This window comes from Taudactylus pleione, unplaced genomic scaffold (genome assembly GCF_031769625.1).
Source record: "Taudactylus pleione unplaced genomic scaffold, aTauple2 ptg000256l, whole genome shotgun sequence".
NCBI classification, from domain to species: domain Eukaryota; kingdom Metazoa; phylum Chordata; class Amphibia; order Anura; family Myobatrachidae; genus Taudactylus; species Taudactylus pleione.
In genome coordinates, this window is record NW_028284658.1 from 12,489,462 (window position 1) to 12,633,640 (window position 144,179).

General features: G+C 45.3%; 1 protein-coding gene across 1 annotated transcript; it reads left to right on the plus strand.

Annotated features, from left to right (window-relative positions):
• The first annotated feature begins 13,398 nt into the window (after window positions 1-13,398).
• On the plus strand, window positions 13,399-110,687 carry SNTA1 (syntrophin alpha 1). Its single transcript, XM_088480658.1, has 8 exons — window positions 13,399-13,723; window positions 32,509-32,694; window positions 80,630-80,828; window positions 101,622-101,808; window positions 101,914-102,044; window positions 106,099-106,295; window positions 108,904-109,091; window positions 109,212-110,687. The coding sequence occupies exons 1-8, from the start codon at window positions 13,468-13,470 to the stop codon at window positions 109,302-109,304; spliced, it is 1,437 nt and encodes a 478-aa protein (XP_088336784.1). The 5' UTR covers window positions 13,399-13,467; the 3' UTR covers window positions 109,305-110,687.
• The last annotated feature ends 33,492 nt before the right edge of the window (window positions 110,688-144,179 follow it).

Consider the following 144,179-nt stretch of genomic DNA (forward strand, 5'->3'; position numbering starts at 1 on the left):
CCGTGTGTGTGGACCGCCCGATATGTCGGCCGTCAGATCGTTCATTGCATCGCTGGGTGTACCGTGTATACCCATCTTAAGGGCTCTATATATCAGTTTTTTTTTTCTTTTTTACTAAAATAATGTGAAAACAGATTTTTGATAAAAACTACTCCAAGCCCTTTAATTTGCAGTGGGGGTAGGAGTTAATCCAAACCGGCGTCGGTGCATGCACGCAGTTTGCAAAATATACAGTTAGATTTGTGCTGTGATGTTTTTACAGGGACAGAACTTTCTCGACAGCTCTGCCCCTGCTTGAGAATGTTGACGCACTCTCATGATAATTCCTAAATTCGCAATGCGGATTTAGGTGGAAACTATCAGACTAAACAGGGGCCTTATAGAGCTTCCCTGCGCTATGAAAAATGGAAAAAAGGCAATTTGTAGCAAGACCTGGCACAGATACTGTCCCTTTTGTTAGTGTACAAAATACTTGTGGATTACATTTTAGCAGATTAGGCAATAAAATAATTGTAACTTATTAAAATACACATGAGTGTCAGGGCCATTCGAGCAATGTGACCGCTAGTAGGCGCCACCCCATAGGGGGGACTATTGACTGGCGCTGACCACCAGCTGTAGGACCCAGCCAGGCTTAAGCTCTGCCACCACAGTGATGTAGTCACCAGGAGGGCTGGCTAGTGGGAGAGAGGCAGTGAAACAAGCTAGCCACCTCCGTGGGGGTGCCTGGCAGCGCAGCTGATGCAATTGCATTCTGGCCATGCGGCTTTGTGTATGATGTCAGGATTCTCAGTGACAGTGTCTCAGTGTCCAAGAGGAGGCAACATGGCCATTATACTGGGACTGCGGGACCCCACTTCTTCTGTTATTCTACTTATATAAGATGATGCACACGGGTTAAAAAAGGGGAACTGCCCTAATTAGGGCAACTATCATAGATATGCTGAATAAAAAATGAGTTAGATAAAAATAAAGTTATGTGGTGTCACTGTCCTTATGCATGCAATATCTGATAGACGGTAGCATAATACTCACTTCTACAAGAAACATCCACAGAGCAGGCACAGCCACAGACTCCTCTCCACAAAGCGCACAGCCACATACCACTGCGAGCTGACCAGGGGCGGATTGGGGTGGAAAATCAGACCGGGATATTTCTGGAAGCAGCCCTAATGGAGGTGGATATGTTGAGAGGGCAGGGTCTGTGGAGGAGGGTAGAATACTCCCTCCTCTTAGGGCCTGCAGTAGCTTTTGCAAGTCACTGAGGGGAGCAAGGTCGGCAACATAAATCTTGGTGAATAATACACTCTTTTTGGGGCACCCCATCCCTCTGCACTAGGTACAGGCCAGTCAGTTTGAAAGTCTTTTCTTACCTATATGGTGGTTTCTCTGCAACAGGGGACCTCTGAGGAGTTTGAGCCTCCCTGGGCAGCGCCTTCAGCCGGTATTCACTATTCATGTAGGAGATCACATTGACTGGAAGATGTCTGTTTACGTAGAAACATAACCAATGTCATCATCATAACCAGTTAATATATAGTAACAGAATGTTTTGTGCAGGGCAAAATGTGAATTTCCCTGATCAAACAATTTCTGTGTCACTCCAGACCCCTACGTCTCTCCATCCCCAGGTCCCCCTGTGGCTTTCCAGGACCCCTGTAGATCTCCAGGCTCCCTGTGTCTCTTCATCTCCAGGCCCCCTTGTATCTCCATCCCCATGACCCCCTGCTTCTCTCCAAGCCCCACTGCATCTCTCCATCCCCAGGCCCACATGTGGCACTGAGCCTAATTCCCCCAACCCCAGTGTGTCTCAGCCCCATTCTCCTGGCCACAGTGTGAGTCTCTCAGCCCTATTCCCCCGGCCCCAGTCTGTCTCTCTCAGCCTTATTCCCTCGGCCCCAGTGTGCGACTCTCAGACCCATTCCCCCGGCCCCAGTGCACGTCTCACTGCCCCAGTGCACATCCCTCTGCCCCATTCCTCCAGGACCCAGTGTATCTCCCATACTCATTCCACCTCCTGCCCCAGTGCGCATCTCTCTGCCCCATTCCCCCATGTCCCAGTATGTCTCCCAGACTAATTCCCCCCCCCTGCCTTAGTGCGTGTCTCTCTGCCCCATTCCCCCAGGACCCAGTGTGTCTCCCAGACTCACCCCCCCCCTCCCCCCTGCCCCAGTGCGCGTCCCTCTGCCCCATTCCCCCAGGACCCAGTGTGTCTCTCAGCCTCATTCTCCCCCAGCCCCAGTATGCATCTCTCAGCCCCAGTCCTCAGCATCAGTACTGAGCAACCAGCCCTCAGCATCAGTCCACACTCCCCAGCCACCAGTTCTCAGAATCAAGCCCCATAAGCCCCCACCCACCAGTCCCAGCCCACAGCATGAGTCCCAAGCCACCAGCCACCAGCCACAGTCCTCAGCCACCAGCCCCAGCATCAGTCCCCACTCCCCAGCCCCAGAGCTCTGAATCAAGCCCCAGCCACCAGTCCCAGCCCACAGCATAAGTCACAAGGAACCAACCCTCAGCCCCAGTGTCTGCCCGCGTCCGTCCACCCACCAACATTTACCTGCTGCTGCTCCTCTGTTTGGCTGCCCGCTGCTTGTCTGTGGCGTGGCCAGCGTTCCCATCATGCAGGGTAGGCTGCTTGTTGCTGAGCCTGTCTTGTCGGCAGGGCCGGGACGCTGAGGGGCTGGAGGCGGAGCCTTCGTCAGTGGTGACTGACAGGCTCCGCAAAGGATTGTGGGGGAGCTGCTGTGGCTGGGGCTGTCATGCGCAGCAGCTCCCCATAGCAAATTTCATTTGTTCTCTAGTGCTGCCCGATCGGAGCTGAGCTCCGATCATGGCAGCGGCCGTGGGTGAGTGGAGGGTGGCCGCGGGAACCGGCCCGGTGTCCCGGCGGCCCTGACTGACAGAGCTGTCACTGGACACAGCTCCGCTCCCTCATCAGTGCTACTTCCAGAATGCTGGGCGGCGCTCGACAGGCGTGATGATATCACGCGGTGCGCCCAGCATTCTGGGAAGACAAGGGTAAAGTTACTTTTTATACCGGGGGCCGCAGAGAGGGGTGGATTGGTGGTGCGGGCAGTATACTGTGGACTGTGGGAGCGGGAGGGGTGTGCAGGCGCTTTTGGTGTCACCCCCTCGGAGGGTGACACCCGGTGCGGTCCGCACTCCCCGCACCACCCTAGTGACGCCACTGCTGTTAATGTCAGAAATGATGTTGGTCTATTAGCATTATACTGGCTTGTAGGGTATAAAAATTTGAGCGACATCTGCTGGGCTACCTCTGTAACTTCATTTGATATGCAGCCATGCACATGTTTTTGTAACCTAATTCAAACTAGGATTCTTTAAAAATTACAAAGATGCTGTTTTTAAACGTTTTTGCATTATCAAACTAGCGACCTGCCCTGGCTTCCAAGTCTGGTTCTAGAGTTTGCAGAGCTCACGGTGAGCATTTCCTTTGGCGCCATGAGCTTGTGGGGCGTGGCCTGATCGAGGGTGTGGCCATGGGTGACAAAAAAAAAACATAAAGAAAATAGTAATTGCGGGGTGCCGTTTGCTGGTGGGGCGGCGATTTGCCGGGGGGAGCTGTTTGCCTAAGTCTTACCTTGTGCAGACGGGTCCCTCCTCCTTGCTGCTGCTCCTCCATCTTCTCACTTCAGCAGCCGCTCCCAAAATGCCATGCTCATTGATGTCACGCGGCATGATGTCATTGCGCTCGGCATTCTGGGACTCCCAGTGGTATGGCTCCACGGCTTATATATAGCGGCAGGCAAGAATAGATGAGCGCTGATGGGGGTGACTGTGGCCGCAGGCGATAGCCCTATCACTGCCGGCTTCGCACGAGAGCTACTGTATTTTGAATTTATGGCAATAGTCTTTTTTTAATGAGGTCTTATAAGATTGCCTTGTAGATGACATTAGTCATTTTTCCTCCTGACGTCAACACGAAAAGACTTAGGTTTGTTGTGACAAGCAAAAGGCCCACGTAATGTTGTACATGAGCAAAACAGTCTCCACTTATGTCAACTCCAACCACGTTAAGTGTCTGTCCCAGTGCTTTATTTATTGTCATGTCAAAGCAAACTCTTACCGGGAATTGGACTTGAAATTAAATAATTGTTTTTCACGTAAATAAAATAGAAACAATACAAAATTTCAGTTTTTCCCCTTTTTTTATTAGTAAACAGGGCTTATATCAATTTTTCTGAAGAAACCGAATAATATGTATCAATCTCTACATGGTATAAACTAAAGACCATCATTGTGATATACTGTATCTTTAACGGTTTAGGCAGCGTATGCGAAGAAAGTACTTTGATGTACGTTTTTTCATTGACTTGCATCACTAAAATCGTCACTACTCGGCTCCCTTTTGTCATACATTAATGTTTCATACACCTAAACCTTCCTCGACAAATGCTTTATAGAATAGTGAAAACTGCATCAAAATCCATCCAGTGGTTCTCGAGATTAGCCCAAACAAACAGACAGACGCCGACCAGGGACTTTATTTTATAATATGTATAGATGTAAGTTTGTATTTAAATTACAGAAAACCCCCCAAAGCCAGCCAGAGCTCACCCAGTCCTATTTGAGGATGATGAGCTGGCAGGTAAAGTAATGTTACTAATGTTAATATCATTTGGTCCTCAATCTACAGTACGGACTTGTTCTCAGAAATGTTTGTTTTTGTTATAGGGCCATCATCTGCAGGACATTTTCCAGGATTCCTCCTCCTCCTTTGGAACCACAGCCAACATTGGTGGACTCAGAGATGTCCCGTGGCTATGAACCCCTCCATCTGCACAGCCAGTTGGTGAGCAGGACCATTTCTAGGGGCTCGCGAGCCATGCAGTCCCACAGAGCGGGCAACCCCTGCGATTGCACAGCTCGCAACCCCACACTAGTGTGCTACAGCCATACTGTAGACCCGGGCAGCACTGGGCTCTTCTTGGAGGCTCAGCAGCGCGCGCAGCTGTGACCTATGAAGACGCGACATGCGTGACCTATGATGTCAGATCGCGCATGCATGCACTTCCTCCCGTCCACCTGCCCGCTTGCACGCTGCAGCTCTACACTGGGCCTGAGTGTGCTGACTCCTCAGCCCCAACTGATGAGAGACAGCTCAGCAGAGCTATCGACAGCAGGTAAGTGTAGTTTAATTTTTTTCTGTGGGGAGCAAATTTATTTCCTCTGTGGTGAGCAAAGTTATTTATTCTGTGGGAAGCAATGTTATTTCCTCTGTTCGGAGTAATGTGCTTTTTGCTGTGGGGAGCAAAGTTATTTCCTCTGTGGGGAGCAATGTGCTTTTTTCTGTGGGGAGCAAAGTTATTTCTTCTGTGGGGAGCAATTTTATTTCCTCTGTGGGAAGCAATGTTATTTCCTCTGTGGGGAGCAATGTGCTTTTTTCTTTGGGAAGCAGTGTTATTTCCTCTGTGGGGAGCAATGTGCTTTTTTCTGTGGGGAGCAAAGTTATTTCTTCTGTGGGAAGCAATGTTATTTCTTCTATTGGGAGCAATGTTATTGCTTCTATGGGAAGCAATGTGTTTTTTTCCTGTTGGGAGGGGGGGGGTACTGATGGTGTAGCTTGGAAATTTTAACAGGAAAACAGCAGTTGGTTTTGCTGTCCCTAATCCTATGGTTATGTTAACGTAATTTATTCATAAGGTAGTCTTTTCATTTGAGACCACGCTTTTATTGTGAGACCACACCCCTTACTGTGTACAATAATGAGTGTCTGCAGGCAACAGTGAAGCATGGTGGAGGTTCCTTGCACGTTTAGGGCTGCATTTCAGCAAATGGAGTTGGGGATTTGGCCTGGATTAATGGTGCCCTCAATGATGAGAAATACAGCAGGTACTTATCCATAATGCAATACCATTAGGGAGGCTTCTGATTGGCTCCAAATTTATTCTGCAGCAGAACAACAACCCCAAACATACAGCCAATGTCATTAAGAACTATCTTGAGTGTAAAGAAGAACAAGGAGTCCTGTAAGTGATGATATGGCCCCCACAGAGCCCTGATCTCAACATCATCAAGTCTGTCTGGGATTACATGAAGATACAGAAGGATTTGAGCAAGCCTACATCCACAGAAGATCTGTGGTTAGTTCTCCAAGATGTTTGGAACAACCTCCCTGCCGAGTTCCTTCAAAAACTGTGTGCAAGTGTACCTAGAAGAATTGATGCTGTTTTGAAGGCAAAGGGTGGTCACACCAAATATTGATTTTATTTAGATATCTCTTCTGTTTATTCACTTTGAATTTTGTTAATTGATAAAAATAAACTATTAACACTTCTATTTTTTAAAACATTCTTACTTTGCAGCATTTGTTCCACACCTGCCTGAAACATTTGCACAGTACTGTAGATCCAAAAAATGTCGGTTGTTAGTCACCAACAGCAGAGGTAGTCGCAGTGTTAGTCACCAACAGCAGAGGTAGTCGCAGGCCATGGCAAAGCAGAAGATAAGATGAGTACACTACATTTCCACCAATGGCCCCAAGTCCAACACCACCCAGTCCTTAAGTGGAACACTTGCCTCCCACTCATGCAGCAAACCCATCTGTAGCGTTCATGCAAGCTATGGCTGCATTTGTGGAGTAGCACGTTGGGCTAATGGCCACATAAATTAGGCAACTATCCCAGATGAATAACAATGGCGTAATAACAAACTATCTGGGGTAAATGTAGCTGTGAATCGCTCCTCTGCAAGTGTAGATAATGTCAATGTTACTCTGAATCGCATGCTGGATTTAAATACTCGCATCCAGGAATAATTTTTACACATCCTGTATATGAGTTACAAACAAATGCTGTGCATGACTTAAACAGTAATGTTTTATCTTTGGGGAGCCAGTTACTTTCACACTTAGCTGACTCACATGGTAGCACCTCCACCACAAGCACACTGCATCCCCAGCTACAACCCCACCCAGACATGCGGTGTGCACCAGAGATGGCTATTTTCGTCCAAGCCCTACATGGCCCCTCCTACTAAGCCTCCTAAAAGGCGAAAGTGAAAAAAAATTTTAGTTTAACTGCCCAATACAGTTTATTATTTTCATTACAATAACTTATTTATATACTAAACTTGTGGAAAGAAAAGTTAATTTTAAAATGTGCTATACAGTAATAAACATTTTTCTCCATTTTTGTCTAATTTTATGTAATACGATACTGTTTGTAACACTGTTAGCATACTGGTGACCAATATTATATATGACACATATAATTTAAATGTTTTTGACCATCATGATATCAAACTCTAGTAACAGGCAAAATGATGGGACAAACAGGGACAGTAGAATGGTAATGTAGATTTCCATTGGTGCAGGAGCTAGGATAGCTCACTACAACACTCAGTATTTTTAGTTTGCATCACACACCGCCTGCACATTTGTAGACAAGGTATAGTGCCTATTTAGGTAGATCGCCGCCCTATAAAAAGCTACGCTGATCTCATGCCTTTGTGACTCCTGGCTAGGGAAGCATATACAGGTGTAGGAGAGGGGTTTGAGGGCTGCCATGACCTCCATCAAATATCTTGAAAACATAGATTGTGATATTCCAAGCACATTATCTGTCACTAACTGAAAGATCCCAGTGGCAAAAATGTGCAGAACAGCCACCAGGTGTGCAGGCTTGATACGGGACGTGACCATGCACTGTCTGACTCAAGCTGAGTTTTGAAGAAGTCATACATACATAAGTTGCTACGGTTGAGGCTGAACATCTGTATGACCTCGCCATCAGTCACTGCATTTAGGTTTAGTTGCCCACTGCAAAACCTAGGGCTGCATAGTTTCTGCGGTATCTCAATATGCTGCTGAGCCTTTTCTGTTTTTGCTTCCTGGGTTCTTTCAGACAGGTGTTGGAATTCAAAAGCACAACTATAACTGCTAAACACAGCCACAAATCCACTTTCTGCCATTTTTAATCAGCCCCATTGCTGCAGGTAGTTTGAGCTCTTTTTATTTGCATCATGATTAAGGCTGGGCGAATTGGAGACCTTTTCACATCCAAACTCGCTACTGATTTGGTTATCTATTTCTTCTATTGTGATGCAATTTTTCTGCTGATTTTATCAGTTTTTAACAACATAATGCTTGGTAGATCCAGGATTTCTATTGCTGTCTATGTAAAGGATATGATGTTTGGTCCGATGGTCTAATACCGTCTATTGCCATCTAAAGTTGGATTTGTCATGCAAATCAAATTTCTTGTCGGTTTGGCCTTTAGTAAATCTCCGATTAACAAAATCAACGTGATATCGCAGAAAAACACCAAATTGACGCTTAGTAAATTTTGCCCATGGACTGTTCTAGCAAATGAGACTGGCCATGTGTAGCACATTTTCTAACTATCTACAGTATAGTACTTGGTCTTGAGTTATTTCAGAAAGGCTGTGTTTTCGTGAACAAAAATCACCACTAGCAACAAAGAAAGTATGTTAATAAAAGATGGTATCTGCTGGTTGATCCTTAGTCCCTCTTGCCCTTCCTCCCTGCTCTGTTTCCTTTACATATAAGAAAGTTCTTATAATTTATTGCTATAATAAATACATAAACTAGATGCATTGTTTAAAGGAACCATTGTTTTCATGAAATGTCAGATTGTTACTAGGGAGAAGCACCATGAGCATTCATATTTAAGTTTTGTCAATGCCCAAACCAAGAAAAACTGATGGATACAATTAACTCATTTGCAATAGGGTCATCATTTTCATATAACTGTGAAGCGTATTCTCTTTTTGAAGTGACAATAAATGCAAAAAATGAAAACAAAAGTGAATTAAAGAAGTATTTATGTTAGAATAATTTACATGATTTCTACGTTTGCAGCTCTTGCTGTGTAGAAGCTGCCTGGTCTCTAAAAGCTGGCTGCACTAAATACATTTCTTGCTTTATGTGAGAAATTAAAACAAATGAGGGAAATAAAGAAAGGGCTGCTTTAGTATACACTGCTGCTAACAAAATCATTTATTTAGATATCCACTAAAAAGCAACATAGGATATTGGGTATCTCTATAGAATTAGCGCAGCATGCAGAGAGTAAATGATACATATATAGGTGTATTGATTATAGGAATAATTGTGTAATTATTTTCTATTTGTTTGGGGGGGGGTTACAGGATGCTCAGAGTGTGTGGATATATTTATTTAACTAGCATTTGCCCACAGCTTCGCTCGCGTGGATGTCTGTTATTGCTCAGCAAAAGTAATTTTACAAAGACAGTAGTGGCATCTCATATTGTGTTGTATATTTTATATTGTAGACATTGATCAATATTTTCAGTTTTTCCTTCAGGGATTAACACAAAAAGTTGCTTCTTGGTGTGCCATCTACTGGATTGACATGTATACTGCAACTTCATGAGTCAAGATAAGCTGCCTGATTAGTGCTTAATATATAGTTGTATTTTCCTGCGAAGTAGATCTTGAATTATATACATCTATGTATTTCTATATGTATACATATATACTGTAACTGTCTGAGTTTGGGGTGTGCAATATATTTACATAGTTCCATTATTATTCTGGCACTCCCTATTCAACTCAATTATTTGTGCTCATAGTCCATTTGATATGATTCCAAAGTGTTTGGTATAAAACAAATCCACGCGCAGCACTACTGGATCAATAAGTCTTGTATTCAATCCACGAACAGCATAAAATTGCAATGTTTCTGGGTCACACAGGACCCTATCCTCAGGTTGCTACAACATGCACAATAAAATATGAAAACTCTCGAAAGCCAAATCAATAGTCAAACTCTTCAGCATCGGCTCCAAGCCGCACCATCGGCTTTTAAAGCCAAATCAATTGTCAAACTCTCAGCACGGGCCTCAAGCCACCTTTTCTGCTCTAATAACCATACTCCATCCCTACTGTTGCTCTCACCATTGAATCCTTTTGCTCCTACATGTGAATTGCTATTACCTCGAGCTATAAATCCAGGTGGCTGCCTAAGTACCGGTGAACATATCCCAGTTCTAAGGGAACAACGGGCGGTTGTTATTGGCAGAATATGGAGGAAGCATTGGATATCATAACCGAGCCATAGTCACTGTTTAGTGACCTGAATGACTGGATGCAACTTTGTGATCCAAGATGAGAATAGGAGAGCAAGATGCGGCTTAGAGAGCTGAGGTGCGGCCTTGAGGGCTGTGGTGCGACTCCAAGTAAATGATGCAGCCTTGAGGGCTGAGACGTGTCTCAGAAGATATGATGCGGCTTTGGGAACCGAAGTGGGGCCTTGAGGGCCGTGATGCGGTCCAAATGTTATGATGTGGCCTTGGGGACCGTGGTGCGGCTTAGACGGCACGGTGTGACCTTGAGGGTCATGGTGCGGCCTTGAGAGCCAAGGTGCAACAGAGACGGCACGGTGTGACCTTGAGAGGCATGGTGCGGCCTCAAGAGCCGAGATGCCACCTTGGTGGTAAAGGTAAGTAGGCCGTAGGCAATCGCTGCAGGTGACGGTGTCACAATCCACCGATGCGAACGCAATGGGATCGTTCGCTGAACTACTATCGGCTGTTCATCATCCCTGGTCTGATATGGATTGGCTCCTGTGGCTTTCCTTCTGGTGTGAAGGCTGCTCAGATACCGGTGATAGCATTTTCACGTGTTTCTGGTTTTGGTGTTGGTCTCCAGATTCAGTTGAGTATCCAGTTCTCCTGTATGCTTTGTATTGCTCCTGCCATTAGTGTCATCTAGGAGGCATGGTCCGCATTCTAGCTTCCTGCCGTTTGTGTCATCCATGCGGCAGGGGCCGCATTCCAGTCCCCAGCCACTTGTGTCATCTAAGCGTAACGGAGCGTACTCCAGCATACGCAATCAAGTGTACTGCCGCTTGTGCCAACCGTCGGCAAAAGTCGCACATCAGCGTCCAGTGTGCGCAATCAAGTTTAGTGCCACTTGTGTCAACCCGGCGGCACAAGTCGCACATCAAGTCACATCTTGCCAAGGCTTACCAGCCCTCAAGGCTGCTACATGGCCCAAAGGCCACATCTTGCTTCAAGGCCCAAAGGCTACATCTTGCCAAGGCTTACCAGCCCTCAAGGCTGCTACATGGCCCAAAGGCCGCATCTTGCTTCAAGGCTTACCAGCCGTTAAGGCTGCTACACGGCTCAAAGGCCGCATCTGGCTTCAAGGCCTAAAGGCCACATCTTGCCAAGGCTTATCAGCCCTCGAGGCTGCTACACGGCCCAAAGGCCACACCTTGCTAAGGCTTACCAGCCCTCAAGGCTGCTACACGGCCCAAAGATTGCATCTTTCTACACAGCCTAAAGGCTAACTTTTGCTTCACCTCATCAACCCTCAAGGCTGTTAAACAGCTGCAGCTTGCCAAGTATTCCAGTCCTTAAGGCTGTAGCGGGACTTGTTCTGGAAAATACCTTTATACTTATAACAGACGGTAGCTCTGAGCAGCTATGGTAGATGGCTGTTAGCCAGGGATGGAAGTTGCCACACAGAGGTGAATGCCGCCGGTGTGGCGAGGCAGCAGGCAGAGGATGGTAAAAACAGCCAGGGATACAGACAAGGCAGTCTAGGAAACGAGCTGGCAGGATGCTGGCGACAGAGACTCCAACAGACAGGAACCAGGATTAACACAGGAAGTGTAAACTATCACCAGCAGCGTGGTGCCTGTCCAGACAGACTAAAGAAAAATCCTCCACCATTGAGCTGCAGGTGCACACATTGATTGACGGCTGACAGCTGGGACACTACATGTCTATCCGGCAGAACCAGCAGCACCCGCGGCCCTCCGGCGTCTTTGTTTCCCAGCAACTGTGGGCGCCGTCCCAGTTCAGTGTCCACGTTGCCTGGTGACCGGGGAAGTTGCCAGATCCTGCAGCCGGAGGATACGGCTTAAAGATAACAAAACTTGACAGCGGCTTGTGACACATTTGTACCTTCTGTATTCTATAATTTGTTTTTCCGCTATAAATACCAATATTTAAAACCTTAAGCTTGTTACCTAGAAGTGTAATTATATATGATTTATGCCTGAGAGCTGGATACCCAACTACCACACGGAACTATATTATTGTTATATATTCTCAATGATAATAATAACATAGATCTTTATGGCAGTTGGGCATTTTCAAATCTAATTATAATAACAGTTTAGTGTTAAAGACATCTAGATAAGTACAAAGTAATAAAATCATATACAAATATAAATATTTTGGGGTTTATTTATCATCACTTAATTTATACAAAAGCAGGAGAAAATTAATATTTTCACCTACTTTTATATAAATTGTCAGGGGCATTCATTATAAAGGTAACGCAGGAGATATCATGTATAACTCCTGCTTACCTTTCACTCCCGATCTAACCCGCTGTCTCCATATACTAGTATAGGGACCTAAATTTATCAAGCTCTGAAAATACTACATTTTCGGAGCTTTACTGAGGGAACATTCATCATCTTCAGATGGTGTTTGTTCTCGCACCCCACTGCCTATCTATGGGATAATTGCTCCAGCGCTCAAAACAAGTTAGAATGTTAATTAACATAATGAATAGGTCCCTTTGATACTATACTATTCTATAATGTCATTAACATGAAACTATTATGATAATTGTATTTTCAAGCACCTAATTACCAGAAAGATTGATATTATTTGGGGAAAGAAGCAGTTCGGTTTTGACTTGGTTCTTTTCACTAAATTAGTGCAAACTTGGATTACTTCAGATATATCTTATTGGCTATCCAAAACACGTGAGCCGTATAGCCGATATGATGCCGGTTTTGAGATTCAAACATAACCGAGTAAAACTGAACCACTCATCTCTAATTATTTTATACTATATTATCATTGAAAATATGCATTGCATTAATCTATGAAAGTCTGTTGTACTAAATTCTGCATTGCTTGTTTTTACATTTACATCATTACCACACTTCAAGAAAGGAAGGGTCTTTGAGCATTTAACATGGATTAAACTAGGTTTGCATGCTGTTATCTTATCCACAGTAAGGGCGTGCAAAGAATAAGGGGAGGGAATGGGGAGAGGACAGGGGAGGGGAGGGGGATGGAATTGCAGAATGCAGGCAGCAGTCTCACTCTAGCTCATTTGCAAACTGAAATTACAAAGGAAATATCTCAGTAACTTAGTTTTGTTATCTTTTATGTGCAATGTATATTTTTTGTATCTACCTTGGCATTTGCATACATATTTTTTTGTTGGGGGAATTTACCTGGATTTTTGAGATTTTGACCAGGATATTTCAGGAAATATCAGTTCAACACCAGGAAAGCTGGGAAATGAAAGTGGAAAGACTGCTCGCACTGTAGGTAGCAATATTTGGGTATGGGAGGATAGCAGGGCGGTACTAATCATGTGTAACCACAGCCCAGAGAGGTTTTCCTTCTATACCACTCCCTACCCAGCTCGAGAGGTTTTCCTCCTGCTGCCCCCCTTCCATCAATCCCTCTGTGGGCACACTAGCCATGGCTTCCCCTGCCAGGGCTCAGAGGAGTGGATTGCTGGAGCTGCAATGTCCTGGAGAACGCTGGATCCGGATACTTCTCCTGCTTGGGGAAGAGACTCTGAGCTTCACCCCAGAGCCAGAGCCTGGGGCTCCCGAAGAGAGAGCAGTAAATGGGGGGGAGATTACAGGGGGTGTCCCGGACTCAATTATCAACCTGCGGAGGACAGTCAGAGTGGTCAAGCAAGAGGCAGGGGGTCTGGGGGTCAGCATCAAGGGTAAGACACAAACTAATTGTAATGTACTGCCCTAACCTTTTTATGTTAACCTTCTGTTTATAAACTACATACAGTGTTCTTACTGTAATTATTGAGATCAATTAGGCAGTAGATTGGGAGGGAATGTGCAAATAGCTGCAATAGAAACTATCGAAAAAGTATTACTATTTGCCTCAATATTTATGCAGCTCTTTATTAAAAAGTAGCAATAGTTTTCTACTGTGAATGCCTGCATTGTGGGTTATTTGATACATTGCTGCCAATTGTGAATAAAGATAAGCCATGCAGACATGCAAGTGTTAGCTGACAGCTAGAAGTTTTCAGGAAATCAAGATTTTTGTTGGACTTAACTGTTATAGCAGGATTGTTTCATGTGAAAAAGGTGGTATACACAGAAAGCGGAACATTAAGGCAACATTTCTGCACTGTGAGAAAGAGTCCAGTCACAATCACAAGGCTGCTGTTTATCAGGCATCCCATGGGGGAGGGTGGAGAAAGGGGAATGTTTCTTGATAACTCTGATGCAGTTTTTGGAGTGGAGGGGGCCATGTAAACTTTGATATACAGACACTACTAGAAGTTATCAACTGTAGTACCATTTTAACAACTCTCAAGCTCATGGTGACAAATGACAAGTGAGGACATTCACCGTCGGCTGTGACAGTCAAAATCAGAGTGTCACTAGTGTGTGCACAATGCATCTGAATAGGGTGGATCATGACAGACTGCAGTCACGCTGAAAGTTAAAGTCAGTTTAAATAGGGGACATGAGAGGTGGCATTCAGTGTATCTGCTTTCAGATCACTCTGTGCCATGAAGTGTAGCTCTCTCTCTGTCACTGGCTAGGGGACGTCCCACACTGTGATATTGGGTATCCAGGGAGGTGTGGCACTTTTCTACTAAAAAAACTGGTCTTTCAACATGTTGAACAGCACTCCCTCCCTTTGCTCATCCTCCTCCAGTTCTTGGCAGGCTGAGCCCTTATGGGTAGTTCTTTTGTGGTACCATTGATCTATGATGCCACCATTATGTTCAGTCACATGCACTGTATGCTAATTTGTAACTTATAGTAAACCCTTTTCCCTTTTAGACAGACCTGTGATTCCCTCCAAAAGAATGGCTGACATTTTTCTTGGGTAATTTTTTTATTTATGGAATCTATTATTCATTGTACTTTTAAAATATTTTCACCAATACTTTTTTTCCCCCACATTTCCCCCTCAGCTGTCATTATAAGGCTCTGTTTGGAGACATCTTCACTTGTCTTTCATTTAGAGCTGGACAAAGGCTTTGGGGAGCACAGGGCACTTAAGTATTGGGGCCCTAAAGAGCAACATTTGGGATCAGGTCTAGTCAAGCCTTCATCATGTACATGAATAGGTATCATGGCCACCCATCACGCCCCTATTTCATGTTACGCAGGGAGATACCTGAACAGCAGGACTGTCTGGCCAAAGTTCTTATGGTTGGGAGATATACATAAATACTTAGCCATACACATATAAATGCAGTCACATACATATATAAAACCACACTCATACATAGTCACACACACATAGAGTCACACCAGGGGCGTTTTAAGGGAGGAGGGGGCCTGTGTGCAGGCTCCCTTTGGGCCCCCTCCTCAGAGTCGGTATGATTAACTGCCGGCCGCATAGATGAAGAACCCGATCGTCCTTTAAGGTAAGTATCGCTAATCTATTCCCCCCCCCTAACCCTCCCTTAGGGGTGCCTAACCTCCCCCAGTGCCTAACCCAAATGCCCCCTCTAAGTGCCTAAACCTAACCCCCCCTTCCCCGCTGCCTAAACCTAAGTCTCCCGGGGGGGGTGCCTAACCCTAACCCCCCCCCTTCTGAGGGTGCCTAACCCCCCCTTCCCCTAGCCTAACCCTCCCGGGGGGCTGCCTACCCCCAAGTCCCCCCCAGGAGCCCCTAACCTAACCCTCTCCCCCGCGGCTGTCTGCGCCCGGTTTACCTTCGATCGGGCGCCCGGCGTAGGTAAAATGACAGGCGTCGAGATTTCAACACCTGTCATTTAATCCTTGCTGGGATTAGACAGTCAGGAAGCCGGCGGTCGAGATTCCAACCGTCAGCATCCCGACTGTTTCCCCCCTCCTCTCTGGCAGCGGACTGAGCACAGTAGATGCCAGAATCTACTGCACATGTGCGGGTCTCCAGGAAAATGGTGCCTGCGCCTTATTCTCGGGGACATCTTTTGTGCGCAGGAGCGAGTCACCCGGGAAAATTTTCCCTGTGATTTTTGCTTCTTTGCAGCACCAGTCAGGCAGGGGGCCAGGACACGTTTCCCCTGTGCCTCACACTTGATCCGGCTCTGCTTTCATTATATATTATTGCATGAAGTTATTATTTGACGCTGCAGTCAGTTTCAAAACAAAATGTGTCAATGCAAATTTTACAGGTGCATTTACATATTCGCCAAAGTGAGAGGTTTGTGGAAAAAAAAATGGCAGCGCTTGCAGAGCAGAGCTTTACACTGGTCAATTAGAAACTTTTGGTGGAGGGAGAGTATACTTTGCTGAGTAGCGATTAGGGGCCTGATTCAGACCCGGTCGCAAGGCTGCATTCGCACGCAGCCATCCGCATCCAAAGTATGCAAATCCCGCGATCGCTAGCAAGACATCAGCATGCCCACTATGTTTTGCCGTGTGATCGCGGTTTGAAATTAGACGCACACCAGCCTGACACAAGACGTCCACTTTCCTTTAGTAACATACGTCATCTCCAGGAAGTGTATTGAACAATCGGTAACATCGGCTGACATGAGACCCATACGCACCACTTGTGGCTGACCATACCCTACCGCAAGCACTGCGAGTGCTGCTGTGTTTAATTCAGCCATGTGACTTGTATGCTGACGATGCGTCTTAATTATGCACACCCCTGAAATGGCGTTCAGATGCACAGACACGCCTGCGTTTGCACCACCACACCCCTGTTACCAGCGACCACCCCGTCCCCACCCACAAACGGCACGTCCTGTTACTCATGCTTGCGATGCGTCTGTGTACTGGGTGCGATCGCTTCCCGTTCGCAGTGACTGGTTTGCGCACGCGCACTGCGGCTTGTGTGATTGAAAACATCGGCAGGCTGCGTGTGAACGCAGCCTTGCGACCGGGTCTGAATCAGGGCCTAAGTGCATTAGTGTAAGTGGGGCGGATTGGGGACTAAGGGCCTGATTCACAGCCGCTCGTAAGCGGCCGCTCGTTCGCTCCGAGCGAAGTTCGCACAACTGCGCATGCGTATGGGTCGTAATGCGCATGCGCCAACCAGTCAGTGCGGTCGGAAATCGAGCGCTCGCAAAATAGGGAGTGCCTGCTAATTTGAGTGACAGGATGAGGCGTTTGTGGGTGGTAACAGGGGAAGGTGCTTGAAAACGGGGAGTGGTGATCCGAACGCAGGCGTGCCAAACGGTCAAACCAGTTGTTTTAAGGGTGTGCATAATTAACAAAGCAGCGTCATCGGCCACGTCACTTGGTTGTCTCTTAGCCTGAACTGTTCGCATGATTGCGGTAGGAAAATCCTACCACAAGCACTGCGAGCAGTTCAGACGCCTTTCGATGTACTCGATTAATCTAATAAATAGCGGAGATGACATAGGATGCGAGTGGCCAGGGGGCGTCTTTACAAAATAGCGAGCGCATGTTTTGTTCGCTCGCTCAGACATAGAGGCGTCAACAGACCGCAAAGAGCGAGCGCTCAATTTAAATATCCGGCCCCTTTTTCTGAACGAGTGAGCGCAAATAGCGTCCGGCTCTGAATCAGGCCCTAAAAGTGGCCCTGGAAAAAAATTCTGGAAGTGGCCTTACATGTGCAGTACCAAATCAACTGTAGGAAGAGCCAACACCAAAGTAGGCAGAATTATTACATCACTATACCTGGAGACATTGGTTCACTGCCACTGCAGTTGGTGAGGTACCTAGTTAGTGATGGGACCTTGTGTGCAATGCCTTGGCAGCTCCATACTTTCAGTCAGAACCGAGGTATGGTTTAGCGTGAGAGCAGCGGGAAGATGGTCTTCCCTGTCCGCGCAGAGTGCATCTGTCATGGTCCAGGACAAGAAGAGACAGTCGGACTCCTCCAGAGGCCACAGGGACAGAGGAAATACCTGGTGTCTTATGGGTCAGGTTTCAGACCATGCACTTGAATAATACATTGTTACTCTGCTAGAGGGTCATTTACTTGGCAGAGCAGGACCACTGACTGGTGGCTAGCCTAGGTCTCTACCCCTGCATTCTCCCAGAGGGCCCTTCATGCCCGGTCCGAGACTGGATGCTTTAAAGGGAGACTGGAGCAGGAGGCGTCATGGCAACGGTTGCTGAGAGTTAGCGGCATAGGGGAGGAGAATTAAACCTCCAATAGCCCTATCTGTCACCAAGCTCCTCAAATACCCACAAAAGACTGCCCTTCAGCCCAGCCAGCACCAGGTACAGTGGGAGCTGTTTAGAAGGTACTAATGCTGAGGACAGTAACGTAACCATGAGTACTGACAGTGTCAGGCACGTCTAACACCATTTTGACTAAAGAAGGGGCAAATAATATGGAAAAGCTGCCTAACCCTAACTGCAGCTTAATCCTAACCTCACCCTAACTGTAGACTAACCGGAGTGCAGCCTAACCGCAGCCTAATTTTCACTCTACCCTAACTGCAATCTAACCCTGAATGTGGGATCAGTATGAATGACCGATGCCGGAAGACCTGCAGCAGTGAAGATCCCGACAAGGTAAGTAACTAAGTGTCCCTAACCAGAGCTGTAACCAGACTTTTTGGTGCCCTGTGCTAGAGAGAGCATTGGCGCCCCCTCCCCCCATTTTTTAAATATGGACATTAGATAATGCACCTGAAAAAGGGCCATGGCCTCATGGGCAAGGGCCAGGGAAGAGATAGGGGAGGCCAGGAGATGCTGGGGATAAAAGAAGAGGAAGCCACAAGTAAGACTGATAATAAACAGGAAAATTGACATGCCCAAACAGCGCCCCCTGCCCTGCGGTGCCCTGTGCCATGGCACTGGTAGCACTACCCTAGTTATGGCCCTGTCCCTAACCATCCCCCCCCCTAACCCACCTTTAGGGGTGCCTAACCTTAACCTCCCCCCTTAATGCCTAACCCGCCCCATAAGTGCCTAAACCTAACACCCCCTCTCCGCAGCATAAACCTAACCCTCCCGGGGGGTGCCTAACCCTAACCTCCCCCCTGGGGTGCCTAACCCTAACCCCTGCTTCCCCTAGCCTAGGGGGGTGCCTAACCCTAAGTCCTCCCTGGGAGCCCCTTACCTAACCCTCCCCACCCTTACCTTCGCTCAGTATGCCGGAGGTCGGGATTTTGACGCCTATCATTAGTCCCCAGTCGGGAAGCCGGCGGTCGGCATTTTGACCGTCGGCTTCCAGACTGCATCCGGTAAACACAGCCTAATCCCAACATTACCCTAACTGCAGCCTAACCCTACCCTAACTACAACCTAACCATAACCGCAGTCTAATCTTAACCTCACCCTAACTGCAGCCTAACCGCAGCCTAATCCTAACTCTACCCTAACTGCAGCCTAACCACAGTCTACTCCTAACTCTACCCTAACTGCAGCCTAATCCTGACTACCTAACCGCAGTCTAACCTTAACCACAGCCTAATCCTACTAATATAACCCTAACTGCAGCCTAACCCCAGCCTAATCCAAACTCTAAATTTATGTATCGATATTATGGCTGTTGACATGTACAACAATGGCATAGGGGGGAGTTTGGAGCTGTGAGGGGAGAGAGAGCAGGAGAGGGAAACCTGTGTGTGGAAGGGGATCTGGAGGTTCTGCAGATGGGGGGGGTGTTTGGAGCTGTGAGGAGAGAGACAGCAGGAGCAGGTAAACCTGTGCGGGGAAAGGGGTCGGGAGGTGCCGCCCGCAGATGGGGGGAGGGAGTTCGGAGCTGTGAGGGGAGAGAGCAGAAGAGGTGGAATCTGTGTGGGGGTGCTGCGGATAGGGGAGATTTGGAGCTGTGAGGGGAGAGAGTAGGAGCAGGGAATCTATGGGGAGGGGGGTTGGAGGGTGCCGCTGATGAGGGAGGGAGTTTGGAGCTGTGAGGAGAGAGAGCAGGGAACATGTGTGGGGGAGGAGAAGGGGGGAGGCGGGAGGTGTCACTGATGGGGGGATGGAGTTTGGAGTTGTGAAGGGAGAGAGCAGGAGCAGGGAACCTGTGTGGGGGAGGGAGGGGGAGGGAAGTGTTGCGGATTGGGGTAGGGAGTTTGGAGTTGTGAAGGGAGAGAGAGCTGCTGCGTGTTGGCGCTTTCAAGGTGGGTGTTGGTCACTGACCTGACAGCCTATGCTCACAGTTTCAGAAGCACAGAGCTCCTCCAATCCGCGGGCCTGTGACAATAGCCGGTGGGCTGGCAATGCTTTTCAGAAAAAAATAGTGAGTGACGAACTACTGGGGGTGGGGTGACCAGTGGCATTCGGCCCCACAGTCCGGTCAGCCTCCCGGGAAACTTCCCGGTGACTTTAATGGCCAATCCGCCCCTGAGTGTAAGCAATAAACATACTTAGTAATATTTAAAAGTTTGGATTCAAGACTGGGGACTGCTTCATAGTGGACGTGGCCATGACCCAGTTGTTATGGCCACACCTACTCCAGTCTGAAAGAAAAATAACATCTGCTATTTTATTGCCTGTTTCAGGAGAAAACTTCACAGGGAATTGGTATGTAATGCCGGCGGCATACCATAATCTCCCCACTCCCAACAACGCCACGGAACCTTTGGGTTCAGCCTATGCTGCTTTTGTGGATATTATGTGACACCTCCCGCCAGTGTGTGGATCAAGGAAAATACTACCAACCTATCACAAATCCGGATAAATATTTGAATTGCAGGATAGTCAATTCAATATAACTGTCATGCCAAAATCTATACGGTCCGGAGGTATGCACAAAAACTATACATGTTATATAGTTGTACACTGCTAGTGTTAATCTCAATCAAGGAATAACAGATACATGAATTGTTTGTAATTAGCATCAGTACAGTCATTAATATAATTGTTTTTTCCAAAAACATTATTGCACTGTGGCAGGAGAAATAAACTTGTTATAATTAACAAATCAGCATAACACCCATATATTATATACACAAAGGAGCAACTGCCAGATTGTCTTTGATTTCATATCTAATATTTTAAATGACAATGTTGCTTTCAGTCTTGTGGCTACTCTGTTCAGATTGTCAGAGAAATGCTGTGCCCAAAATAGCACAAGCTTGCATGTCGAATTTAGATGAAGCCTGTCGCTGTCCTTCTAAATAGTTCACTTCTATGACATGCTTTAAGAGGGAATAGTCCCTCCTAGGACTAGTGTATTCCACAGCCTGAGACATGTTTAATATATTATCCTATCAAACCATTAGAAAACTGGCTTAGCCCAGGGGAGACACCAATGAGGTTGCTTTTAAAATACCCAAGACTGGTCTCATGTGTCTCGAAGCAGGAATAAAATACACACTGACCCATATTTACTCTAGCAGAAAATCAGCCTTGTTAGTGTTCCTCTATATAATGTGAGGCTTTGGGCCTGATTCTCAGTCGCTCACAGCACCAAGCATTTCGCGAATTTTAGCAAACTGCACATGTGCTGTAACAAACATATCCATGTTTTGCATATCTCCAGCTGTATCTCAGCATTTCAGGGTGTCACCTAGGCATGCGCATGGAAGAAAACCGTCTTGTGAGAGTGTTGTGAGCATGTAGCCAGAATTGCGGCCCATTATGTGTCTTGTGTACAGAATGCAGAGGGGGCAAATATTTTAGACGGATCTTTTGCACGCAATATAGGGTAGGTGTAAGTCCCAATACTAGTCATGACGACTGTACCAGCGAATGGAAAACAGTGGGCAGCACCATGCGTTGCGCCTGAAGTAGTTCATACAGTCACATTAGCATTCTGTTAGTAAAATATCTACATTCTGAATGTGGCCGGATACGTGACTGCCTTGGCTCAGAATCAGGACCTTTATGTGCAACTTTAGAACAGATGAAAATGTATTTGCTCCTTGGATTATAGGACAGACTTGAAAATTATGGCTCTGATGGATGCATAAAGTTGGTCTGTAATGCTCAAGTCAGAAAACAGCTTGGTTTTTCATGTATACAGTATTGCGATCCATCAGTACATTCAGTACATTTTTCTAACATACAGCAATATATAGGTCAAATTTTCCTTTGAAAAAAAATAATAATTGGAATAACTATGACATACACCTGACACTGTTAAACTGACATGATCGCACATAAAGCCAATTTATTTATTTCATTGTTGTAAAGGAATGTGTATAATTAGGATAGTGGCCACCAAAATTTACCATGTTCACATTAAGATTGTCAACACTAATGTTGAATGGTTTAGAATGTTGACATTCAGAATGTCAACATGCAACATGTCAACATACAGCATATTAACATTGACAAAATGTTGATTTTATGCATGTCTACTTTATGATTGTATGAGTATTAATGTTAAGCTACGGTTAGGGTTAGGCTGTGGTTATGGTAAAATAGTATCGTCGACATGTATCATGTCAACACATTAAACATGTTGACATTATGTCGTTGTCGACATTGTGAGTGCCAACGTGTCACATGTCGACATTGGGACCCAGTCAACTTTGTACACCACACCAAAATGTGCCATTTACTGTGATTTCTACGGCAATTGTAATGAAACCTGAAGCTAGCCATGAAGGGCTTTGGGTTTTGTTTTGCCTTCTTTTGAGTTACCATATCATTTACAAAACTTGCAACTTCATGGATTTGTGTCTATTTTTCAACCTCAGTAGTATAACTATAAAAAATGTCTGAGATTGTAACTCCATTTCTTTAAAGACTTACGAATGTAATTGGCTAATTCCACCCAAAACTTAAAATGTTTTTGGTGAAACAAGTTTAAATACAATTTACCAGAAAATCTTACTTAAGGGCCTATTTACAAAAGGATGAATATCATTTTCTCCAGTGAAAAATTGATGTTTTAAATGGCGATAGCATCATTTAACATGCCCACTGGCTGGCAGTGCCAGCTACCTCAGACACAGGGTGCCCATAAGTCAAGGAGAGGCCCGCACAAGACACTTTGCACCCAGAACAGACTCTACCACTGTTACTGAGTGTTCTTTCCAGGAAAGATGATGCTTGCACAGAAAATAGCAAGGTCTCTGGCACAATTCCAGAGTCGGTGCTGTCTCCTGTACCGGCATCTCAGGATTCCTATAACAGAAGAAACTTAATGAAAAATGCTTTATGTATAGAATAAAACATTTCCTCAATGGTTTATATGTTTATTTAAAATATATATATAATTTCATCTTAAATCTGGGATTTCAGTTACACTGTGCATGCATAATTTGCCCAGGTCACGTATGCGCACAGTAACAAAATGTAGCCTAACGAAGCAATAAGTGAATCCCTTACCTCTCTGGGCCAGTATCACTGAGGCAGCTGAGAACCACTACAATAAATTGTGATGATAATGCTTTATTTATCAAAATATCAGCTCTGTTACCACATATTGAGAAATTGGCCCTATCATATCGGGGAACTTTCCTAAAGACGTGTTTTTAGGATATAGTTGAAACTTAGGAGTTTATTGATTAGTCTGATAGGCTAGGTATTATATTCAGTAGCATGATGGAAGTCTTGGAGGAGGGAGTGGGAGTTGGTAAAAAAGGAGGATTGCAGGAATAGGACATTAGCAGACAGAAGAGCAGGTACAGTAAGACGGTAAATGGATATAGAAGGCTACAATTTAATATATATGCTAATTGGAGAGAGGTGGATGCAGGCAATTTGCAGGACTTAATTCATATCAATGAATAAAATCCAGTCAACTTTTTAAATCTATTTGCCAGGACTGGCCAAAAAGAAAGATTTTTCTATTGCAACTTATCACAGCTATAGGAAATCTTATTTGCCTAATTTACTATTAAAATATCACTGGCCAGTCGGGTCTGCACATGCGTGACCTGGTTTTGACAATTCATACATGAACTGTGCACTGGGAGCCCGGACTTGTACTTCCAAGTGTGCCTTCATTCTAACTGGTCGCAGTATTTGTGACTACACCAGGCAAGTGGTTAACTGTGTTGAGTCTTACCTGCAGCTTTTAAAAGCAAAGTATTCTTGTTTTAAATGTCCTGCTTAAATATGCTGAGAAGCAGCTGTAAATATACCCCCTAGATCAGGGCTTGACAAATTTTTCTAAAATCTAGGAGCCAGGATGAAATTGTAGGAGCCAGACCACTGCCTCACCAACAAAAATTACAGGAGTGAGTAAGGAGCACAGCTGTGTGTGTTATGCATCCTTTATACGCACTATACTAGTCCACAAAATGGTCACAGTTGAATGGATACAGTAAAATGGAGACTCCCTCACTGCTCTGCACAGCTCCCCTGCTCCACCCTCCAGTAATAACGGACCACATTTCACATAACAATGGTGCTCAGAAAGTACAACAAAACCCCCAACCCCTCATGGTCAAACCACTATCCCTCTGAAGCCACTCCGCAATCCCTGGACACGCATAGACCCTACTAATGGAGAGCTCTATGCAGCCGGATATAGGCGACAGTAGACAGTCAGGACATACAGGAGAATCAGCTTAGACTGGGACAGAACAGGGATCAGAGCAGGCCAGGATGGAGAGGAGTCGTCAGCGCAAGTGAGGACAGACACAGGCACAGCAGTCACTGCAGGCGACCCACAGCACATGCACTCCTGTGCATGACATGAACACCGCAATACTATAGGCACGAATCTCTGCCAGAGCTGATGATGATTTGCTTCCTCCCTCACTGCAAAATCTGGTAGCCAGGCAGCAAAATCTGGTAGCCATGGCGACCTGGCCCCTGTGATTTGTCGAGCCCTGCACTAGAGAATCACCTGACACAAGGGAGCTACAATAAAATTTGGTCAAAAATCCTTTTTTTTCACACAAAACAATAATAATAGTAATACAAGGTATGGTGCTCTATAATAAGTAATTAAAGAAAGTAAAGAACTGAAAACTGGAGTGCATGAGGTGGGGGGGTGTCACATTATGTAAACAAAAAATCATTGGTTACTCTGCACACGCCAAATACATCGTTAATGTTATTCTAGACATTTCAGGCTGTAAACTGAAAAATGTTGATTTCAATGTCCTCTTCCCAAAATCTGCTCGAGAAACACAGATTACAATCATTACATCAGGGGTTCCCAACCACGGTCCTCAAGGCACACTAACAGTCCAGGTTTTAAGGATAGCCATACTTGAGCACAGGTGACTTCATTAGTACCTCAGTTATTATAATTTAACCATCTGTGCTTAAGCATGGATATCACTAAAACCAGGACTGTTGGTGTGCCTTGAGGACCAAGGTTGGGAATCACTGCATTACATACTCACAGATATCTTTATGCTCATCTGATATCACGTTTCAGATCATCTGAACATGGGGAAATCGGTGAGTGGAGAATCTGAATGAAGTAGGGATGGCTATCAATGATTACCAACCATCGATAATTATCCACCAATGGTTTTGCAATCGATGGCAGAGCTCCAATGGTTTTGTTTCCCCTCCCTGGCACTGGGACACAGACCATAGATCTGACCCTGGCGTGACCCATGATGCCCCACCCAAAAATCTGATTAGTCTGCTGACTAATAGAGCCGGGCTGACCATTGATGGGCGAAACCATTAATGTTTACACACATTAGAGACTAGCCACCGATTGTATCATCGAGGGTGACCATTGATGGATAACCCACCGATAGCCATCCCTAGAATGAAGCCAGCATAGCTAAGGGAGTAGGATATGGAAAGGAGGGGTATATTAATAAAAATATAAGGTTTCCTCAGTATTGCAATCTCTGCTTCATATGAGTGGGAGCTATATTCTAAAGATGATGTCTGTCAAAGTAATGGTGCTGTTCCTTATATACTTAGAGCAAAGGTAATTACATTAAAATGGAAATGCATTGCTTTATAAATGTATGCTAGGTAAACTAGCAGAGGAAGCAAAAACAAATGTTTGAACATTTTCTGCTTCAGCCTACATTATTGCTAACAACTGCATGTACTCATTGATTAAATCAGTGACTTGGGATGCGGGATGATGGGCATTCACAGAAATGACAGTATGTAGCAAGTAAAATCTTGTTAATTCTCTGGTTAACCACAGCTGTTATCACATTGAATGGAATTCACTACCTTAGCTTATACTTCTCTTCAACAATATATTAAAAATTTATTTTTGGGGGGTTAGTTTCACTTTAAGAGGTCATACCATTACAGAACTAAAGTGTGCTGGTAATGCAAACATTTCTAAGAGGTCATCTGCTCCTAGATGGCAATGATATGATATGCTTAGGGACTCAAGCACTCCCGAGGCTCGCATGTCACACTGAACGTGACTGAGAACTGCAATGTGTCAGAGGCCTGCCCATGTAAGCACCAACGTGTACTGTTAGCTGTGATATGTTTAACAAGTGTCTGCTAAAATCAAGGCTATTTTAATTCTGGGCATACAATCTTACTTTGGGCATTTTAAATATTCATTAAGAATAAAATGCTTTCACATCTAATTTACTATGCACTATTCAGAAAAAATGTTTAGGATCTTATAAGGATCTCCACATACAGGGCTATATTTTAAGCTACCACTGCCTTAGGCCTACAATTATCTTGTTATCGCTAACTATATTATCGGTAACGTAAATAGTGTGGAGTTGAGAAAAAGCGTGAGAACATTTTGCACAAATCGGATTATGTTGTGACGCTGCAATATCACATAGGTGATCATTTCTGATGATAGAGGGGCCTATCTATTCTAGACAAATATGTGCAAATTAGTATAACATTACTGGTGCTTTTTTGCCATCTGTATATAACCTTATTTATTTGAAACATCATGCATGAAAGCGCTGTCCCGGCGAGGAGATAACTACTATTATAGTGACGTATTTTGCTTTTGTCTGTATCCTGTCACAGCCCATGTCACGGACGCCCTGAATGGGAGGGAGATGAAGGTTGGTGTAAAGCTGGGTACACGCCATGCGACAGCGTAACCCAGCAATGTGGCAACTGATGTAACAATACGTGGCGTTCACCGTACACACTGCACGTTCCGGAGTACAACGGTGCAAGGTATCGTTACATGCCTGCACAGCAGATGGGACGACGCAATAAATGCAGACTTGCCTACCCTCCTGATTTGGTCGGGAGCCTCCCGACCCCCGGAAAGCCAGGCAAGCCCCCCCCCCCCCACGCGCTACTTATATCTGAATCGCGGCCCCGCCCCCTGCTTCACAATGCCAATATTTTTGGCATTGTGAAGAGGGAGCGAAGCCACAATGACGCAATCGTGTGGCCCCGCCCCCAATGCCTCATCATTACCCAGCCACGCCCCCCCGCTGTGCGCAGACATTCAGCTCCCTCCCGGAAGGAGGAAGCTGAATATCGGCAAGTATGAATAAATGATGTCCGGGAACAACGGATCGAGTATACACAGTATATGATGTGTACGATATATTGTTACGATCCACTTCGGGATGATATAACATACAATACATCGTATAGCGTGTACCCAGCTTGAGAGAAAGAGATCGTAGACAGGACAAGAGAGAGAGAAAGATGAGAGTATGAATAATGGAGAATGACTGAGGGAAGAGGATTCAATAACTATCATAATAATAGTAACCATTATGTTTTAACAGTTATTCTGCTTAATTTACTTATATGTGTGGGTGTGTTGAAACAACAACTCACCTCAACAAGCTGCTGGGATGAGTGTGGGGAGGAGACGAGGGAGGAAGTAAGCAGCAAGAGAACTGTTTTTCTCCACTTCTGCAGGCAAAATATACACACAACACCATCAAGAGATGCTATTATGTTTTCAACAAAAGATGCTTTTCTCATCTTTATCAATAATGTTTCTGCACAGCTCCCATTGCTACCTTTATTGGGCTGCAGGATTGTGCACGGAGTAATGAAAAGGCAGAGAAATCAATGACTTTTCCACGCTTTTTAGTGTACTAAATATGTAGAACTAATAATCGCAGCTTTCTCCAGCTAAGGCTGTTTTGACGTTTACTAAACTAGGCCCCATAATCTACAAGCTACACTTTTCTGCAATGGTTTCCTTTCTGCACTATGGGCTGGATTCAGAGTTGCATGCAAGGTGTCCACTAGTGTGTGTTCAGGACTAAGGGCTTAATTCACAGGCGGCCGTACGGTCTACGACCGCACGGCCGCCTTGATGTTTGTCCAGTGCGCATGCGCATGAGGGAGCCGGCTCCTTCGTGCGCATGCGTGAGACCCGCTACAACCGACAGCGCCGGTCGTAGCGGGTCTCTTTCCAAAGGGGGCGAGCTGTCGATGTTGATTGACAGCTCGCCCCGCTTGGAAGGCGGGCCGGGGGGGAGGCAGCCCAAACGGAGGCTTTCCCATGGGAACGCCTGCCATTTTGGGGAGGCCCCACTGACATCACTAGTGATGTCGGTGGAGAGCTTCCGGCTCTGACAGAGCCAGAAGCTCTCCGGGGCTTACGACAAGTGAGACCCTACCCTAGAGTCTCGTCGTAAGCCCCGATGGTCGCGATGGTCTATGACCATCGCGACCATCACCCTAGCAGTCGTTAGAGCTGTGGGTGTAAACCCACAGCCTAACGACCGAAACAGAGGCGGCCGGTCAGGATGCAAGCAGCCGCCCAGTTTCTGAGCGACCGCTTGCATCCTCCGACTGCCTCTGAATGAGGGCCCAAATGTGGGTCTTTGGGCCTGATTCAGACCCACTCACAAGCGGCTGTCCGCTCGCCAGTGGGTCGATGGTGTGCACTGAGCATGCGCACGACGGAGGGAGCTCCGTCGTGCGCATGCGCCAGACGCGACGAGCGAAGGAAAGTCCTTCGCTCGTTGTGTCTGATCAAAGGGGGCGTGCTGTCGATGTTGATTGACAGCATGCCCCCTTTGGTAGGCGTGCCGGGGGCGTGCCTCCCTGACGGGGGCGTTCCCACGGGAACGCCTCCCATCAGAAGCCGGCCCACTGACATCACTAGTGATGTCAGTGGGAGTGATTTGGGCTCTAATAGAGCCAAAATCACTCCGGAGCTTGCGGTTGAAAACCTCAACCGCAGGCTCCGGCTCGCAGTTTTGATGGTCGCGATGGTCACGACCATCGCGGCCAGCAAACTGCACGCTCGTATAGCCTGTGAGTGGTGACCCACAGCTATACGAGCGTCCAGGAGGACGCTCCATTTTCATGGAGGGCGGCCCTCATTCAGAGCGTGCGCTCTGCTCAGAGCGTACGGCTCTGAATGAGGGCCTTTGTCTGCACTGTACGGTGTGGAAGTAGCCATCCTCATTATCAGCCCTATACCTGGAGCAAGAGATCTGTCGAAATCAGATGGGTCTCTGCATACTCAACTCGGCATAGTCTTCAGATCCACCTAAATGCTCACGACACACCCTCAGAACACTCATCCTATGTGCCAGCGCCCAGTTACACCCATTCAGCTGCAAGTGGAGATGTGACTGGGATGTATATGACTCTGAATAGCCCACAGTTACTCATGGTTGCCTATGCTCAGCTTGGAAGCATGCTCAGTGTAAAAATTGCAAGATCCATCTGCAGAACAGACTTTCATGTAACTCCACGGGCGCCGAGATGGGGGGGAGTGGGTACTAATTATCCATGCCCGGGCCCTTAGCAGAAGCAGTCTACTCTGCCTGGGGGAGGGGGGAGGGAGCGATCACACTGATCACGCATCCCCTGGATTTGTGGTGGGCTGGGGGGCTCAAAGCGCCTTCTTCCCCAGCACGCAGCACCACTTTGCGGCGCTGCAGAAAGGTTTCTTTCTTTTTTTCTTGTAAGGGGCAGTGGCCATGCCTTCCCCAGTTAGGCCACGCCCCTGGGCCCAGGCCAGCTCTCTACGACCCTATGCAACTCTGATTCAGGCTCTATATATATATGTAGCATTTACAGAGGTGGGATGATGTTGAATTCTTTAAGGTATTTAATGGTTTATGTACATATCTGATTGTTTTGGGTCTGCTCAGGATCCGTTCTGCGTGATCGCTCGCAGTTTCCCCTTAGCCACAGCATAATTGACATGCTGCAGCGTTGGGAGAGGAGTGGGGGCAGGGACCAGGACCGGTGTACAAAATGATGGTCGCGATGGTGATCCGAGGCAGTGTGGATGCTTTATTCTAATCACAGATGCATGCAGGTGTTGTCTATTTCCTATAGACACCTCCTACTGTATTTGCATTTAAGTTGGACCGTCCACATCGGGCTCAGGGCCTGATTCAGACCCACTCGCGAGCGCTCGCAAGCGGGTCGGTGTTGGGCCAATGCGCACGACGGACCCGGCTCTGTCGTGCGCATGCGCGAGACCCGGATAGCGACGGGCAAGCCGTCGCTATGGGTCTCGCTACAAAGGGGGGCGTGCTGTCGATGGTGAGTGACAGCACGCCCCCTTTGGTGGGCGTGCCGGGGGCTTGGCTGGCCAGACGGAGGCATTCCCATGGGTGATGGGAGGCATTCACAAGTGATGTCAGTGGGAGTGCTTTTGGCTCTGATAGATCCAAAAGCACTCCAGGGCTTGCGGCAGACGAGACGCTACCACAAGGGTCTCGTCGCAAGCCCGATGGTCGCGATGGTCTTGACCATCGCGACCATCTTTTTGGCCGCTCGCTATAGCTGAGGGTGGTCACCCACAGCTATGCGAGCGGCCAGGAGGCCGCTCTAAAATCAGGAAGGACGCTCTGAATCAGGGCCTCAGGCCCTAAGTTGTGTGCTGTTTGGTTTAGAGCTGGGAACACTATGCCATATCTCTCTAGTAAAAAGTGCTAAATTTGCTGGTAATATGCATAATGAGTCCAATATTTGGCAGAACAGTTATGACAATTACACTCATTTCTAAATAAGTGACTAAAAGACCAATCCACAAAATAGGAAAATGAAAAGATCAGGAGAAAACAAAATAATTCAATGCTGGATAGTTATTCCACAGACTAGAACATATAGGCCCTCATTCAGAGCCGTACGCTCTGAGCAGAGCGCACGCTCTGAATGAGGGCCGGCCTCCATGAAAATAGAGCGTCCTCCTGGACGCTCGTATAGCTGTGGGTCACCACCCACAGGCTATACGAGCGTGCATTTTGATGGCCGCGATGGTCGTGACCATCGCGACCATCGAAACTGCGAGCCGGGGGCCTGCGGTTGAGGTTTTCAACCGCAAGCTCCGGAGTGATTTTGGCTCTATCAGAGCCAAAATCACTCCCACTGACATCACTAGTGATGTCAGTGGGCCGGCTTCTGATGGGAGGTGTTCCCGTGGGAACGCCCCCGTCAGGGTGGCATGCCCCCGGCACGCCTACCAAAGGGGGCGTGCTGTCAATCAACATCGACAGCACGCCCCCTTTGATCAGACACAACGAGCGAAGGACTTTCCTTCGCTCGTCGCGTCTGGCGCATGCGCACGACGGAGCTCCCTCCGTCGTGTGCATGCTCAGTCCAGAACATCGACCCACTTGCGAGCGGACAGCCGCTCGCGAGTGGGTCTGAATCAGGCCCATAGACCTGTATTCAGTACCCTGCAATGTGTGGCCATCATGTTTAGCTGCACACATTGCGGTAGTATACGGTACCCCAACATTACAAATTTTTCTTTATGGGTGAAGGGAAATTTGACGATGTTACTGGTGGCCACGCCAACGATTACATTTCCCATGATTATACCATTTTTCATGACACATGGGGCACTGAAGATCGATCTTTGGCCCTGATTCAGAGCCGGACGCAAGTGGCTGCTCGTTCGCTCCGAGCGATGTTTGCCCAACTGCGCATGCGTACGGATCGTAATACGCATGCACGAACCACTCAGTGCGGCCGAAATTCATGTGCTCGCAAAATAGCGAATGCCTGATAATTTGAGTGACAGAAAGAGGCGTATGTGGGTGGTAACAGGGGAAGGTGCTTGAAAACGGGGAGTGGAGATCCGATCGCAGGCGTGCTTAAATGTCAAAACGGGTGTTTTATGGGTGTGCATATTTAAAACAGCAGCGTCATTGACCACGTCACTGGGTTATTTTATAGCCAGAACTGCTCGCAAAATTGTGGTAGCAAAAACCAACCACAAGAATAGCGAGCAGTTCAAACCCTGGTCGATGTACTCGATTAATCTAATAAATAGCGGACATGACGTAGGATGCGAGCGGCCAGGGGGCGTAGTTTCCCAAAAAACGACCGCAAGTTTTGTACGCTCGTTCAGACCTAGAGGCGTGAACAGACCGCAAACAGCGAACGGTTCATTTGAATAGCCACCCCTATTTTCTTGACGAGCGAGCGCAAATAGCGTCCGGCTCTGAATCAGGCCCTTTGTTCCACCCAAGACCTGCTTCCATCCTAACAAAACACAGTATTATTTTACAGATGCCATGTTGACAGTCCACAGTCTTTTATTGGTCCAGAAAGCCGGACTGACTAAAAAAATGTGGCTCTTGGGGTAAAATGTATTTAATTTTGTGGTAAGAAGAGTAATGAGACCAAAATTTGGCACAACAATTTTGAAAATTCTGTTTGTCTAAAAATAGGTGACTGATAGGCCAATCCAAAATATAAAAATAAATAAATTAAAAGGGAATAATTCAATGTCTAAAATAAATATTATGATTTGCTGTTTTATGCTGTATTATTATTATTATTATTATTTAATATGTATTAGGCATATATTTATTTTTTGTTATAAATTTTACAGGTGGCAGGGAAAACAAGATGCCTATCCTCATCTCCAAGATTTTCAAGGGTTTAGCTGCTGACTTGACAGGTGCTCTTTATGTGGGGGACGCCATCTTGTCTGTGAATGGGGCTGACTTGTCTGACGCTACTCACGATGATGCAGTGCAAGCTCTGAAGAAGACTGGTAAAGAGGTGGTGCTGGAAGGTAAGTCTTTCTACTTATTCCCTTCTCCATAGAGGCCAAGTACATTTGAAATTCGGAATAAGTCAAATTGATCAACAGAAGTTGTGATATTAAGGAAGTGTTGACATGGAGCTGCATGGAATCGTAGAAAGAACTTTAGAAATTGAATCTATGAAGCAGAATAAAAAAGAATTGGTGCTTCAGGAAATTTTGTTTGTAGTTTAACTCTCCCACACTGTAATACTGTGGCCAGGAATTCCTCCTGACTCTGATGATTCTCTCACAGCTGTTAGGAACTTGCACATTCCAGGGATGTTGGGAGGGGATTGTGGGAGGCTTAGAAAACACTCACAGCTTCATATTGAATAATTCATAGGGAAAACTACTGGTAATGTCTGAAACAGTTAAAGGTGTAATGCATATGACAGAGCAAATATGAAACCCCAAAAGTGTTGCTGTATTTCATCATTCTGTGTACTATTGACCAGGTTACTATAGGGACACGCGATCGTTGATCGCGGGTCGTTGGGCGTTGTTGGTGGTGTGCTGGATGATCGATATCGATCATCCAGCACATCCGGGAGATCATTCTACGATATCGTTATTGTTGACGATCGTCCAATGTGTATGCACCATTACCGACTTTAGAGATTTTGAGCTGTGAAGTCCTAATTTTCTGATAATGCTCCTCTAGTCAAACATTTGAAACTGAACACATGTAGGTATATAATTAATAGCATGAGAGTTGAAAGCAGCCGCAAGATGTAAACTTTTTAGCCACTAAGGTTACAGCGCCAAGTATTTGAAAGGCAAAACCAACCTGACTTTGCCTATTAAAGAATTGCGGCTTTAAATCTAATTGCTAAATTGCCAACATCCCATGGGCTATTACATATACCCCATTGACACATGTTCAATGGCGGCATTACAAGTTACTGAATGGCATATTCCTGCATAGTAAACAATTTACTCATAGACTATGGAGTGGATACACAGTTTTTAGCAAAATGGGCAGAAATTACTGTAAAAATAATTAGAGCACGGGAAATTGGCTTACTGCTATCCGTACGCCTCTGCATCTGTAGCATATGCGCCTGGTTTAGGACAAATCATCATCAACAACATTTATTTGCATCTGTCCTGGTTTAGGTGCAAAAGATACACCTCCTCCTAACAGGTCTGTCCAAGCCGCATTTAACTAAACATGCCTTTAAGGTACTCAGCCTATGTTAGAAGGACCCTTCCCTCCCCGTCCCACCTCTGCAAGTTAGCGTAAGTAACAAAATTGTGCAAGTTTGCATAGGCTTCCAGGGCATACACAGAACAGCTTCACACAGACATATGTACCACTCTGCATAAACCCCAAAGGGGGTAACTAGATCAGGGCCGTAACTAGGGTGGTGCGACCTGTGCCATGGCACAGGGCACCGCAGGACAGGGGGCGCTGTTCGGGCCTGTCAATTTTCTGTTTATAAACATTCCTTCTTGTAGCTTCCTATTATTTTATCCCCAGCATCTCCTGACCTCCCCTATCTCTTCCCTGGCCATTCCCCATGAGGCCATGCCCCTTTTTTGGGAGCGTTTTGTCCCTATTTGAAAAATAGGGGGGGGGGCACAAATGCTCTTTCTAGCACAGGGCACCAAAAAGTCTAGTTACGGCTCCGAACTAGATTGTGAGTTTGGCATGAAACACGCAGATGATGGGTGACGATTGACTATCGGTTTAAAAGGCCAAACGCGATATTAAAAAAAAACCCTAAGAGAAACTGTGGTTTTACCAAATCGCACACTAATTAATTTCCCCCAAGTTAGGTATCCAAATGAAACTGGTTGACTTGGCAACCATAGATGTTTTACGAGTAATTTAGTGGATGGCAGGTACAAAAGAACAAGTTGGTTGTGATTTCCAGTATGTGGGAACTTAAATAGGAGAAACATTGGATCTATTTTACACCGTTCATTTGTCTGTTAAACTTTTAACTAGGCTGAGGTTAAAACCGAAATCACACTAAGGGTCATATATATTTTATAAATTGTAAGTTCGTATTCTTGTTGGCCCGATTTACATTTACGGCCTGTTGTCACAGGAGATTTCACTCAGTAATGATTACAGTACATTAAGTGCATCCAGGAAGTGTGTACTGTACTTTTAAAACTAAGCTTTGAATACAGACAATTTTGATTGCCTTGATACATATGTATGTATGTGCCACATGCTCTGTGATTATTATTTTATTATAATTGACATTTATTTATATAGCGCCAGCATATTCTGTTGTCTGTATAGTGAATGTGATGTGTGATTTTGGCTTCAGCTTTTGAAATGGTACAAAAGTATTTATTTATTTATTTTAATAGTCCACATCCTGCTGAGTACATATCATGCTGGCATGCCACCTGCTAGTTTCATCACTGCAGATCTAGCAACTGGTGCTAGTACTCCGGACCTCAATCCCAAAATAGGGAGCTTGGCATTGTATTTACGGGCCAGCGAATGAAATCAGGAGGCACACGTGGCCTATCTACTAACTTTGTCTGCAGAGACATTGGCCACTTTAGTTATTATTATAGATATTTAATTATGATATTGATTAGTTACACCTGACATTAAATATATATCAACATATTAATTCTATAAGTTGTTTTTACTGTGAGACCTATTTTGAGAGAACGGCTGAATGCAAAAATATGGTTGTGGTATCAAAATAAAGGTCTTACCAAGTAGATGTGCAAGTCGAAGAGAAAAATTAGATTAGAGCAACGGTTTGGGCATGGCAGAGTGGCAAATTTCCTATGTACAGTTGTGTGTTATTATAACAGCATTCCCACTAACATGATTGGACACACTAGATCACATGACTGTGCATTATTTCCCAACGGCCGCACACTTCCCAGTGTAACCACTCACTTGAGCTACTTCCAACTGTCATATGACAAATCCAACTGTAAACAACAGCATCACTCATAGAGACACTGCTTCACTGACAGTGGTACATCCCAGTCTCACTGACAGACTTACACATTTCTGTTGCATACTTACCCGTAACAAAATGTCTTCCCCGCAGCAAAAAAAAAACAAAACAAGCAAACAAACATTAGAGCCTTACTGGAAGGTGTCAGTGAGTAATGGCTTGCAACTATATGTCTCAGACAAGAGAGAATGAAGAGCATTCGCAACGTGAGACTCATTCCAACGACATTTACAACCAAATCAAGAGGCGCAGACTATCCAGCCCTCAGCCATCAATCTCTAGACAGCCAACCGAAATGGGGGCATTGAAGGCAAACTTTGAACAGGGCCTTTACACCATCCATCTCGAACATCAGTGAGTCATTGAACCAATTGAGATATCACCACTCTGAGCACTTTGCCAATTAGTTTTGCTTGATAGGTCAGATGAAGAAGAGGCAGAAGTGATTCCTCTCTTGATGCCAGCTATAAGAAGACGTAAACCACACCTTCGCTATGCATTGAATCCAGATTTTTTATGTGTGGGTTTTTACGTTCTAGGCCTTCGAATGTGAGTTCTGCAGAGCTTTACATTTCGAGTGCGAAAAGGTTGGCACCAAGATGAGCTTTCACTTTAGTAGCTGTTGCCACGATAAGAAAGTTCTCCTGTCACCGACTCTTTCTCACTGTCACGTCCACCATGGAAAATTCCCCTTTGGAGGGAGTGAAAGCTGAGGTCCAGGGTTGAGGGAAGAATCGGAGGCGTGGGGCCTGTATATATGATTTCCACGGATGTCAGACGTTGATGAGACAAGTCCAAAGGTACAGAGTTTAACCAGCTGGGAGGTGTTCTCCAGTGACCCCACCAATCAGGAAATGGGTTTTAGCTGCTCCCAACTGGCAGGTCGCGACCCTTTGGACTGGTGTCTGATAACGTGGGAATAGAGACAGATATAAATGGCCCAGGAGATATACTTCTAAAAAGAAGCACCAATACAGGAGATAGCTACTTGTACTATAATGCTGATAGTGCTAGGTGTCCTGTGATGAGAAGGAGAGCACTCGAGAGTGGTACACTGGAGAGGTGTCTTGACGCAAACCTGCATCAATAGACGCTATAACTTGTACACCAGAAAGGGGTCCTTGACGCAATGCTGCGCCGAGATAGGCACATATACTGATACACCAGAAGGGGTCCTTGATGCAAACCTGCGTCGAGATAGGCACATATACTGATACACCAGAAGGGGTCCTTGAAGCAAACCTGCGTCGGAATTCGGTATTAGTAATGAACACTGGCAAGATGATAACGCACAGTTACACAGAGAGTTGGTATAGCTGGCAAACAGGCTAGATATTCTGGATGCACTGTTGCCCAAAGAATTGGTGTAGAGGCGCACAGGCTAGATGTTCTGGACGCACTGTTTCACAAAGAGTTGATACTGGTTTCACAAGGAATCTCAGAGGAACCTGGAACGAGGTAACAGCAAGGATACACGCAGAAGCGACAATGTTGCACAGGCAACTTCCTGCTGCCCGGAGGCCGGCTTTATACCCTGCAGTAGCAGATCATTGGTGGACAGTGTCAGCTGACCACCGCCATGCTACCATTGGATACAGGGTAGTCAGGTGATGCAAACTGTTATGGCTGCGTCCATGACAGCGACCGCAGTAACCAAGGCAGTCTACATGGCTCTAAGAATAATACTCAGGATGTCACCCTCCACCGCACCTGGCGTCTGACCACACGAATGACCAGGGGAAGCCGGCGCTGGGGTGAGTAACGGCCGATCCTAGGCCACAACCTGACACTGACCTATTACTTGAAAATCTTCTGAAGAAAGTGGGCGGCTCTGACAAGTACCATTTCTTAGACAACACCAGGAAATACAACAGTGCAATGTCATTAGCTTCTTTTGTTGCAAATTAAGCTTTCTTACCTGTAGGATGAGGCCCATATACTTTCAAGATCAATGGCCAGTTCCATTACAAATTTGGCACTTTTTCGACACTGCTGAAGCAACTGAAATGAGGATTGGACGAAACTCAATCTAATCTGATGGCAAAACGATGAAATGATGCACAAAGTCAACCCTTTAGTCCACTAGTACAGGATGATGGCAGAAGATGAGAAGGTAGAGGACGAACTGGCACTTATAGAAAGAAGGGAGCCAAACGAAGTTCGAATGTTTTTACTATCAGAACAGCCTAACATCCGTGACCAGAGCAAGAACCGATTCAATTTGCTTTCACGACCAAAGACTGCAATCCACCAGGAAACTATTACTTGAATGTCTTCCCTAAGGGATGTGGGAATGAATACTTGAAATATATCAACTCACTGCATTAACTCACTGACCCAATGCTATACCCTTTACTGTTTCCTTATGGAGAATGTGGATGGGATAAGAATAGGCCACATTAAAGACAGACCAATGGCAAGTTCAGAAAAGTGACTTGATTGCAGTATGTAGCTTGTAGAATGGCTATCCGGAAAGAATATTCTGTTTTACACAACTCCAGCAAGTTGTGGCTACAGTACTTAGTCGATCAGTACGTAAAAGTTGAAGGTGAGCATCTCATGTGCAATTATTATTATTATTATCCTTTATTTATATGGCACCACAAGTGTTCCGCAGCGCCTTACATTGTACATAAAACTAGTAAGTGAACAAGAAACAAGTAACTTACAGTACGCTACAGTGCAGGACTAGGACACGACTTATATACATTGCTGCAATAGCGATTAAAGCACTCACAATAGGCAGCAAGGAGTTGGCAGTCAAGTGTTAGGTGCCATAGGGAGTAAGGAGTAGAAGAAAATGTAAAGTGAAGCACATGAGAGAAGAGGTCCCTGCTCGAGAGAGCTTACATTCTAAAGACAGGACACAGCTTGAGCAAAAGAAACTCAGAGTGGAGACATTCACTGGCCTACAAGACTATCTATTCAATGAGGCAGCTGAGCTTAGGGCACAACCTGGAAAAATCGTCATCTTGCCTTCTTCTTTCCAAGGTTCACCCAGAAACATGAACAAGCAAACCATCGCTGTTCATCTGTTAGTCACTTTCTCAATATCACAAATGAGTGGGTGGTGCCGTATAACCTGAACTCGAGTGAGAAATTCCAGGCTCATATTATCGTAGAAGTATGTTTGACAGTTAAAGCAGTAAAGTACCTGCACAAATATATCTACAAAAGCTACGATAGTACGAATGTCAAGACGGTGAACGTTGCTCCAGATGGACAAGCTGATTATCATGAGATTACACAATTTGTCAACATGCACTACATGACTGCACCTGAGGCATGTAGGTGAACAAGCTAAGGCGAAACGCGTGTCTTACCAAGCCCCTGGTCAGAGTCCGTGGGGCACGAATACTCACCACCCAGGAGACCTCCAAGCTTTCTCTACACACAACAGGTATCTTCCCTCTATGCGAGTGACAATCCTGTGGCGAATTTGGTCTCTGCAATGCCGTCGGTAACAGAGACCATCTAACACCTGGCACGAGATCTCTCACTCTCACTTAACCTTTTTTTCCATCAGCACTGTCGGAATCCCTCTCTCATTCGGTGTCCTTTCTAGGAAGACACCCAACAGCAGAGGGGACGGGGACATCTTAGTGCCGCACTTCTATCTATCTCAGCTGAATGTAATACCTACAGATGCAATATTTGTATTATTGTTGATAACATCTACGAATCTTTAATACCCTTTTTTTATGTACTTAACCTACACAACACTGTTAAACTGTTTCTTCCTATAAAAACAAACCCATTGACTATGTATGACTCTGTCATAGGAGTCCGGTTTTTGTGATTGATTCATCACTCATAATCTGCAACATAGTATAAACCAGTGGCGGGCTGGGCCGGGGGGCAGGGTGCCATGTGCCCCCCGGGCCGCAGCGTCATGCGGGCCGAGGGCCGGTGCAGTCTGTGTCACTGTGACACAAACTGCACCACGTGTGTAGCGTTGACCGGACGGAGTGCGGTCAGCGCTACACAAGTGACAAACACAGCCGCCGGCTCCGGCAGCTGTGTGTTTGATCAGCAGCCAATGAGAGTCTGTCAGACTTTCATTAGCTGCTGCTACGCCCACTGCGGGAGCCGCTCCATCTTCCGGCTCCCGCAGTGGGCAATGGGAGAGACGTCATGATGTCATATGACGTCTGTCCCATAATGCAGAGCGGCCCGGCCCGGGAGGACAGACGGAGGAGCAGATGGCGGCGGCGGGAGTGGGGATTCAGGTAAGTGTTTTTTTTTATTTGTTTTTTATATTACGTGTGTCTACTGGGGGGGGGTGTCTGGCACTACTGGGGGCACTACAAAGGGGGGACTACTACTACTGGGGGCATTACAAGGGGGGTGGGGGACTACAACTACTGGGGGCACTACAAGGGGGGACTACTACTACTGGGGGCACTACAAGGGGGAGGGGACTACTACTACTGGGGACTACTACTACTGGGGGCACTATAAGGGGACTACTACTACTACTGGGGGCACTACAAGGGGGAGTGGACTACTACTACTGGGGACTACTACTACTGGGGGCACTATAAGGGGACTACTACTACTACTGGGGGCACTACAAGGGGGGGACTACTACTAATGGTGGCACTACAAAGGGGGGGACTAATACTACTGGGGGCACTGCAAATGGCAGTACTACTACTGGGGGCACTACAAAGGGGGGGGACTACTACTACTGGGGGCACTACAAGGGGGGGACAGCTACTGGGGGCACTACTGGAGGCCTGCATAAGGGTGTTCTCTCCTGTGGCACACGGGGGCACTGCATATGGGCACTACGACAGGGGGCTGCCCTAATCTTTATTTTTACCTTACATTAATCCCATATGGACCCGCCTCCTCCCTGGAACACTGGAGGGGGGGCGCCGTAGCACGCATATTCTTCGGACACACACGCTACTGTAAGAGGTGTGGGGGGGGGTCCCTCTGAACTGAAAGTGTGAAACCTCGGCTGCGGTGCCGGTGGACTCGGGCACTTACCTCCTGACTCCCAGACTCTCACCTTCAGGTCGCCGAGGGCGCTCCCGTCGACGGTCCTGGAACATAGGTCGGACGCGGACAGTCGAACTGGGTTTCCACTCCTGGCCCTGGAAAAGAACAAGGTGCTGAGGCGGGGTGACCTCCACTGGGATCAGTGGATGGTCATCATTGGCACTTTAGGCCTCAGACTGGCTACACCTACGTGCCAAGCACAAGGGTGTACCCCGAACGAAAACGCCCGACAGGGAAAAGGGAAGTTGGGTGACACACAACACAAACAGCACACAAAACAATTACGCTCACCGAAAATAATCTTGTCCCTTTGCTGGATGAGTCCTGATCTCAGCACCTGTAGATGGACACAACAGCAAGAGCCCGCACAGGACCCAATACAATAACAGATGCCTTACCACTGCCTACCTTTAATGGGGGCCTGACTGTGGGGGATACAGCGACTTACCAACAGCCTACCTTTAATGGGGGCCTGACTGAGGGGGATAACGTCCTGGTCCCAGCCCGGTCTACCTTTGATGGGGGCCTGACCGTCTGGCCAATTTCCGAACAATGCCTCTGGGGCCTTATGCCCTTGCCTACCTGCGGCCTAGCCTGACTGTTCCTTGTCCAAGGCCTAGCGCCGCATTTCAATGATCACGGCCTATCGCCGACAGCAACAACTCCTTCAACCTAGCGCCAAATTAACATGACCAACGGCCTAGCGCCGAATTACAATGAGACACGGCCTAGCGCCGAATTACTGTGAGACACGGCCTATCGCCGAATTACTGTGAGACACGGCCTAGCGCCGAATTACTGTGAGACACGGCCTAGCGCCGAATTACAGTACCCACGGCCTAGCGCCGAATTACTATGACCCACGGCCTAGCGCCGAATTACAATGAGACACGGCCTAGCGCCGGATTACAGTACCCACGGCCTAGCGCCGAATTACAATGAGACACGGCCTAGCGCCGAATTACAGTACCCACGGTCTAGCGCCGAATTACTATGACCCACGGCCTAGCGCTGAATTACTATGACCCACGGCCTAGCGCCGACTCCTGGTGGTCTAGGGGGGTATAAAAGACTTACCAATCCTGGGGCCTTTGGCTGAGATGAGCCTGGCCCATCCTCCGTCTTCGCCGGAGGTGGAACAACTTCCGCCACCTCCGGGCTTCCTGCAGTCTTCACCTGGGCAGCAGTGGCCGGGGCTAGCTCTTTTGCATCGCACACTGCTGCCCCAGGGCCTCCGGCGCCTTCTCCATCTTCACTCCTGGTGGGCGCCGGTCTGCGGCTCTTCGTCCGGCGTCTTCGTTCTCCTGTCTTCGGGAGCTCTTCCCCGCTCCGTCCCGGCCGTCGCACCTCTCCTCCCCTCCTCGCGCCAGCCAATTCAAGCCGACGCCAGGGGGCGGGGTGATGACGCGGCGAGCTACGATTGGCTCGCCGTGGCAATCCCCTGCTGGCTGCCGATCTGTGAGCCCTGATTGGTTCACAATCGGCGCCACATTCAAAGGGGCTCGTGCTGATTGGCTGAGTCTGAATCCCCCAAGATTCAGACTCGCCATCACGCACGTGGAGTAGCGGCGGCACTCCGCCGCTGCCTCCACGCCCGCTGCGCCGGATGGGGGGCAGGATCACGACCGATCCTGGCCGGCCGGCCGGCTTGCGGATGGACCCCGCCACACTCTCGAATGGGGCTGGGATCTCTCCGGATCCCACCCCACTCTGATGCCCGGGGCTCCCGCTGCCCCAAAGCACCCCCACCATCCAGGTGTGGAGGGCGAGGATGCCTAGTAGCAGGGTGAGTGACCGCACTGGTACACTCAGCCCTGCTACACTCCTCCCTGCTTTTTCCTTTGTGGTCCCCACAAAGGCAGTGCTCACCTCCGCTTCCGAGTCGGGACTCTTCGTACGGGTACAGCTGGGCCTCCGTCGAGGGTGCCTCTTTGGACGTGGTGGCTCCGCTGGCTCTTCGTTCCCAATGGGCGCCTGTCCTTCCACGTGACATGGACCGGCCTCTTGCAACCGTCCTAGGGGGGCTGACAGTTCCTTGACTGTGACCGACTCTCCATGTGGTGCATTCGGAGGGGCGGCACTCTGCTGGTCGAAGAACGGACTCCCTTCGGATGCCTCTCCTACTGGACCTCTTTCCTCCGCCGAGAACCCTCATACTTCTGTAGGCTGCCCTGCCTCCTCCTTGTTGGTCGATTGTGGAGTGGCCCAGGGGCAGTCTGCCAGTTCATGCTCAGGGTCGCCACAGTTATCACAGCGGGGTAGCTCGTCATCCTCATACCTCCAGTCTTCATCCCATAGGCAATGGTTGTGGTCATGCCCAATGCCCCCGCACAAGCTGCACTGGAGCCCCGTCTCGAGCTGGGCAGCCAGATATCGTTGCACTGCTTGCCGGTGAAGGGCGTCTTCCTCCTCGTCATCAGTCACCTGGGCCTCCTCTGTCATCCACAGGGTCCCATTCCATGGACAATCTGGGAGCTCGTGCTCGCGGTTGCCACAGCCTCCACACCGGAATGCTTCAGACTCCTGGTACCACTCTTCTTTGCAGGGGCAGGTATGATGCTCATGCCCGTAGATTCCACAGAGCATACACCAGGGTCGACTCGTCCCCAGGTCCTTCTGACTGCAACTCCGTACTGCTTGTTGGGCCATGGGTGGGACCTTCCATAGGGACGTTTCTGGAGCCTCCGTTGCCTTATCCTTGCGCCCGGGACATTCATTGGCGTGATGTCCCAGCTGCTGACATGTCCTGCAGGGGGTCACGGCGGCTTTCTCGCACCTCTCCTTCCGGCACTCCTCCTTGCTGCGCTGTATTGCCTGCTGCAGTATCTCCTTGACGTCTTCTGCAGACACCGTGATCCAGTTACTCTCATCTCCGCACATCTGGGTATGGTTCTGTTCCGGAGCTGTCCGAAGGGGGGTCCTCTCGACGGTGTTCCACCTTGCGTCCGCCATCCTCCGGATCCTGCCGGCTACGCCAAATGTAAGAGGTGGGGGGGGGTCCCGGCTGCGGTGCCGGTGGACTCGGACACTTACCTCCTGACTCCCAGACTCTCACCTTCAGGTCGCCGAGGGCGCTCCCGTCGACGGTCCTGGAACATAGGTCGGACGCGGACAGTCGAACTGGGTTTCCACTCCTGGCCCTGGAAAAGAACAAGGTGCTGAGGCGGGGTGACCTCCACTGGGATCAGTGGATGGTCATCATTGGCACTTTAGGCCTCAGACTGGCTACACCTACGTGCCAAGCACAAGGGTGTACCCCGAACGAAAACGCCCGACAGGGAAAAGGGAAGTTGGGTGACACACAACACAAACAGCACACAAAACAATTACGCTCACTGAAAATAATCTTGTCCCTTTGCTGGATGAGTCCTCATCTCAGCACCTGTAGATGAACACAACAGCAAGAGCCCGCACAGGACCCAATACAATAACAGATGCCTTACCACTGCCTACCTTTAATGGGGGCCTGACTGTGGGGGATACAGCGACTTACCAACAGCCTACCTTTAATGGGGGCCTGACTGAGGGGGATAACGTCCTGGTCCCAGCCCGGTCTACCTTTGATGGGGGCCTGACCGTCTGGCCAATTTCCGAACAATGCCTCTGGGGCCTTATGCCCTTGCCTACCTGCGGCCTAGCCTGACTGTTCCTTGTCCAAGGCCTAGCGCCGCATTTCAATGATCACGGCCTATCGCCGACAGCAACAACTCCTTCGACCTAGCGCCAAATTAACATGACCCACGGCCTAGCGCCGAATTACAATGAGACACGGCCTAGCGCCGAATTACTGTGAGACACGGCCTATCGCCGAATTACTGTGAGACACGGCCTAGCGCCGAATTACTGTGAGACACGGTCTAGCGCCGAATTACAGTACCCACGGCCTAGCGCCGAATTACTATGACCCACGGCCTAGCGCCGAATTACAATGAGACACGGCCTAGCGCCGGATTACAGTAGCCACGGCCTAGCGCCGAATTACAATGAGACACGGCCTAGCGCCGAATTACAGTACCCACGGCCTAGCGCCGAATTACTATGACCCACGGCCTAGCGCTGAATTACTATGACCCACGGCCTAGCGCCGACTCCTGGTGGTCTAGGGGGGTATAAAAGACTTACCAATCCTGGGGCCTTTGGCTGAGATGAGCCTGGCCCATCCTCCGGGTGGTCTTCGCCGGAGGTGGAACAACTTCCGCCACCTCCGGGCTTCCTGCAGTCTTCACCTGGGCAGCAGTGGCCGGGGCTAGCTCTTTTGCATCGCACACTGCTGCCCCAGGGCCTCCGGCGCCTTCTCCATCTTCACTCCTGGTGGGCGCCGGTCTGCGGCTCTTCGTCCGGCGTCTTCGTTCTCCTGTCTTCGGGAGCTCTTCCCCGCTCCGTCCCGGCCGTCGCACCTCTCCTCCCCTCCTCGCGCCAGCCAATTCAAGCCGACGCCAGGGGGCGGGGTGATGACGCGGCGAGCTACGATTGGCTCGCCGTGGCAATCCCCTGCTGGCTGCCGATCTGTGAGCCCTGATTGGTTCACAATCGGCGCCACATTCAAAGGGGCTCGTGCTGATTGGCTGAGTCTGAATCCCCCAAGATTCAGACTCGCCATCACGCACGTGGAGTAGCGGCGGCACTCCGCCGCTGCCTCCACGCCCGCTGCGCCCGATGGGGGGCAGGATCACGACCGATCCTGGCCGGCCGGCAGGCTTGCGGATGGACCCCGCCAAACTCTCGAATGGGGCTGGGATCTCTCCGGATCCCACCCCACTCTGATGCCCGGGGCTCCCGCTGCCCCAAAGCACCCCCACCATCCAGGTGTGGAGGGCGAGGATGCCTAGTAGCAGGGTGAGTGACCGCACTGGTACACTCAGCCCTGCTACACTACTACTCTGCCAGGGCCGCCTGCATGCATTTGCCCCCCAGGCTAAAAGTTGCCAGCCAGCCCCTGTGTATTTTTTCAGGAGCATTTTATAAATGGGTTAAATATATTTCAGCTTGATTACAATTAAGACTGTAGGTATTATGTGAACAGACAATGTCTTTGGGAATTTTAGTGCTTGATCGATAGTGTAGCACGATAGTTGCACCTCTGGATATTAACATGATATATGGGTTAAGTATCATAATATTGCAGAATTAACGCAGATGTATATATCTCTATGTTATGACTTTTTTTGGAATACCTATGTATGTACTTATATAGAATATCCGGATTGTTGTACAATTTGTTATCATCACTGTGATTGTCCGTGGTTGTAACAGAGTGCTAATTGACATGTAGAGGAGTATTTATGTTTAAAATAAGGGATTTTCCCCATACCACTTTATTTTTAATGCTCCTCGGTGGTCAGAGGCAACTGTGTATTCATTTAAAAGTATAATATTCGCCGTTACACCACTTGAGATTGTAATGTATTTTTGTTTTGGGGTAGACTCGTCATCTTTATAATCTGAGTCTAGATATGGATACCCCTATTTTTTTAAATGGAATCAATAAAGGTTATTTTTTAAAATACAGTATATTATCTTTACAACTTAACATCCAATAACACTGTAAACAACGAGTTCCCTAAAATAGGAATTTCTTTTTAGCACTTTTGCTATACCCGTATAGTTGTGTATATTTACTTACATTTTCCTTGGGAGCACCGCTAACTAATGTATATACTTGGACTATCTCAGTGATATCTATAAGCAAGTTGGTTTTTGATACATTGTTACTATTCAGTCCTGTGCGGGATCACCCTTGAATTTTTGTGGATGCACCTGAGGCATGTTGGAGGCTCCTTGAGTTCCCAATGCAATCAAAATCACATACTGTCCAGACGTTAGCCATTCATCTGCCAGGACATCACAATGTCTACATTCTAGAGGGCACAGACATCGCTGACTTGGTCCGACAAGAACATGCCAAGACAACTTTTACAGCATTTTTCAAATTCAATCGCAATGACCCCGAAGCCAGATCGATTTTGTACCAGGACATCCCGAAAGAGTATTTATTTGACAACAAACGTTGGAAAAGAAGGTAAAGGAATCGCTTAGCTATCGGCCGTGTTTACACCGTCAGCCCTAAATATGAGGAAACCTTCGCACTTCATCTTCTATTGGTCAGTGTCCCTGGGCCGACTTCTTTTGATCACCTGAAGACCTTTAATGGAACAGTCCACAAAACTTTCAAGCGAGCTGCTATTGCAAGGAATCGTTTTGAATTTGACACACAATATGAAATTGCAGTTGAAGAAGCTTCCTCTCACCAGATGCCCAAACAGTTCAGAGCAATGTTTGCTTACCTTTGTGCTTTTTGTGAATTAAAAGACTCTATGGCACTTTTCTTCGACATAACTCTAACTGAAGACTTCCGTATAATTCTGTCACTGTTTCCCAACCTCCGTACTCAAGGCACACTAACAGTCCAGGTTTTAATGATATCCATGCTTGAGCACAGATGGTTAAATCAAAATAGCTGAAGTACTAATTAAGACACCTTTGTTCAAGTACAGCTATCCTTAAAACCTTGACTGTTAGTATGCCTTGAGGACTGTGGTTGGGAACCCCTGCACTAGAGATTAGTCGCAACAAGGTCCTTTTTGAAATTGGTACAATACTTTGTCATATTCGTTGAGCCTCTTAGATTTAGGTCTGCTACTAGTCTCACTAGAAGCCATGCCAAAAACGGTCTTTGAAGCAGAAACCAAACAAGCGATTGTTGACACTATGATACCCAAACTTAAGTTAGAACAAAAAGCACATTTTGATTGTATAGTGGCATGCGTCACTAACCAAAAAACAAGTACGAATGCCTTATTCATTTCTGGTGCTGGTGACTGTGAAATTTTTTTTTTTGTATGAAGCATTGTTACATTTCTTTTGTGGCAAAGGCATGAAATGTTCCACTGTAGCATGGACAGGCATTGCAGCAATGCTTCTCCCAGGAGGACATAAAAGCCACAGCATCTTCAAATTTCAGATTCCTTTGTTCGAGAATTCAGTTAATTCTATCAAGCTGAATTTGAAAGCTGGAAAAGAACTGAAATCAGTCTACATTTTTGATCAAGCTTCCATGATCCCTGCTAATGCCCTGACCTGCCTTGATTTATTCTGCGACAACAAAAATAACTAACAACCATTTGGTGGGAAGTTCTTGATACTTGGAGGAGATTTTCAACAAGTTCTACCCATAGACTCTCTGAAATCGCACCCACTATGTCCACACTTCCAAAAGTATCTCCTGTTACAGAACATGTGTATAAACCGTACAAAGGTCACATTCACCAAATTTCTATCTGCGTTTGGTTCTGGCCATGCCAATGTTCCAGATTCACCTTTCATTCAAATACCAAATGAAATGTTATGCAAGGGTGACATTATTGAAACAATATATGGCACTAACATTCAAACCCTCTCTGAATATGAACTGAAAGATAGAGCAAACCTTTGCCCTAAGAATTCCCACTAGTAAGAGATCAACAGCAAGATCATTGAACAACTTCCAGACGAAGAGCGCATTTTCCACAGTCTCAACACAGTTGTGACTGATTTTTTAATTTTCTGCACACGATCGAGTTATGTGGACTTCCGCCTCACATTCTATGACTGAAAAAGGGTGCAGTCGTGATGCTCATCAGGAACCTGGACACAAGGAAAGATTTAGTCAACGGCACACGTATGATCGTAAAGTTGCTCTTCCAAATATACAATTTCTGTGGAAATTTTGTGCGGAGAACATAAGGGGTCTATGCACATCTTGCCACTTTCGATTCTATGATCGAACAGACTAAATTTCCGATCATGTTGACCTTTGCAATGACAATGAATAAGAGTCAAGGTCTGTGACCAGATGGCCTCAGCCTCCACTCCCGATCACAGATTGGGTTCGATCACCAGTGGATCTTGGGGTATCAGGAATTCCCGATTACCACCAGTAACCGCCTGTTACTGACTCTGGCCACTGCGCTGTGGGCGTGTAACGATGTTGCCACCACCAAACTCTACCATTGGCGTTTGGAACCGCTTCTTACGTACACTCAGGCTCCTACTGCTGCCACCTGGAACCACTTCTGCATCGACTAGCTGCGGCCACACCTCCTGATTGGTGTCGGCTGATTCCTCCTGATCCCTTGCAATGGGCCAGGCTCTGCACGGTAGCTGGAGGAGGGCTTGAGTTATGGAGACGCTTGGCTCAATCCAGAACTGCTGGAGAACGGAATAGCGTTTTATACAATTCTGTTGGTTGCAGGATTTAGATGCAGTCGTATAGGTAAAGATGTTTATTGCTAAATAGTCTTGAAAAAGACCCTTCGCTTGGCTTCAAGGGGTACATCATACAGAGATCTTACAGCAGTCTTGATGTTCTAAAGATATAAATTTTTACCAGGCTCGCAGCCTTCTTTTATGCCACTCCAATACATATTACCACAGGGGGTAAGTCCGCTCTGTGGTTTCCAACCAATCACCTTAAGTGCGTGTGCTGGCTACATGCACGTTTAACATTGTCCTCTATGGACAGTGGGGAGTGGTCACTCCCCTGTGCCTGAGCCCACGCGCAGAGCTCGGCATGCCCTCTGCTCCGTCCCGTCTGCAATGGACAAAGTTTTCCCTCCAAAACGGACTTCCAGGACTCTGCTAATGGACCAAGCCTGCCACCTCTGCCTGAATCTGAGCTCCCAGAGGAGGGCAAGCAGGGTTTTCTGGCCACAGAGCTCCCTGATAACAATTATCTGGCTGCATTAGCCAGCTTCCTATGCATCTCCTCATACCACTCTCAGGCATGAGGCTGCATAGGAGGACATTTTATTTCCCTGGACGTGGCTGGGGGATCCAGCAACCCACACGGAGCGCTGGATCCCCTGGGACTTCCAGAGGAAACAAAGGTGAGTGCAATTTTCCTTTAAATTATACACTTAAAATATCATGTTAACATATATATATATATATAAAAAATATACTTTGTGCCTGTGCACAGCATCATGCTTTACCCACAGCAGCACAGCAGCTCTGGAATTGCTAGCCCGTCTTAGTGCTGCCCATACCTTATGTAATACAGTTATATGGTTTATAAAGATATTTTTATTTAAACCCATGTGTTTTGCGCTCAGCGCTGAAGCATTAACCCCTTTATTTCTGGCGGCACCGGGAGCTACACTCCCGGTCCCCAGCACTCTGCAGTGCTCAGCTGCTGTTCCCCTTTCAGCCTTGGCTCCCATTACCTAACAGACGCCTCCTGAGCTCCCGGGGCTAGCAGCACATCTGACCCCCTCATGCAGCGCATCGGAGGTTAGTCCTTTGACTGGCTGCACTGTCCTCTATGCGGCCTCTACACAGGGAGCCGGCTAACCCGGTCCCCCTGTGTGCAGTACACAGCCCTGCAGTCCGGGAGGGCTGGGGCACCAGGAGTTAAGCTCCTGATCCTCAGCAGCCGGCAACCCGCTGGCTGCGGGACTGGGACATGGCCACAAGTACAGACAATTGACAAATTCAGAATATACCTGCTGTTTTCTCAAATGGTATGTACTATGTTGCCCTATCTCGAGCTAGAACAAAGGATTCTGTTGCAGTAAAGATCACTCACAAAGATGCACCTGGATTACCTGCCACAAATGGATGGACTCAATATATTGGGGGTCATTCAGACCCGGTTGCAAGCGCTGAGCGCTCGCAGCCTGGTCAATGTTTCCCCACTGGGCATGCGCACGTCGGAGCCAGCTCCGACGTGCGCATGTGCGAGACCCAGCTAGCGACGGGCGCTCCGTCGCTAAGGGTCTCACACCAAAGGGGGCGAGCTGTCGATGGTGAGTGACAGCTCGCCCGTTTGGGAGGCGGGCAGGGTGCGTGGCCGGCCAAACGGAGGCGTTCCTGACGGAACGCTTGCCATTTGGGGGCGGCCCCACTGACATCAGCAATGATGTCAGTGGGGAGCTTCCTGCGCAATCACAGCAAGAAGCTCCCTGGGGCTTGCGGTTGACGAGACCCAGCCTTAGGGTCTCGTCGCAAGCCCCGATGGTCGCGATGATCAAGATCATCGCGACCATCCCCCTGGTCGATCGCAAGAGCTGTGGGTGGTAACCCACAGCCTAGCGATTGACCAGGAGGTGGCACTTAAAAAAGTAAGCGGCCACTCTCATTCAGAGCGATCGCTTGCAGCAAGCGATCGACTCTGAATGAGGTCCATTGTCTTTACTGAAATCTTTGAATTAATTTGTAAAATTTTTTCGTCAAATAAAGTTTACATTAGTTGCTTGATATGAATTTATTCTTTAAAAAAAAAATCTAACAGTCGATTTTGACGGGTTTCTACTAGCAATAATATTACTACTGACTGTACAGTATGTCTTCCTATGTATTTAGCAGCATTAATGTACAGACAGACACTGTTTACTTGAAATGTTCATTAAAGATGTCATCTATTTGGCTACTAGTGTTAGCATTTAAGATATTGTTATATATGTTCTTAATCAGTGGTTGAAGTGGAAATGTTGAAGTGGGGGTATGGAGACTTAGGGCCAAATGTAATAGGGTGTCAGTTTTAGTAACAGTACAAACTCGCACTTTCTCGCACTTTTAAAAAGTGCGAGTTTGTACAAACTCGCAAATTCAATAGCCTGCGAACTTTTCAGCTCGAGGCTACTGCATTTGCGAGTGCAGGCGAGTTTAGGACTATGTAAACTGACACCTTTTAATGCGAGTAGCATTAAAAGGTGCGAGTTTTAGAGAAGCCATCACAGATCAGTGAGATCCGTGATGGCTTCTGTGTGTGTGTAAAAAAAAAAACGTGCACCCCCTCCCCAAAAGCATAACCAGCCCCGGGCTTTATAAAGCCTGTTCTGGTTCAAAAAATACAGTGGCCAAAATGCGTAGGGGGCCCCTGTATATTAAGAACCAGCACAGGGCTTTGTTGAGCTGGTCCTGGTTCTGGAAAATCAGGGGACAAAACGAGTAGGGGTCCCCTGAAAATTCCAGAACCAGCACCGAACTCTTTCTAGCAGGGGGATAATGCCACAGCCAGGGAAAACCTTTCACCGGTTTCCCCGGCCAAAGCATTATCCCTGACTGCTAGTCAGTTCAGGCCGGGGATCCCTGGGGAGTTGAGGACCCCCCAATAAGGGCACCCCAGGCCTAGACTGATAGCCCGGGGCTATCCCTGGCACCCTAGGGCGGTGGGTGCCGGGTTGATAGTGTAAAGTGTAAAATTAAAGTTTCCATATTGTCTTTGGTTGTAGAACCACAAGTACCAGCAAGCCTCCCCTGCATGCTGGTATTTGGAGAACCACAAATACCAGCATGCGGGGCATTACGGGCCCGCTGGCACTTGTAGTTCCACAACTAAAGAAATACGTAAATAAACAAACATACACCGTGGAAGTATAATTTTAATAAAACATACATGCACACTCACACATACTCACCTAGTATCCGAAGTAATCCATAGGGGTGTGCCTGAAAAAAAAATCCATACTCACTTCTCCTATGCGTCGATCACGTCCTCTTCTCCAAGTAGGCAATCCAGGGGTTAAAATAAAAAAACGCAAAAAAACCCGATCCATACGGACTGAGTAAAGGTATGTGTGTACACATACCTTTGCTCCGCGTAAATGACCGGGGCACACGTGTGCCCCGTCAGTGAAGGGGCCGCCTGCCAATCAGTATTTTTAGAACCAGAACAGGCTTTATAAAGCCCGGGGCTGGGTATGCTTTTGGGGAGGGGGTGCACGTAATTTTTTTTTTATTTTAAAACATTTAACATAAGTACACACAGAAACATGTACATATCTCATGGATATGTGCATGTTTCTGTGTTAATCTGACCTGCTCAGGATGTACTCGCTAGCCTGAAGCAGGTCTATTATTTGGGGACTTTTGGTAATCTTTTTTTTGCGAGTCTGAAACAGACACCCTATTACATTGGGCGAGTTGATTGTTTTCAATGTGAAAACATCTGGATGCGAGTTTGAGAATGGAGAGTTTTAGTAACTCTGAAAAATGCGAGTTTTAGTCAACAGACACCCTATTACATTGGAGTTGTGAAAAATTGCGAGTTTAGCACCAAACTCGCAATTTACCAAAACAGACTACCTATTACATTTGGCCCTTAATGTGCGTTCGCCCCAAAAAATGGACATGGTCACATGCAATGAGGGGCATGCCTATGTCATGAGGGGTGTGGCCACATAAAAAAGAAGTTCCCACAGCTATTCAATTGTTTCCCCTGCGCCCGGCACTTAGTTGGGTAATGCTAGTTAGCGTGCCTTGAGCCAGGTGTTTAGGAGTGCTAACTGGCATTTTCCAACTGAAGTGCAGTGATAAACTGGAAAACAGCATCGCGTCCAGCACTTTAGTTGGATTTTTGCTCACACGATCAGGAGGGTGCGCGCATAAATCTTTTAATGGATGCTGCAGAGTCCTTCTGTAAGGGGACAGCTCCTGGCACACGTGGGCGGGAGGGTGGAGGAGCAGGCAGCGACACACTGCAGATTCGAGTCCAACCTTTTCACTGAGCTGGCTTTAGGGGCTGTACTTCAGTGACTAGCAGCCTGTGGGCAGAGTCAGTCACTGAGTAGCAGCGGAAAATTAGGGAAAAAAAAGGTTTATTGCTTGAAGTGCCGTTATGCCATACTGCTGCATACTGGCAGACTTCCAGATTAAGTGGTCTGTGAGGTCCCAGAGTAAATAAGTTATAGGGTCCCATACACCCTCCCTACTCAAAACCAATTCAGCAGTTGAAATATTAATCAGCAATTGCAGTACTACTTCTGGCAGGCGCCCATAAAGCCCTGTTACCAACTCAGGCAGCATTCAACAAGTGGAATATTATTCAGAATTGTCCATCCACTGCTATGTGCGCTGTGCTGCATGTTGTTCCATCCTGGTGGCTACCAGCTGTTTTATGGTGACATCACTGTGCCATCATTATTAGTTGACACCTGAAATACAGCAGGCAGGACACATGAACTGACTTAATTGAGAGACTGGTGTCCCCAAATTCTGGAGCTATGTGTGGGGATCCTGGGGCAATCCCCCCGGCCACCCTTCTGTTAATCCTGCACTGCAAGTATGCATCACAATAATCTGTCCTGGGGCATGTAGACAAGCTGAGGTTCACAGAGAAATTTAATTAATAAGGATACAGGATAGTCACTGCCCATTGTATCAGCTGTAGTTCCGTCTTTCAACACCCTTTAAGTACATACCCTAGTTTGCACTAAGGGCTGATTCACTATCGAAACTGCGATTACGCACGCAATCAGCTGATTGTTGCGTTCTGCACATGCGAATGCACTGCAGTGCGCGGATTGGCCACTGTGATCGGGACTGCGATAGCAGTGACTACGCAGAGTGATTGACAGAAAGTGCCGTTTGTGGGAGGTAACGGGGGGTGGTCAGCGAAATGCAGGCATGCCAGTGCGTTCGAACGCTGTTACAGGGGCGTGCATAAATTATCCACTGCAATGCCATACGCAGCTTAAGTACTCATAGCGTGCGACGAAGTTACCAATTTCTGAATAAGGTCAAAGCTTGTGCAAGTGTGCGTGAGGCTGCGATGTTACTCGATGTTACCATTGGTTGTGCAGTCTTGCTAAGGATTATGGATGTGTGTAAGGTAAAGTGGGCGTCCTTATGTTGTGCTGCGACGGCATAGCGTTCGCAATGGATTAGCATACTATCGAAGTAATACTGCGTGCGTAATCGCTATTGCAATCGCAGTTGCGATCCGTAGTGAATCAGGCCCTAAATTGTAAACTACAGCATTTATTACTCTGAGTTATATCTAGTTAGACAGCAAACACCGGGGTGAATGTATAGGTGACAGGTACTTAAGGGGGATAGAAGTGCAGATGTGAGCACACATAAGGTAGGTGTGGGCAAAGTCGCTCATGTCAGATTGGGAAGAACATGGTCTCTAGAGGCAATTCATGTATCCACAATGTGCGGTGGCGGTGAAGTGCGGCCGCACACATTACAGCAATATCGCTTATTTTACTGTGCACACCTACAGGGGGGTGATGTAGCAGTCTCTATGTTCCATTGCTATGAGCATTCCCATGCTGCTCCCATGGCACTGCGGTGCTGTCAAACATCATTAAATTGTCCCCTATAATTCTCACTTAGGGGCTGACTCTGATAACACACATTTATGGCCATTTTTCTGTCTGCTCTCGGATGTCTGCTTAATACGTTATGCCAATGCAAGAATCTGGCTATGTATATTAGCAATCCTTGTCTGTGGCAGCCTGTCCCGCCCACTGTTCTTACCGCTGCAGCCGTTATCACTAGCCCAAATCTTTTGCACCATGCTGGGTCCAACAGATTTGCCTGAAACAAACGTCCCATCTCCTTCCACACATTGTGAATGAGTACTGAAGTCGGCCGACATGCCCATGACACTCCCATGATACGTCCATGACACTCCCATGAGATAGATCAGTTCCGTGCAATTGAATGGTTACCACCCAGTTACCGCCCGAAAACATACATTTCACATATAGAGTCGTCCACTGACAGATGGACCAGTCCATACGCACTAGTGAACTTGCCGATTAATTTCTTTGGCAGATGTGCAGTAAGCTGAAACCGCGATAACTGTCCACATTTGCCCTTGCGTCCAAAACAGTCCCTTAAACTCCACTCATGAGCATCCTGATGTAAGAGACCCACAGTTAGCAAAAGATTGTCTAAAATGTTAAAGCAAGTGTGAGTATGAGTCTCTTCAGATATTTGCAGAACTACGATTCCCACACTCCTCAGGCAGTAATTACATCATGGTTATGATACACTCAGGGGCATATTTATGGGTTTTCTCAATGGCATTCAAGCTCCTTATCACTACACCAAGGATGCTGAGATTCCTGGGCATTAGAAAGGCTATTAACATGAAACTGCAGAGTGCAAGCTGATCATGCATTCCCACAACTATGGTAACTGTCAAAGCAGTAAATCAGCTTAACACACCAGCAGGGGTTATAGTGGGCAGGAACTGGGTGGATCTGAGTTCCGTCACCTCTAATGGTAGGTGGAACTAGTTCCACCTCCACCAAGTCCCTGCACAGAAGTCCCACAGACAGAGAGCCACTCACTGTCTGCCTAGGGAGGCGCAATTTCTTCAGATGTCTCTCATTTCAGAGAAACCAGCATATAGGTAAGGAAAGAATCAAGCGAAGGCAATACAGTACATAGGGTTTCTAAAAAAACATTAGGCATCCAAGTGACATAGACTAGTTTGTGGGGCCCCATAAAAAAAACTCAGAGGCACAGCAGAAATATAACACTGATGATATAGAACTTTTCTTTTTTTCTTTTTAAGTGATCTAACATTGTAGTCTCAGCTGATGTCAGGAGTTCTAAAAAAGCATCTAAAATTTATTTCACACTGTCATAGCCCCAAAAGCTTTTGGGGCCTAGGCGGCCCCCAGCCATTCACTTTACCGTTTCCTATACACAATTGTGTGTGTGTAAAGAACAGTTTTCACACTTGTTTTGGCCTGTCAGACTAGCGTGGCGGGGGATAGGTATAGACGGTGGGGGAGATGAGTTCCACCACTTCTCCAGGACCACTTTATGCCCTGCACACCAGTATTACCAGAGTATATGACGGAAAAAAAAATCCTACTAATAACCATAATCTGGAACATATTTAGAAATATGCCACAATGTTCTTGTAAAGGACGGAAACTTAAATTTGAGGGCTACATGTTGTTGTGGTATGTGTGGAAAATGACAGTATTTCTTAATTAAAACAAACAAATGTCATTCTGCCCTGGGTTGAGCATGTTCCCAGTCCTCTACCTAACGATTGTTTTGTAAATCAGTCAGGAATTGTTTGTCCTTTGAATTGTGAAAGGTAGCATTACTGTATGTTATATGGAAAGATGTGGAACTGTCATCACAAATCTTGGTGCACCAGACAGCCAAGAGCAGACTGGGAACTTAAAATGGCCCTAAAATAATCTGAAAGTGGCCTCATATAAGCAAGACCACATCAAATGTAGGTGGGGCCCATCAGAAACATGTGTGTGGCTAGCAAACTGTTAGCCATAGTCACAATATAATACACAGAGCATTTTCATGACTGCCATACTATACCGAGAGTGCCACAGTAATCGCTGTACTGTGCAGAAAGCATCCTAGTGACTGCCATCCAGTAGAGAGAATATCCCAGTGACCCCATACAGTACAGATGGCATCCAGTGACCAGCATATAGTACACTGAGCATCCTACTTACACTCATACAGTATATTGAGCATCCTATTTATAGCACAATATAGAAAGCATCCTAGTGACATATAATCCAACTTGTCACAACTTATGATGGCAGTACATTTTACTTGTGAGGGTCTCTCCAGCAGCAGTGTCATCCATCTGACACGGTGTGCTGGAACTTGTAGAGGAGAGGGAGGACAGATAAGACCTGGGCTGATCTGAGTGACTTGAGCAGTAAGGTGACTGCTCCCGGGGGAAGTGCTAGCCATCAGGGAGCAGATCTATGATAGGGCTATCCAGACCAGGGTGCAGGACAAATATAAACAAATAAGCAGCAACCTGAGCCATCGGGCCACCAGGTAAACTCCACACTCCCAGCCAATGGCCACTCGGCCCCTGTATACACATGAAAAGGCAGCCTATATGCCAGTGAGTATTGAGTGAATAGTAGTGGTCAAGAACAGCTTTTTCTCTTATGCTAGTTGGAGTTAAAGAGGTTTTGGAATCAATTTCACTGACACATGGAGTTCACCTTTTCAGAGGACCTGCACAAGGTTTTGTGATGTTATTTGTTTGCTTGACTTCATGGTGTGTTGAATGAAATACTCCTTTGTTTTGCCTGGGAGAAAGCATTTTATTCAGCATACCATCCTTTCTTCCGATCAAGCCTCTACCAGTGTGCACAGCAGTAGATCTGGCCTGGCAGCAAGTACAGCACAGTCTGAAAGCTTGAAAATGCGGCAATGCCTCAGAGCTCTTCTTCTTTGTAGCCTGAAGAATACCTGCCAAGGAAAGAGCACAGAGGATAAATAGAGCCTCTACCGAGTGAATGGGGTTCTGGGGAACACCCATTTTAGTTTGCTTACTACAGAACAAGGCACTATGGGGCCTATATATGATTTCTCGAAACTTTGCCCTGATAATAATTTTTTATTGCAACATTGATGAATGATTTATCATGACTATTCATGAAGGTTCTTTTGCCAGTACACTGACTTTGATAAGAACCCGTCTACAGACCGTACCCAGTTTTCTTAATGTGCCTGTGTATGTGCAAACATAGGGCCTGATTCAGAGCCGAACGCAATTAGCGCTCGCTCGTCCAGAAAATAGGGGTGGCTATTCAAATCAACCGTTCGCTCTTTGCGGTCTGTTCACGCCTCTCGGTCTGAACGAGCGAACAAAACTTGCGGTCGTTTTTTTAAAAAATACACCCCCTGGCCGCTCGCATCCTACGTCATGTCCGCTATTTATTAGATTAATCGAGTACATCGACCAGGGTATGAACTGCTCGCTATTATTGGGGTTGGTTTTTGCTACCACAATTTTGCGAGCAGTTCTGGCTATAAAATAACTCAGTGACGTGGTCAATGACGCTGCTGTTTTAATTATGCACACCCATAAAATGCCCGGTTTGACCTTTAAGCACGCCTGCGTTCTGATCTCCACCCCCCGTTTTCAAGCACCTTCACCCGTTACCACCCACATACGCCTACTCCTGTCACTGAAATTATCAGGCATTCGCTATTTTGCGAGCACATGAATTTCGACCGCACTGACTGGTTCGCGCATGCGTATAACGATCCGTACGCATGCGCAGTTGGGCAAACATCGCTCGGAGCGAACGAGCGGCCGCTTACGAGCGGCTCTGAATCAGGCCCATAGAGTGATTAAATTTGCAAACATTTTGCCTATAAGTTGCAATGGTTAAAGCATCTAAATATAGCATTAGCTAATAGTGCCAAGTTTAATTAATTAATATTTTTCGCAGCCCCCATAGAAAGCTATTTGGACTGCTCTGATGACAGGCTTGCTGACTTTCTGGCAGCCCCCTCTGGGAGGAAGCAGCCAAGTCGGTGATGCAGAGAGCATGGTGGCGGCAATGGTGGACGGTGCGTGGGCATGGTGGCGCGATCACTTCATCATGGCCATACTATACAATGCCGAGATTTCCAACATTGTAAAGCATGGGGCGGGGCTACGACAATGTGATTCAGCGCTTGCCCTCTCCTGCAGGGGGCCAGGAGCGCCACCCGATTTTATGGTGCTTCCCGGCCATTGTGGGAATTTGCAATGTTAATTTGCAACGCAAATTACTTTTTAAAGTCCCTCTAACCCCATTATTTATTTGACTATAAACTTTTTGTAATGCAAACCATCGATGATTGACCATACTCATGAATGGTTTTTGTGTCATTGATGGTAATCAAAGATGACACCCCACCATTGGTTGACACCCCACCATTGGCCATCCCTATTATCTACTACCTCTGCTCAAAGGAGTTTTTAGCGGAGAACCTGGGGGCAGCCCAGAACTTTGGAAGCTATTGACACACCCCCAAGGGCACAAGTCTCCTCAACATAATGGCACATGTACTCGTACATTGTCCCCATTCCAGAAACAAAAAAAGTTAAGAGGTATGATATACTGAATGCAATTTCCACCACCTCTTCTTATTCTTTGGGTTAATATTTATTATTTAGGATGACATAAAATTACACAACCAATTTTAGTAAACATGTTGTTCTGGGAATTGTAGTATATGAACACAGCACATTGTGACAGTCTGTTTATACTCACAAGTTAAGTGTTGTTTTATAATGCTGGTAACTTTGTATTAGTATCTGCTTAATGTTACCAATTACCTAACATGAGTGATCTTATTTATGCATTATGGGGCTGATTCTGAGTTAGAGCAAAGCAACAAGTAACTTTGCACCTTGGTGAATACATGCTGCACTGCAGGTGCGGGAGATTTAAAGTGTGCATAGAGATATAAGGCGCACATCCACTTGCCGATTTCTATGAGCGATTGAACGATAACAATATCGTTATCGTTCAGTCGCTCATGAATCGTGCATAAATCGGGCACATCAATGTCGGATACGACCAGCGATGCGCGCTCCTGCTGGTTGTTTCCGACATCAATCATCGGCCGAACATGCTGGTCAACCTGATGATAACGTCAGGTTGAGCATGTGAGGAGATGATTGATGTGCCTAAACCAAATGACTGATTGATCAGTGTAGGCACAGCACCAGACTGTGAAGCTACTGCACGATTACAATGTCGTAATCGTGCAGTCGTTTCTATGTTTGCTAGTGGATGTGCCCCTTTAGAATTGAAAGGGGTGTGTCCAGTCTTGAATCTAATTTGCAGTGTAATAATAAATCTGTGCATCATTAGTGTGCTGGGTAAATATACTGTGTAAAGCAGCCAGTATATTTACCCAGCATCAGAGTTGGATGGGTCCACTGGGGTACAGAGGAAATCCTCAGTGGGCCCCACTGCCTGAAGGCCATACCCCTTCTTCTAATATCAGTTTCTAGACCGTGAACTCAAATTATACATCATTACCTTATTAGCGAGTCACTTACTAGAGCAGGAACATATGTGTTTATTTGGTTAGAACCTACACCTAGATTGCTTTTCTGCAAATCAACATGGTTCGGTTATTTGTGTGAAAATAACATTTAAAACATATGCCTACTTTTAAAGGTTTCTATCTGGGAGAAGCCTGGAAAGGAGATGCAGCATACACTTTAGGTGGCAGGGCTGGAGTCTTGCGTCGTTAGGCCCCGCCCCAGTCATGGCAAAATTATGCAAATCCTAGTTTCGCCCCCTCCCTATGGACCAGTGATTTCCAGCGTTATCTCCACATTCTGACCACTTCATTAGGAGATCTGGCCACTCTTCCGGGGATGCGGGATGACTACCCAAAAAATCGTGAGTCTCCTGCATATTTCAGGAGAGTAGGCAAGTATGATTTATAATATAGCTTATTGGAAACTGAAGAATGCAGTGGTAAAAAACATAAAAGAGTGACAAACAGTTTAGTCATCCCAGTGGTAATAACTTCGGTAGTTGAACCTTTTGTTTTATAACGACATTTATTTAGCCTTTACTAGACCTAAGGCAGCTCTCATCGAGTTTTAGACACTGGCTTGTGTGTTCAGGGGTCCCCTATCATATGTAGAGTGCATTATGGTGTTACCAAGATGCACAGTTACTTGTTTTTTCTTACTCTATTTCCCAATATGAATCAGGCCCTAAATGCGTATATTTGTTTGTTCGCTGAGCTGTCGAAATTTCTGCTATTGAGGACCCACTGCGAAAAGCGAAACTTTTTGGAGCTTGTTAATTTGGAGAAGACTGTCATTCCCCATACAGGGGAATTGCCTCATTGGCATTGCTTCCTAACAGTACTGGGGTTACGAGTTTGTTACCAGACTGGGGCGATATATGTGTGGAGTTTGTATGTACTCTCTATTTGTTTACGTGGTTTTCACCCCACTCAAATAGTGGCAGGCTAAATGGCTACATAGTGGACCTGACGGCGAATTGTAAGTAATGTGAATGTTACTCTGGATGCCCACTGCGAACAGAATACAAATGAGACTATACACACGTTCCGTGTCGCACGCATCTATGTGATCGCACCGTCCCACTCTTCCATACGTACGTCAGTATGGAATGAATAATGAAGCGTACCCATCATTATCATCAACACTTCTACCCCATGCTAGGTGCAGGAGATGTGACCGAATTTGGCATCCACAATGCATATGCAGGACTCAGAATAGCAAGTAACTCTGGCTACACACCACAACACATGAAACGGCTCTCTTGTGTGCATTCGCATTGTTCTCACCCTTTTACTCATCCAGAAACACCCATTTAGCAGCCACAGAGAAATGACTAAGATGCATATGACTCTGTGTCGTGCATACATTCACAAAGATACATCTGCAGTCCCCAACGCATGCGCAGTGTACGAAAAAAACCCGCTAGATGTGGACACACTCAATCTTGAGTTCAACTCTGAATCACTGGGTAGATGTGCAGATTTGTGTGTTAGGGAATGTAGATTGTAAACTTCAATGGGGAAATGATTGATATGAATGACAGTCATTCTCTGTACAGTGCTGAGTAATTGGTTGTGCTATATAACTAAATGATAATAATCATGCGGAAGGGAAGTGGAGCTGATTTCCGGGCTTGTAGCTGCCTGAATGCCGTGTGAGCTGGTGACATGGAGGCTCTAAAAACTACTCAAAGCAGTGGCTATTCCTGGAACCTCACTACAATCAGTTTCCACGCCCAGGTTCCGGATGCAGAACACCATTTGGGCTGTGTCTATTAAATGTCTATAAGAAAACATTTCTGCCACTATACAGAGGTTTAGGTTTGTGTCCCCTCCCTGCTAAACTGGTTGGGATGCAGTTCAGTATTTTCAGTGTTTTGTTGAAAGAGTTCATGTAATTTTGAAAAGAAATAAGCCTGCAGTCATTATATTCCATGCTGTCCAGGGTACCAGCATCTTGTACTTTGTATTTTGTATTCACTCACTGTAATTATTATAGTGCACCCAAAATGGCTGCTATCTTTGTAATATGGTGTCTTTCCTGCAAATGTAAAAATTATTCGGGGCATACTCAGTTGTGCGTGAATTTTATAAAAAAATCACAGCGAGGTTTTTCCTGCAGGTGTGAGATTTTAGGTATTCAATTGGGCGCAATGTTCTTTTTTTTCATGTGGCACAAGCAGGTGCAAAGTTTTTAAAGTTCCAATTGTAAAGCACAATGGAATATGGTGCGCTATATAAGAAACTGTTAAGAAAATAATAAATAAATAAAGACCCTATTTTAAGTTAAAAAAGTTGGGACTTGCTTTAGAACCCCTTTGACAAAATAATGACTAATTAGGCAATTGGAAGTTTCCAATTAACTTAATTAGTCTAATATTCACATGTCATTATTGGTTGTTTTTTAACTACTGGCCTCAAATTACCCCCAAATCTCGTTTTTCCATTAATTTCTGCATACCAAATTTAATTACACTATTTATTTAAATGAAAAATAATTGCTTTTTAATAATTTCTTAAAAAAAAAATTAATTGGCCTAAAATTACCCGAAAATCACCTTTTGTTCTACTTTTTTTTTTTGCAATTTTTAATTTTATTCATTTGTAATTAAAAAAAAAGTTGTTTTTTATATATTTTTTTAACTTTTTTTTTTTTTACAAATGCACAAATCAGCGATTTGCAGCATTTTTTTTATATTTTTTCTTGGGTGGGAGGGGGGGTACAAGTTGTTCTCCAACTTCTTAAAAAAAAATTCCCACAGGTATTTGCGGTAAAAGTTAGCGCAATCATTTTTTTTTTTAATTGGATAGCATGGGAATCAGGAACATGCATGCTTACATTAATGTAAAAAATGGTTGCGATGGCAGCTGTAATTTTATCCCAAAAATCATACACCTAATTAGATATGCCCTTTTAAGTCCTTTTGGAGAAAATAGCATTTTGTTGGGAAATAGCATTTCTGGTCTAACCTAACTAGCGGATTGTAATATGATTTGCAATAAAACATACCTCGCAACTGTGACATTGCCGACATTATCAAAAATCTCCATCTGCCCGGCAATTGGGAAGTGTGTCCCATTCACCTCTGCTCAGCATAGTGATGAATGGGTGCCGTGTCCGCATGCATACTTGCCGACCTACTGGCTGGGGGGGGGGGGGGGTGTCATGACAAAACAGGCATGTCGGTTGGGGTGATGACGCAACTGTATCATTGTGGCCCTGCCTCTGCTACATAGTGCAATGATTACTGCCATTGTGGAGCCGGGTGAGGATCCATGATGACGCGATTCAGTGCGTATCGCATCATCAGTCGCCCAGACCAACCACTTCACTCTAAAGTGGGTGGCTGCAGGTAGGTGGCGGCTGGCTCCAAAAGACTTGCCCATTTTTCTGGCAGCCAGGAGCAGCACTCAATTTTCAGGAGCCTCCTGGCCATTCTGGGAGAGTAGGCAAGTACGGTGCACTTCCGCCAGTGTGCACAGCTGTGAAAGGGTGATTTTTGAGGATTGGAGAGGGATAAGGGGCAGCCCACCCCCAATGACATAGCCACGCCCACTGCATGATGCAGACACGCCCCCCTGTGACAGGGCCAATTACTCTGTCCCGATTCTTGCAATTAAAATGTTAGTATTCTTTTCTTTACACTAATAAATAAAATGATTGGTTATGTAAATGTATTTTAGTTCACTTTCAACAGTCATCTTTCCTTCCTGGCATGAAAAGAAAGAGTTAATAATAATGTGTAAGAGGTCCTAGTTCTTCTAATGTTAGCGACATGTATAAGATGATAGGTTATCCACACTATACTATAACAGTGACCCATTTAAAGGTCAGTTCCCCTTGGTACCAAACTGTGCTAAAAATAGTGACATACTTTAGAGGTCAGTTCTCCTAGATTCCAGCACAAATCATTAAAGACTAGCGATATCTAAATTTATGTTCTTAAAACAAATTCAATGAGTTGATTATTCCAAAAAACTATTTTGAAACTGTACTTTATCTCTAGCTTTCATTGCGTAAATAAGGTGAAGAATGTGTTGGCTGGGAAGTATTTTAAAGTGTCCTTGAAGGGTCAAAATATCACTCTTTCCTGTTTTGCTGAAACTTTTGGCATGTAATTTGGGATCGGTGATTACAGTAATTTCAGACTCACCTCGTTTTAACTTTAAACCCATAGCAGGTTGTGTGTGTTAGGGAGACAGAGAGTCTTGACACTCATACCCAGTGAGCTGTGAACGCCTTAATGAGCCTAGAGAATTCCATGACAGGCATAGGCCAAGATTTAACTATTCAGCAGCTTTTACTATCTACTCTTATTATGTTTTTATACGTCCTTTCTCGTTTCCATTCTTCTACACCATGTACCCATCCTGTAAGTCCTTTATTTCTCCATGTCCTATCACTCAGTATACACTCACTGTAGTGCTGCATATAATTCATTATATGACCTTGCACACATACCTTCCAACATTTAACCAGTAGTCAGTGTCCTGCTACAATATATATTTATTAAGTATGTGTTTCAAAGTACAAAAAAAGAAAACATACTGGTAAGTTATTTGGCTAACACCATAGTCTGTGTAGATAATTTAGCAGCTTGTAAACTTAACTGTGGCAGGGACTGATATTCTCTGCATTACATGTTGATGCTTTATAAATAAAGCATAATAATAATTATATACTGTATATATAAGAAATCGCACCCACTTCCTAGTGAAATGGGCCGCAGAAGGGGGTGTGATAACGTGATTCTCATAGCCCCGTCCCTTCTGCGTGATGCCACAATTTGTATTTGCTGAAAAAATCAGCAAATAAGGAAAAGAGGGTACTGATCTTATCTTATCAGATGCCACACAAGTCAGGAGTACTCATTCCGCTATTCTGTGAGATTGAGCCATGCTGCCACGGAAGTATCACTTTACATTAGGTGCAGCAGGATAGGGTCGCTTATTCCTTGTGAGCTCTAAAACATGTTATGTCAGGATGGGCTAATTTTTCTACCCTGTCTGGAGTTAATTGTACAGTTAATTAAAAAAAAAAAAAAGAGCCGGTTCTCCCACCAATCAATAACCATATCCGAACCTCTCAGCCAGGGCTGGTACTGGAAAATAAGGGGAAAAAATGGTGTGAGGTTCCCCCTATTTTCTAATTACCAGCGCCAGGCTGAATCAGCAGGGGGGATAGTGCCATAACAGGGGGAGACACAGCAGGGGGTCCCCCTGCCATAACTTTAACCAGCCCCAAACTAGTCAGCCCAGGGCTGTAATCCCTCAGAGAGTTGGGACCCCAAAAAAATGGGGTCCCGCTCCCGAGGAACTATGAGCCTGGTGGCGGTGGGTGCGGAGTTAATGGTGGTGGATTAGTTAAATAATATTGTTGTTTACAGGCAGCCTACAAGTCCCAGCAAGCCTGTCCCAGCATGACATCACTTGCAGAATCACAGGTGCCAGCATGTCCAGACATTTAGGGCCCCATGGCACCTGTAGTCCACCTGTAAAGAAAATATTAAAATAAAGACAGGACACCAAATGTTTTAGCACTACACTCCCTCACACATCTTTACATGGCGGGCGACGGCCTGTTTAAGCTCTTTTGTAATGGCCGCTGCCTCCCAGGACTTCCGGCGTCTTCTTTCTGCTTCAATCTTTAAGAACTCTTCTCTGCTCCTTCCCCGATGCCTTGCGCTGGCTATTATCAACCAGTTCCAGGGGCCGGATGATGATTCAGCGAGCCATGATTGACTCACCACGTTTGGCTCGCCGTGGCCATCTTCATTTGACTGGCTTGCGGTGATATTTTTCAAATGTACTGTGCTGCCAATGTGCACTTGGGGAAGCAGTGGAAACCCACCACCGCTGAACCCACAGCTGCTTTTGAACTCTGCAGTAATGGTTGATTGGAACTGGATAATACAGGACCCAAGCCCACCGCCATGCCCAAGGCCTCCGCCGCATTGGCGACAGTGCCAGGATCCCTCCCTCCCGACCTAAGCCTACCTCACATGACTAGGGCTGGGTACACACCTAAACGATCGGCAATCATGCTGATGTTCACGGCGATTTGCCTTCACCCTGGACATCGCATGATTGCTGGTACACTGCACAATTTAATGAACGACGGAATGATTACTTGTTCCGTCCTTCATTAATATGTACAGCGCCGCATGCGATATCGTGTGATGGACTGTGCAGCACAGCCAATCACACGATAACGCATGCGACCAGTGGGAGCGTTCAATTGTGCATAAACACTAGGGGATATACATGATTTGTCGTGCCGATACGCCAAATCGTGCCAATATCGTCCTAGTGTGTATGCACCCTAGGACCTCGGTCAAACCCTGCTACCTGGCTGCAGCAGCTGTAACCCTTCGGGGATCAGTCGCCAGCTCCGGTCCAGCAGCGCACACATTTCCATATTGATCAGTGGTTGGGTCTCCTGATTTTTAAGCAGGTTTAAACATTTATTTATCCATCCAAGCGACCAGGATTTGGTGAAAGCAGAGATCGGAGCAACCAGTCACCTTCTGCTCATTTAGAGCATTTAACCTCAAACCGTAAGAGTACAAAGCAATAGAATTAAAAGTTTTCCCGCTCAGATAACGGCGACATAATTTACTAAGCATTGTAATGGCATAGGCATATTTATAATGGGTGCAGGGTGTGCAGTGCACATGGGCCTTTGGGTCAAGGGGGGCCTCGCACCGAACACCCTGCACCCACAGTATACCTTCCTCGCTCCATCAAGCATTCCCTTCTCCACCATCTTTCCAGGGACATCTTCATGAAGATGGCGCAGCGCAGTGACAGCAAAGACTCTGGCACTGTGCTCATGCACCATTTCCCTGAGTATCACTGGGAAGATAGTGCCGCGGAGGAGGTGGACGGACCTGCTGCCGGAGCTAGGTAAGATTCCACTGGTCAGATGAGGGGTTCTGCCATACACAGGTCCTCCCGGGCGTTAATACGTAATGGGATATTTAAAATGGTATCTAAGTACAGTTTAAGCGTTCTGTGATTCACCAATAATTGCATATGCGTGCACAGTTCAGTTCATCTTTAGCTAAGTATAACAACCCCTATCCCTCACACACATAAGACCTCCTGCTGCTTTTTTTTGGTCCCTTCATTCAACAAAAGAATGTGGTTGATACAGTCAGGTCCATAAATATTGGGACATTGACAGAATTTTCAGATTTTGGCCTATATTCACCACCACAATGGTTTTGAAATGAAACAAACAAGATGTGCTTTAACTGCAGACTTTCAGATTTAATTTAGGGTAATTACATCCAAATCGGGTGAACGGTGTAGGAATTACAACAGTTTCAATATGTGCCTCCCACTTTTTAAGGGGCCAAAAGTAATGGGACTATCAACTCAAAAGCTATTTCATGGACAGGTGTGGGCTATTCCCTCGTTATTTCATTATCAATTAAGCAGGTAAAAGGTCTGGAGTGTGACATTTGCATTTGGAATCAGTTGCTGTCAACTCTCAATATGAGATCCAAAGAGCTGTCACTATCAGTGAAGCAAGCCATCATTAGGCTGAAAAATCAAAACAAACCCATCAGAGAGATAGTAAAAACATTAGGTGTGGCCAAATCAACTGTTTGGAACATTCTTAAAAAGAAAGAATGCACCGGAGAGCTCAGCAACACCAAAAGACCCGGAAGACCACGGAAAACAACTGTGGTGGATGACAAAATAATTATTTCCCTGGTGAAGAAAAACCCCTTCACAACAGTTGGCCAAATCAAGAACACTCTCCAGGAGGTAGATGTCAACAATCAAGAGAAGACTTCACAAGAGTGAATATAGAGGGTTCACCACAAGATGCAAACCATTGGTGAGCCACAAAAATAGGAAGACCAGATTAGAGTTTGCCAAACAACATCTAAAAAAGCCATTACAGTTCTGGAACAACATCCTATTGACAGATGAGACAAAGATCAACTTGTACCAGAGTGATGGGAAGAGAAGGAAAGGAACTGCTCATGATCCAAAACATACCACCTCATCAGTGATGCATGGTGGTGGTAGTGTCATGGCGTGGGCATGTGTGGCTGCCAATGGAACTGGTTCCCTTGTATTTATTGAAGACGTGACTGCTGACAAAAGCAGCAGAATGAATTCTGAAGTGTTTCGGGCAATATTATATGCTCATATTCCGTCAAATGCTTCAGAACTCATTGGACAGCGCTTCACAGTGCAGATGGACAATGACCCGAAGCATACTGCAAAAGCAACCAAAGAGTTTTTTAAGGCTAAAAAGTGGAATGTTATGCAATGGCCAAGTCAATCCCCTGACCTGAATCCGATTGAGCATGCATTTCACTTGATGAAGACAAAACTGAAGGGAAAATACCCCAAGAACAAGCAGGAACTGAAGACATTTGCAGTAGAGGCCTGGCAGAGCATCACCAAGGATGAAACCCAGCGTCTGGTGATGTCTATGCGTTCCAGACTTCAGGCTGTAATTGCCTGCAAAGGATTTGCAACAAAGTATTAAAAAGTGAAAGTTAGATTTAGGATTGTTTAGTTTGTCCCATTACTTTGGCCCCTTAAAACGTGGGAGGCACATATAGATACCGTTGTAATTCCTACACCGTTCACCTGATTTGGATGTAATTACCCTCAAATTAAATCTGAAAGTCTGCAGTTAAATCACATCTTGTTTGTTTCATTTCAAAGCCACTGTGGTGGTGAATAGAGGACAAAATATGAAAATTCTGTCAATGTCCCAATATTTATGGACCTGACTGTAAGTACATGTTTTCTCTTACTTAGAGAGCAAATACTTAATATGTCACGTCCTATGTAAACAATGCTGAAATGTAGCAAAATATAACAGATATATCTATACTTGTGATTGGATATCATACACATACCAGGCAGAAAGTTTGGTTTAAGCACAGCTAAGCCTACTGAAATAGACAGGAGTACACTTGTCCTTTGAAATTAAATCCAGCGCAGCAATAACTAGTGTGCTACAGCATACCCTTGTTAAATAGACATCTGCCAGTTATTGCAGTAGGAGTACTGAGGCTGAGAATTGCATCTCTCCCAGGAAGCTGTATTTTTGGATTATGTGTTTGTTATGGACCCATCATTCCCCAGGTCACCAGCTATTGTAGGTTTTTTTTTTCCCTCTGTCTGTGTGCTTCTCCCCCTCCCCCAAACATAGACAAACCACCCCCTGGACATATACTACAAATAACTGTACATAATTTCTCCTGTGTAGTAGCCACATGAAATATGGTATTTTCATATTAATCTCTATTATTTAAGCTATAAAATGATTTTAAACAAAACTGCTCTGGGATATGTGATTGATTACATACCTCATCTCTCCCAAACCATACATCTTAGGTCCCTCTAAATCACATCTAACCAGTACCTAAACATTGAGTATTTTCCTATGAGCTCTGAAGCTCCCAGCTATTGAAAAAATATAAATTTTGCATCAAGAATGATAACATATGGTTTTGGTCTTTGTTCCTGCTTGAAGTTTGAGTACACCTTTTGGTCAGATTGCTGTTTGAATACCCCTGCTGAAAGATAGCTTTCATGTCCAGTCTAAGTCATCGATATGCAGACATGGATGAAAGGGCTTTTGTTTACTCATCACCTGCCCAGGTAATTGCTTTTCCTGCTCATCGATGTACATATTAATGAAACTACACAAGCCTCCCTCAGGCTTTCTGAGTGGGATTTAAACTATTTATCTGTGCGAGCAGAATTACTGTATAACAAAACCTTTAAAGAACATAGGCCCTGATATTCCCATAATTGCTACAATGGCCGATCTAAAACTGCTGTATTCAGATAAAGCAGTTTCACACTGGCCATCTTGGATTAAAAAAGAGGCTGCCTCTTCCTTGGGAGCCAGTTGTGATAAAGAGAGGAGATGCTGTGGACTGCCAAAGGGGTGTGTGGACGTATACTCTGCACACCCTGTGCACACGCCTATGACAGTACAATCTCCACCTCTCTCACTATTATCCCTGTCACCCCCCCACCCTGGAGCTGTAAGGGGTGGGACCTCCCTCAGTTCTCACTGCGCTTGTGCGAGACAGACATTTAGTAGATTTATGTAATAGGTTAATAGATTATATAGCACCACCAATTTTTACAGAACTGTACGGAGAATATTTGTCATTTATAATAGTCCTTGTCCCAGTGGACTTTATAATCTAAATCCCCAACAACCTACAACAGAGTAGGGGTAATTTTTGCCAGAACACAATTAATCTATAAATATGTTTTTGGAGTGTGGGAGGAAACTGAAGCACCCAGAAGAACCCATGAAAGATGGAGAAAACATGCAAACTCTACACAGATCCCTGCATGAGAATTGAACTCATGATTTCAGTGTTGTGAGGCAATAATGCTAAGCACTATGCTGCCATATTGCTGAGATTGAGTAATGAGTTGACACTTGTCCCTTAACTCTATTTTAAGCTACAGTCTAGAAGTGGCTATCAAAGAGCACATTTTCTTTGTGCAAGGAAACTGTAAATATATCTTAGACAAACAGTATCTATATGCCTTGTAGGCTGTCTACTTGAAGTGGAAAACAGTCAGGCCCAGGAAAACTCGTAAGGAGAAGCAAAATGCCACTGGCAAGTGGACTAAGCAGCGACTTTGTTAAAGAAAGTATTAGACAAAGTGCTGTAACAGACATAAAAAATTAGGGCCCAATAATTGTTATGAAACTTCCAGTTGCAGTTTTTGGGTCATGACCAGGTCCACCCTTGTAAATATTTCAAAGATTTGGGTGAAAGTTATTTGGGACTGTGAAACATAGATAAGTGTAAGTTTAAGGTTCATACTATTTTCGTATATTGGATGTTCTTTTGGCAAGGTCATGGTGTATATATGAAGATTAAGCGTTATTGCAGCACATGTCATGTACCCACTCCTAAACCTCTATTCAGGGTATCAGTTATTTTACTATCTATAGAGGAAGTTCCCAAACAAACAAGTGTTAATCAAGAGTAGATCTTTTCTCTGAGTCATGCGCCCTCTGCAGGTTCTAAAGGTAGGTACACACCATGCGATGTATTGTACGATATATCATTCCGAAGCGGATTGGAGCGATATATTGTACACATTGTATAATGTGTACACCCAATCCATTGTTCCCAGCGGTTGTTCATTGCATTGTCCCATCTGCTGTCCTGCATGGCAGATGGGACGATGCTATGAGCGACACAGTGCTGTTACATGCAGTGTGTAACAAATCACTGCAATAACGTATGCTAGATCGTACAGTGGGCATGATTCAGCCGGCGTGCGCATGCACGAGACTTGGCCATCGACGGGCGCTCTGTCGGTACGGGTCTCGCACCAAAGCAGGGCAGCTGCTGATTGTGATTGAGGCAGGCAGTGGGGGTGGCAGGCCAAATGGAGGCGTTCCTGATGGAATGCCTGCCATTTGGGGGCGGCCCCACTGACATCACGAGTGATGTCAGTGGGTGAGCTTCTGGCTCTATTAGCCGAAAGCTCACTGGGGCTTGCGGGAACGAGACCCTGCCACAAGGGTCTCGTCGCAAGCCCCGATGGTCGTGACCATCACCTGGCTGCTCGCTAAAGCTGTGGGTTGTCACCCACAGTTTAGCGAGCGACCAGGAGGCTGTCTTTAAAATTAAACAGGGAGGCCCTGATTCAGAGCGAGCGCTCTCAAAGAGCGTCCAGCTCCGAATCAGGCCCAGTGTGTATGGCACACACATAGTATCGTTACATTGATCGGTGAATCACTCCTCATGTTCTGCTGGGGTGAGGGATGTGTAACAAAGTGAACATAAACACAGTAAGGTTCGCTGTAAGTCTCTCAAACTTCAACATTGAGGTTTGAATTTGTGTTAAAAAAACATTTAATATACTTTACTATAAGGCAATTTAAGCTTAACTTTTCAAAATCGGCATGAAAATGGTGGAACCTATTCACTTTGCTCAAATATAGGTCATTTTTTTTTAGTCTTCTTAAAGTTGAAATCTAACGTTCAGAACTGTACAAACCACTTTTATAGAAATCAAGAGCATCTCTAGTGTCCAGCTGTACAATGACTAATAATGACTGGTCCTGGTAGTCACGGAGTACCCTGGTGCTCCACCTGCCGAAAACTAAACACTGCATGACATGAATTAACAAGCAAATCAACTGAAATACTATTAACCCTTACACCAGTGGTTCCCAAACTGTTTTGAATCATGGCACCCTAGAGTATCAGCATTTTTTCTCTGCACACATTTGTCAGAAGTTAATTATTGAGAAATTCTGCAAAAACTATTACATTTAGTAAATTTTGCTGGGTACACATTAGGCGATATATTGGACAATCTGTCGTTTTGATGCAAATTGGAATGACATCGTTCATATAGTGCTGTGCCTCGTTCATCGCATCTTCACATCTGATGTGCTGCATGTCAGATGGTAAGATGTTATGGATAATGTGTATGTTCAACCAGAAGACCAGAAGATATATTGCATATTGTGTACAGGAGAAAAGATGAATTGGATAAAGTGCTCCTGTCACGATCCTGACTAATTTTTCCCATATTCTCCTATGTTTTACCTCTGGGGTGTTTGTTCCAGCCAGCGCTGAGGTCCACTTGCGCTGTGACCGCACATCACTCCCGGATGACGCAGAGGTCTGCCTGCACTGCACATCTAATTAATCTGGCTATGAGGTCTGTCCACACTGTTCCTGCTATGTGCTCTCAGGGGGTCATTCAGACCCGCTCGCGAGGGAGCTCCGTCGTGCGCATGAGCGAGACCCGGATAGCGATGGGCTCTCCGTCGCTCCGGGTCTCGCACCAAAGGGGGCGCGCTGTCGATGTTGATTGACAGCACGCCCCCTTTGGTGGGCGTGCCAGGGGCGTGGCTGCCAGACGGAGGCGTTCCCATGGGAACGCCTACCGTCTGAAGCCAGCCCCACTGACATCAGTAGTGATGTCAGTGGGAGTGCTTTTGGCTCTGATAGATCCAAAAGCACTCCAGGGCTTGCGGCAGACGAGACCCTCGAACAAGGGTCTCGTCCCAAGCCCGATGGTTGCGATGGTCTTGACCATCGCGACCATCTTTTTGGCCGCTCGCTATAGCTGAGGGTGGTCACCCACAGCTATGCGAGCGGCCAGGAGGCCGCTCTAAAATCAGGAAGGACGCTCTGAATCAGGGCCTCAGGCCCTAAGTTGTGTGCTGTTTGGTTTAGGGCTGGGAACACTATGCCATATCTCTCAAGTAAAAAGAGCCAAAATCACTCCAGGGCTTGCGGCAGCGAGACCCTACCGCAGGGTCTCCGTCGCAAGCCCGATGGTCGCGATGGTCTTGACCATCGCGACCATCATCATGGACGCTCGCATAAGCTGTGGGTGGTCACCCACAGCTATGCGAGCGTCCAGGAGGATACTCCATTTTCATGGAGGAGGGCCCTGATTCAGAGCGAGCGCTCTGGTCAGAGCGTTCGGCTCTGAATCAGGCCCTCAGTGTGTTTACTCAGCATGCTAGCAGTCAGGCTGCACTCCAGAGTTCCCTCCAAAACTCAGTATGGGTGCAGCCATGTTTGATTCAATCACCTGACTCTCCTCCACCACTCAGAGTGCTGTTCCCAGACTAGCTGATCGTAGCATCCAATCCCTGGGGTTCCACAAGTATAAATTCCATTTCCTGACTGGTCCACATTGTCAGTACAATGTGGCTTCTGCTGAGGTTACAGCTCTGTACTGAGCTCCCAGGTCCGAGTCTGTATCCATATCATTCCAGTTCCAAGTCTGGTTATCAAGTCTCCAGTTCCATCTAGTACTCAAGTCTGGTTTTACCACAGAGACTTGTTCATAACTACCTCCATCGGTCCCAGCCGATATCTGGGTCCCAGCTGATGTGCCCAATCATCGTTCCCAACTGATATGTCCAATCATCGTTCACAGCCGATATCAGCAATCATCGGTCCCAGCCGATATCTCCAATTATTGGTCTCAAACCAATCCAGTACTTCAATTCATCAACATCGGTCTGTGTGTGTTCTGGGATGAAGGGAAATTGGAATGACCATTTCGTCTTTTGTACATCGTTCTGATGTGTACCCAGCCTTAGGGCCATATTCAATTTGAAGCGAAAAGGCAGTTATCGGCGTCATTTTCGCCTATTTTCATTATCTCCGTATTCAATTTCAAAGACTTTTCGGTGCGAAAAGTCTTTGAAAAATAACAGGGAATAGCTTTTCACCACTGAATAGGTATCGAAAAAAAGTGCAGAATTGGAGTTTAGGAGTGCAGGATTAAAACAAATAGCCTGCATCCCTGGGAGAGTCCCCTACAAAAGATCTGTCAAAAAAAGTTTTTCAAAAAATCGGGACACCCCAAAAATTAAGTTTAAATTTGGGGTGAAAAAAAATAATATGGGGAACAAGTTTGAAACTAACACAATTAATTCAGAGGGGGGTTCCCAAGTATGCGGCAGGTGTTTTCTTCATTGCGGCTAGTAGCGACAGGTGCATTTTTGAAGAATTTTAAAAATGCACCTTAGAGACTTAAATATATGCTTGCACCCATTTTCATGTACCCCAAATTTGAAGCACCTAGTTTTCTTTTGTAAAAAAAAAAAAGCTGTGCTCTTCTTCACCCCTTCTTCCCTTTCAGAAAAAAACACCTGCCGCGGCTATTTAAAAACCATTCTTACCTTTTGCAGGCCAAAACGGGGGTACCCATAATGATCCCCTATGTCAGGATATCATTAGGGGGGTCCCTGGATGCTTTCCCGAAAATTCCATAATTTTTTCCGATACTTACCTTTCCACCGGGTCCCTCTTTCAAATTGAATACGGGGATAAAGTGGGCGCGCTCCTGATACTTTATCCCCGTAAAACCTTCCGATGTGGAGTGAAAAGTCCAGCACAGACTTTTCGCTTCCATATTGAATACCCTCCGCCACCCCCCCCCCCCCCCTTAGAGTCAGTTATGTGGTGGTGAAGAGAGCTGTGCGTCTGCTTGTCCACACTTTTTATGCTTGGCAGCTGCCAGCACTAGTTTTGCCAATCGTGGACCTTGAATAATTAGATTTTATACTTTACCACCAACCCGAGGCACCAGTTTGGGAACCACTGCAATGGTGACACTGACTAAGAAGAGTCCTTAGTAAAAAATATTTGTTGGAGGGGACCAGAACGGAAGATGATGACAAAAGGAGGAGGTTAAGTAAATTAGGGGAATTTAAATTCTGATGCACAGATAAGTACAAAATTGTCTCTATACCATATACAGAAAGTGAATTGTCCTTCAAATACCTAATAAGGGGACTGATTTACCAATGGGTGAATACGCCTGTTGCCCTGCTTTTTTCTCCTTATCCCATACATGAAAGAGAACCAGTTGGCGGTATGGTATTTCACAGTGTTTCCACTGATAAAACTGCTAAACTATATGTTTTGTAAATGTCTGCTACATTGCTAGAGAAAATATTTTGGGAAAAATATAAAGCACAGTCTTATTATACTTTCATCCTACCAGGGAGAGAAACTCAAAATAAAATAGTTTTGTGATGAGTAAGCACAGTTATTACATCCAGATTGTTTGCCATAGAGATCCAGCTGTCCTCTGTTCAGAATAAATTCATGTTACGCCCTGAGCAGTTTTTATTTCCCAAACTTACATTTTACATCCACACTTCAAGCATTTAGCACACAAGCTTTTCATTAGAGATTTTCCCTTTCACAATTTCTGAGATAAAAAAAGCAACATTCTTAACATATACTGTATATAATGTACATGTGGTAAATACAGAACAGTGTATATTACAATTAAATAAGGTTTTTTTCTTAATGTAACTCAAAAGTGAAAATCTGCCCAAAAACCTAACGCAACCAGACATTTTATTTTATCTTCTAGATAAAACATACATCCCAATAGTTCAGATATGTGGATCAAAGAGGTGTGTTCTGAGAAAGTAGGTGTGGTCTCTAAAATATGTCATTGTTTGGATTAGCGATTTGCGGTTCAGTTCTCCAGAAATCCGAATCCACTCAAATTTCGTGAATCCGGGTAAATCCAGGTCGCTGTTCTGATCTTTTTGTGGATTGGAATTTGAATTTTAAATCCGAATTTCATGTTTTGGATTGCATAAATTACATGATTTTAGCTGTTTTTAAAACGTTTTATCTATTTTTTATTTAAAAAATCCAGATCCAAAACTTGAGGTGGTTTGCAAAACCAAATCCAGATGCAAAACCTTGAAGGAGAAACAGATCCAAAACCAAAACACGGGGGTCGGCGCACATCCCTAATTAGGATTGAGTGGATGGGGGATGGGAAGAAAAGGTGTATACTATCCAGTTTTATACATCTTACTGTTTGCCCGTATGGATTGAAGCTGATAGAATTGATTGTTGTTATTTTCATGCTCTTTTGCACACCTCCAAGTACGCCCAGGGGCGCCGAGAGGGGGGGGGAGCGGGTACAGATTACCCGGGCCTGGAAGGGAGCCCGGGCCGCCTGCACCACATCCTCTTTTTTTTTTTTAACTTAATATTATTTTTTTTAATTGAACTTAACTAATTTACTAAAACCACCGGGGGGCGGCAGCGGGCGGAAGTTTGGGGGGGGGTGTAGAGGAGCACTGTCTGTGTGCCATTGTCACAGACGGTGCATTGTCACTCACTGTCACTAGTTTGCAATGCAGCCGCACCGCTGCGGAACTGGTACAGAGAGAGAGTAAGCCTCGCGAGATGATGACATCATCATCTCGCAAGCCTTTCTCAATCTGTACCTGTTCCAGGCTCCGGGCAGTGGGCGGAGAGAGGGAGGGAGGCATAAAGTCACCGCAGGCAGCTTACTACAGTATGTGGTGCAGGCAGTGAGTCGGAGTCACTGTCTGTGAAGCCAGAAGGGCCAAGCGCGCCACTGACTGGCTGCTAGGTCGACACTGAATATGTGTAAGTAGATTTTGACACTGATCCTGTTGCAAGTTGTACATCTATCAATACTATATAAATATAATGCATCACCATTAGTGTATATTAAATATATCATAACAATATATGTAATATATACTATTGGTGATGGTTGCAATATATATATATATATATATATAAATGTGTGTGTGTATATCAGCGGTTTTCAACAGTATATCAGCGGTTTTATACAGTACTGTGTGGTCTGGGCTGGCTGCCGCTGAGCTCCTCTGTGAGGCTCAGGCACACCCAGGCCGTCACCTGCCTAGACGCGGCGGCGTGACATCACAGGTCACACACGCCGCGTTGCCTCCTGCAAGCCCGCCCGTCTGTGCTAGTAACCGAGTCGGCGCTTCCTGCCCGTGCCAGTGACAGAGCCATCGCTTCCTGCCCACCCCGTGCAAGTGACAGGGCCAGCACTTCCTGCCCGTGCTGCACCAGTGACAGAGCCAGTACTTCCACCCTGGGGGGGGGTGACCCAATCTGCTTTTTTTTTTTCAGTTGGGGAGCAATGTGATTGCTTTATTTCTGTGGGGGCCAATGTGATTGCTTTACTTCTGTGGGGGCCAATGTGATTGCTTTATTTCTGTGGGGGCCAATGTGATTGCTTTATGTATCTGAGGGCCAATGTGATTGCTTTATTCCTGCAGGGGCCAATGTAGTGTGTTTTATTACTGCGGTGGCCAATGTAGTGTGTTTTTTCATAGGTCACGCACGCCAAATCGCCGGATAGTGTGCCTTGGCAATTTTAAAATCTTGTGTAGTGTGCCTCGATTTAAAAAAGGTTGAAAATCACTGGTGTATATATATATATATATATATATATATATATATATATATACAGTCAGGTGCATAAATATTGGGACATTGACAGAATTTTCATATTTTGGCCTCTATTCACCACCACAATGGCTTTGAAATGAAACAAACAAGATGTGCTTTAACTGCAGACTTTCAGATTTAATTTGAGGGTAATTACATCCAAATCAGGTGAACGGTGTAGGAATTACAACGGTTTCTATATGTGCCTCCCACTTTTTAAGGGGCCAAACGTAATGGGACAAACTAAACAATCCTAAGTCTAACTTTCACTTTTTAATACTTTGTTGCAAATCCTGGTATATGTTGTAAGGTATTGGGAGCTGTACATCAACAATCAAATGGGGCAATTCTGCGTTTTGATGATAAATGTGTAAAAAAATCGTCAATGTATGGGTATCATCTATTGCCGACCCTGACCAAAAAGTGATTGTAATTGGTGAATCAGGCTGTCCAACATGTTGGATTTCACCGACCAATCGAGGCTGTAGATTGCTAGTGTATGGTAACAATCAGCTGATTTGCAGACAGTTACTAATATTTTACTAGTAAAATGGGCACCTTCATGATTTGCAGATCTGATCTTTGGATGAAAAAGATCTGCAAATCACTGAGAATCATAGTTGCCTACCTTTGACTTCTCCTTCCCAAGAGAAGCCTTGGTAGGAGAAGCAGGTGGGCTGTGACGGGGGCAGGGCCTGACGGTTTGTGTCATTAAGCCCCGCCCCCTGTGCTCCGGTACTTGCCCTAGCTCCTTGTCTGCCTTCGGCTCCCTACAGCCTGCACCGCTCTACCTTGCTTGGCACTCTGCTGAAGATCGCCCTGCACCTTCCACCAGACCCACTCCTGCCTGAACCTGTCTCCGCAGTTAACCCATTCCTGTACAGCCATCATCACAGCATTACCGGATTCTCCTTTCAGTCATCATCACAGCATTACCGGATTCTCCTTTCAGCCATAATCACAGCATTACCGGATTCTCCTTTCAGTCATTATCATAGCATTACCGGATTCTCCTTTCAGCCATCATCACAGCATTACCGTATTCTCCTTTCAGCCATCATCACAGCTTTTCCGGATATCCCTTTCAGTCATTACTCTGCATACCGGGATATCCATTTCACCTTCACAGTCTATTTGGATTCACCTTATTCATCTCTGTCACCATGCTGGACATTTGTTTATTCCCACTCACTACAGTTTCCTCCTGCTACATTTATTAGTTTGTTATTTCTGGACTTTAGTTTACCTTATTGTTCATGTCTACCAACATTCACATTAAACAACCTACTTTTCAATTTAAACCTGTTCCGGTGTTTACTCCTGTGACCACCCCGGGTCCACAACAAACACAGACTCTAACACAGTATCGTGACTAGGGGGGTGCGGACCTTCAGTGGGGTGACACCAAAATGGCGGCTCCTTCTCATTAATCTGGAGGCGGGCGCTTCATAAAAAAGTCACAGTGGGTTCCCAATCACTGAGGAGGAGCCGGCAATGCAGGGAAAGTTTATGGGGGCAGCCCGGCATCTTAGAGACTGCTATGCCCGCCCCCAGAATTATAAAACCTTCCCCACAAGGCCACGTCCCCTCTTCAATGCGTGCAGGGTGGTTGTATGGTTTACTGGGTGTAGTCGACCCAAGTGACGCCACTGTTTAAAATTTCAGTTTTACACACCCCATTGTTCCCTCTGCAAAGATCTCTATCCCCATGTCACCCACTAATATGTAATAATGCTGTGCTGAAAGCATTCCTGCTTGCTCCGGTGTTGCAAAAGTTGCTCTTAAGCTGGGTACACATTAGACAATATTTCAGTCCGATATATATTGTCAAAATCACCTAATGTGTACCCTCTATGTCGGGCTATGCGCGCTCCCGTTTGGTTGTCAGTCGCTTTGTCAGGTCGGCCCTACGTGCAGCTCAATCTGACGATACGACTGATGTCCCCATTCAGCGGGATGCGGTTGGTTCTGACATTTTGGGCAGTCAGGCACCGGATCGCCCATGCCGTCGCTTGTCGCATTGCTGGGTACATATATCATGTCATATGTACCCTGCTTAACAACACTTTTGCTGCTAATAGAGTCGCCAATTGCAGGGATCCATCCCTTCATTACTGGAGAGATGAACTGGGCCAAAACTTGAGCCGATCCTTGCTTATCCAACAGAAACCAACAGCTTTGTTTCATTATTTGTCCCCGCTCATATCCTCAAGCGTCTAAGGAGGAGACTATTATCTAGATACCTGGGTTTAATTCTACAAGCGTTGGCGCACCACACATATCCTTTGCTTTAGTTTCTTTAATTTCTTTTGGAAAAATACCTCTTTTTGTAGTGGGTAAGCAAAACCTACCCTGTGCCTACATATAGTCAGCGCTTGAACACTAATTGGAGGAACTTACTGCTATAACCTGTGCTGTATGTGACTTTGGTATGAACTTGTGAAATGATTGGTCTGTACATAATGGTTGCCTACTGTCACTGACTCTAGAGCATGATGGTGACACAGAAGACACACAGACTGTGACACTTAGTAGATACAAGAACATTCTAAGTGACTTCATACTCATCTGAATGTATCCATACCTACCTACCTGTTTTTAAGCATTGTGTAAGGTCCATTTACTACTAATTTGCGCATTGTTTTACCTCCACAGTAAAGTACATGAAGGAGATATCACCCTTCTTCAAAGGCTCTAACAGTGGATCAGTGAACTGGGATTCCACTCCACCAGCCCTTCCACAAAAGAGGGGCTCCCCTGCTCTGCCAACTCGGGACATAAAGGATGGCAAGAGCATACCACTGAAGATGTGCTACGTGTCCCGCCAATTCTTACCTGCTGATCCAGAGCCCAGGTAAGGAGAATGGTGTAGATCTAATACATCTAATAGTCTGTGAAAACATGCTGTATTTTATCTACACATGGGGAACTTACAGTAGTCTCTGAATCAATCAGAAATCAGTTGTATACTCCCAGTTAACAGTGGTTATGTATCATTCAAAACATAATTAAAATGTTAGACAACGGCAAATTAAAGACATTGTCCAATCCCTACCTTTCTGACCTGTGCACGAGTATACCCCTAATACCTGTTGCTGGAAACTGTGTAGTGTTGCAGTTCACAGTAAAGGTGGGCTTAATCCCCTCAACCCCTTCATTAGAGCTGAGTGTAAGCTGTTCTATTCAGCATTGTTGAAGACTTAGGGGTCTATGTACTTAAGCCTTAGAGAGAGATGAAGTGGACGGAGATAAAGTACAAACCAATCAGGTCTTGTCACTTTACAGGATGTGTTTGAAAAATGACAGTTAGGGGTTGATTGGGTGGTACTTTATCTCCGTCCACTTTATCTCTATCCAAGGCTTAGTACATAGACCCTTTAATCCAGTGGTTCCCAAACTGAGTGCCGTGGCACCCTGGGGTGCCTCAGGGCACTTGCAGGGGTGCCTTGGGTTGGTGGTCCAGTACAAATAAAATGATTTTTAGTCAGTGTGATAGGCAAAACCAGTGGTGGCTGCTGCCAATCAAAAAATATGTGGACAAAAAAAAAAGTGTAGCCCTGTCAACCACCACGAGACTGAACCTAAGGGTGACTTATAAGCACAATTTATTTCATTAAAGTTTTGCTGAATTTCTCAATAAGAAACTTTTGCCCCAAGGGTGCCATGGAAAAAATGCTGATACTCTAGGGCGCCGTGATTCTAAAAAGTTTGGGAACCACTGCCTTAATCATTGAGCTGTGTCAAACTGCATTGCATTAAGCCAGTGGCTCCAGGCTCATAGTAAGTACGAGGTAACCTCCCCCCCAACACACACACTTAAGACAAAGGGGAGCACCAACAACCATATTGTTCATCCAAAGCAGAATAATGTGTTTCAAACGCAACTGTACTTTACACATACTGCCTACTACTTTTGAAAAAGCATTTCAGGGATATTGTGAAAGCCACACCTATGAGCGTTACAGTAAAATGGGCGTGTACTGCTACATCTGAGAGGCATGTCATAAAATTTAGTTACATACACATGTAAATGAGCCCCAAGGCCGTTAGTAAGATCTATTTGTTGAAGAAAACACAGTGATACTTTTCAGAAAATGCATGTAACCATAGGGATCATTGTGACTTGCAGGGAAATGAAGCTAATGATACCATTTGAATGTATATATGTTTTTTAAAATATGACAGCTTCATAATTGGAGTAAGGTGCAATCATGGTGATTGCTAGACTCTTCAGGGAGTCAGGGAGATTGCTATTATTTCAGGGAGTGTTGGCAAGTATGATATACAGCTGCACTGAAACACAACTATGTGAACTATGGGCCTAATTCAGACCCGCTCGCAAGCGGGTCAATGTTGGCCCAGTGCACATGCGCACAACGGAACCGGCTCCGTCGTGCGCATGCGCGAGACCCGGATAGCGACGGCCAAGCCGTTGCTATGGGTCTGCTACAAAGGGGGCGTGCTGTCGATGGCGAATGGGAACGCCTACCGTCTGGGGCCGGCCCCACTGACATCACAAGTGATGTCAGTGGGAGTGCTCTCGGCTCTGATAGAGCCGAAAGCACTCCAGGGCTTGCGGCAACGAGACCCTACCACAAGGGTCTTGTCGCAAGCCCGATGGTCGCGATGGTCTTGACCATCGCGACCATCTTTTTGGCCGCTCGCTATAGCTGTGGGTGGTCACCCACAGCTATGCAAGCGGCCAGGAGGCCACTCTAAAATTAGGAAGGACGGCCCTGATTCAGAGCGAGCGCTCTGTCAGAGCATCCGGCTCTGAATCAGGGCCTATATGCACCTTCTGTAGGTCAATTGGCTGGTCATATGACTGTTAATGAATAAAAAAATCTCTGGTATACCCTCCATTTACAAAAATGTTGTGTTGATCTGATTTTTGGAATTTACACTCACAAACTTTATTTAGTTTTCTGCTGGGGTGCTCATCCTGTAGCACAACTTGTCAGACCAAATAACATACACACTCAATCACCTTTGTAACTTGTTGATGTTTGTCACCCAAGACTTTGGGGTCTTGACAAGGGTTCCAATGAGGAATGTTATATCGTGACTAAATAATGTTTTTTTGTAAGAGTTGTGAGTGTCCTTCATTTGACTATCATATATAATATTCAATATATCTCTCTCTACATTATATATATTGTGATAGGATCACTGGTAAAGTGGTCTGTGGCAGGGACATTTATCCCAGATTCCTGTCCTATGTGTTTAAAATCCCCAGGAGAAAGTCTGCAGTGTAGCAGGCTTGAGTTTCGGCTTTTTGAAAAGCCGGTTTGGGACCTGGGGGTTGTGGGTGAGAGGAGAGGGAGGGCTCCACCCACGGCCACTCCAGGTTTTGGTTCTCGCAGCCTGGTAACAGGCTTGATTGGGTTCCCACCTGAGAGTGGCCAATATAAGCCTAGTGTGTTGAGGGCTGATTGTCTCACCTGGGAGAGCAGACAGGGAGTTTGCTCAGAGACACTTGAAAACCTAACTGTAAGTGTTGCGCTATGCTTTTGTTGCTGGTGAGGGCATTAGGCCCTGCCAGGTTCTGGTAGTGAGGGAACTACCTGTGAAGTTAGTGCCCCGACAGGGCTAGGATTTACGTTTATATTTTCTTTGTGATATTTCTGACATTGCACAATAAAGACTGGCGCCGACCAGCTTGTACTTGCATCCAGTCTGGCGTACTGTTTCCCAGCTGCTGTGTGTGAAAGGAAGGAGTCTACCCAGGAGAGGGACCCCTAACCTAACTGTGTCACAATATGGTGGAGAATGCGGGCATCCACACACACTGAATTTGCAGCGAGTGGAAAACTTTCCATTTAAAAATTAAAGGGACAGACACCCAATTTTTGAGTGTGGAAATAACACTGTGTCCTTGGAGTCCCATAGAGGAGGCATCAGCCAATGCTCAGAGAGGCAAGGTTCAGCTTCCAATCTACACCCCAGGACAAAATGGAGGAAATTATTAAGGCCTTGCTCCAAGCTACAGCAGCTCAGCAGGAAGCTACCAGGGCTCAGCAGGAGACTAACAAACTTCAGCAGGAATCCGCCAGGCAACAACAGGTCGCCATCGAGGAAACCCGCCAGGCCTTAGCGGAAAACAGCCAGGCCATAAAAGAGGTGGTACAGCACCTGGTCGCCCGGCCCAGAGATGTTAATACTGGTCCTCCCACCCCCACTCACTCCGTACGAGCCAGTCACTTCCTCCAAAAGATGACTTCGGGCGATGATGTGGAGGCCTATCTCGCCACATTTGAAAGAACGGCCGAAAGGGAGAGTTGGCCCCAGGAGCAGTGGGCAAGTCTGGTGGCACCTTTTTTGTCTGGGGAGCCACAAAAAGCATATTTCGACTTATGCCTGGCTGATGCCAAGGACTATAAAAAACTAAAACAGGAGATCCTAACTCGCTTGGGAGTCACCACCTTTGTTCGTGCCCAACGGGTCCACCGCTGGGAGTTCCATATGGACAAGCCTCCACGTTCACAGATGCATGACCTCGTCCATCTGTCCTCAAAATGGCTACTGCCCGAGACGCTGACGGGACCACAGATCGTGGAAAGGGTCGTGATGGACCGGTACCTGCGATCATTACCCGCGACTGCGCAAGTGGGTGAGCCATACAGACCCTAAGACCGTGGACCAGTTGGTCGAGCTAGTGGAGAGGTACGTGGTAGCTGAGGAGCTGAGGAGTATGCCCCACCAAGCCCCGATGGCGCACCGTTGAACTCCCACAGACACTGGTAAGACTGTTCCAGGGGAGAAGGGTGCTGGGCGGTGGGATGTACCTAAGACTGAGGGTGTAGAACCTGGAGACAGGCCTGCCAGGCCAGGAAGGTTCTTGCCCTGTAAACGACTAGACATTAATATGATTCAGTGTTTCCGGTGTGGTGACTTCGGCCATATTTCCGCTAATTGTTCACTTACAACTGAACCTATGCAATGTGATACTGCTCATGTCTACCGCAGGGGGTCTTTCTTTGCACAGACAGCCTGTACGGCTGACCGGCAGGCTGAGACTGATAAGCACATGTGTGTACTCACTGTAGATGGCAATCGAGTAGAGGCACTGTTAGACTCTGGTAGCTTGGTGACACTTATAAAAGCTGAGCTGGTGAACCCCTTGAGGCATAAGGGGAAAACTGTTGATGTGACCTGCATACATGGGGATAATCGATATTATGTTACTGCCGAGGTTAACATCGAGACACCATGTGGCTCTGCTATAGTTTCTGTGGGTTTGGTGCCTGGTCTGATGTACGATGCAATATTGGGGAGAGACTTTGCTCACTTCTGGAAATTGTGGGAAAGCCGTTTTGTTCCAGAAGTGAACAACCCCGGTCCACTTGAGAAGGTTGTCGATATAGTGGAGGAGGGAGTTTCTTCTGAGTCAGAGTTATTCCCTTTTCCTACTATGGTTGGCGAACTAGAGAATGCGGAGCGTGACGGTGGCCCGCCAACTGATGTGCCTCCCATTGAGGTGGGAAGTGTTGTTGGGCCAGTGGATCATCTGCCTGATTTAGAGGTCAGAAGAGAGGTCTTTGCCGTGGAGCAGTTGAATGACCCTACTTTGGTAAAAGCCAGGGAGAATGTAAAAGTAGTTGATGGTAAACCCATAGACCCTGATAGTCCTTTGTCCTATCCCCACATGGCAATGTGTCAGGATTGGTTATATCAGGTGACTAAGAAGGGGGAAGATGTTGTGGAACAACTAATAGTTCCCAAAGGCTACAGAAGAACAGTGTTGGATCTGGCCCATGGTCGTATAACGGCAGGTCATCTAGGGGTAGAGAAAACCACTGAGCGAATAATGCAGAGGTTTTTCTGGCCCGGGCTTCATAAAGAGGTATCTGACTTTTGCGCATGCTGCCCTGAGTGTCAGTATCATGCTCCCAGACCACGTTTTAAGGGACCACTAGTTCCATTGTTTATTATAGAGGTGCCGATAGTGAGAGAGCACCTGAAACAGGCTCAACAGGCACAGCAGAGGGTATACAACCGCAATGCTCGGTTACGCAGCTTTGCTCCTGGGGACAGAGTGTTAGTGTTGGTTCCCACTGTGAAAAATAAACTTTTGGCTAAATGGCAAGGGCCCTTTGAAATCTTAGAAAGAGTTTACCAGCCGGGGAAAAGAAAGCCGGAACAGATATACCATATAAATCTGTTAAAGCCCTGGAAAGATAGAACGGTACTGTCGGCCGTCCGAGCCCCTCCAGTAAGTCCAGGGCCCTTAGTTCCCGAAGTGACAGTGGCAAAAACCCTGTCGGCAATTCAACAACGAGAGGTCAAGGAGTTTCTGGTTAGAAATAGGGTGCTGTTCTCTGACGTACCTGGGAAAACCTCGGTCGTTAAACATGACATCATCACTGACCCAGGGGTTAAAGTTAATCTAAAGCCCTATAGGTTACCAGAAGCACCAAGAGCATCGGTGTCGAAAGAAATTAAAAATATGCTAGAGTTAGGGGTTATTGAAGTATCACATAGTGAATGGTCAAGGCCCATTGTGTTGATTCCAAAGCCCGACGGGAGTGTGCGTTTCTGCAATGACTTCCGAAAGTTGAACAGTGTTTCAAAATTCGATGCCTACCCGGTGCCACAGTGGAGAAGGAGGCGTTGGCCATAAAGTGGGCGTTACAAACTTTAAATTTTCGGTGGAACACAGGCCAGGGGGCCTGTTGTTTAAAGCAGACGCGTTGTCACGCGTTCATTGTTTGGGGGCTTCAGTTGTTCCGCCCCATAGGTCGAAACAAAGGGGGGGGGATATGTGATAGGATCACTGGTAAAGTGGTCTGTGGCAGGGACATTTGTCCCAGATTCCTGTCCTATGTGTTTAAAATCCCCAGGAGAAAGTCTGCAGTGTAGCAGGCTTGAGTTTCGGCTTTTTGAAAAGCCGGTTTGGGACCTGGGGGTTGTGGGTGAGAGGAGAGGGAGGGCTCCACCCATGGCCACTCCAGGTTTTGGTTCTCGCAGCCTGGTAACAGGCTTGATTGGGTTCCCACCTGAGAGTGGCCAATATAAGCCTAGTGTGTTGAGGGCTGATTGTCTCACCTGGGAGAGCAGACAGGGAGTTTGCTCAGAGACACTTGAAAACCTAACTGTAAGTGTTGTGCTGTGCTTTTGTTGCTGGTGAGGGCATTAGGCCCTGCCAGGTTCTGGTAGTGAGGGAACTACCTGTGAAGTTAGTGCCCCGACAGGGCTAGGATTTACGTTTATGTTTTCTTTATGTTGTTTCTGCCATTGAACAATAAAGACTGGCGCCGACCAGCTTGTACTTGCATCCAGTCTGGCGTACTGTTTCCCAGCTGCTGTGTGTGAAAGGAAGGAGTCCTCTACCCAAGAGAGGGACCCCTAACCTAACTGTGTCACAATATATATATATATATTATCATACTTGCCAACTCTCCCAGAATGTCGCAGACTACCACGAGGTTAGACTATCCCACTCACTTCTCCTTGATGGGGGTTGATGACAGCACATATCGCAATTGCGATCACAGCTGCGTAATCACATGCAATGCAGCTGCGAAAGTATGATAATGCCTGCCACAGCTCAGCCAGCATAGAGACACCCTCTGCTGCTTTCTCACATACATAATACCTCTCAGTCCTACATATACATCGGTAACATCAAAGCACATCGAACCCCAGACACAACTACAGCAGCTATGACCCATCACAGAATTTGCAATTCTCGTCACACGCATTGAGTACCCAAGCTGTGTAGGCAATCGCAGTGGCTAATTTATTCCCACGCCCATGCATTGGCGTTCAAACGGACAGGCACTCCTGCATTTCTGCAACCACTCACCCACCACCACCCCAAAATGCTCACGGCCTGTCACTCACTCTGCAATGGATTCCTGTGCATAATCGTAGATTGATCGCCCCGCACGTGCTAACATCCGCTTGATCTGCGTACACGGTTGCAATTGCGATCTGTACTGAATCAGGCCCATAGTTTGCAGCCAGCAGAGGAGTGGAACTGGGTTGGAGCTAATCTTATTAACAGACACTTGGCAGTCGCTTTAGTTGTCACCTTAACCATTAGGCAAAATCTCTGGCTATTACACTTTTGCATGACAGTTGAAAAGAAAAATATATGAAGCTGGAATTATTAGTAAACTAATAAAATGTTTATCAAATAAAATTGTTATCGTAATTATATGTTGGTTTTACAGTCCCTCCGCTTTAGGAGCACATTAATGTACATTGCTCACAGAAAGAATGACAGCATTTTATGGTAGGCATGAAAATAATTGTTGGCAGCCCTACTAGAGGAAGTAACCTTTATATAATATTATTCACCAACTAGATCTTTCTTGAATTTGACAATTATTGTTAATCTGGAAGGAAGAGGCCAAGGGGTTTACTTACTAAGCGTCGGATTCTAAAACCCGGCACTTCCGATCATGTTTATGCCCGAACTCTAAAAGGGCAACAATTTTACTAGCAAAACATGGCTAGTTAAAGCATTGCCCTTTTAAATTTAGGGCATAAACATGATCAGAAGTGCCAGGTTTTAGATCCCGATGGTTAGTAAATGAACCCCAAATCTTTAGCCATATTTAAAGAATGAGGGTAAATTTGACAGAGAAGCAGGATGGCCAATAATCGTCCGCTAAACTTCCTTTTGGACAATTGCGATATTATTGCCCGCTATCCCCTGAATTTAGCATACAGTTGTTAGCTAGTGTCTTACTTGCATTTGGGAGGTCACTCTATTGACCTCATTGGGTAGAACAAGCAATAAACACTTTAAATGGAACAATATGTATTTGTAAAACTGTGACACAATGTACAGTACATGCAATATACAGATGTGTCCTCTTACACCTTTCCTTTTTTGCTTAATTTGGCACGAGATGCTTAGCACGGCTAGGATGCTCCACCACGAGCAGCGATCAGATAAGTTCCCAAATTTGTTTTTGCTGCAAAAAAATGTGCATGAAGTAACAGATTAAAGTAGCAAATTTTAAGAAAAATCACAAGACCTGGCTAAGTGGCAGAGTCCATGGCATGTCAAATTTGTATATATTGCTAGATATTAGGAAAGGTGCATGTAGACACATATTTAATTAGACAAAAGTAAAACTGAAAGTGGGCATGCTGACCTTTGGTGAAAATGGTTTGATGGTCATAACTAAGAACATTGGAAACACTCTTAAATTCATACAATTTAATAGCAGTGGATACGAGGCCTTAAACTGGCGGCAATTATATGAGAATTAAGCAAAACACAATGGAGATTCCATCCCAAAAAAAATATTTTGGAACCTAAAAACCTCCTTGCTGCTACATGTAGACTATAGTTTATAATCTCTTTGATATTTTCTTATTAAAGGATTTCTCCTCCTAAATTAAACGTGTATTATTCCCACTCCTATAGTGATCTACCCTTTAATTACTTTAGTGCAAAAGTGTAAAACTGGAGTAGAAATACTGTTTGGCGATGTCATGCACATATTATTGTGCACGTGAGCATATTTCTTTTCTGGCAATAGAAAAATTGGGGCATACGATTAGGCGTATTAGATGTTTTGCATTGAAGTTCATAAATTACATTTCATTTTATGGGATAGGTTTATGCAAATGCGATAAAGGGTTGAGAGGGCGCATTTAGAGCCATATTCAATTGCAAGGTTTGTCCTATTCAATTGAAGCAGAGAAAATCAGGTTATTTTAAGGAAAAAATGTTGGGACTTACTTCAGAACCCCTTGGGCACCCCCATAATGACTAATTAAGCAACTTGAACTTTCCATTTAGCTAAATTAGTCCAATGGTTAATTACATTACCTTCTGGCAGCCCTGGTGGCAAAGCAATTGCATGTAACTACTCTGACTTGTGTGTGTGTCGTGGGCAGTGGTCCTAGAGACATGGTGGAACTCACCTACCCCCCCTCCCCATCCTTTGCGCTTTTTTAATAAAGGGACAGTGTGGTCTCAAAAGAAAGGGGTGTGGTCACTCACCGTGGCGTAACTATAAATGTTGCTCCCCCCTGACAAAAAGTTTTAGATGCGCCCCCCCCCACCCCGGCCATAAAACAAACACATCCAAAGATGACGTTTAAGGTGTGTGGTTTCATGATACAGTAACATCCCTTATGACACAATAAGTAATGCCCCTTTAAACAAATTATGCCACACCTTAATACCCCTATAACACATTTGCCACACCGTAATGCCCCTTACAATACATTATGCCACACAGTAATGCCCTTACACATTATGCCACAAAATAATGCCATGTATAACACATAATGACACAGAGTAATGCCCTTATAACAAATTATGCCACACCGTGTCTCTTATACAGTGCCCCCTGTAGTAATCCTCCTGTAGTTGTGCCCCTTATGCAATGCCCCTTGTAGTAGTGCCCCTTATGAAATGCCCCTGTAGTAGCACTCCTTATGCAATGTCCCCTGTAGCAGTGGCCATTATGCCGCCCACCTGTAGCAGTGCCCCTTATGCAGCCCCCCTTGTAGCAGTGCCCCTTATGCAGCCCCCCATGTAGCAGTGCCCCTTATTCAGGCCCCTCCTGTAGCAGCGCCCCTTATGCAGGCCCCCCCTGTAGCAGTGCCCCTTATGCAGCCCCCTTTATGCAGCCACCCTTGTAGCAGTGCCCCTTATGTAGGCCCCCCTGAAATTGAGCCCCACCCACCAGTACTACAACTTACTTGACTCGCCGCCGTCCGGGATGTCCCTCACACTGCCGCAATGACTGGATCTAACATGATCCAGCAGGCACCGCCGCGCAGGATCCTCAGCGCACGGGTGATGTCGTGATGTCACCCGCTCACTGCATGACTGGGAACGCTGGCCTCTGAAGAGATCGGAGGCTTCCTTAGACTCCGATCACTTCAGAGGCCAGCGTGCCCAGTCATGCAGTGGTCAAGTAACGGCCCCCGGCGCCCCCAAGCCACTGAGGGTGCTGCGGGGGCCGTAGTTACGCCACTGTTCACACAATTCAAATTACGCCACACAGTAGCACAATCTTATTCACATTACACCGCACATAGGGGTCTATTTACTAAGCAATGTTAGGAGACAGAGTGAAAAGTTATAAGGTGCCAGCCAATCAACTCCCAACTGTCATTTTTCAAACACAGCCTGTGAGATGACAGTTACACAGCCTGTGAGATGACAGTTAGGAGCTGATTGGCTGGTACCTTATCACTTTTCACTCTGTCTCCTAACACTGCTTAGTAAATAGACCCCATAGTGCCCCTGATTCACATTACACCACATAGTAGTGTCCCTTATTCATGTTATGACACAAAGTAGTGCCCCTTATACACAATGCCCACAGTAATAGAGCCCCTAATACACATAATGCACACAGTAGTAGTGCCCCTTATACAATGCCCACCAAGCTGTAGTGTCCCTTATGCAATGCCCACTGTAGTGGTGCCCCTTATGCAATGCCCCCAGTAGTGGTGCCCCTTATGCAGTGCCCCCACTAGTGGTGCCCCTTATGCAATGCCCCCAGTGGTAGTGCCCCCAGAGGTAGTGCCCCCATTAGTAGTGCCCCAATTAGTAATGCCCCATACACAAAAATAAACAGTGCACACAATACTTACCTTAAGCTTCGCTCCTGGGTCAGCTGCAGTCCGACTGGATGCTCCTCGGATATGTCTCACATAGTGCCCACTGCGGGAACTGGAAGTGAACTCAAGCCTCCGGCTGCTGCTGTAGGGAAGGAGCCAGACGCCCGCTGGTAACAAAATCTAAGCTGTTGCCCGCCAACTCCCTGCGGCGCAGGGCTGACTGGCCAGGTAAGGTGGGCTTGAGGAGTTCCGGCTCCAAATAGAACTGACGGAACATAGTTCCGCCCCATTCTGGACCATTTTATCCCCTGGTCGTGGTTGTGTATGAAAAGCTCCATGCGATTCTGAGCTGTGTGTATGGGAAGGAAAGCCTGTTTCTGACTGGTCTCTTGCACCTAGCATGGGGCTGCTACAAGTGCAGATACAAATGATGACGGTTGTGACGGCAGGACATAAAATCAATGGATGCACATGCACAAACCCTGCATTCGTTGAACGGATACTTGCATTAGCATAAAGTAGTAAAGTAAGGATAAAGCAGCATCGGTCGCAGATCATACGATTATCACAGTTCTGAGTAACCCTATAGCTACTCAGAATGGCTGTGGGAACTGAGACGCTGAAGTTATTTTCACTGCATACAGGATCACAGATGGGAACTCATTCGGAGCCGGTCATTGTCAAGCGGCCGCTCGTTGCAGACGATGTTTACTAATGTGCGCATGCATGTAGTTCGCAGTGCGCGTGCGCAAACTAGTAAGAGCGATCGGAAATTTCTTGCACACCCTGCAAAGACAGCCCAGTGGAATGAGTGACAGGAAAGGCCGTTTGTGTGTGGTAACAGGAGCAGGCCAGTAGTAATGGGGGAGTGGAGTTGCGGATGTAGGCGTGCCAGAGTGTTTTCACGCCGTTTCTGGGGCGTGCATAATTAACAGCCAGCATCATAGTACACGTCACCTGGTTGATTTTTACACTGCAGTGCTTGTGGTAGGGTACAGACAACCGCAAGCGCTGCTGTCTGATCCGATGGTTCCCGATATTTGTATATACTTCCTGGAGATGACATACGCAAGTGGGCGGCTAAAGACAGGCTGGTAGGCGTCTATAAACACAAAGCGATCGCTCGCCAAGACATAGTGGGCGTGCTTATGCGTTGCTGTGCGATCGCCTGCCTTGACGTCACTTAGCTGAATTACCATACGCTGGGAGCGAGCGGCTGTAACTAGCAAGCAGGTCTGAATCAGGTCCATGGTCGCTACACGTCTACATTCTTTGCTTTCACTCCCTGTTATCTACCACAAGCACTCCCTGTCTGTCAATCACACTGACTGTCAATGTCCACAAACTGTATTACCTGGTCCTGATGGCAGCGCTGGTTTCCGGGTTCACGAACGGCATTCTGGTAAATACTCTGCCCCTATGATTAATACCTAATTATAGTGCCTAACCTTAAACTCTCCCCTACCCCCCCCCCCCAGCCTATCCCTAACCCTCCCATCTTGCAGCCTAACCCTAATGTCGGCATTGTGAGAATGTCAGGATAGCATATGTCAACAACAACATTGTAAAACATGACATTTCAACATTTATAAATATAAAGAGACATATAAAGAGACAGAGTTTGCGCTCAGCCTAGTTTCTACATAAAATTGTTATACATACAAATTCTAAAAAACACAAATATTAGAACCAAAAATGCATATGATGTCCATAGACGAAATATATATTGTCCATCAACCACTTCCCAATCAAGTGAAGTAAATGATATCTATAGCGGTATCTTTAATAGCCGGGCTTCCACCACGTGAAAAAAAGTGTCACAGACTGGACAGTCACCATCACTAGCCGACTTCACTGATAAATGGTTGTACAATACTCACGCAACATGGTGCAGGAACAGTATCTTTGTGATACTAGTATGTATTATGAATTCCTAATTATCTATACACCCTAAATGTCGCTATTTATAAGTCGCACAAGAAATAATTGCTTTCCAGACTTTGATTGTGGTTCCAAAGCACAAAAAGATATTATTCACCAAAAAGCAGATAGGTGCCTTGATCTAAAATACAATTGGCACAAAAGATTATACATAAACAAGGTACAGTCAATACATTACGCAATAATCATATAGCTCCCTCTACAAAACTAACCCCCCCCCTTATCAACTTAATGGTTAAGGACCTACAGCAGTGGCATTCATATTTCCTTTAATGGATCGGCCACATGAACGCTGTGAAAATGAGCATCCTTCCAAAACTACTATATCTATTCCAGACACTCCCAGTGCCTATTCCCTTACAAACTCGGGCCCTTCAGCTGCAGTGGAACTACACATTCCGGCATGCACTGACAGAATTTTGCTATTAGGGCATGCTAAAACTGGCAGGGCATGCTGGGATATGTAGTCCCACAGCAGCTGGAGGGCCAGGGTTTGACACCAGTGCCTTACACACTCTCAATACTCTTCAAACCACACTCTGTAAATATATTTGGAATGGCAAAAAACTCAGAATTCGACGATATATCTTCGCCAAACGCAAATGGAATGGAGGGCTAGGGTTACCCATCCTCCACCAATATTATAATGCCTCCCAACTGAGCCAAATGATTGCTTGGCGCTCTCCTCGTAATGTTAAACACTGTGTTGACTTGGAAAGTGACCTGGCTGACGCACATTCGATCTCTCACCTGCCATGGCTACCCCGTAAACAAAGACCCAGACCTGCTTCCTTGGCTCTTACTATTACCCTGACACTTAACAATTGGGACTCGCTTAACAAAAAATTGAATCTCTCTTCGCATTCGTCTCCCCTAACCCCCATTTGTAATAATCCTGTTTTCCACCGGGCTATCCTCTACAATGGCTCGTCCCTGGGTTTCGGCTGGTATTACCAGATTTCATCATATCGTCGGGAATTTTGCCCCTATGTCATTCACCGACATTCAAGAAAAGTACATGATCCCCAACTCACTCCATTATCAATACTTACTGGTATTACCACATCATCTTCTCCTGCCCTCTCCACATCTGCTCCCTCCCCCCTAGAAAGATTTTGCATTTATAGACCTAACGATAAAGGGGCTATTTCACATCTATATCATTCTATTCTTGCATTGGAGTCCCCCCCACTCGAGACACATGAACAGGCTTGGGAATCAGATCTGGGCCTAGCCCTTGGTGGCGAAACTTGGGAAGCTATGTGAACAGCCATCTCAAAATGCTCTATCAGCGTGGCTATTCAAGATAATTCTTACAAAGTATATACCATATGGTACCTGGTGCCAGAACGCCTCCATCAGATTTATCCGAATACCTCTAATTTATGCTGGAGATGCTGTGACCATATCGGAACGTCTTTTCATATATGGTGGACATGCCCACTTATCCTCCCAGTCTGGAACATGGGGCCTGATTCAGAGCCGAACGCTCTGACCAGAGCGCTTGCTCTGAATCAGGGCCCTCCTCCATGAAAATGGAGCGGCCTCCTGGCCGCTCGCATAGCTGTGGGTGACCCCCCACAGCATATGCAAGCGTCCATGATGGTCCATCGGGCTTGCGACAGAGACCCTGCGGTAGGGTCTCGCTGACGCAAGCCCTGGAGTGATTTTGGCTCTATCAGAGCCAAAATCACTCCCACTGACATCACTAGTGATGTCAGTGGGGCCGGCTTCAGATGGTAGGCGTTCCCATGGGAATGCCTCTGTCTGGCAGGCACGCCCCCGGCACGCCCACCAAAGGGGGCGTGCTGTCAATCAACATCGACAGCACGCCCCCTTTGGTGCGAGACCCGGAGCGATGGAGAGCCCGTCGCTCGCCGGGTCTCGCGCATGCGCATGACGGAGCTCCCTCCGTCGTGCGCATGCGCAGTGGGGGAACATCGACTCACTTGCGAGAGTCCTGCGCTCACGAGCGGGTCTGAATGACCCCCATGGTCCACACTTTACTCTCCCAAATCATCGATATCCTGATTTCTCTCTTTCCCGCCAATTTATTACTCTGCGTTCCGATCGATCATGTCTCCAATGCCTCCAACAAATTGGTTCTACACATATCTTGCGCAGTTAAATACCAAATTACCTGTACTTGGAAAGTGCCGAACACTCCCAGCCGTCAGGAACTCCTAAACAGGATATCAGGGGCCTAACTATACCTACAGGGGCCCCATAGCAAAACATTTTATGGGCCCCCCTCTCAGCCCGCGGCCCCCAATCTCTTCCCGCTCTTGCCCCCCCCCCCGGTCTGAGGCCCCCCCACCGCACCCCGCATCCCGGCTTACCTGATCCATGGTCGCGCTGTGCAGGGCAGACCCACCTTCCCTCCCGGTCGGCTCCATCTCACTGACTGATGTTGGAAGGAGGTGGCCACACCTTCTCCCAGTATCAGCGAATGGGGAGAGCCAGAGCTGACTGGGAAGACGCGACCACGGAGCGGGGGGGCACGCAACCAAGGAGCAGGTAAGTGCAGTAGAGGGAGTGAGGAGACTGATAGGGGAGTGAGGAGGGTGCGGAGGGAAGGGCAGCGGACAGCGGCCTGGCACCGTAGGTGCAGGGGGAAGGCCGGGCCCCGGGTTGGTCCGGGCCCCATAGCAGCCGCACCCCCTGCACCCACGGTAGTTACGCCACTGCAGGATATGGTTCATTTCGAAAATGGAATATATTACTAGTCTACAGAATAACACTATATGGATATTCCAAGCTGTCTGGAACCCCTGGTATTCCCACCATAATGTTCCCCTCCCAGGTTTCAGTTAGTACCTCCCAGAACGCTCCTGCTATACATATCATTTTCTCTTTTTCCCCTCGACTCGCTCCCCTCCTTCCCCCCCTTCCTTTTCCCCCATCCTCTCTAAGACTCTCTACCTTAATTTATCCCTATACGGGCTGCTAATTACGACCCGCCATGGTTATTTGAGCACAATTGCTTTTACTCTTTTTTTATCGGTTTATCGTTTCTAATTGATGCAAGCTTTTTTTCTTGCTGGATTGTATTTATATGTGTTGTAAGATTTTTTTGTATATCAAAATTCAGATGTTTTCTTAATTGTGCTCAATAAATGAATATAAAAAAAAAACTAATGCCAGTTATTTGTTGCCAGAGCTCTTAAAACTAATGAAAGCGAGTGTACGCTTATGCATATGCTTTCAGATGTGCTTTGTAAACGTTCGCTTTGTGTTGCATGAATTTTTACTTTGTCTTTAATGCTCATGATCATGGGGTAAAATATAATGGTGTTCTATAGCAAAATCTCTCTATACTTTTTAAGTACATTGGGCCCCATTTATCAACGAATTTTTGCTGGATTTGGATTTGGCTCTGATTCATCGTCCGGCTTTGGATATGGATTTGCCAAACCGTCGTGACTGGTTTTGGATTTGGATTTTCTACAAAAATTGACAAAAAAAGCTAAAATAACATAATTTGTTTTTTTTCTTGTCCTAGAGTATTATTAACCTCAATAACATTAATTTCCAGTCATTTACAGTCAATTTAGACCACCTCACAGCTCACAATATTGTTTTCACCATTATTGGCCAAAGGCTGCAGTGAGGTGGCTGGTTACTTATGGGCCTATTCATGATGTTAATTATCAGGGTCCGAACGGACCCCGATAATTAACATTCTAATTCGCCGCGGCCACCGGAGCAATTCAGCATTGCTCCGGCGCGGTGGCAGCTGATGTGAAATCAGTTGCCCCCACGAGCCCCTTCACTGCTCCTTTTCGGAGCAGTGAATCTTTTCACTGCTCCTGTCGGAGCAGTGATGGCGGTGCACATGCGAGACCTACAGGTCATGCATGCGCACAAGAACCCCGACGTCCGGCGCAAGGACCAGACAGGGGCGGAGGGATCCCAAAGGATCCCTTCTCGCAACCCGGACCTACTTCCCATAGGGAAGAGTGGGTTGCGAACCCCAAGCGGGGGTATTCGCCATCTGAAGATGGCGAATGCCCCCGCAGTCAAGCTCCGAAAATATTAGATTTTCGGAGCTATGAATGGCCCGAATACTTAATTGTCACAATTGCAGGTGAAAATGTGCTTTTTCACCTGCTTTTGTGACAATTAAGTGATGATGAATAGGCCCCTAAGCGACAGAGCAGTGGCACAGACACCGCAGTTTAAAGCACATCTATGAAACATTGCCACACAGCAGTGGCAGAAATGAAGAGTTACAGTGCTTGTATATACAGAGGGATAAGGCCCAAGGAGCCACAGTGCTTGTATACACAAAGGGCTACGGCCCAAGAAGTCACAGTGCTTATATACACAGTGGGCTGCGGCCTGCAGAGTCACATATTTGTTTACAGAGTGGGGTACAGCCCAAGGAGTCACGGTGCTTGTATACACAGTGGGGTACAGCACCAACAAAAAACAGTTGTTGTTTTTTTAATACATTTATTTATTTATTAACAGTTTCTTATATAGCGCAGCAAATTCCGTTGCGCTTTTACAATTTTAATCAACATTAACATTTTACTGGGTTGTAAAAGACATACATAAAGGTAAGAGGGCCCTGCTCCCAAGCTTACAATCTATATACAATATATATACTTTTTAAACTTTTACATTTCTTTAAAGGTTTTTTTACTTCTTTAAACTTTTTTTTTTGTGCACACAGCCACTTGTGAGTCTGGACACAGCCACTTGTGAGTCTGGACACAGCCACTTTAATCAGTATAGTGCAGCATATATCAGCATACAGTGTGCCCCCTATACAGTCACTTTACCAGCAGAGCGTGTGAGCGTGCTAGTGAAATGGCGCCGAGTCCCGGTCGCTGCGCCTTATGTAGAGATGAGCACTCACTAGACTCCGACATCAGGAGGATGACGGTCGGCCTTGAAGTGGGATCTGAGTCAGGCGGGAACATCCGAGCAGCGGCTCGGGTGGACTCGGATCCCCAGTGTTCGCAGCGGTTCGGGTTCCATAGAATCCCTAATCTAAATACCAGCGGCATATATAGTTTAATATTGCAGTGATACTAACGAATATGCCACTTGTATTCATCATTACTTACCCCTCCAGCGAGGTCCAGTGACGATCTCCCTCCTTAGTGGCGTCTTCTCTTCTGTTGCTGGCAGCCTAACGGTGTCAGCGATGGGTTTCTGTGTCATGTGCATGACACATTCACTAGGCAGGGACCCGGCAGCCTGCAAGGCTTTGCCGTAACCGGAAAGGTGCTGTTGGGGCCCCTTTGCCGGGAATGGGGATCGCATTACTCTCGTCATCTAAAGATGGCAAAAGCAATGCAGAGAAAAACAGTGGTAATCTTAGAATCTTTAAATTGTTTGTTAAATACTCAAAGGGTGACATAACCCCTTAGCAAGTGCTAAAGAAGTTATGCATCGTTGTTAAATGGGGCCCAAAGTAGGTTATGCTGCTATGCAGCTTTGCGATGTTAATAAACACTTCTCAAAGCTCCCCTGTAGTGAGGTCAAATTACCTACGCTTCAATGGGTGTTGTTTTTCAAGGTCTTTGTGTACTTACAGTAGATTCCATGCTGCAGTGATAAGAATGCTTCATTTGTTTTAACCACAGTAGAGCAGAAAATGAATAACAATATTTGTAGAAATCAATTGGGGAATACAGTATGGATTAAAAAAAAAAAAATAGTCCACTTCTATTAAGAGAATATAAATAGCACACCTTCATTTCTGCTTATGTTCTCAGTCCAAAAATATGTGAACATAACAAGTACTGGACCAGGTGTTTGCATAGTCCCAATTTCTTGTGGCCAAAAGGTATATGGCAGAAAAGGGTGTGGATTTGCTAGAAGTGGATGTGGTATGGTCATATGAGGATGTGGTTTAGGAATGTTTGTAAGCATGCATTAAGGGGGGAATTCACCTAAATGCGATAAAGCGAAAACTTAACAACGTTTTCGCACACTTCACATGTTATCTGCAAAAAGTACAGGTGAATTTTGGGCAAATCTGTCTGTACCCCTTAAAATAGGTAACTGGCATAGTTAATTTATTTAAAAGTGTATTAGTGACCCTAATAAAAGTATTTGGGGTTCTTAAATTGAGTCAAATGGCTGTTATATGCATATTTGTATTAGTGTGGAAAAATTATAAAAAAAACAATTTTGCAGTTAAATTGGGGTACATTAAAATGGGTAAAGTATATTTTTGAGTCCAAAAAGTGCACTTTTTAAAAAAAAATACACCAGATACAGCCACCTGCAATGTTTAAAACACCTGTCTCATCCATACAGCCCCCCAAAATACCTGACCCACTACTTTAAATCCATTTCCTACTATTAATTTTTTCACCCTGAAATTGACTTGTCATTATTGGCCAAATTAAGCTAATTAAAAAAATATTTTTGCCTAATTTGTCATTAAGGGTGATGTCCAAGAGGTTCTGAATCAAGTCCCCAAATTTGTAAGCAAAAATAGGGATATTGCACAACTTTTCACCTGCTCTGAGATGGTGAAAACAGTTTGCCTTTTTTTGTCTGTGGAGAGTTCGCACGTGCGAAAACTTTGACAATAGGATTGCACGATACGCAATTTTGTGTGAAAAATTTGCATGTGCAAAAAATTTTCGCCAAACCGCAGCTTTTCGCGGTTAATTGATTTCCTTGATGAAAACCTGCTCCAGAGCGCTCTTGACCTCAGAATGGGGCGACGGTTCATCTTTCAGCAGGACAACGACCCTAAGCACACAGCCAAGATACCAAAGTAGTGGCTTCAGGACAACTCTGTGAATGTTCAGCCAGAGCCCAGACTTGAATCCGATTGAACATCTTTGGAGAGATCTGAAAATGGCTGTGCACCGACGCTTCCCATCCAACCTGATGGAGCTTGAGAGGTGCTGCAAAGAGGAATGGGCGAAACTGCCCAAAGATAGGTGTGCCAAGCTTGTGGCATCATATTCAAAAACACTTGAGGCTGTAATTGCTGCCAAAGGTGCATCAACAAAGTATTGAGCAAAGGCTGAGAATACTTATGTATGTGTCATTTCTTAGGTTTTTTTTATTAAATTTGCAAAAATCTCTAATTGTCATTATGGGGTATTGTGTGTAGAATTTTGAGGACAAAAACGAATTTATTCCATTTTGGAATAAGAGAATTATGGTGTGTGGAATAATGAGGTCACAGCCTCCAGTAGTAGTCCTCCCCCAGCAATGCCCCCAGTAGTAACTAACTGTGTGGAGTTTGTGTATTCTCCCTGTGCTTGCGTGGGTTTCCTCTGGATACTCCGGTTTCCTCCCACACTCCAAAAATACACTGGTAGGTTAATTGGCTCCTAACAAAAATTAACCCTAGTGTGTATATGTGTGAGCATATGGTAGGGAATATAGATTGTAAGCTCCGCTCGGGGCAGGGACTGATGTGAATGGCCAAATATTGTCTGTAAAGCACTGCGGAATACGTGTGCGCTATATAAAAAACTGGTAATAAATAAATAATAAATAAATAATAATAATCCCTCTAAAACACTTACATTGTTATGAGAGCCAAACTCCTCTGTGTGCATCACTTGCAGTCTCTGCACCAGCCATGTGTGCAGAAGGATGGGGAGGGGTAGAGAGGGAATGAGGAGAGATATGAGGGGAGAAGAGGACACAAGGTAAAAAAAGGGGGTGGGGAGAGAAATATGTCACTGATCAGTAGCACTACTCATAAGTTAGGTAGCTTATCTTGGGTTAGGTGATAGTCACAGAGAATTGCATTAATGACAGGGTAGATCCATGTTAACATCTGATTGTCATCATCATATTAGATCAGCAATGGTGGACAGAGCTTGGTAACATAATGACATCTGATTGTGTGCTGTCATGTCCTTACTCTGCCCTGTTGGATGAGCACTTAGGCTGTATGGACAGAACTTTCTGATCAGACCATATGCATGAACAGTAGTTTAGGAGGACATATCTCTCATTAGGTCTCAGAGAAAACACCACACCGTAATGCCAGTGACTCAAAAATAGGATACCTAAAACGTTAAAGAACTGTACAAAGTCTGACCCATTTCAGTCTTATCTCCACTTGGAACCCACTTTGAGATCCAGGCTCGAAGTTTATACAACATAAATATTTTTTTTCCTTTTGGTTGAAAACCAGCATCATAGTATATATTATATTTTTCTTCTGTAGATACATAGAGATATGTTCAGCAGATGGAAGAGATGTTCTTTTTCTCAGAGCAAAGGATGAGAGTACAGCCCAGTCCTGGTTCAAAGCCATTCATACCAATGTCACTGCTCTGACATCACGGTTCCAGGATGATGTCAAACAACTCCTGGGTAAGGAGGTCAAGCAGATGGGCTGGCTGACGGAGCAGGTATTGTATATTTTCTGAAAAAGGTGGATTAGTGTTTATTGCAACAAACCTACTTTTCTATCCATTGTGGAATTATAAATATTTAATATTTAGTTTTCTTTCCAGCTTACACAGGATGGGAAGAGGAACTACCTGGCTGTTCTAACAGAAAAAGATCTTCTGCTGTACAACAGTCTCCCACACACCAGGGACGGTTTCAGTAAACCGGCTTTCTGCCACCCTCTCATTGCCACCAGGTAAGGGACAAGCAACATATCTATAAATAAAAATGGTAGTGTCACAAGAAGACCAATTTTCCTAATTCTAAAATGCAGGTGCTATATAAATAAATATCAATAAATGAAATATTAATAATTAATACAAATAAGTATTAGGACTGGTTTGTCCTATGTCTTGAACTGCCCAGTAAGAGTGGTGGTCTTCCAAATACATACACTTAGGAGTGCTAGTGAGTGGGTGTGAACCATCTGTTTTTATTTGTTAATTATCTGCACCTTTCTTATGACATCACAACATTCTGGTGTGTGACATCATTAAACCAATCATTTGTGTTTGGGAAAGCAGCATTTTCACATCTAAAGTGCTTGAGTGACAGTGGAAAAATCTTTACCAATATATGGTACTAAATTAACTTTTCTAACTATTTCCTGGAAAGCATGGCTAGCATTAGCCTAAAGGCCTGTACACACTAGACGATGTGCCCGATATGTCTTCTGATCCGACCGGATCGGACAACATATCGTCTAGTGCACAGGTTCTCAAACTCGGTCCTCAGGACCACAAACAGTGCATGTTTTCCAGGTCTCCTCACAACAGAATCACAAGTGAAATAATTAGCACCACCTGTGGATCTTTTAAAATGTGTCAGTAAGGAATGAGTACACCTGTGCACCTGCTGGGTGACCTGGAAAACATACACTGTTTGGGGTCCTGAGGACCGAGTTAGAGAACCTGTGGTCTAGTGCAGTGGTTCCCAAACTTTTTGAATCACGGCGCCCTAGAGTATCAGCATTGTTTTCAAGGCACTCCTAGGCCAAACGTTTGTTAATGTGAAATTCAGAAAAATTAAATATTAACTAAATTTTGCTTACCTGTCATCCTTAGGGTCAGCAATATAGTGGTGGACAGGTTTGCGCTTCTGTTTGTCCACATATTTACATTACATTGACCATAAATAATTTGATTTGGTGCTGGACCACCAAGCTGAGGCACCCCTGCAAGTGTCCCGAGGCACCCCAGGGTGCCAAGGCACACAATTTGGGAACCACTAGTCTAGTGTATACCCGGCATAAGAATCCGGACAGCTCACTAAATTAAATGTGTGAAAAGATTCCTGGTAGATTTAAGCCAAATGATTATGCTACCATCTACTGGCAGAAAGTAATTACTGCAACTAATAATGTCCAATATAAAATAAACATTTCAAGCACCTCTTCACATTCATAGCACACTTTAAGGTGCAAACCTAATGATTTTGGGAATTGCCTTCTAAACCTGAAGGTGCCTCAATGTGCAGCGAAGTGGAACAAATTTAGAAGTGCTCTATGTAACTTTAGATCGAAATGTAAATTCCTTCCCCTTTAATACCTTCACCCATTTATCTTATTTTAATCGTCTCACTCCTGAAATTTAATTTCTACATTGCTCCACAATGAAACATACCGGTTCTCCTACTCTGTACTTCACTAGGAATACTCTCCCTCTGGCCAAATGCTCCCTTCTACTATTCCTATTTATCTACAGCCATATTGTTCTGTAAACTATGTACTCCTATTCTGAGGGGACTATCCTGCCATCCTGTGATCAGGACATTGATTTGCAGGGAACGATGGGATTTATTCCCAGCTGTAGTGCATCTAGCAATAAAATGTTTTTGTTTTCATTTGATTGCTATCATATGGATTATCATGGTTCTACCATTTTTTTTACTTTCCTGTAGTTAGTGCTCCCACATTCCCCATACTGCTATGGAGTATGCAATAACTTTCACCACTGCAAAACGGAAACCTATGTAAAATATTTGACCTTATGAATGTCTGGGTTTGGGTGTGAATGAGTTAAAGGACAACACAAAACATGTCACTTCTTTTAAAGAGTTTGATATTAATTTAACATTTGTATTAGCTATCTATATGCCAAAGGCGGCTAAAAGAGACTGTCTGCTTTACTTAAAAGGACACAAATATCTAAATAGCTAATGAATGTAGGTACATATGTCATAATTGCCAAATCTCCCTGATTGTCAGGGAGATTCCCTGAAATAGTAGCAATCTCCCTGAAGAGTCTAGCAATCTCCCTGACTGCACCTTACCCCCACCATATAGCTGTTTCCCGCTGCCTATCTTTAGCCCGATGCCGAAATCCCGACAGCCAGCATCCCAAATGAAGGTAAGCGTTGCCCTGTAAGGTGTTAGCCACGGGTAGGGAGGGTTAGTTTTAGGGGCCCTGGGGGGAGATTAGGGTTAGGCACCCCCCAGGGAGGGATAGGGTTAGGCTACGAAGAGGGGGGCTTAGGGTTAGGCACCCCGGGGGGAGGTTAGGGTTAGGCATCCCCCCAGGGAGGGTTAGGTTTAGGGTGCGAAGGTGGGTTAGGGTTAGGCACCACTCGTGGGAGGTTAGGGTTAGGCACCGCTAAAGGAGGGTTAGGCTACTTACCGCCCCTGTCGGCATCTTGCTTGTTCGGGCTTGCGACTTCAGCCGCCGGGACTTCATACCCAACCCCCCGAAAAAACATATACATACATTCAAATGGGATCATTAGTATAATTTCCCTGTATTGGGTATAAGGTACAATGATCCCTATGGCTACATGTATTTTCTGAAAAGTATCAGTGTGTTTTCATCAACATGTAGATCTTACTAACTGCTTTGGGGCTCATTTACATTTGGATACAAATCAATTTTATGACACGCCTCTCAGATGTAGCAGTACACACCCACTTTACTGCCGCGCTCATAGGTCCTGCTTTCACAATCTCCCTGAAATTCTTTTTCAAAAGTAGGCAAGTATGGTATATGTATAACAAGAAAGAGATAATTGTCATCTGTTCATTTAGAAACAATGTTAAACAACACTTTTGTTTTATTTACTATTTTAAATGTATTATTGTAGCCATGCTGACTCCCCAGTTCTCCCTAGCTCTCACTATATTGCAACCTTGGGATTGGGAAACAGCATAGGGAACTCATTGCTATACGAGATACAGATACAGAGGGACAGACCACGCAATAGAAATGACTAACCAGATAGGTTGTGCTTATAATAGATTCCGGAATGAGGAAATTGTGGGCCAGTGTACACCATACCGCAACTTCTACTACTATTTCAATTGTAATACTATCAAATTTTATTCACTTACATTTTACATACCTCTACTTTAGTCACTGTTCATAGCATTGCATATTGAGCTCTTAATATTATCATTCAGGACTGTTAGCGGAATATGGTTGTGTGGTGATGTACTATCTATATAAACAATAACTGATCTGAAAGTAGTCTGTAGCTTTCTGTACCAGATCTTATTTACAGATATGGTTAATAGGTAATGAAACATATAAAATGTTGCTTTGCTCCTTGAGTGGAAGCTACTTCATTTTTGTTATTATGCTAAATAGTATAAAGTGTAATGTTTGCAATACAACAGAAACATAGAGTGGTTGGGGTCCCGGTCGGACCTCCCGGCGGAGTGTGTCGGCCAGAACTTTTACTCAGGGATCCTGATCTGGGCCTCCACTGAATGGATTTGGACGACATCACATAATAAAACTTAATAACTTAAAGATTTAAACCTGAGCAACGCTGGGTACTTCAGCTGGTTCTATACAGTATATGTCCAAGTATATTTCACTACTTCTGCTGCTGGTTTATGCTGTAGAGATGTTTCCACTAATTAAAAAATGGTAATACCATCACTTAGTGAATCCTGAAGTGAAATTATATTGTAAAAAATAATTATACTTTGCGGTTGTCAGTGTTTTCTCTTTTGTGTATGAAGAAGTCTAAGTTAATAGCCAAATACAGTCTATGATGTTACCAGTGACATCTGCAGGCTAAAATAGGTACTACTCTAGAAAAGAAATGATGAGGAATAAAACAATAAAGCTGTAGATTATTTTGGGACAAAGGGATAAGACCATTCAAAAGATCATATTTTGATCGTATCACCCCATTAGTTCATTTAAAAAATTTATTTATCTTTCTCACATATATGGACTATGAGAATTAGAAGATGCTATAATGGCTAGCCTACTAGACGCTAACATATATCCTGCTTTTTGCTTCTCTCACAGACTTGTTCACTCTGGGCCCCCTAAAAGTTCCCCATTATATGACACAGAGTTGGCTTTCGCCCTCCGCTCTGGCACCCAGAAAGGGGTGGAGACACACTTGTTTAGTGTACAGACTCACCAAGAGTTGGCAGATTGGACACGGGCATTGGTAGATGGGTGCCACAATGCAGCTGAGCTCATACAAGAGGTGACCACAGGTAAGACATGGGCATACCATGGAAATACCATAGAAAGTGACCAAACAAAACAAAGTTTATTTCAAGTCTGTGGCTGTTTTTTATACATTTAGGCTGTATATAATTTAATGACATGTTTAATGAATGGACCTGGTAACTTAGTAAAGGTGACTGTGCCTGTTCTAGATGAGGTCTGGGAGCTCTGCCTTGTTTCTATTTATGGAGTTGAGTCATGGCAAAAAAATGAGCAAAGATAGCAGGTGACATGATGCAATTTGCAGAAATGTGCTGTTTCTAATGGCAATCACTGCCATCTTTATAGAGAGTTAGAACATCAGTTACGTCCCCCCAGTACACCCTCATTTAATCTGTTCTCTGTGATCTGGAGTTAATCCAAGATTAACTCCAACGATCCAAGTGCTGCGACCTGCAGAATAGATCACAAAGGGCTGATGTAGAGGATAGTGAATGTACTGATTTACTACTTTCCTTTAAAAACATTAAGGGGTAAGTTTACTAAGAATCGTGTTTGATTGAGATTGCAATGTCAGGTGTGTTTTACCATTTTTTTCAAGTCGCAAATTTACTAAATATAAACTTGGAAGAGATTTCTCTATTTACACTGAAAACTCGTGTGAGATTGCAAACACGATTAACACAGTTGCAAACACACCATCGACCAAACTCAAAAGTACTGAAAAATATACAACTCGGAAATTTACCAAGAATCGTGATTACAATCATAGGTGTAATTGTAACAAACTTGGACCTAAATAGAAGTTTCAAATAGACCACCCCCTGAGCTGCGAGTTTGGCAGAAACACATTTTCCCCCTACTTTTAAAACCAGGACTGGCTCAGCAGCCCAGTGCTGGTTCCTAAAATACAGGGGAACCCTACACATTTTTCCCCCGTATTTTTGGAACCAGGACTGGCTGAGGAGCCCGGGGCTGGTTTTGCTTTTTGAGGGGGCCCTACGTAATTTTGATAAAAATTGTAACCCTTTTTTTAACTTATAGGACAAACAAGCAGCCTTCACATATCTCACTGCTTGTTCGGGAATGTTTGGCTGCGGTCAGACACTGAAAACTCGAGTGAGAAATCTCAATCACATACACCATCGGAAAACACGATCTCAGCTAAACACGATTCTTGGTAAATTTGAGTGTTTAAGAAACCTAAAATCACCCGAGTTTCAGCGATGCAAATTGAGTTTCTAATTGGCAAACTTGACCAGACACGATTCTTAGTAAATTTATGCCTAAGAATCCACATGTATAATTCTAAACTTATATAGTTACATGTTAACTGCAGGTGGATCGTTTTACATTACATGTATTATGAAAATACTATCCATTATTGCCATTGATTTATGAGGCACCACAGTTCTCAGTATCACCAGACAGTGATGAAAACAGAGCATACATAAAGCAGGAACATGCAAGATATACAAAATAAATGCAGACATGAAAACAAAGGTTAGGGAGGTCTATGCTTGTTAGAGATCACACAGTCTAGTGGGAAAGGGGCAGAACTTCAACAAGAGAAGCGAGCATAGCCCAGAGTGTAGATTGGGACAGCAGCTGCGGTTGTTATATGTTGCACATTGTATGGTTGCCCAGGAGCCCTCACACATTGCTACATCACCAGCATGGGGGGCATTGTGGCATATGTGAATTGAGGTTTCTGTATGGGATAATGTGAACTGAGGGCATTACAGTGTGTTTAATACATTTGTGGTGCTGAGAATTTTTACATTTTTAATAACATTGCCAGCATATCTTATTATTTTATTGGTAGGGTCCCCACAAGTTACTTGCCCAGTACAGGCCCTCACAAACCCTAACACAGCCTGGCATAAGGTCATTTAAATTGGCTAGTAGAAATGGAGACTAAATTCATTGGATGACATGTGGAGTTTATAGAATGCCGCAAAGATTTTCATACCCCAAAATGGGCCACAAAAATCCCTCACTAAAAGGTTGCACAAGTCATGATTTTGCCAGGAAAGGCAACACAAAACCCCAGCAATGGAGAAAGTAATACACCTTTCTGACTCTATAAATGGCAATCAGATTCCCTGGGTCAATAACCTACAATAATCTCAATTAATGGAGATTTTCTTGAAAGAAAGTAATCCAACCCACTTTTAAATTGTGTTAACACATTAAACCTCACTATCTCACTTTGTGCAGAAATCCATATTCTGACAGTTAAGATCTATGCTGACGGTGAAAGGCTTCACCGTCTGGTGGATAGCTCCTTCTCACCTGTACAGTCCTGGGTAGAACAGCGCATCACACAAATCTTTGTATCAACCTTTAACATCAGCTGCCTGGCACTGGGTGCTGCTATTTAGCTATTCCTAGTTCTGTTCTCATCTCCAGTTTCCCAGTTTAAGCCACATCAGCTCTGCAAGTTGGTGCAGTAAAAACAATTGTGCAAATAATGATGTACTCTACCATTTAACTTATTTGGTAAAGTTAGTTAGTACCCTCACAGACAAACATAGATAAGAGGATGGATATCTGGGAAGGTTAAGTACTGTTTGTGTACATTAGTGTCGTATGAGTTTTCATCCTAAATATTAATTAGTTGTATACATTCAATGTGTATTTCTCTCTGCCCAGCATGTACGTGGGGTGGGAAAGAGTGTGCACTCTCCATACACATTGAGCAAGGATTCACACTGTTCACGGAAGAACCTGGACTTAGCAAGGTTGTCCACCTCCATAAACCTTTTGAGAAGCTCCGGATGTCTTCAGATGATGGCAGCAGGATGCTGTATCTGGACTTTGGGAACCCTGAGGGAGAACTTGTACGTAAACTAAGGATTTAAAATTCTCAACTTCCTATCCAACACTGTTTTTTTCTTTGTGACATAATTCTGTATTATCCACCAATTATAGCATTAACATGTTTTTCTCCTCCTTTCCAGCAACTCGATCTCCATTCTTGCCCAAAAACCATTGTCTTTATCATTCACTCTTTCTTGTCAGCTAAGGTGTCTCGTCTTGGTATTCTATCATAAAGACATTGGAGGAGTTTCAATGGGAACCTATGTGGTCCATGCACTAACCAGACTTGGAAATGAGAAGTTCTGCTCACGGCTAGCAAAAGAAACTCCACCTGCTGGAATAGCTACAGCATGCCACCTTATCCGCTGTGGTGTAAAAAAACCAAAACACTTTAAATAGAAGTGGTAACTGGTGCTTAAACCTCTCTCTTTCAACACTATAGTGCCTTATAAGTAGATTTAGGTTGGTACCCAGATTTATAGAGAGAGTTATGTTCACATTTGGCAGAGTTTTGGGTGCCTTCAGCTAATTTCTACTGTCAGACATCATCAATACAGCTACAAAAATACATCATGTTCTATGCTGAATTCTTACTTCCATGGTTCACTTTAAAATTTGTGCATTTTATTATAATTATATATAAATATATATATGTATATTCATAAGAAGCGTTTAAAGCAGATATATTTAGTTATATTACAGTTCAAAAAATGTATTTGACATAGTCTCAATTTTCTTATGTGTATCTGGATCATACTTACCTACATTCATAATTTCCTCTCCAGTGATAGGGGCAAAGCCGGACTATTCTTCTCATATGGCCCCTCCCCCTCATAGCAAAATGCAGCGATTTGTGCATATATGAAGAGGGGGCAGGGCCAAATGATGGGATTATCATAGAATTGTGTCATTAGGTCCTGCTCCCTCATCACATACCGCGATTCCACGTATTATTCTCTGCATCCTGCCCACTTCACTAGGAAGTTGGTGGGATGCTATAGGAGCACCCACTTTTCCAGGAGCTCTGGGGACTACTCGAAAAATTGTGATACTCCCAAAGGTTCCGGGAGATTAGGTAAGCATGATCTGGATAGATAAACAGCCCTCTTTTCTTAGTGCAGTTGTCACCTATATAAACAGTGGAGTTAACCATTTTATGGGTTGGACCAATGTTCATTACTGTCACTACTTAATTTACAATTGTTACTCTTCATTCTCATAAATATTGTTCCAGTCTATAAAATGGCTACCTCCATTGTGTGTAGGCAACACTTTCAAAAACAATAATAAATAAATAAAAAAAAACAATCTTACACTGTAAGGTAATTAAGAAATCAGTTAGTCTTATATGTCCAGGTGCTCAGAATTCAGAAGGCTGCTTTTACATTATATTCTGTCATTCATAGAACTGGTGTTACTCAATATGGGGTGTAGATGTGAGGATAAAGAGACCTCTCTGCAATTTATTTTAATTTTACATTTACTTGACCTTGGTCCTAATCTAATGTAATTAATTCAGAACCGAACAATGACTGCACAATGATTTTATCTTTTTTTCTGGTTTGTTAGAGATATAAATAAACCAATAATAAAAAAAAACACTATAATCACTTCTGAGATGGCATTTCTTATTTTACATAATTTCCTATGTGTTACTAAAGCTGGGCATACACATCCAGATAAAATGTCTGTCAGACCAACAGACATTTTATCTGGCAGCCTGCCAGCCCGCAGATGTCCGCGGCATACACTGTGAGATATCTCACAGTGTATTAGCCCCGACATCTGCGCTCTGCCCCCGGGGGAGGAGATATTTCCCTGTTCCTTCCATGGGAAGGAACACAGGAAATGTCTGTCTGTCGGCCGCGGTTGGGCATACACTGCCCGATGCGACCGCCATTTTAACTCATAAATATCGCATCGGACGGGCATACTGGACAATCCGGCATGCCCGACCGAGTGACATTTAACCCTCGGTCGCCCACACACGCTACAATTATCGGGGCGATCCACGGATATTGGGCGGATTGCCCCGATAATTGTAGCGTGTATGGCCAGCATTAGGGAAGAAACAATATAGCTAGAAGAATGCCTTTTTAGTATTTCTACTATGCTGTGCCCCTTTAACTCTGTGATTGAAAATAACTCAGTTAGAAGCAATCAGGGAGCTCCATACCTGCAATAATCACACTGTAGGTAGAGACATGGATTTATACCAGGGCATGTAATTTTTTTAAAATTTGTTTTAACAGTTTACCATATTTTTTCACACAGAAGCCTTTAAGGATCTCACTGATCTGTGAAGGCTTCTGTGTAACTCTCACCTTGTAATGAAAGTCGCATTAGAAGGTGCAAGTTTACCCGCAGTTTAACACACACACTCGCATGCCAGTCAAAATCGGACCCTTGCACTTACACCCTGTTACATTTGCGAGTTTAGCGACAAATTTGCACCATCCAAATGTGCGAGAAGGTGCAACTTTGATCCTGCAAAATCCCTTGCACCCTATTACATCCCGCCCAGAGAATTCTGTTCTTTTGTCTAAGAGTTCAAAGTAGAAAAAGTTTGAGATCTGATGTTTCACATTTCACAAGTTGGAATACAAAGCCTCAGATTGCAGACTTAATGTATTAAGTGGCACCTCATCACTTAAGTGTGACAGTGGGACTGAGTCAGCCTTGAATGTAGCAGACAACCACCATAGAGACTGCTGGTACATGGACTCAGGAGCCACTAGACATTTCAGTTGTAATAAGAATTGGTTCAAGTCATTAAGTCCGTGTGAGTCAAATAGAGTCCATGGTGTGGAAGCCAAGGTCTTATATGCTACTTATATCTGGACAATTACACTATGCTTAAGAGGGAATCGGTATGATTTACCTGACAGCGGAAGCCCGGCAGGGGTGAAACTCCCGAAGCTACCAAAGGTAAGTATCGCTAACCCTTTTTTACCCCCTAACCCTAATCTCCCCCCTCAAGTGCCTAACCCTAACCCCCCCTTCCCCACAGCCTAACCCAAACCTCCCGGGGGTGTTTGCCTAACCCTAAGTCCCCGCGGGGGTGCCTAACTCTAACCCCCCTGTGGCTGTCCACGTCCGGCTTACCTTTGATCGGTAAGCCAGGTGTCGGGCTCCCGGCATAGGTCTAATGACAGGTGTCGGGATTTCGATGCCTGTCATTAGACACTTGTCGGGATTAGACAGTCGAGAAGCCGGCGGTCGGGATTACGTCCATCGGCTTTCCGACTGCTTCCCGCTTAAGAGTAGGAGACAATGCATTTGTCACTGACATGGAAAACTTACTGTTTGAAACTGACCTAGGGACTAACCTATTTGCTGTGAGTGTACTTGACAGAAAGAGTCCAGTTTGGTGTGTAGTGTACAACCAAAGAGGGACTCTTATTGGCAAGCAACCTAGTACCAACACCAATATATCCTTGACACCAAAAAATGTGTAATGAGGTCTCGTAAATCAAATAGGTCAGCAAAACAACAGCATGGAGAATGAAGACAAATAAGTTGCCCAAGAGGGACTGTGTTTCACAAAACTACTCCAGTAAAACATAATCACATTATCGTAACACCACAGGAATTTGTGGTGCCAGACAAACCTGGGGCTGGAAGCATGCCAGAAAGTGAAACAATGGGTGAAAAGGACCATTCGGGAATAGGCGTTCCATGAGGAGTAATAAAGGGAAACCCCCTAGAAGGCATGATGAAGAATATGTGAACTTCACTTACTGTGATCCTCAAATACTCCACGAAGTGATGTCAAATGATGACTGGCATAAATGGAAGTCAGCTATCGATAAAGAGCTTGTAAACCTAGATAAAAATGATTACATGGAATTTTGTAGACTGACTGAGAAACCGCAAGACTGTGAAGAGCAAATTTTTTTTTGGGAAGAAACTTATTACTCATGGGAGCATTGCACAATATAATGCTCTTCTGGTCATTAAAGGCTTCCCTCAAAAGACTGGCATTGATTACTGGAAGCCCTTCTTGTCTGTGGCAAGATACAACACGTTAAGTTTGGTCATCGCTATTGGTGGTGCACATGATCTACTGTTACACCAACTTGATTTTGACTTGAACTGGTGGAGATTTATATGAAGGGAAGGTGTGGTTTAAAAAAAATAATTATGGTCTCTCAAGCAGAGTGGTCGCTGCTGGTATTAATAAATGATACAGCGCCCTACTAGAGATAGGCTTCACTTGTTCAAGGACTAACCACTGTTTATACCGTAAGTGGAAATATAAGGAAAATGTTCATCATTCTTGTCTTTGTAGATGACCTATTGTTGGCTGGGTAAGAAGACAAAATAGCAAGAGTCAAATCCTTGTTGGCTGATAAAATTCAAATTGAAAGACCTTGGACCCATGCCCCAGCTACTAGGTCTAGGGACCATACAATATCTGAGTGCTGGGACATTCACTATGACTATGGATCAGCAGGGCTACAGTAAGGCTATGCTGAAGAAGTTTGGGATGTCAGATGCAAAAGCAATTAACACTCCCATCAATAAGCGTATGAAGATAACAAAGGCCATATGTCCAGACACAGAGCTCAAGGACATGAGAAAGGAACCCTATGAAAGTGCTATAGAGACCCTGATGTATGCAAGCATTGACACACGTCCTAATATAACCCATGCTGTCAGCCGTGTAAGACAATTTGCGAATAATCCCGAAAGAGAACGCTGGACGGCTGTCAAGTGCATCTTCCGGTATCTGAAAGGGTCTAGCTCAGGAAGTCTGGGACTTTAGATCTGCAAGCATTCTTGAAGATGATACGTGTTCCTATACTGGATACGTATTCACCATGGCAGGTGCAATTGTCAGTTTGGCGAGCAAGAAGTAACCAACAGTTGTTTTATCCACCACAGAAGCCGAGTATATGACCCTGACTGAGACAGATAAAAAAGCTTTGTGGCTAAAGGGGACTATGTGCGAATTGGGCATTATGAAGTGAAATGATGAATCTCAACTTGCCTGTATTTCTCTACAATATCTATCCATCATTACATTTTGTATAAAAATTAGGTTACAGTAAGCTTAACTTACGCTGTGACATGGCATATCAACAGATACAATTGATTACTGACAGCTTTATATCAAGCACTGACATTTCTACCAAAGCTTAGTGACATCACAAAAGGCTGTCTATGATGTAAGCCACTCACATAATGAGCCTAATAAAGTGATAAATCTCAAAATGCCTGTTTTTGTCCACTATCGATCTACTGATTTAAAAGGTTAAAATTAGTTAAACCTTACACTGCGAGATGTCATATAAGCAGATACAACTGATTATTGACATATTTATTCAGATCACTGATATTTATACTAAAGGTGAGTGAAATCGCAAAGGCTGCCTATGATGTAAGCGAGTCACATAATAAGTCTACTGAAGTGATAAATCTCAATCTATCTCTATTTCACCACTAATATCTATCTATGTATATATATTTCTTTCTATTTGTTTAATATAAAATTTAGGTTAAAATAAACTTACTTTACGATGTAAGATGTCATGTCAGCAGATACAATTGATTAGTGGCAGTTTTATAGCACTGATATTTTTACTAAAGGTAAGTGACATCACAAAATTTGTCTATGATATAATCCAGTTACATAATGAGCCTACTAAAGTGATCAATCTCAACCTGCGTGTATTCCTACGCTATTTCTATCTAGCAATCTAATTTTACTTCTATCTATATATCATTAAATAACCTATAACAATTTCTTTACAATAAATGTAACTTGTGCTACTAATGATTTATTATAAAAAACATAAGGTTAGCGTAAGCTTACCATGCGCTGTGAGATGTCATATCAGCAGATACAGCCGATTATTGACAGCTTTATTCAAAGCACAATTGATTACTGGCAATATAGCACTGACATTTATACTAGAGATGTGTGTGGACTCCCATATTTTGGTTCAAATTCATCATTGTGTTTTGGTTTTGCTAAAACCACCCTCAAGTGTTTTGCTTTTGGATCTAAACTTTCCCTTACAGTGATACAGTGGAAATGTAATTTGGGTATGTTTCTGTTCTTATAGTGGGCCTGATTCAGACCCACTCGCAAGCGGGTCGAAGGTGGCCCAGTGCGCATTCGCATGACGGAGCCGGCTCCGTCGTGCACATGCGCGAGACCCAGATAGCGACGGACAAACCGTCGCTCCGGGTCTCACACCAAAGGGGGCGTGCTGTCGATGTTGAGTGACAGCACGCCCCCTTTGGCGGGCAGGCCGGTGGCATGGCTGCCCAGACGGAGGCATTCCCATGGGAACGCCTACCGTCTGGGGCCGGCCCCACTGACATCACAAGTGATATCAGTGGGAGAGATTTCGGCTCTGTGAGAGCCGAAATCTCTCTGGGGCTTGCGGCAACGAGACCCTACCACAAGGGTCTCGTCGCAAGCCCGATGGTCGCAATGGTCTTGACCATCGCGACCATCTTACTGGCCGCTCGCTATAGCTGTGGGTGGTCACCCATAGCTATGCGAGCGGCCAGGAGGCCACTCTAAAAAAACAGAAGGCCGGCCCTGATTCAGAGCGAGCGCTCTGTCAGAGCGTCCGGCTCTGAATCAGGCCCAGTATTCTTAGCCTCAATAACCTTAAATTTGCAGTCATTCCCAGTCAAGTTGGACCACCTCACAATAATGTTTTTAGTTTTTCACCCATATTGCCCAAAAGCTTCAGCGAGCTGACAGGCTAAACTAAGCGACAGAGCAGTGGCACAAACACATGGCAGTTTAAAAATGAATATAGCAAATCTAGGAGACAGTGGCACTGCAGTGGCAAACAGGATGGCAGTTTACTATAACCTATACGATGCTTTAGAATGTTTTCATTAATCAAGTACTAGATCAGAAGCCCGAGGCCTGCACAGGTAAATGAGTGGAGGAGTATTTAGTGGAAACCAGGTAAAGCATTGATTAATTGGTGTTATTATAACTAAAACAAAACAACTAAAGAGAAATGGAAAGCATTGTTAAGAAACAAGAATACAAAATGTATGGCATGCAAGATATAAAAGGTACAGTAATTTACACTGTCAAACGCGCACAATCTTGGCAAAGCCCATAATGAAAGTGGTGCACAATAGACTTGTCCATTAGCCCTCCCACCCACCCACCCTTATGTTGTATATATCAAAGGACATGCATAGTTTAACTAACCAAGCAGTTCAGCGACAGGGACTGCCACTATTGTGGCTGAATTGCTTTGATTGTTTGGGCCCCCAAAAAACAAACTACCAATGAGATTAAGGCGGCTAATAGTGTTGTTAATCATCTCTACAGTTGGAAGATTTGATTATCATCCTCATTAGTGCTACCATCATCATCACACAATATTAGCGCATCCCAACTGGAATTGGCAGCAAAGGGTTTCCTCATTGAATTTGTAGATAATTTTTATGAACATCAGTTTTTCCACATTTTGAGGAAGTAGCCTCCTAAGCCAATCACTCACAAGGTTCCCAGCTGTACTTGCTTAAGTAAAGCAAAGCTAGTTTGTACAAAATTCCCTTCTTTCTCCTAGTATTCAAAGGGACTGTGTGATATGCTAATTTGTACATTGTTATTAAAATAATCCACCATTCGATTAATGCTTAAGGTGCATATCCACTAGCAGACTGTGAAACGACTGCACGATTAAGACAATGTAATCGTGCAGTCATTTCACAGTCTGTGTTGTGCCTACACTGAACGATTAGTCATTCAGTGTAGGCACATCAATCATCCCTGAACATGGCCAATCTGTCGTTATCGGGAGATTGACCAGCATGTTCGGGCGACGATTGATGTCGGAAACGACCAGCGGGAGCACGCATCGCTGGTCGTTTCCAACATTAATTTGCACTATTTGTGCCCGAGTACTGAGCGATTCCATGATTACGTTGTCGTAATCGTGCAAGTGCTCAGTAATGTCGCGTAGTGGATACGCGGCATTAGTGTATCAGATTCCTCTTGGGAAGCTAATATTGTAAAACACGTGTTGGCATTTGGTCCTACTGAATATTAATTATTATGTGTCGATTCATCTAGATCAGGGGTGGCCAAACTCGGTCCTCGAGATCTTCCAACAGTTCACGTTTCCCAGGTAACCCAGTAGGTGCACAGGTGTAGTCATTACTCACATTTTGAAAGATCCACAGGTGGAGCTAATTATTTCACTTGCGATTCTGTGAGGAGATCTGGAAAACGTGAACTGTTGGTAGCTCTCGAGGACCGAGTTTGGCCACCCCTGATCTAGATTGTGTCATACTAATGAGGGTGGCTATTATACTGTGACATGGACCAAGAGACTGCATTTGTCTATGTATGCATGCCATGAGAACTGATCATAGACTGCTCACACAAACACCTTTGAATGCAAACACTGGTAATGCTTTGCAACTAGCTGTATTTAACACCAGGTGCAGTCTACAAACTACATAGAGAGATATATACAACATATCTTGATAAGATTAACAAACAAGTGTTACTGCTAACCTGCCTATAAGAGCTCATTGATTGCAATGCTATGAAATGCTATGAAACATAACATTATTTAGTGGCAGTAATTAATTGCTGACTTAACAGAAGGAACTTGATATATCACATTTACAAGCATAGGTAAAACTGGGGGGTGGTCCAGGGGTGCACAGGACCACCCATTAGCCCAGTTTGCTGAACCGCCGCTGCCCACCCACCGCCGTCCAGCTGAGCTCCGATTGGGCAGATCTACAGTCTACGGCTTCTGCGCATGCGCAGAAGCTTATCTTTAATGTTAAAAAAATGGCCGCCGGGGGAGATGCTGTGCATGCCCAGCAGCAGCTCTTCCCACAAGCAGCGGCGCAGAGCAGAGGATGGAGCAGCACTGAGCAGGTAAGTGCTAGCAGGGGCGACTACATGGGGGATTGGAGCTGACTGCATAGGGGGCTGGGAGGGGGAAGGTTGAGCTGACTGCATAGGGGGCTGGGAGGGGGAAGGTTGGAGCTGACTGCACAGGGAGCTGGGAGGGGGAAGGTTGGAGCTGACTGCACAGGGGGCTGGGAGGGGGAAGGTTAAACTGACTGCACAGGGGGCTGGGAGGAGGAAGGTTGGAGCTGACTGCACAGGGGGCTGGGAGGGGGAAGGTTGGAGCTGATGCACAGGGGGCTGGGAGGGGGAAGGTTGGAGCTGACTGCACAGGGGGCTGGGAGGGGGAAGGTTGGAGCTGATGCACAGGGGGCTGGGAGGAGGAAGGTTGGAGCTGACTGCACAGGGGGCTGGGAGGGGGAAGGTTGGAGCTGATGCACAGGGGGCTGATAGTGGGAAGGTTGGAGCTGACTGCACAGGGGGCTGGGGGGGATTGGAGATGACTGCACAGGGTGCTGGTGGGGGTTAGAGCTGACTTCACAGGGGGCTGGGGGGAAGGTTGGAGCTGAATGCACAGGGCTGGGGTGACATGGGCTGGGGAATGATGCTGATGAACACTGGGGCTGGGAGAATGGGGCATAGAGATGCACACGGGCTGGGGAAATGGGGCTGAGAGACGCACTGGGGCAGAAAGATGCACACTGGAGTCGGGGGGAATGGGGCTGAGACGCACACTGGGGCCAGGGGAATGGGGCTGAGATGCACACTGGGGCCAGGTTAATGGAGCTAAGAGATGCACACTGGGGCTGGGTGAATGAGGCTGAGAGCCACAGGTGGGCCTGAGGACAGAAAGATGCAGGAGGTCCTGGAGATGGGGAGGCCCAGTGGGTCCTAGGGATGGAGAGGCCCAGGGGGCCCTGGTGAGAGACAAGGGAGCCTGGAGAAGGAAAGACATGGGGTCTGGAGATAAAGAGACACAGAGAGCCTGGAGAACCACAGAGGGGACCTAGGGATGGAGACATTGGGGGGTCTGGAGTAACACAGGGGAGCCTGGAGAGACAAAGAAGTTTGATCAGGGAAATTCAAATTTTTCCTGCACAAAACTTCTGTTACTACAGTATATGTTATTTGGTTATGACGATGACATGGGTTATATTTCTACGTAAACAGGCATCTTCCAGACAATGTGATCTGCATGAATAGTGAATACCAGCTGAAGACACTGCCCAGTGAGGCTAAAATTCCTCAGAAGTTCCCCGTTGCAGAGAAACTACCATATAGGTAAGAAAAGACTTTCAAACTGACTGGGGCCCCAAAAACCCGCTGAGGAGTGACACCAAGGTGACAGGAGCCGGATGCTGCACTGTAGCATTACGTGCAGCACTCGGCTCCCGACAGTGTGAGGGAGCCGGCACTGCAGTGCTCACCCATACTTCTGGCACCCCCCACCACACCAGACCACTGGGATTCGGGTGGCAAGGCCACACCCCTTCCCAAGTTACCACACCCCCTGTCCATGAGGCCACGCCCCCTTTACGCCACGCACACAAAGTCCCTCCCCACACAGAGTAACACCATGAGGACGGAAGCCACTGGTGTGTGTGTGATACTGTTTTCTTTTCCAAGAAACAGTAACACAATATCTAATATGCTAAAACTGGGACCACCCATTACTAGGTCTCTAGTTTCGCCTATCAAGTATCAGTAAAGGAGGATACACTGTGTTAATGCTTTGTAACTAGCTTTATCTAGGAACAGGTGCAGTCCATAAACCACATAGAGAGAGTTACAATGTCCCTGAATGAGATTAATAAACAATTATGACTATTAACCTGCTCACAATGCTTGCAATGTTATGAAACATAACACTGTTCTGTGGCAGTAATCAACTGCTGATTTAACAGCAGGTATTTGGTAGATTACAAATACTTTTAAAACACAGTATACTGATTTATTATATCAGATTGTTCTTCTGTGCTCAAACAACCAGCCTAATATGCATAAGGTGTTTACACATATAACACTATATTGAGATAATTACTGGAGGAGAATCTGCTACAATAGTAGGTAATGTGTAATGTAGCCAGCCCTCATATGAATAACAAATCTTTATTGGGTATATTATATTAACATATTATTGAACTGGATTACCAAGATTAAATTAATCAACACCCAATATAAAACAGATGCTGTTAATGTACAACAACAAATAAACACACAGTGGGTCAATTTGTTTTTTAATTACTTTATTCACTTACCGTTGTTTTTAAATATTTCATTGATTTAGCTTACATATTTTAAATTGTATTTAATAATGCTTACATTTTATTAATTAGTGCGCCAAACAGCACGGCGCTTTTTTTCTTCTTTGGCGTTTTAGGTCTTACGGTTGTCAAACGGCTGCACCCCCTTTAAATATACATAGGAATTTGTGGTGAACACTAAGGGGCCAAATCTAGTTGGTATAATACTAACAGTGTTGGGCTTGTGCAAGGATCCATTATTACAGTTTTTCCCTTTTCCCTGAATTTTGAACCTGTATCAGATAGAGTCATGGTAGAGGTGTCAATAATTTTGGGCAGTTCTTTTAAGCCTGACCAGATGTCATAATATTATTTCCCTCTAGTGCGCTAAGTTGACTCATCCTCATCACCAGTGGGTCTTTTGGAAAGGTGAGTTTTTTCCTGGCAGCAGCATTTGCAGGAGAAATTGACTGAGACGTCATCGTGTCATCATGGGCTACTTAAGCTGACAATTTGCTCACAAGGAGCTATTTGAATCTCTTAAGATCTTTGTCACTTGGAAAGAGCAACATTACGTACAACTAAAGGTGCATACACGTAATGATTTTTTGAACGATTTGTCGTTAACAATGTCGCTATTATTCAAAAAATCGTTACATTTCTGAGTTATAACGATGAACGGTAATCATTAAAGTGCGCTCCCGTTTGTAGATCATCATCCATTTCAGACTGTCCAACATAACGATTTTCATTAGGGAAGGAACATTTTTCGTTCATCGTTGTAAAAATCGTTCATTACACTTCAAAAAATCATTCACTTTTTCAAGGGAAAATCTGACAGAAAATCGTTGGTTACAAAATCGTTACGTGTGTATGCACCTTTAAACCTAGAATCAAGCATGGTTGCCAAAATTTAGTGATCCAATTGCATGATATTGACAACTGTTTAGTCTTGACAAAGCGAAGAAAGAACTTGATCTAGAAGTCCAACATACTTAGCGGAATCGCTTTGTTTCATCTACTCCTTCAGCTTCTCTAACTACTTTTTTAGTAGTTTTATTAAGGAAATCACCTGACTTAACTCACTTCATTAGTTACTACTTCAAATAATTTTAGTAGCTTGCATAAAACCAGTGTGCTGAACTATGGTAAATTCCCCCTCCTCTCCCTATGTCATGGCTTGTTGTGTAGGTTTGGATGGCTCCTCCATTCACTGAAGCATAAAAAGTGGAATTCGCTACCTCTTGCTTCATTTGTTGGTATTGAAAATGGAACTGTTCTTGCAGCCACTGCAATCTTCTACATGCGCTTGTTGAATACCGTAAATGTTCAGACTTTTTTCTGTCCACAGACCGCATCTCCTGCATGGCCCTGTCATATTTTAAAAAATCTGAACCACCAAGTTTATTGTGTGGGCATACATGGGACATGTTCAAATTCACCCAGTTGTAATTCTCTCACAATGTTACTTGCGTTATTGGAAATGACAAATCCTGAGGAGAGTCCTAGCGGGATAAGCCATTTTGTTATGAAATCCCTGAGTTTTTCTAACAGGTTTACACTGCTATGGGCCATGTCCAATTAGCCGCGGTAAATTACTGCGGCTAATTAGCTCTCCATGATAATTGCCGTTTTTTCGCCCAAAAAAAGGTGAGAACACATATTGCCGTAAGCTTATCGTGGCTCCTGTGTGTTACCGGGTGAACTATCCTATCAATTCGCCTGAATTAATAGGATAGGGAGAAAAAAAATAAAATCCCCGTTTTTTGCCGATCGCGGGGATCAATTAGCGCCCGAACAGTGTTCGGGGCTAATTGGATATGGCCCTATGCCTCTTAGTAAAGCTGGTGTTACAAAGAGTAGCCTGCCTGTAAATGAGCTGATGTTGTGTGTTAGATAATGCTGCTGCTGAAGGCAATGCACCCACCCAGTGGGCTGTCAGTCATGTCATCTTTATTTTGACCAGTGCCGCTTGTCCACATATCTGTGGTTAAGTGGATAGTGGGTACAATGGCATTTTGTAGGCCAAGAACTAAGTTTTTTTAATGACCTGGCACTGGTGATGAATTGCTGTTCTGGTAAAATGGAATTGAGAAGGAATTTGTTAGCGGGGAAACAGGACCTCAGCTAACTGTCTAAAACCAGATGCATTGATGGCTGATATTGCTACCATAGCCGTCATGGCTTCAGTGATCCTCTGTGCAACTGGATGGCAGCTTTCATACTTGCTTCCTCTTGCAAAATATTGTTTCACAGTCAATTTTTGTTTGAAACTACTAGTCTTCTTGGTCCCTTTCTAGGAGGAAGACTCACCCCAAGCAGCAACAGCATTAGTGTGCAAGGATTCTTCTGGGGAATCCTGGATATGGGAGGAGACAGTTAGACTTCGCAAATTCGAGGCAGGACTATCCCTGATCATTAATGAGCTTAATGATGAAGGTGTTGGCAGTGGAGATTGCATGTGCTGGAATCTATCCATGCTACTGCTAGATGATGCTGGACTGCTTGGTATAATTTTACAGGATTTTTGAGAATTTTCAAAATAATTTGCATAAACTCACTGCAAATGACGTATCAGGGAAGAGGTTCCTAGATGGTTAACGTCCCTACCTCTACTTACTTTAACTTAACATTTGTCAAGCCATCTGTACCATTTGTAATCAGAATTTGGGTAAAAATAATTCCACAAGAAAGAGGTGGCTTTTTCGGTCTTATGTCCAGGCATGACAATGGCCTTCTTCTTATTACAGGCAAGAATTGCTGCCACTGGTGGCTGACTTATACCCCTTTTACACCGGAGCTAAAACCCGGGTTATTGCAGGGTTAACCCGGGCAGCTCCTTGGTGTAAGGGGTGAGGGTTGGATCGCCGGGTTGAGTGACCCAGCAATCCAACCCAGGTAAATAGCAGGGTTTAACAAGGGAGTAACCCGTGAAACCCTGCTGTGTGTACGAAACACTCCGGGTCTTGATGACCTGCAGTGCGCCGCAAGTTGGCCGATTGGTCCAGCTTCAGTGGCGCTTGGAGATTACGTCATCTCCAAGCGTCCACTTTCACACTGGAAAAGCCGGGTCTATGCAGACCCGACTGCGGTGTGAGCGGCGCCAACTCGGGAATATCCCAAGTCGGCGCCGGCTAAATTCCGGGTCTGATCCAGATAGGAACCCTGTTCCAACTCCGGGTCAGACCTAGAATTTTGGTGGAAAAGGGGTATTACTGTGACACAAACAACATCCTTATTATAAACACCCTCAGTGTCAGATGCACAAATATCCCCTTCATCTTGTTGCACTTACAGCGTAGTATCCTCAATTTCTAAGTCACCCCATCTTTGCTTTTACTGTTGCTCATCTCTACAATTGCAAAGGGGGTGGAAATATTGGAAGGAGGCTTCTCTAGGCGTACAGTGTCAGAAATGTCAGATTCACACATAGCACTCATAGACACACTTAGAGGTAAATTTGCTAGGATTCAAGTTTGGTCAAGATTGCAATCTCGGGTGAGTTTAGGCATTTTTTTCAACTCGTAAATTTACTAAAGACATACTTGGATGAGATTTCTAATTTTTCACTGAAAAACTCGGGTGAGATTGTAAACTCGATTAAACTCACCATCGGCCAAACTCGGAAGTAATATTCATGAAAAAGATACAACTCAGGAATTTACTAAAAATCAAGATTACAATCTTGGGTGTAACTGTAGCAAACACGCAGCTAAATAGAAGTTTAAAATAGACGACCACCTGAGCTGTGAGTTTGGCAGAAACATACACAGATCACGTGATTTGTGTATGTTTCTGCATGGAAACCTTATATTTTTAAACCAGGACAGGCTCAGCAGCCCAGTGCTGGTTCCTAAAATATGGGGTAACCCTACTAATTCCCCCCCCCCCCCGTATTTTTAGGAACCAGGATTGGCTGAGCAACCCAGGGCCGGTTATGCTTTTTGGGGGGGACCTTACATCATTTTTTTTTTTACAGGTAGAACACACAAGCGGCCTTCACATATCTCACCGATATGTGCCAACTGCTTGTTCGGGAGAGTTTGGCTGCAAGAAGACACTTGCAACTTGTGAGAAATCTCGTTCTAAACTTGCAACTCGGGCGAGAAATCTCGATCTAATAGACCATCTGAAAACTCGATTTCACCTAAACACGCTTTTTAGTAAATTTGAGAGTTTCAGGAGCCTCAAATCACCCAAGTTTCGGCGATGCAAATCAAGTTTAAAAAAAAAAAAAAAAACCTCGATCAGACTCGATTCTTAGTAAATTTACCCCTAAAGGTGCATACACACACAACGATTTTTTGAATGATTATCGTGAAACGATATCGTTTAACGATAATCGTTTGAAAAAATCGTTCACTTTCTGAGTCAAATGATGAACGATTATTGTTGATGCGCGTTCACGTTTGTAGTTCAGTCAGACTTGTCAACTCAACGATTTTCATTAAGTTAATATGCAAAACATTGTTTGTAGTTCATAAAAATCGTTCATTACATTTAGTAAATGAACAACTTTAGTAAACGATTTTAGTACATTTTTTCAAGGGAAAAAATTGTTTACTAAAATCGTTCGTTAACTAAATCGTTGTGTGTGTATGCAGCTTTAGACTCTTCTCAGGGATTTGTGGAGTTTGTGAATACATAGTTTGTTCTTCAGCCTTAGTATTTTTTAGTGAACTGATATGCCTGTTTTAAAGGTGACCTATGTAGACGAAGGGGGTATCCAATTAGCCGTGAATTGCGAAAAACAGGGATTTTTCGCTGATCATCCCCGTTTTTCTCCGATGTTTTTTTTCCCCCATATCCTATTATTTTGGATGAAATAATAGGATATTTCTCCAGAAAACATGTAGGATCCGTGATAAGCTCACGGACCTATGTGTTGTTGCCATTTCAGCAATGAAAAAACTGCACTTTTAATGGATTTTTTTTCGGGACACGACAGGTCCCGAAAAAAATCCACAATAAGTGACAGCTGTTGGGTGGAACTTCGGGTTCAGGCTATTTGGATAGCCTTGCGACGATCCATTAGCAGCGCTGCTTTATGGCTGCTAATTGGATACAGCCGTAAGAGTGAGGTGTTGCATGTGAGGTTTCAGAAGATGCATGCGTTTGGCCCTGGCTTCCGCAATAGGCATTCTGGTGGATGAAACAGCCATAGCAGGAACACCACTTACACTGCATGTGGTGTATGTAATGTTGGCAATTTTACGTTTTCAGCAGTAAAATATCCCTTTATTATTAGAGATGTTTTCTTTCACATTGTTAAATATTGTTTAGATTTCAGGTGCCCTTCTTAAAATTGCTTTCCTCTGGACAACCTTTAGTAGGTGTTGAAGTACTATCATGACTGACAACAGCTGCAGCACTAGTACTGGGTTGCTGCTCCTGCTCTTCTATTGACTGATGCATTTCAACTCGCAGCTCTCCTGCTAATTACATTTTTTTTAAACAGTGCCTGAACACAAAACATTGCTTTATTTGATTTTTTTTAACACAGTGCCTGAACACATAACACAGTGCCTCACAGCGCTTCTAGTAATGGCACCCTAATGATGTTATTTTTTAACTCAGTGTCTGTACACAACAGTGTTTTACTTTATTTTTAACACAGTGCCTGTACACAAAACAGTGTTTTTAACACAGTACCTAGTCCTGAACACACAACACAGTGCTCCTATGGCATTTTATAATAACACAGTACCCCTCTAACACAGTACTCCTAATGACATTTTTTAGTGCCTGACACACAACAGTGTTTTTAACAGTGCCTGGCCCTGAACACACAACACAGTGCCTCACAGTGCTGTAGCCCACAGTCCATAGTGCCTCAATGGTGTTGTTGTTTTTTTAATGACACAGTGATGCTAGTGGCATTTTTTAGTGCCTGGCCCTGAACACAGACACAATACAGTGTCTCACAGTGCTGCAGCTCACAGTCCACAGTGCTCATATGTTTTTTTTTTTTTTAAATGACACAGTGCCCCTTTAGGTTTTAACACAGTGTTCCAGTTCTAATGGCATTTTGTAGTGCAATCCAAAACATGCAAGATCTGGCGCCAGGAAAATGAAGTTTTGCCTCGTTTTGGAATCAGAGCTTGGTGGGAAGACCCATGCCGATTTTACCAAGTTTGGGTGTGTTCCAAACCACACATCTCTAGTTGTGAGATGTCATATCAGGAGATACAATTGATTACTGCCAGTTTTATACCAAGCATTGACATTTATAATAAAGGTAAGTGACATCACAAAATCTGTCTATGAAGTAATCCAGTCACATAATGAGCCTACTGAAGATTCCAATCTCAACTTGTTTGTATTTCTTCATGGTATCTATCAATACATTTCATATAACAATTAGGTGACAATAAGCTTAACTTATGCTACTACTGATTTCATATAAAAAAAAAAAAATGAACTTTAATATAAGCTTACCTTACTCTGTGAGATGTCATATCAGCAGATACAATTGATTACTGACAGTTTTATACCAAGCACTGACGTTTATACAAAGTTGAGTGACATCACAAAGGCTATCTATGATGTAAGCCAGTCACATAACGAGCCTAATAAAGTGACAAATCGCAATATATCTGCATTTCACCACTGTTTAATATAAATTTTAGGTAAAAATAAGCTTACCTGACACTGAGCCGGATTCTGACCCGGTCGCAAGCGCTGTGCGCTCGCAACCGGGTCGATGGTGGGCCAGTGCGCATGACGGAGCCGGCTCCATCATGCACGAGACCCGGATAGCGACGGGTCGATGTTGAGTGACAGCACGCCCCCTTTGGTGGGTGGGCCAGGGGAGTGGCAGCCCAAACGGAGGCGTTCCCATGTGAACGCCTCAGTTTGGGGCCGGCCCCACTTACATCACGAGTGATGTCAGTGGGAGAGATTTCGGCTCTGTGAGAGCCGAAATCTCTTGGGCTTGCGGCAACGAGACCCTACCACAAGGGTCTCGTCGCAAGCCCGATGGTCGCAATGGTCTTGACCATCGCGACCATCTTCCTGGACGCTCGCTATAGCTGGGGGTGGTCACCCACAGCTATGCAAGCGGCCAGGAGGCCGTTCTAAAAAAAAAAAAAATAGCCCGGCCCTGATTCAGAGCGAGCGCTCTGTCAGAGCGTCCGGCTCTGAATCAGGTCCACTGTGCGATGTCATATCAGTAGATACAGCTAATTACTGACATCTATTCAAAGCATCTATCTATATAAATATTTCTGTATGACATCTAGGTTAAAATATGCTTACATTACATTGGGACATTTTTATTACTATGCCCTTAAGGCCCCCTCATACTTTGGTATCTGACACCTCAATTTGCAGTTTTGGATATGATATTTCTAGAGCAATTGAAGTGGTGACATCTACTCTGAAAAGCAACTGTTCCTGCGATCCCTATTACTGACACTTACGCCTCTAATTAGTAGCGGTGCCGGATCTGACCCTGTAGTGCAAGTGCGCATAAATTATCTGAGTTCATGCTTGCGTACAGAGAGCACCAGCACACGCATGGTGATAGGTATGGGGACCGTGAACAATATTGTGACTGCCAGGTAAGCAGGAGATATGTGATATCTTATACATTACCTGTGTAATAAATAGCCTTGATACTTACATTTTACAAATGTAAGTAAAAATGTGTATTTTCACTTACATTAAGGGATGATGAATGGGCCCCCAAGTGTATTTAAGTCATTATTGGCTGCACACTTCTTAGTATATCATTCAGAGCCACCGAGTGGTTGTATTCAGATAATGGTTCATTTCACATTCATTAGCCGCCAAAATAGCCCACACAATTTTTGAAATACTTAGGTATGTGCCACTAACACAGAGCTTCCAATTTGGGGTTGGAAATGATTAGCACACACTTCTACGTGGTAGAGTCAACTCTCTGCGCAGCTAATAACACAGAAATCAATGTAGTAATTGAAACAGAGTACCTTTTTAGAACTATGGGGGCCACTGGTCTTTCGTAGAAGCATGTTCCATCTGATGTGATGAAGACTTAAGCTGGGTACACATGACAGATATATTGGCCGATCAATTGATCGGCCAATATATCTGCTGCCCGTCGGCCAGTGTGTGCGAAGTCGTTCACCGACATATCGCATTGGCTGTGCTGCTCAGCCGCTGGACAGATATGTCTGCAGACATATCTGTACAACGGCAACTGTAGACCTCCCGTACACACACACACACAGCAGCAATCAGCTCATCTCACTTTAAAGGCTGTGTTTGAAAAACTACAGTTAGGAGCTGATTGGTTGGTACTTTATCTTCACCCAAGACTTTATACATAGATCCCTAAACCTCTAACAAGTTCCCTTCCTAGCACACTGCAATGGGTCAGCAAGAGAGACATGCATCCTACATAATAATAAAATGCAGAGGACTCAGTCACACACATTTCCAAATATAAGATATGCCACCAGCCATATCAAGGTGTCTCTGCTCTGGTGGTCCCAACTACAGCATAATAGCCACACTTTGCTCTCTATTTAGAAATACATGTATATATGACTCAAACTCACTTGGTGGCACCTCAGGATCCTCAAATATGGCGCTGCAAGAATTAACAGTCCCTCCAGCAATTGATCCCACACATGACCCTCAGAGCACTGATACACACTATCAAAGGTGCCTTTCCACCACGGGTGGCTTATCATATATTTGCAAATGTGTGTGACAGAGTCCTCTGTAGTTTATCATCATGTAGGGTGCATGTCTCTTTTGCTAACCAATTGCAGTGTGCTGTGAGATTTTGAGTTTGTTTTCTCTTGTCTAGATTAACCCCTCATTTACACACACCTGTGAGGGGCTGATATATTGATTAGGAGTAGCTTGCATTTTGTGTGACAATGGTATTCAAAAAAGCACCTCTGACCACACAGCACATCAAACTTTGAACTGGTACAGCAGCCAAAGACCAAAGTTGGAAAGTAGACAAACTACAATGGGCACAAGTTCACCAAAAGTGGACAGCTGAAGACTGGAAAAATGTTTCTTGCTACAATTCATCCCGACTTCTGTTGTTACTTTTGAATTAAGATCAAAACTTTATATAAACAAGTTGGATATATCCTGGCTTGGGTCAACGGTTTAGGGTGATGGTGAAATTGGTATAAGGAAGGTCTCCTTGGCAAGCATTAGGTCCCTTAATACCAACTAAACACTGTTTAAATGCCTCATTCTTCTGAAGTATTTTCGCTGATCATTTATAGCCACAGTGCACCCATCTCTGGCAGGATAATGTGCCAGGTCACAAGCACACATCATCTTAAGCTAGTTACAGGAACATGATAAGGTGTTCACTGTACTCCAGTCACCAGATATCAGTCCAATAGAACAACTTTGTAATGTGGTGGAATGTAACCTTGCAGCATGAATGTGCAGCTGACAAATCTACAGCAACTGTGAGATGCTATCATGTCATTATGGATCACAATCATTTTGAATCTATGCCATGAAGAATTCAGTCTGTTCTGGGAGCAAAACATGTCACACCTGGCACTAGATAGTTATGGGGGAGGAGAGGCTGCACCATATGAACACAGCCTATTTATTGTGGTTTACATCGTATGACAATTATGGGTCCGTAATTAAATTAGACGCGAAAAGTCCATCATTTTTGCTTAACCCCGTATTAAATTTCAAAGACTTTTCGCAGGTGCGAAAAGTCTGTCAAAAAACGGGGATAAGTTTTCACCACAGAATAGGTGGCGAAAAAAAGTGCAGAATTGGGGTTCTGGGGTGCAGACTCTAAAAAAGTACCCTGCAGCCCTTGGAATGTCCCCTAAAAGGTATCTGTGTCAAAACATTTTTTAAAGGGTAACATAGGACACCCCAAAAAAAAGTGGTTTTGTTTTTGGGGCAAAAAAAAAAAAAAAAGATAAAAGTTGGGGGACAAACTTAAAAACTAGCAAAATAGACTCAGAGGGGGTCCCCAACTATGCAGCAGGTGTTTTTTAGAATGCGGTTGGTTGCGGCAGGTGGATTTTTGAATAATTTTAAAAGTTCACTTTAGGGACTTCAAAATATGCTTGCACCCATTTTCATGTACCCCAAATTTGATGGGACTAGTTGTTTTCCCAAAAAATGTTGCGAAATGCTATTCTTCACCACTTTTACAAAGACGCATAAAAGCACCTGACGACACCGTTTAAAAACACCAAATACCTTTAGCTAGCCAATTTGGGGGTACACATAGTGATCCCTCATGTCAGACCATCTTTTGGGGGAGTGACAGGCTGATTTCCCCAAAAGTGACAGGACATTTTGATACTTACCATTTCGCCGGGTCCCGTTTTTGTCGATTCCTAATTTTATACGGGGATACGCGGGCACGCGCCCCAATACTTTAGCCACAGGAAAAACGGCAATGACGGTGAAAAGTCTGACCTCAGACTTTTTGCCGCTAATTGAATATGGCCCATGGTATCAATATGTTTTTCATTAAATTGAACTTCAAAGAATGGAATCTAAAACAGAATATTTTAGAGAAAAAACCAAAGTTAACAGCTTTTCCCCTCAAAATATCCTTCATTTTGAACTATGAGGAATATTAGGGCTGTTAGCATATATTTGTTTCCCAAAATCACTTACTGAACTCAAATGTATAAACCTGAACTAAAACCATAGCATCCAATTAGCAGTTTGTTTGCATTACATAACTTACAGATACAGGTAGATTATAGTGTCCTGTGTTGCCCTGTGTCTGTCCTGCACTGTGTTGGGTGTTCCTGTAGTTACACCTATAGATATATCTGGTAAAGTATAGGAGCAAATAACAATAGAAATTTCCTTCCAAGCACTGGAAAACGGACCAGATTTTCCTTCCCATCAGACATATATCTATAGGTGTGTATGCAGGACTGTCCCAGGCCCCAGCACCTCATCCTCATCACTGAGGTCAGTCTGGCAGCAAATTAGACTGAATGAGCTTCACCGTCAGACTCCTAGACACCTGTGAGGACAGGAAAATAAAAAAAGAGATATGGTAAGAACTTACCTTTGTTATCTCTGTTTCTACGAAGTCCATAGGGTCCACAGGGTTGACCTTGGGGATATAGCTGGATCAGGATCTATGGGCACCACACAGTTAAGCTTTTAGCTCCCAGGATGCACTTGGGTCCTCCTCTATACCCCGCCCCCGAGCCACAGGTACCTCAGTTGGTAAGCAGCCTAGGCCGGAGGAGAATATGGAACAGAGAGAAGGAAGACTGGAAACCACAAGAAACCATACTCACAGAAAAGGGAGACGGAAACACCGGTGACCAGCAACACAGCCCATTTGAAGCCAGGTGCGTCAGGGCGGGCGCCCTGTGGACCCTATGGACTTCGTAGAAACAGAGATAACAAAGGTAAGTTCTTACCATATCTCTTGTTTTCTACTTCAGGGTCCATAGAGGGTCCACAGGGTTGACCTTGGGGATGTCCCAAAGCAGTTCAACTAAGGGCGGGGACGCTCCTGTGCAGAAAGGAGAATCCTGCGCCCGAAGGATGCATCCTGAGAGGCAAAGGTGTCAAACGCATAAAATCTTAGAAACGTCTGAACCGAAGACCAATTGGCTGCCTTACACAGCTGAACAGCTGAGTCACCACGTCTAGCAGCCCAAGAAGGGCCCACAAAACGAGTGGAATGAGCCTTAACAGAGGCTGGAACAGGTAAATGCTCTCGTATCTAAGCCTCCCTAATAACAGAACAAAGCCAACGGGCCAAAGTCTGTTTGTTAGCAGGCCAACCCCCCTTATGAAAACCAAAGAGGACAAACAAGGAGTCGGACTTTCGAACAGAAAACAGTCCGATCAACATAAACTCTGAGAGCACGGACAACGTCCAACGAAGTCTCCCCCTGCTGTAATATCAGGGGACTGAAAGGCTGGGACCACCAGTTCCTGATTGATATGGAACTTAGAGACAACCTTAGGTAAAAACTCAGGAAGAGTTCGAAGCACTGCTCTGTCCTGGAGAAAAAAATTAAGAAGGGGGGACTACATGAAAGTGTCCCCAACTCGGAAACCCTCCTTGCTGAAGCAATAACCAGGAGAAACATAGTTTTAAGCGTTAACCATTTGAGGTCAACTGACTCAAGAGGCTCAAAGGGAGGTCCTTGCAGAACTCGAAGAACCACCGCCAAATCCCAAGGTGCCACCAGAGGCACAAAGGGTGGCTGAATCCTGAGAGCACCCTGGAAAAAAGTCTGTACGTCCGGTAACATAGCAATTCTACGTTGGTACCAAACCGATAAAGCAGACACGTGCACCTTCAGAGAGGAAAGGCGTAAACCTAAGTCCAAACCCGACTGAAGAAAAGTCAGAATCCTTGAAACTCTGAATACCTGAGGACCATAGTTTCTGGACTCACACCACTGAAAGTACGTGTGCCACACTCTATGGTAAATCCTTGCAGAAGCAGGCTTGCGTGCCCTCAGCATGGTAGAAATAACGGAACTAGAAAAGCCCCGGGACCTTAAGACGGCCGTCTCAAGAGCCACGCCATCAAAGACAGATGACCCAGATCCGGGTAAAGGCAGGGCCCCTGAGACAACAAGTCCTGCCGCTGAGGAAGAAGGTACGGAACGTCGATGGACAGACTCTGTAGGTTGGAGTACCACGGACGTCTTGGCCACGCTGGGGCCACCAGTACCAGAGTGCCTCCGTCCTGCTTGAACTTGCGCAGGACCCAAGGCAGAAGGGATATCGGAGGAAACAGATATGCCAGCTGAAACGTCCATCACACCGACAGAGCGTCCACCATACTGGCGCCGTCGTCCCTTGTCCTTGACCCGTATACTTGTAATTGTGACGAGAGGCAATCAAGTCCACCTCCGGCAGTCCCCACTTGTCCACGAGTAGTTGGAATACCTCTGGATGAAGCGACCATTCCCCTGGATGCACGTCATAATGGCTGAGGAAGTCTGCCTACCAATTGAGGATTCCGGGAATGAAGACTGCCGAGATCGCTGGAAGGTGGCACTCCGCCCAAGTTAGGATGTGAGACACTTCTGCCATCGCAGCCCGGCTGTGAGTTCTTCCCTGGTGATTGATGTACGCCACCGTGGTGGCGTTGTCTGACTGCACTTGCACTGCCCTTCCGTGAAGAGCGGTGCCGGACGACTGCAGAGCCCTGTACACGGCTCTTAGTTCCAGAACATTGATGGACAGCGTAGGAAGCGGCTCTCCCCAACGACCCTGAAGTGACAAGGAGCCTGTCACCGCCCCCCCAACCCCGAAGACTGGCATCTATCGTGAGCAGAACCCAGTCCGGGATCCAAAAGGGGCGACCCTCTAGGAGGTGAGCCGTTTGACGCCACCAATTCAGGGACTGTCGTACATCCGGAGATAGCACCAGCGTCTGGGACCGGATCCGGCGAGGCAACCCGTACCAGTTTGCTAGAATCAGCCTCTGCAGAGGCCTGGAGTGAAACTGGGCAAATTCCACCATGTTGAATGCCGACACCATGGACCCCAGCACTCTCATTGCCGAGTGTACCGAAAGACTGGCACAATCCAGGCAACTGCGTATCCGCAACTGTAGGGAAGATACCTTTTCTGGAGTTAGAAAGATCCGCTGCTGACGAGAGTCTAGGAGGGCCCCCAGATGGACCATCTGCTGAGATGGGATCAGGGATGACTTCCTCCAATTTATTAACCACCCGTGCGTCTGCAGACAAGCCACCGTCAGTTGGAGATGTTGCAGCAGAACCTCCGGAGAGCTTGCCAGCAATAGGAGGTCGTCCAGATACGGTAACAACCGTACCCCCTGGTTCCGAAGGTGGGCAGCCATAACTGCCATCACCTTGGTGAACACCCTCGGCGCTGTGGAGAGCCCAAAAGGCAGGGCCCGGAACTGGTAGTGATGGTGCAACAGAGCGAACCGCAGATACCTCTGATGTGACGTTGCTATCGGCACATTGAGGTAAGCGTCCTGGATATCCAGGGAGACCATGTAATCCCCTGGTTCCATAGCCAGAATTATGGAATGCAAGGTTTCCATTCTGAACTTGGGAATCCTGAGAAACCTGTTCATTGGGTTTCTGTACCAGAAACAGCGTAGAATAGTACCCCATCCCACGCCGAGATTGTGGAACAGGTACAATGACCCCTGCAGTCAGCAAGGAGTCTATAGCTTCCCTGATCAGCATAGCCTTAGCTATGTCCTGAGAAGGACTCGTGCAGAAAAACTGGTGAGGCGGTCTGCGCCGAAAAGACAGGGCAGACCACTTCTCGCACCCAGGCATCGGTGGTGGTATTGAACCAGCTCTGGGCGACTTGAAGAAGTCGGCCTCCCACTCTGGGATCCCCCAGAGGGAGGCCCGTCCCATCAGGCGGAAGGCTTATCTTCCGGTTTGGAAGAGGGATGCCTGGCACGCCAAGCTTGTTTCTTGGACTTGGAGGCAGACTTAACTGCTGCTTGCCTCGGGAAAGACTGACCTCTTGTCTTACTCTGAACCCGAAAGGGCCAGAAAGCCGAACTCCGGACCTTGGCAGATGCTGCAGCTGAAGGAAGGAAGGCCGACTTGGACTTAGCCAGTCTATCCACGATCCTATCCAAGTCTGGACCAAAAAGTAATTCCCCATTAAAAGGTAAGGCCTCCAGGCCCTTCTTTGAATCAGCGTCCGCTCTCCAGGACCTCAGCCATAAGGAGCGGCGGGCATGCACAGCCGCAGCCAACACCCTAGAGGTTAGCAGACTAGCGTCCAAGGAAGCTTCTCCAATATAAGAAGCCGCATCTCTCATCTGTCCTAGTAATGCCCTCTGGACTTCCTGATTATCCTCAGGAAAAGTGTCCTCTAAGGCATTGGCCCAACCCTCAATGTCCTTAGCCACCCAGGAAATGGCCGTGGACGGGCGAGCAATTGCTCCCGAGAGGGAATAAATAGACTTAAGGCAAGCCTCAATCTTTCTGTCCGTGGGATCCTTTAACGAGGAAACTGACGGTATTGGCAGCGTAGCACTCCTAATAAGGCGTGTGACGTGGGAATCCACCGCTGGTGGAGCTTCCCACTTCCTACAATGCGCCTCCGGGAATGGATAATTGGAAGCCAACCTCTTTTGAGGCACAAATCTCTTACTAGGTGTCTGCCAAGCCACCGCCATATGATCCGTTAATTGATCAGACAGGGGAAACACCGCCGAAGTCACCTTAGTCTTTTTAAAACTAGGGAATTTTGACTTAAGAGCAGGTACCTCATCATCTATTAGGAGAATGGCACGCACCGCCCTAACCAGAGCTCGTACATTAATAGACGACCGAGATTCCACCTCCTGAGCCGAGGTGTACGAATCGGAGTCTTCCTGGACCTCACCCTCATCTGAGGACCCCTCAGTGTCCGAAATCTGCGCCGCATGCAACTTATGTGCACGCTAAGACGCCCCTGCAGACCTGTCATTCTGCAACATCGACTGAAAAGTCGAAGATGCAGCTGCCAGACTCTGGACTGAACTGGAGAGCACGTCCACCCATGGTGGAGGAGCTGCCACATTGGCCTGGAAAGGCACCACAGACTGTTGTGTAGCAGGAGTGGCCTGAAAATAGATAGGCAATCCTGAATAAGGGTCCACAGTCTGTGACCCAGAGGAACTCTGCAATAATTGCGGGGTACACTGGTAATGGGAAATGGTAGGCTGGGACAGAGTCCTCGTAGGGACAGCAGACGGAGCTGCAAGAGACACCAGCACCTGTGAAAACATAGCCCATGGTGGCTCCTGTGTCATAGGGGGTCTGGATTGACCAGGAGTCACCTGACATCGCTCACAAATGCCATCCAGAGATGCCTCTTCCCTATGTAATCCCGCAGAGCAGCGCCTGCAGGAAAACAACACTGGAGTCCCGGAGTGCTCAACTTCACCCTCAGACATGACCAAATATAATGTACAGACAAAATATATATGGCAACAGAGGAAAAAAGAATTGCACTTCCCTGTGTGCTGAACACCAGTCCTGAATATGGCACTGTGTAGCACACAACTGTATGTGACAGACCTCACAAATACTTGATTTATATATGTGAGGTTAGTAGAAAAGCCCCTCCTCCACACCTGTAGGGCTAAGGAAGAAGGAAAGAGATAGATATAAGCTGACAGTAATAAGAGAAAAATACAGACAGCAGCACTAGCAAAAGTCACATACCATGCAGGAAGAAATACTTACTGCACCCTTTACACTACACTCAACCGCCCAGATTCAGTGTCTGGGAGGGCTATAGTGCTGTGTACGCTGTCCTAACAGGGGAGAGGTACACAGAGGGACCGGTCCGCGTGCTCCCTGAGGGATCTGCGCTGCCACATGTAGAAAAAAATGGCCGCCAGAGACCTCAGAGGAGGAGTGGCCAAGTGAACAGCAGCTCAGGGACGCTAGACATGCAGGCTGAAAAGCGCGCTGAGCTGAGGGGAGGAGCCGCTGAACAGGGAAGGCTTCCGCCCCTGGCTGGCAATTAACCCCAGGGATGCTGGCTTCCCGCTTGCCGGTTATCCCTGGTGGTCTAGTGGTCCCACGGGTTATGGGGGGCCCGCCGCCACTGCCAGCAGCCTCCGATCTGTCCCCAGGACCGGAGGCTAAAGGACTGCATTTTAAGGCATTCCGCACGCCGACGCGCGGCTTACCTGAATCCCCGGCGACTACGGCAGCAGTCCTGGGAGGTAGACAGAGTCCGGCTAGTACGCACTCTGGCCTCGCGCCGCCAGTCGGGAATCAGAGCGGCAGCGTGGGCGTCTGTACAGACAGCCGTTCACTGCCGTCTGTAGTAAAAAGAGAAACTAAAATAAATAAAATCTATTAGAAAATAAAAAGCTTCTGGGGGCTGCTCCTGCAGCCCCCCTGCGCGGTGACCGACTCCGGCCGGGCACCAACTTACACTGAGGTAGCTGTGGCTCGGGGGCGGGGTATAGAGGAGGACCCAAGTGCATCCTGGGAGCTAAAAGCTTAACTGTGTGGTGCCCATGGATCCTGATCCAGCTATATCCCCAAGGTCAACCCTGTGGACCCCCTATGGACCCTGAAGTAGAAATAACAGGGGGGGGAGAGAGGATAGTGTGCTGCGCTGGGGGGGGGGGGGAGGGGATAGTGTGCTGCTCGGGGGGGGGGGGAGAGGATAGTGTGCTGCTCCGAGGGGGAAAGGGGATACTGTGCTGCTCTGGGGGGGGGGGGGAGGATAGTGTGCTGCTCCGAGGGGGAAAGGGGATACTGTGCTGCTCCGGGGGAGCAGTTTTCAGAGGGGAGAATGTTTGACTACAGATCATGTGGTGTTGGTGTTGACTTTGTTATAGGGGAGGGTTACGACTTCCACATGCCTAATCCTAACCTCTCCCCAAGTGCCTAAACCTAACCCCCCCTTCCCCACCGCCTAAACCTAAGTCCCCTGGGGGGTGCCTAATGCTAACCTCCCCCCAGGGGTGCCTAACCCTAAACCCCCTTCCCCCAGCCTAAACCTAACCTCACGGGGGGGGAACCCTAGACCTAACCTGCGGGAACCCTAGACCTAACCCTCCCCCCGCGCGGCTGTCTGCACCCGGCTTCCCTTCGATCGGTAAGCCGGGTGTCGGGCTGTTCTTTAACCCCTTGCCAGGATTAGACAGTCGAGAAGCCGACCGTCGGGATTCCGTCCATCCACTTCCCGATTGCTTCCCCATAAGATGACTCTCTCCCCTCTGGTAGTGCATACATTTTGGTACCATTGGGGACTTCTAAATAATATTGATAGGTATGGCATAACGGCAAATAACTCGATTTGTCTACCACTAAATTGTATGTATGTATCATGTTTAGCAAGCTAAACAGCCCATTCAAGCTATTCAACCTCCCAATGCAGCCTTTGGACAAAAAAAACCCAAAAAGGTTGTGCGACAATTCCCTAGACAACAATGTTCGTAAATCCCCAAATGTCTTTTTAATAAAAAGAAAAACATATACAGTACTATACTTTGAGTCCTCTCAACAATTCTGATTTGAAAAATCAGTTTTCGGGCACTGTCCCACCAGCGAGCCGCAGTGACCTACGGTGGGGAAAGGTTAGATGGTCTCTCTATCACCTGCTGCGCACAGCATCAAAATAGTTTAAAGGCTTGTGGAAGGCCAGCAGCTTGGGAAGTGCTGGCCAAGTCTCCAGTGCGACATGCAATAGGCCCCAACATGACGCCCAAAGGGGCAGGGTGAATCCCAGCACAACCCTTATTTCTGTGAACTCCAAAGGCACGGGCATGGAGTCCCGTCATTTCCCTGCTGGCGGCATGACTGACATTTAGCATCATCCCTCAAAGCCATGTAACACAAGTTTGATTGTGGTTAGAAGATAGTTATAAAACAGAGAACCAGTGACAGGCTACAGTTTATTACCATTAGTGGCAAATATGGCATATAAAATCAACATAACAGTCAAGCAACAATGCTTGTAGATTATTATAAAAATCACATCTGACATGTAGAAATGTGGTTTGAAAATTTAAAGGGGGAACTAAAAACCTATCAGAATTTGAGTGAAAACAAAATGTAAGCATGTGTGCCTTTTATTTATACAGACCTAAATAGTCAATATCTTTTAATTAGTGTTCCCGCTAGGCTGCTTCAGTGGGGCACGCGCCCTGCCCGATTTGAAATCGATGAAATGCACTGTGCCCTTATGGTGGCGCCCTGCTGAAACAGCAGTCTTCACCAGCGGGCCACAGTGTCCGCGGGGGTGAAAAGTTGATGCGCACAGCATCTATTCACACTGCAGAGAGAGCTTGGGAGTAGCCCAGCATCTCAGTGAGTACTGGGCACACAGTGATGAAAAGGGGGCGCATCTCATGGACATGCCCTTTTTTAGTGACCATGCCCCTTTTTTGTGCGCCCTTCTGCAATAGCCGCCCTGCCTACCCTACAATGAGCACTTATTTATACGCAGCCACAAGGGTCCCGCAGTGCCGTACAGTACATATAATAAACAGCCCTTTAACATGAACTAATATATGACATTTATTTTGCCAAATGATTTACAGTTTCTACATTTGCAGGTGTTTCATGTCAAAGGCAAAAACTATTTGTGTCACCCTTGAAGACACCCTACATTAGAAGCTCGACCCAAAGTCTTCTATTGTCCAGTTTGCACAATATAAGCAGCTAGCACAAATCAACCAACTAAACAAAAAGAAGACAAGAGTAGAGAATTCCCATTATTCGTCTGCTGCCCCCTAGAAAATGCTATCCTAGGTAAGTTGTATAGATACAGGCCTAGGAAGCCACAAGTTCTGTACCAACCCATCAGTCTGTCTTACACAGGCTTTTTTTTTACACTCAGAAAATATCCTTCATGATAGAATGCTTTATGAAAATAAATCAACACCTGGTAATGAGTCTCTTATAAAGTAAGAAACAAACGAGTAATCCCATAAATAAATCAGATACAACAGTGATAATACAAAATGACAAAAAGTTGCACATTGTGTATGTACACATTGAAGAATCATTGGTCTGAATTCAATTCATTGCGAAGATGAATAGCCGCTGGAGGGGCTCCCGCAGATATTCTATACACTGCGCTGTTTGCCTGGTCGGGAATTGGTTAAGTCAGAGAATGCCGGTTATCGCAACTTAACCTGGGTGTTTAGGCGTGAGAACCGGCATTCTCCGACTAAAGTGCTGGTTGCGCGGCTGTTAGCGCCGCGCTAAGCCGGCAAACAGCTGCGCGTCCAGCACTTTTGTCGGATTTCTCCTCACATCCCCAGTGGGTGCGAGAAGAAATCCTATAGCCCACCCAAACAGCGCGGTGCATTGAATAGCTGCGGGAGCTCTTTTCTGCAGCTATTCATCTTCACATTGAATTGAATTCGGCCCAATCAGTTTATACTTGTTTTGTTTTTAATACTTGCATTTTTTTATTGCTTTAAGGCTACAAAATAAATCTCCATTTTGATGAAAAATACATATCACTCAGGAAGAGTAATCCTACCTACTGTACACTTGCCTTTCCCCAGGGTAGTAGAAAGTGGAGATTTCTGTTGCCTCTATACTGCCTCTCATTCTTCTATCCTCCAGCTGATGACTACTATTTGTCCAAAGAGTGTGAACAACTTATTCAAGGGCCAAGTGAATTTTCAAGTCACCCAATTGGTTGGCTGCAACATTTGCCTAATCGAGTACTTATTTAAATTTGATTAGGGCCATGTTTTCTCTATGATGAAGGGTCCGTGCAGCTGTGAAGAATAGGAATATATATCGTCCAATATATCATTCTGCCTCGGATCAGAACAATACCTCGTACACATCGTATAGTGTATATGCCCTATACGTCGTTCATTGAACTGTCCCATCTGCTGTACTGCACAACAGATGGGACGATTCCACGGCCGATGCGGGGTTTTGTTACAAGCAGCACGTAACGATACATTGTTCCGTCGGATCGTGTAGTGTGTACGGCTCTGCAATGTACTGTTATATCGCATCGCCCGTTCACACACTCGTAACTTGTGTATCCAGCTTAATACTGACATATGCCCGGAACAGGGACTTGTGGCATAAAGGTAACAGTGGGAGCCCCAAGAGAGAGAACTCCAAACTTTCTTTTATCTAGGACAGTGGTTCCCAATCTCTGTCCTCAAGGCATCCTAACTGTCCAAATCTTAAAGGTATCCATGTTTAAGCACAGATGACTTCCTCTAATTAGTACCTTAGTCAGTTTGAGCATACCTTTTGTGCACAACATGGATATTCTTAAAACTTGGACTGGTAAGGTGCGTGGAGGACAGAGTTTGGGAAACCCTGATCTAGGGGAATGGCTCTGGAGTATTCTAGTTCCCAGGTTCTCAAACTCGGTCCTCAGGACCCAAAACAGTGCATGTTTTCCAGGTCTCCTCACAGAATCACAAGAGGAAAAATTATCTCCACTTGTGGATCATTTAAAATGTGTCAGTGAGTAAGGAATACACCTGTGCACCTGCTGGGTGACCTACAAATGTCACTGTGCGGGGTCCTGAGGACAGAGTTTGAGAACCACTGTTCTAGATCAGTGGTTCTCAAACTCGGTCCTCAGGACCCCAAACAGCTCAGGTCACCCAGCAGGTGCACAAGGCGTCCTTATCTCTCACTGACATTTTAAAAGATCCACGAGTGGAGCCAATTATTTCACTTGTGATTCTGATGAGGAGACCTGGAAAATATGACCTGTTTAGGGTCATGAGGACCGAGTTTGAGAACCTATGTTCAAGATGGATAGAGCTTTCCTATAGTAGGGTAAATTCCCACTTTATAAATAAGATGCACCTATTGTTTTGTAACAAAGAAGTTTCTCATTATAAATAAGGTGCAGCTCTACTGTGATAAAAGAGTAAATATATACTTTATTAAAAAGAAAGTCCACTCTAATTAGTAAGAAGCTATTCCATTTTAAATGTCCTAATCCTCTTGTCACATCTCCCCCACATGTCGGCTTTTGTTTAACACAGATGAAAGTTGCATATCAAATAAAAACAGCTTTAATAATCTACATATCCATTACAAGACAGTACGTGTAGTAGTTCCTGCACCAATACAGGAATTGTTGCAGCTGCAAAGTACTACTGTTGTTTGAGATGTGCAGAATTCATTCTGATAAAGAAGATACATTGTGGGAGATGTCTCAAGCCATGGAGAGAGATAAAGTGGAGATAGTTAAAGGGGAAGATGTATCGAACCTTGGCCTGTAAAATGACAGAAGCTGATTGGTTGGTACTTTTTCTCTCTCCATGGTTTGACACATCTCCCCCAAAATACCAACCAATCAGCGTCTGTAATTTTTCAATCGCAGCCTATAAAATGGCAGTTAGAAGCCGACTGGTTTGCACTTTATCTCTCTCAAACGGGGGAGATGTACTAAGCCTTGGAGATAGAGTACAAACCAATCAGCTCCTGTCACTTTACAAGCTGTGTTTACAAAATGACAAGAGCAGATTGGTTGACACCTTATCTCTCTCCACTTTATCTCCAAGGCTTAGTACACCAAATACTTGATAAATCTCCCCCACAGTGATAAATGTGACATTATCACCCCTCTATAATATCTTACTGTTCATGTTCTCACCACATGACTACAGGGTTTCTTCATATTTGGGCTGGTCAAACATCTCTCTATTTGACTCTGCAGTGCACAGAAAACACTCATGTCTTGGTTTTTACTAGACAAAAAATTCTGGATCACATCACAAGCTTGTTTGATCTCCTGAACATTAATACACTCTTCTGAGTCTTCAGACTTAACTACAACTGTCGAGATTCCCTCACCATTTTTCATTTGTGGATAGGATGTTATATCACCGAGCTCAGCTTGATCCTCCTTGGATGAAAAGTTTATTTTCTGGGTTGGACAAGGTGTTTTTTTGAACCTGGATTCTATTTCTAGGTTTCCGTGCTCAACATCATTCTCTTCTTTAATAGTGATAGTTCTGTAAGACACCTGCCCTGTAGAAGTGTACTTTGCAGCATTACTATTGCTCTCCTGATAAATAGGCAATGATATGTTCTCACGAGTTCTTGCCTCTGGTAGGTCATACTTGGCAGAACAAAGAATTCGGATCCCTTCTTGCTTCTGTAAACAGGATTTTATAGTATATGGTGTAACTCGCAACCACGCTTTATTCATGGTATAACTTGCCTCTACGAGTGATATCTCACGCATTTTCTGAAGTAGGGATGTCTCAGTCCTTCTGCTAGTGTTGGTATCTTCTTGTAATCGCTCAAAAAGCAGTTGCCTGTAGAACATACTGAATTCACTTATCAGCTCTTGACCAAAGAGATTTTTTGAAGAGGCATGCTCTTTCGGGAAAATACACAATGAGATATTTCGGAGTTTGACTTTTGGTCCAGCATTATGTGCAGCAAACACCAATAGAACCTTCCTTTCCTGTCTACCAAGTTTTGCATCCCAATTCAAAAGCCACTCTATTAACAAACTATCAGTTAATTCCCCATTATCACTAGCTTTCAGGGACACAGGAGATAGACAATTATTTCCACCGGCTCTTGGAAGAAGATTGTGAGTAACCAGCAGTTTCAGTTTTTCTGTCCCATTCATGTTGCAACAGAACCAGATGTTGACCACTTCTTTTGACTCACTTACTATTCCTTGCCTTGCCATTATTCTAAAATAAAAGGGAGACCCTGTAGCACAAAAAATGTCTTCTAAATGATAATTTTTAGCAATTCGAGCAAGCAGCACAGATCTACTTAAAGGATCTCCTTGAGGAGCTTGATCACAGAGTTCAGATAACATGTGGACATCTCTTTCTCCTCTGACCCATCTACTAGTGGTCATGTGGCGGTCAGCAAACCTTTCATCGGTTACACTATTTAGCTCCATTCGGACCATCTGTGTAGCTTTTGGAAGGATTTTAACATATTTACTTTGGCTACCATATCTCTTTTCTCCTGGTAATACTTCTGCTCTGTAGAAGAGTCGATAACGCTCTTTCCATCTCCATAACCATCCATTTGAAGGCTTGAACTGTGGGCATCCAATCTCGTTTGCAATTGCCTCAGCCTGTCTCATCAGAATAGGTCCAGAAATAGGCAACTTATTGGCCTTGGCAAAGAGAAGCCACTCCAGTAGTGCCTCATCTACCTTGGCATGTTTAAAAGGTCTGTTCCGTTTACGGCTTGGGTTCTCATTATGGTTCCAGCGTTCTAAGATCTCATCTCTTTTCTTCATTACACGGCTAATTGTTGACTGTGAAAGGCCCATGTTCCTAGCTACTGATGATTGAGATGCTTTGGGTTGCTGCAGAAGTTCTAAGATCTTCACTTTTTCTGCAAGAGTTGAGTCCCGCCTCTTCTTGTAAGTTTGTACACGACTAGTGCCATCCATCTCTAAAATAAAAAGTAAAAATAATAAATATTATCAGGGCTTATATCATATTCCCAATACGTCAAACAACCATGATTAAAAACAGAAGCTCTCAACCTGTAGCTGTTTGTAAAGGTTATTGGCACTGAGCTAAGAACAGGTTGTTAGAAACAGGGATGCACTAGTGATTTTTGTGCACAAATCTT

Coding starts and splice junctions, on each gene's coding strand:
- SNTA1 (XM_088480658.1), top strand. CDS start 13,468: ATGGCTTCCCCTGCCAGGGCTCAGAGGAGTGGATTGCTGGAGCTGCAA. Junction 13,724..32,508: donor TCTGGGGGTCAGCATCAAGG/GTAAGACACAAA, acceptor TAAATTTTACAG/GTGGCAGGGAAAACAAGATG. Junction 109,092..109,211: donor GGAACCCTGAGGGAGAACTT/GTACGTAAACTA, acceptor CCTCCTTTCCAG/CAACTCGATCTCCATTCTTG.